Source organism: Anser anser (assembly GCF_964211835.1).
Source record: "Anser anser genome assembly, contig: HAP1_SCAFFOLD_60, whole genome shotgun sequence".
Lineage (NCBI taxonomy): Eukaryota > Metazoa > Chordata > Aves > Anseriformes > Anatidae > Anser > Anser anser.
Window position 1 is genome coordinate 148538 of NW_028153867.1, and position 144179 is coordinate 292716.

The 144179-nt window shown below is 44.9% G+C and overlaps 5 protein-coding genes and 2 long non-coding RNA genes across 8 annotated transcripts in view; 1 reads left to right on the forward strand and 6 right to left on the reverse strand.

The window, feature by feature from the left end:
* Positions 1-26816: 26816 nt before the first annotated feature.
* On the reverse strand, positions 26817-30079 carry LOC310891272 (uncharacterized protein). The gene is made up of 4 exons (XM_083853536.1): positions 29733-30079; positions 28558-28753; positions 27986-28031; positions 26817-27167 (listed from the first exon to the last, which is right to left on the reverse strand). Exons 1-4 carry the CDS (start codon positions 29942-29944, stop codon positions 27031-27033), a joined length of 591 nt encoding a protein of 196 aa, XP_083709662.1. The 5' UTR covers positions 29945-30079; the 3' UTR covers positions 26817-27030.
* An 18240-nt stretch (positions 30080-48319) lies between these two features.
* Positions 48320-50864, reverse strand: LOC310891273. Its single transcript, XR_014577502.1, has 3 exons — positions 50779-50864; positions 50571-50696; positions 48320-48389 (listed from the first exon to the last, which is right to left on the reverse strand). It is a non-coding gene; the product is annotated as an uncharacterized lncRNA (long non-coding RNA).
* An 11-nt stretch (positions 50865-50875) lies between these two features.
* On the reverse strand, positions 50876-54657 carry LOC310891274. The gene is made up of 3 exons (XR_014577503.1): positions 54495-54657; positions 52122-52370; positions 50876-50918 (listed from the first exon to the last, which is right to left on the reverse strand). It is a non-coding gene; the product is annotated as an uncharacterized lncRNA (long non-coding RNA).
* Positions 54658-62304: 7647 nt separating this feature from the next.
* LOC310891266 (tRNA selenocysteine 1-associated protein 1-like) lies at positions 62305-66768 on the reverse strand (the record flags this gene model as incomplete). The annotated part of the gene is made up of 4 exons (XM_083853532.1): positions 62305-62839; positions 63658-63703; positions 64230-64425; positions 66608-66768. The coding sequence occupies 4 exons, from the start codon at positions 66766-66768 to the stop codon at positions 62703-62705; spliced, it is 540 nt and encodes a 179-aa protein (XP_083709658.1). The 3' UTR covers positions 62305-62702.
* Positions 66769-72407: 5639 nt separating this feature from the next.
* Positions 72408-76849, reverse strand: LOC310891270 (uncharacterized protein). Its single transcript, XM_083853535.1, has 5 exons — positions 76392-76849; positions 74591-75064; positions 73257-73349; positions 72931-73018; positions 72408-72590 (listed from the first exon to the last, which is right to left on the reverse strand). Exons 2-5 carry the CDS (start codon positions 74933-74935, stop codon positions 72445-72447), a joined length of 672 nt encoding a protein of 223 aa, XP_083709661.1. The 5' UTR covers positions 74936-75064; positions 76392-76849; the 3' UTR covers positions 72408-72444.
* A 28361-nt stretch (positions 76850-105210) lies between these two features.
* On the forward strand, positions 105211-109769 carry LOC310891267 (nuclear pore complex protein Nup153-like; the record flags this gene model as incomplete). Its single annotated transcript, XM_083853533.1, has 5 exons — positions 105211-105494; positions 105632-105670; positions 105771-105824; positions 108625-108787; positions 109762-109769. Exons 1-5 carry the CDS (start codon positions 105369-105371, stop codon positions 109767-109769), a joined length of 390 nt encoding a protein of 129 aa, XP_083709659.1. The 5' UTR covers positions 105211-105368.
* Positions 109770-138232: 28463 nt separating this feature from the next.
* The window catches only part of LOC310891253 (uncharacterized protein C6orf52), a 7854-nt gene continuing 1907 nt past the window's right edge, over positions 138233-144179 (reverse strand). For both annotated transcript variants that reach the window (XM_083853524.1, XM_083853525.1), the window contains exons 3-5: positions 140017-140212; positions 139442-139487; positions 138233-138623 (exon numbers count right to left, since the gene is read on the reverse strand). In XM_083853524.1, coding sequence (XP_083709650.1) covers positions 138487-138623; positions 139442-139487; positions 140017-140076 — 243 coding nt within the window. In that variant the 5' untranslated portion in view covers positions 140077-140212 and the 3' untranslated portion in view covers positions 138233-138486. The remainder of the gene's footprint in view (positions 138624-139441; positions 139488-140016; positions 140213-144179) is intronic.

Consider the following 144179-nt stretch of genomic DNA (forward strand, 5'->3'; position numbering starts at 1 on the left):
TCTCTGGACTCACTGCACTGCATCCCCAGTGGTGCCAGTGCACTCTCTGGACTCACTGCACTGCATCCCCAGTTGTGCCAGTGCACTCTATGTAGTCATTGCGCTGCATCCCCAGTGGTGCCAGTGCACTCTCTGGACTCACTGCATTGCATCCCCAGCGGTGCCATTGCACTCTCTGGACTCACTGCAGTGCATCCCCAGTGGTGCCAGTGCACTCTCTGGACTCACAGCACTGCATCCCCCGTGGTGCCAGTGCACTCTCTGGACTCACTGCACTGCATCCCCAGTGCTGACAGTGCACTCTCTGGACTCACTGCACTGCATCCCCAGTGGTGCCAGTGCACTCTCTGGACTCACTGCACTGCATCCCCAGTGGTGCCAGTGCACTCTCTGGACTCACTGCTCTGCATCCCCAGTGGTGCCAGTGCACTCTCTGGACTCACTGCAGTGCATCCCCAGTGGTGCCAGTGCACTCTCTGGACTCACAGCACTGCATCCCCAGTGGTGCCATTGCACTCTCTGGACTCACTGCAGTACATCCCCAATGGTGCCAGTGTACTCTCTGCACTCACTACAGTGCATCCCCAGTGGTGCCAGTGCACTCTCTGGACTCACAGCACTGCATCCCCAGTGGTGCCAGTGCACTGTCTGTAGTCATTGCGCTGCATCCCCAGTGGTGCCAGTGCAATCTCTGGACTCACTGCACTGCATCCCCAGTGGGGCCAGTGCACTCTCTGGACTCACTACAGTGCATCCCCAGTGGTGCCAGTGCACTCTATGGACTCACTGCAGTGCATCCCCAGTGGTGCCAGTGCACTCTCTGGACTCACTGCAGTGCATCCCCAGTGGTGCCAGTGCACTCTCTGGACTCACTGCACTACATCCCCAGTGGTGCCAGTGCACTATCTGGACTCACTGCACTGCATCCCCAGTGGTGCCAGTGCACTCTCTGGACTCACTGAACTGCATCCCCAGTGGTGCCAGTGCACTCTCTGGAGTCTCTGCAGTGCATCACCAGTGGTGCCAGTGCACTCTGTGGACTCACTGTACTGCATCCCCAGTGGTGCCAGTGCACTCTCTGGACTCACTGCAGTACATCCCCAATGGTGCCAGTGTACTCTCTGCACTCACTGCAGTGCATCCCCAGTGGTGCCAGTGCACTCTCTGGACTCACTGCACTGCATCCCCAGTGGTGCCAGTGCACTCTCTGGACTAACTGAACTGCATCCCCAATTGATCCAGTGCACTCTCTGGACTCACTGCACTGCATCCCCAGTGGTGCCAGTGCACTCTCTGGAGTTATGCAGTGCATCCCCAGTGGTGCCAGTGCACTCTGTGGAAGCACTGTACTGCATCCACAGTGGTGCCAGTGCACTCTCTGGACTCACCGCACTGCATCCAGAGTGGGGCCAGTGCACTCTCTGGACTCACTGCACTGCATCCCCAGTGGTGCCAGTGCACTCTCTGGACTCACTGCAGTGCATCCCCAGTGGTGCCAGTGCACTCTCTGGACTCACTGCTCTGCATCCCCAGTGGTGCCAGTGCACTCTCTGGACTCACTGCAGTGCAGATCCAGTGGTGCCAGTGCACTCTCTGGACTCACTGCACTGCATCTCCAGTGGTGCCAGTGCACTCTCTGCACTCACTGCACTGCATCCCTAGTGGTGCCAGTGCACTCTCTGGACTCACTGCACTGCATCCCCAGTGGTGCCAGTGCACTCTCTGGACTCACTGCACTGCATCCCCAATTGATCCAGTGCACTCTCTGGACTCACTGCACTGCATCCCCAGTGGTGCCAGTGCACTCTCTGGACTCACTGCAGTGCATCCCCAGTGGTGCCAGTGCACTCTCTGGACTCACTGTACTGCATCCCCAGTGGTGCCAGTGCACTCTCTGGACTCACTGCACTGCATCCCCAGTGGTGCCAGTGCACTCTCTGGACTCACTGCAGTGCATCCCCAGTGGTGCCTGTGCACTCTCTGGACTCACTGCAGTGCATCCCCAGTGGTGCCAGTTCACTCTCTGGAGTCACTGTACTGCATCCCCAGTGGTGCCAGTGCACTCTCTGGACTCACTGCAGTGCATCCCCAGTGGTGCCAGTGCACTCTCTGGACTCACTGCACTGCATCCCCAGTGGTGCCAGTGCACTCTCTAGAGTCACTGCAGTGAATCCCCAGTGGTGCCAGTGCACTCTCTGGACTCACTGCACTGCATCCCCAGTGGTGCCAGTGCACTCTCTGGACTCCCTGCAGTGCATACCCAGTGGTGCCAGTGCACTCTCTGGACTCACGGCACTGCATCCCCAGTGGTGCCAGTGCACTCTCTGGACTCACAGCACTGCATCCCCAGTGGTGCCAGTGCACTCTCTGTAGTCATTGCGCTGCATCCCCAGTGGTACCAGTGCACTCTCTGGACTCACTGCACTGCATCCCCAGTGGGGCCAGTGCACTCTCAGGAGTCATTTCAGTGCATGCCCAGTGGTGCCAGTGCACTCTATGGACTCACTGCAGTGCATCCCCAGTGGTGCCAGTGCACTCTCTGGACTCACTGCAGTGCATACCCAGTGGTGCCAATGCACTCTCTGGACTCACTGCACTGCATTCCCAAGGTGCCAGTGCACTCTCTGGACTCACTACACTGCATCCCCAGTGGTGCCAGTGCACTCTCTGGACTCACTGAAGTGCATCCCCAGTGGTGCCAGTGCACTCTCTGGACTCACAGCACTGCATCCCCAGTGGTGCCAGTGCACTCTCTGTAGTCATTGCGCTGCATCCCCAGTGGTACCAGTGCACTCTCTGGACTCACTGCACTGCATCCCCAGTGGGGCCAGTGCACTCTATGTAGTCATTGCGCTGCATCCCCAGTGGTGCCAGTGCACTCTATGGACTCACTGCAGTGCATCCCCAGTGGTGCCAGTGCACTCTCTGGACTCACTGCAGTGCATCCCCAGTGGTGCCAATGCACTCTCTGCACTCACTGCACTGCATTCCCAAGGTGCCAGTGCACTCTCTGCACTCACTACACTGCATCCCCAGTGGTGCCAGTGCACTCTCTGGACTCACTGCAGTGCATCCCCAGTGGTGCCAGTGCACTCTCTGGACTCACAGCAGTGCATTCGCAGTGGTGCCAGTGCACTCTCTGGACTCACTGCACTGCATCCCCAGTGGTGCCAGTGCACTCTCTGGACTCACTGCACTGCATCCCCAGTTGTGCCAGTGCACTCTCTGGAGTCTCTGCAGTGCATCCCCAGTGGTGCCAGTGCACTCTGTGGACTCACTGTACTGCATCCCCAGTGGTGCCATTGCACTCTCTGGACTCACTGCAGTACATCCCCAATGGTGCCAGTGTACTCTCTGCACTCACTGCAGTGCATCCCCAGTGGTGCCAGTGCACTCTCTGGACTCACTGCAGTGCATCCCCAGTGGTGCCAGTTCACTCTCTGGAGTCACTGTACTGCATCCCCAGTGGTGCCAGTGCACTCTCTGGACTCACTGCAGTGCATCCCCCGTGGTGCCAGTGCACTCTCTGGACTCACTGCACTGCATCCCCAGTGGTGCCAGTGCACTCTGTGAACTCACTGTACTGCATCCCCAGTGGTGCCAGTGCACTCTGTGGACTCACTGTACTGCATCCACAGTGGTACCAGTGCACTCTCTGGACTCACCGCACTGCATCCAGAGTGGTGCCAGTGCACTCTCTGGACTCACTGCAGTGCATCCCCAGTGGTGCCAGTGCACTCTCTGGACTCACTCCACTGCATCCCCAGTGGTGCCAGTGCACTCTCTGGACTAACTGAACTGCATCCCCAATTGATCCAGTGCACTCTCTGGACTCACTGCACTGCATCCCCAGTGGTGCCAGTGCACTCTCTGGACTCACTGCACTGCATCCCCAGTTGTGCCAGTGCACTCTATGTAGTCATTGCGCTGCATCCCCAGTGGTGCCAGTGCACTCTCTGGACTCACTGCATTGCATCCCCAGCGGTGCCATTGCACTCTCTGGACTCACTGCAGTGCATCCCCAGTGGTGCCAGTGCACTCTCTGGACTCACAGCACTGCATCCCCAGTGGTGCCAGTGCACTCTCTGGACTCACTGCAGTGCATCCCCAGTGGTGCCAGTGCACTCTCTGGACTCACTGCACTGCATCCCCAGTGGTGCCAGTGCACTCTCTGGACTCACTGCAGTACATCCCCAATGGAGCCAGTGTACTCTCTGGAATCACTGCAGTGCATCCCCAGTGGTGCCAGTGCACTCTCTGGACTCACTGCAGTGCATCCCCAGTGGTGCCAGTTCACTCTCTGGAGTCACTGTACTGCATCCCCAGTGGTGCCAGTGCACTCTCTGGACTCACTGCACTGCATCCCCAGTGGTGCCAGTGCACTCTCTGGACTCACTGCAGTGCATCCCCAGTGGTGCCAGTTCACTCTCTGGAGTCACTGTACTGCATCCCCAGTGGTGCCAGTGCACTCTCTGGACTCATTGCACTGCATCACCAGTGGTGCCAGAGCACTCTCTGGAGTCACTGCAGTGCATCCCCAGTGGTGCCAGTGCGCTCTGTGGACTCACTGCACTGCATCACCAGTGGTGCCAGTGCACTCTCTGGACTCACCGCACTGCATCCAGAGTGGTGCCAGTGCACTCTCTGGACTCACTGCAGTCCATCCCCAGTGGTGCCAGTGCACTCTCTGGACTCACTGCAGTGCATCCCCCGTGGTGCCAGTGCACTCTGTGGACTCACAGCAGTGCATCCCCAGTGGTGCCATTGCACTCTCTGGACTCACTGCAGTGCATCCCCAGTGGTGCCAGTGCACTCTCTGGACTCACTGCACTGCATCCCCAGTTGTGCCAGTGCACTCTCTGGAGTCTCTGCAGTGCATCCCCAGTGGTGCCAGTGCACTCTGTGGACTCACTGTACTGCATCCCCAGTGGTGCCAGTGCACTCTCTGGACTCACAGCACTGCATCCCCAGTGGTGCCATTGCACTCTCTGGACTCACTGCAGTACATCCCCAATTGTGCCAGTGTACTCTCTGCACTCACTGCAGTGCATCCCCAGTGGTGCCAGTGCACTCTCTGGACTCACTGCAGTGCATCCCCAGTGGTGCCAGTTCACTCTCTGGAGTCACTGTACTGCATCCCCAGTGGTGCCAGTGCACTCTCTGGACTCACTGCACTGCATTCCCAGTGGTGCCAGTGCACTCTCTGGACTCACTGCACTGCATCCCCAGTGGTCCCAGTGCACTCTGTGGACTCACTGTACTGCATCCACAGTGGTGCCAGTGCACTCTCTGGACTCACCGCACTGCATACAGAGTGGTGCCAGTGCACTCTCTGGACTCACTGCACTGCATTCCCAGTGGTGCCAGGGCACTCTGTGGACTCACTGCACTGCATCCCCAGTGGTGCCAGTGCACTCTCTGGACTCACTGCAGTGCTCCCCAGTGGTGCCAGGGCACTCTCTGGACTCACTGCAGTGCATCCCCAGTGGTGCCAGTTCACTCTCTGGAGTCACTGCAGTGCATCCCCAGTGGTGCCAGTGCACTCTCTGGACTCACTGCAGTGCATCCCCAGTGGTGCCAGTGCACTCTCTTGAGTCACTGCACTGCATCCCCAGTGGTGCCAGTGCACTCTCTGGACTCACTGCACTGCATCCCCAGTGGTGCCAGTGCACTCTCTGGAGGCACTGCAGTGCATCCCCAGTGGTGCCAGTGCACTCTGTGGACTCACTGTACTGCATCCCCAGGGTGCCAGTGCACTCTCTGGACTCACCGCACTGCATCCAGAGTGGTGCCAGTGCACTCTCTGGACTCACCGCACTGCATCCAGAGTGGTGCCAGTGCACTCTCCGGACTCACTGCAGTGCATCCCCAGTGGTGCCAGTGCACTCTCTGGACTAACTGAACTGAATCCCCAATTGATCCAGTGCACTCTCTGGACTCACTGCAGTGCATCCCCAGTGGTGCCAGTGCACTCTCTGGACTCACTGTACTGCATCCCCAGTGGTGCCAGTGCACTCTCTGGACTCACAGCACTGCATCCCCAGTGGTGCCATTGCACTCTCTGGACTCACTGCAGTACATCCCCAATTGTGCCAGTGTACTCTCTGCACTCACTGCAGTGCATCCCCAGTGGTGCCAGTGCACTCTCTGGACTCACTGCAGTGCATCCCCAGTGGTGCCAGTTCACTCTCTGGAGTCACTGTACTGCATCCCCAGTGGTGCCAGTGCACTCTCTGGACTCACTGCACTGCATTCCCAGTGGTGCCAGTGCACTCTCTGGACTCACTGCACTGCATCCCCAGTGGTCCCAGTGCACTCTGTGGACTCACTGTACTGCATCCACAGTGGTGCCAGTGCACTCTCTGGACTCACCGCACTGCATACAGAGTGGTGCCAGTGCACTCTCTGGACTCACTGCAGTGCATCCCCAGTGGTGCCAGTGCACTCTCTGGACTCACTGCAGTGCATCCCCAGTGGTGCCAGTGCACTCTCTGTAGTCATTGCGCTGCATCCCCAGTGGTGCCAGGGCACTCTGTGGACTCACTGCACTGCATCCCCAGTGGTGCCAGTGCACTCTCTGGAGTCACTGCACTGCATCCCCATTGGTGCCGGTGCACTCTCTAGAGTCACTGCAGTGCATCCCCAGTGGTGCCAGTGCACTCTCTGGAGTCTCTGCAGTGCATCTCCAGTGGTGCCAGTGCACTCTCTGGACTCACTGCAGTGCATCCCCAGTGGTGCCAGTGCACTCTGTGGACTCACTGTACTGCATCCCCAGTGGTGCCACTGCACTCTCCGGACTCACTGCAGTGCATCCCCAGTGGTGCCAGTGCACTCTCTGGACTCACTGCAGTTCATCCCCAATGGTGCCACTGCACTCTCTGGACTCACTGCAGTGCATCCCCAGTGGTGCCAGTGCACTCTCTGGACTCACTGCAGTGCATCCCCAGTGGTGCCAGTTCACTCTCTGGAGTCACTGCAGTGCATCCCCAGTGGTGCCAGTGCACTCTCTGGACTCACTGCAGTGCATCCCCAGTGGTGCCAGTGCACTCTCTCGAGTCACTGCACTGCATCCCCAGTGGTGCCAGTGCACTCTCTGGACTCACTGCACTGCATCCCCAGTGGTGCCAGTGCACTCTCTGGAGGCACTGCAGTGCATCCCCAGTGGTGCCAGTGCACTCTCTGGACTCACTGTACTGCATCCCCAGGGTGCCAGTGCACTCTCTGGACTCACCGCACTGCATCCAGAGTGGTGCCAGTGCACTCTCTGGACTCACCGCACTGCATCCAGAGTGGTGCCAGTGCACTCTCCGGACTCACTGCAGTGCATCCCCAGTGGTGCCAGTGCACTCTCTGGACTAACTGAACTGAATCCCCAATTGATCCAGTGCACTCTCTGGACTCACTGCAGTGCATCCCCAGTGGTGCCAGTGCACTCTCTGGACTCACTGCACTGCATCCCCAGTGGTGCCAGTGCACTTTCTGGACTCACAGCACTGCATCCCCAGTGGTGCCAGTGCACTCTCTGTAGTCATTGCGCTGCATCCCCAGTGGTACCAGTGCACTCTCTGGACTCACTGCACTGCATCCCCAGTGGGGCCAGTGCACTCTCAGGAGTCATTTCAGTGCATCCCCAGTGGTGCTAGTGCACTCTATGGACTCACTGCACTGCATCCCCAGTGGTGCCAGTGCACTCTCTGGACTCACTGCAGTGCATCCCCAGTGGTGCCAATGCACTCTCTGGACTCACTGCACTGCATCCCCAAGGTGCCAGTGCACTCTCTGCACTCACTACACTGCATCCCCAGTGGTGCCAGTGCACTCTCTGGACTCACTGCACTGCATCCCCAGTGGTGCCAGTGCACTCTCTGGACTCACTGCACTGCATCCCCAGTGGTGCCAGTGCACTCTCTGGACTCACTGCACTGCATCCCCAGTGGTGCCAATGCACTCTCTAGAGTCACTGCAGTGCATCCCCAGTGGTGCCAGTGCACTCTCTGAACTCACTGCACTGCATCACCAGTGGTGCCAGTGCACTCTCTGGACTCACTGCACTGCATCCCCAGTGGTGCCAGTGCACTCTCTGGACTCACTGCAGTGCATCCCCAGTGGTGCCAGTGCACTCTCTGGACTTACAGCACTGCATCCCCATTTGGTGCCAGTGCACTCTCTGGACTCACTGCGCTGCATCCCCAGTGGTGCCAGTGCACTCTCTGGACTCACTGCACTGCATCCCCAGTGGTGCCAGTGCACTCTCTGTAGTCATTGCGCTGCATCCCCAGTGGTGCCAGGGCACTCTGTGGACTCACTGCACTGCATCCCCAGTGGTGCCAGTGCACTCTCTGGACTCACTGCAGTGCTTCCCCAGTGGTGCCAGTGCACTCTCTGGACTCACTGCACTGCATCCCCATTGGTGCCGGTGCACTCTCTAGAGTCACTGCAGTGCATCCCCAGTGGTTCCAGTGCACTCTCTGGAGTCTCTGCAGTGCATCTCCAGTGGTGCCAGTGCACTCTCTGGACTCACTGCACTGCATCCCCAGTGGTGCCAGTGCACTCTGTGGACTCACTGTACTGCATCCCCAGTGGTGCCAGTGCACTCTCCGGACTCACTGCACTGCATCCCCAGTGGTGCCAGTGCACTCTCTGGACTCACTGCAGTACATCCCCAATGGTGCCAGTGCACTCTCTGGACTCACTGCAGTGCATCCCCAGTGGTGCCAGTTCACTCTCTGGAGTCACTGCAGTGCATCCCCAGTGGTGCCAGTGCACTCTCTGCACTCACTGCAGTGCATCCCCAGTGGTGCCCGTGCACTCCCTGGACTAACTGAACTGAATCCCCAGTAGTGCCAGTGCACTCTCTATACTCACTGCACTGCATCACCAGTGGTGCCAGTGCACTCTCTGGAGGCACTGCAGTGCATCTCCAGTGGTGCCAGTGCACTCTGTGGACTCACTGCACTGCATCCCCAGGGTGCCAGTGCACTCTCTGGACTCACCGCACTGCATCCAGAGTGGTGCCAGTGCACTCTCTGGACTCACCGCACTGCATCCCCAGTGGTGCCAGTGCACTCTCTGGACTCACTGCAGTGCATCCCCAGTGGTGCCAGTGCACTCTCTGGACTCACTGCACTGCATCCCAAGTGGTGCCAGTGCACTCTCTGGACTCACAGCACTGCATCCCCATTGGTGCCAGTGCACTCTCTGTAGTCATTGCGCTGCATCCCCCGTGGTGCCAGTGCAATCTCTGGACTCACTGCACTGCATCACCAGTGGTGCCAGTGCACTCTCTGCACTCACTGCAGTGCATCCCCAGTGGTGCCAGTGCACTCTCTGGACTCACTGCACTACATCCCCAGTGGTGCCAGTGCACTATCTGGACTCACTGCACTGCATCCCCAGTGCTGACAGTGCACTCTCTGGACTCACTGCACTGCATCCCCAGTGGTGCCAGTGCACTCTCTGGACTCACTGCACTGCATCCCCAGAGGTGCCAGTGCACTCTGTGGACTCACTGCACTACATCCCAGTGGTGCCAGTGCACTCTCTGGATTCTCTACAGTGCATCCCCAGTGGTGCCAGTGCACTCTGTGGACTCACTGTACTGCATCCCCAGTGGTGCCAGTGCACTCTCTGGACTCACTGCAGTACATCCCCAATGGTGCCAGTGTACTCTCTGCACTCACTGCAGTGCATCCCCAGTGGTGCCAGTGCACTCTCTGGACTCACTGCAGTGCATCCCCAGTAGTGCCAGTGCACTCTCTGGACTAACTGAACTGCATCCCCAATTGATCCGGTGCACTCTCTGGAGTCACTGCACTGCATCCCCAGTGGTGCCAGTGCACTCTCTGGAGTCACTGCAGTGCATCCCCAGTGGTGCCAGTGCACTCTGTGGACTCACTGTACTGCATCCACAGTGGTGCCAGTGCACTCTCTGGACTCACCGCACTGCATCCCGAGTGGTGCCAGTGCACTCTCTGGACTCACTGCACTGCATTCCCAGTGGTGCCAGTGCACTCTCTGGAGTCTCTGCAGTGTATCCCCAGTGGTGCCAGTGCACTCTGTGGACTCACTGTACTGCATCCCCAGTGGTGCCAGTGCACTCTCTGGACTCACTGCAGTACATCCCCAATGGTGCCAGTGCACTCTCTGCACTCACTGCAGTGCATCCCCAGTGGTGCCAGTGCACTCTCTGGACTCACTGCAGTGCATCCCCAGTGGTGCCAGTTCACTCTCTGGAGTCACTGTACTGCATCCCCAGTGGTGCCAGTGCACTCTCTGGACTCACTGCACTGCATCCCCAGTGGTGCCAGTGCACTCTCTGGACTCACTGCATTGCATCCCCAGTGGTGCCAGTGCACTCTGTGGACTCACTGTACTGCATCCACAGTGGTGCCAGTGCACTCTCTGGACTCACCGCACTGCATCCAGAGTGGTGCCAGTGCACTCTCTAGAGTCACTGCAGTGCATCCCCAGTGGTGCCAGTGCACTCTCTGGACTCACTGCACTGCATCACCAGTGGTGCCAGTGCACTCTCTGGAGTCACTGCAGTGCATCCCCAGTGGTGCCAGTGCACTCTGTGGACTCACTGCACTGCATCCCCAGTGGTGCCAGTGTACTCTCTGGACTCACCGCACTGCATCCAGAGTGGTGCCAGTGCACTCTCTGGACTCACTGCAGTGCATCCGCCGTGGTGCCAGTGCACTCTCTGAGTCACTGCACTGCATCCCCAGTGGTGCCAGTGCACTCTCTGGACTCACTGCACTGCATCCCCAGTGGGGCCAGTGCACTCTATGTAGTCATTGCGCTGCATACCCAGTGGTGCCAGTGCACTCTCTGGACTCACTGCACTGCATCCCCAGTGGTGCCAGTGCACTCTCTGGACTCACTGCAGTGCATCACCAGTGGTGCCAGTGCACTCTCTGCACTCACTGCACTGCATCCCCAGTGGTGCCAGTGCACTCTCTGGACTCACTGCAGTGCATCCCCAGTGGTGCCAGTGCACTCTCTGGACTCACTGCACTGCATCCCCAGTGGTGCCAGTGCACTCTCTGGACTCACAGCAGTGCATCCCCAGTGGTGCCAGTGCACTATCTGGACTCACTGCACTGCATCCCCAGTGGTGCCAGTGCACTCTCTGGACTCACTGCAGTGCATCCCCAGTGGTGCCAGTGCACTCTCTGGACTCATTGCACTGCATCCCCAGTGGTGCCAGTGCACTCTCTGGAGTCTCTGCAGTGCATCCCCAGTGGTGCCAGTGCACTCTGTGGACTCACTGTACTGCATCCCCAGTGGTGCCAGTGCACTCTCTGGACTCACTGCAGTACATCCCCAATGGTGCCAGTGTACTCTCTGCACTCACTGCAGTGCATCCCCAGTGGTGCCAGTGCACTCTCTGGACTCACTGCAGTGCATCCCCAGTGGTGCCAGTTCACTCTCTGGAGTCACTGTACTGCATCCCCAGTGGTGCCAGTGCACTCTCTGGACTCACTGCACTGCATCCCCAGTGGTGCCAGTGCACTCTCTGGACTCACTGCACTGCATCCCCAGTGGTGCCAGTGCACTCTGTGGACTCACTGTACTGCATCCCCAGTGGTGCCAGTGCACTCTCTGGACTCACCACACTGCATCCAGAGTGGTGCCAGTGCACTCTCTGGACTCACTGCACTGCATCCCCATTGGTGCCAGTGCACTCTCTGGACTCACTGCAGTGCATCCCCAGTGGTGCCAGTGCACTCTCTGGAGTCACTGCACTGCATCCCCAGTGGTGCCAGTGCACTCTCTGGACTCACTGCACTGCATCCCCAGTGGGGCCAGTGCACTCTATGTAGTCATTGCGCTGCATACCCAGTGGTGCCAGTGCACTCTCTGGACTCACTGCACTGCATCCCCACTGGTGCCAGTGCACTCTCTGGACTCACTGCAGTGCATCCCCAGTGGTGCCAGTGCACTCTCTGGACTCACTGTACTGCATCCCCAGTGGTGCCAGTGCACTCTCTGGACTCACTGCACTGCATCCCCAGTGGTGCCAGTGCACTCTCTGGACTCACAGCAGTGCATTCCCAGTGGTGCCAGTGCACTCTCTGGACTCACTGCAGTGCATCCCCAGTGGTGCCAGTGCACTCTCTGGACTCACTGCACTGCATCCCCAGTGGTGCCAGTGCACTCTCTGGAGTCTCTGCAGTGCATCCCCAGTGGTGCCAGTGCACTCTGTGGACTCACTGTACTGCATCCCCAGTGGTGCCAGTGCACTCTCTGGACTCACAGCACTGCATCCCCAGTGGTGCCATTGCACTCTCTGGACTCACTGCAGTACATCCCCAATTGTGCCAGTGTACTCTATGCACTCACTGCAGTGCATCCCCAGTGGTGCCAGTGCACTCTCTGGACTCACTGCAGTGCATCCCCAGTGGTGCCAGTGCACTCTCTGGAGTCTCTGCAGTGCATCTCCAGTGGTGCCAGTGCACTCTCTGGAGTCACTGCACTGCATCCCCAGTGGTGCCAGTGCACTCTCTGGACTAACTGAACTGCATCCCCAATTGATCCAGTGCACTCTCTGGACTCACTGCACTGCATCCCCAGTGGTGCCAGTGCACTCTCTGGAGTCTCTGCAGTGCATCCCCAGTGGTCCCAGTGCACTCTGTGGACTCACTGTACTGCATCCACAGTGGTGCCAGTGCACTCTCTGGACTCACCGCACTGCATCCAGAGTGGTGCCAGTGCACTCTCTGGACTCACTGCACTGCATTCCCAGTGGTGCCAGTGCGCTCTCTGGACTCACTGCAGTGCATCCCCAGTGGTGCCAGTGCACTCTCTGGACTCACTGCACTGCATCCCCAGTGGTGCCAGTACTCTCTCTGGACTCACAGCACTGCATCCCCAGTGGTGCCAGTGCACTCTCTGGACTCACTGCAGTGCATCCCCAGTGGTGCCAGTGCACTCTCTGGACTCACTGCACTGCATCCCCAGTGGTGCCAGTGCACTCTCTGGACTCACTGCACTGCATCACCAGTGGTGCCAGTGCACTCTCTGGAGTCACTGCACTGCATCCCCAGTGGTGCCAGTGCACTCTCTGGACTCACTGCACTGCATCCCCAGTGGTGCCAGTGCACTCTCTGGACTTACAGCACTGCATCCCCATTGGTGCCAGTGCACTCTCTGGACTCACTGCGCTGCATCCCCAGTGGTGCCAGTGCACTCTCTGGACTCACTGCAGTGCATCCCCAGTGGTGCTAGTGCACTCTCTGTAGTCATTGCGCTGCATCCCCAGTGGTGCCAGGGCACTCTCTGGACTCACTGCACTGCATCACCAGTGGTGCCAGTGCGCTCTCTGGAGTCACTACAGTGCTTCCCCAGTGGTGCCAGTGCACTCTCTGGACTCACTGCACTGCATCCCCAGTGGTGCCAGTGCACTCTGTGGACTCACTGTACTGCATCCCCAGTGGTGCCAGTGCACTCTCTGGACTCACTGCACTGCATCCCCAGTGGTGCCAGTGCACTCTGTGGACTCACTGTACTGCATCCCCAGTAGTGCCAGTGCACTCTCTGGACTCACCGCACTGCATCCAGAGTGGTGCCAGTGCACTCTCTAGAGTCACTGCAGTGCATCCCCAGTGGTGCCAGTGCACTCTCTGGACTCACTGCACTGCATCACCAGTGGTGCCAGTGCACTCTCTGGAGTCACTGCAGTGCATCCCCAGTGGTGCCAGTGCACTCTGTGGACTCACTGCACTGCATCCCAGTGGTGCCAGTGCACTCTCTGGACTCACCGCACTGCATCCAGAGTGGTGGCAGTGCACTCTCTGGACTCACTGCAGTGCATCCCCCGTGGTGCCAGTGCACTCTCTGGAGTCACTGCACTGCATCCCCAGTGGTGCCAGTGCACTCTCTGGACTCACTGCACTGCATCCCCAGTGGGGCCAGTGCACTCTATGTAGTCATTGCGCTGCATACCCAGTGGTGCCAGTGCACTCTCTGGACTCACTGCACTGCATCTCCAGTGGTGCCAGTGCACTCTCTGGAGTCTCTGCAGTGCATCCCCAGTGGTGCCAGTGCACTCTGTGGACTCACTGTACTGCATCCCCAGTGGTGCCAGTGCACTCTCTGGACTCACAGCACTGCATCCCCAGTGGTGCCAGTGCACTCTCTGGACTAACTGAACTCCATCCCCAATTGATCCAGTGCACTCTCTGGACTCACTGCACTGCATCCCCAGTGGTGCCAGTGCACTCTCTGGACTAACTGAACTCCATCCCCAATTGATCCAGTGCACTCTCTGGACTCACTGCACTGCATCCCCAGTGGTGCCAGTGCACTCTCTGGAGTCACTGCAGTGCATCCCCAGTGGTCCCAGTGCACTCTGTGGACTCACTGTACTGCATCCACAGTGGTGCCAGTGCACTCTCTGGACTCACCGCACTACATCCAGAGTGGTGCCAGTGCACTCTGTGGACTCACTGCACTGCATTCCCAGTGGTGCCAGTGCACTCTCTGGAGGCACTGCAGTGCATCCCCAGTGGTGCCAGTGCACTCTCTGGACTCACTGCAGTGCATCCCCAGTGGTGCCAGTACTCTCTCTGGACTCACAGCACTGCATCCCCAGTGGTGCCAGTGCACTCTCTGGACTCACTGCACTGCATCACCAGTGGTGCCAGTGCACTCTCTGGACTCACTGCAGTGCATCCCCAGTGGTGCCAGTGCACTCTCTGGACTCACTGCACTGCATCACCAGTGGTGCCAGTGCACTCTCTGGAGTCACTGCACTGCATCCCCAGTGGTGCCAGTGCACTCTCTGGACTCACTGCACTGCATCCCCAGTGGTGCCAGTGCACTCTCTGGACTTACAGCACTGCATCCCCATTGGTGCCAGTGCACTCTCTGGACTCACTGCGCTGCATCCCCAGTGGTGCCAGTGCACTCTCTGGACTCACTGCACTGCATCCCCAGTGGTGCCAGTGCACTCTCTGTAGTCATTGGGCTGCATCCCCAGTGGTGCCAGGGCACTCTCTGGACTCACTGCACTGCATCCCCAGTGGTGCCAGTGCGCTCTCTGGAGTCACTGCAGTGCTTCCCCAGTGGTGCCAGTGCACTCTCTGGACTCACTGCACTGCATCCCCAGTGGTGCCGGTGCACTCTCTAGAGTCACTGCAGTGCATCCCCAGTGGTGCCAGTGCACTCTCTGGAGTCTCTGCAGTGCATCTCCAGTGGTGCCAGGGCACTCTCTGGACTCACTGCACTGCATCCCCAGTGGTGCCAGTGCACTCTGTGGACTCACTGTACTGCATCCCCCGTGGTGCCAGTGCACTCTCTGGACTCACTGCACTGCATCCCCAGTGGTGCCAGTGCACTCTCTGGACTCACTGCAGTACATCCCCAATGGTGCCAGTGTACTCTCTGGACTCACTGCAGTGCATCCGCAGTGGTGCCAGTGCACTCTCTGGAGTCACTGCAGTGCATCCCCAGTGGTGCCAGTGCACTCTCTGGACTCACAGCACTGCATCCCCAGTGGTGCCAGTGCACTCTCAGGAGTCATTTCAGTGCATCCCCAGTGGTGCTAGTGCACTCTAAGGACTCACTGCACTGCATCCCCAGTGGTGCCAGTGCACTCTCTGGAGTCACTGCAGTACATCCCCAATGGTGCCAGTGTACTCTCTGGACTCACTGCAGTGCATCCGCAGTGGTGCCAGTGCACTCTCTGGAGTCACTGCAGTGCATCCGCAGTGGTGCCAGTGCACTCTCTGGAGTCATTGCGCTGCATCCCCAGTGGTACCAGTGCACTCTCTGGACTCACTGCACTGCATCCCCAGTGGGGCCAGTGCACTCTCAGGAGTCATTTCAGTGCATCCCCAGTGGTGCTAGTGCACTCTATGGACTCACTGCACTGCATCAGCAGTGGTGCCAGTGCACTCTCTGGACTCACTGCAGTGCATCCCCAGTGGTGCCAATGTACTCTCTGGACTCACTGCACTGCATCCCCGAGGTGCCAGTGCACTCTCTGCACTCACTACACTGCATCCCCAGTGGGGCCAGTGCACTCTCTGGACTCACTGCACTGCATCCCCAGTGGTGCCAGGACACTCTCTGGACTCACAGCAGTGCATTCCCAGTGGTGCCAGTGCACTCTCTGGACTCACTGCACTGCATCCCCAGTGGTGCCAGTGCACTATCTGGACTCAATGCACTGCATCCCCAGTGGTGCCAGTGCACTATCTGGACTCACTGCACTGCATCCCCACTGGTGCCAGTGCACTCTCTGGACTCACTGCAGTGCATCCCCAGTGGTGCCAGTGCACTCTCTGGACTCATTGCACTGCATCCCCAGTGGTGCCAGTGCACTCTCTGGAGTCTCTGCAGTGCATCCCCAGTGGTGCCAGTGCACTCTGTGGACTCACTGTACTGCATCCCCAGTGGTGCCAGTGCACTCTCTGGACTCACTGCAGTACATCCCCAATGGTGCCAGTGTACTCTCTGCACTCACTGCAGTGCATCCCCAGTGGTGCCAGTGCACTCTCTGGACTCACTGCAGTGCATCCCCAGTGGTGCCAGTTCACTCTCTGGAGTCACTGTACTGCATCCCCAGTGGTGCCAGTGCACTCTCTGGACTCACTGCACTGCATCCCCAGTGGTGCCAGTGCACTCTCTGGACTCACTGCACTGCATCCCCAGTGGTGCCAGTGCACTCTGTGGACTCACTGTACTGCATCCCCAGTGGTGCCAGTGCACTCTCTGGACTCACCACACTGCATCCAGAGTGGTGCCAGTGCACTCTCTGGACTCACTGCAGTGCATCCCCAGTGGTGCCAGTGCACTCTCTGGACTCACTGCAGTGCATCCCCAGTGGTGCCAGTGCACTCTCTGGAGTCACTGCACTGCATCCCCAGTGGTGCCAGTGCACTCTCTGGACTCACTGCACTGCATCCCCAGTGGGGCCAGTGTACTCTATGTAGTCATTGCGCTGCATACCCAGTGGTGCCAGTGCACTCTCTGGACTCACTGCACTGCATCCCCACTGGTGCCAGTGCACTCTCTGGACTCACTGCAGTGCATCCCCAGTGGTGCCAGTGCACTCTGTGGACTCACTGTACTGCATCCCCAGTGGTGCCAGTGCACTCTCTGGACTCACTGCACTGCATCCCCACTGGGGCCAGTGCACTCTCTGGACTCACTGCACTGCATCCCCAGTGGTGCCAGTGCACTCTCTGGACTCACAGCAGTGCATCCCCAGTGGTGCCAGTGCACTCTCTGGACTCACTGCAGTGCATCCCCAGTGGTGCCAGTGCACTCTCTGGACTCACTGCACTGCATCCCCAGTGGTGCCAGTGCACTCTCTGGAGTCTCTGCAGTGCATCCCCAGTGGTGCCAGTGCACTCTGTGGACTCACTGTACTGCATCCCCAGTGGTGCCAGTGCACTCTCTGGACTCACAGCACTGCATCCCCAGTGGTGCCATTGCACTCTCTGGACTCACTGCAGTACATCCCCAATTGTGCCAGTGTACTCTATGCACTCACTGCAGTGCATCCCCAGTGGTGCCAGTGCACTCTCTGGACTCACTGCAGTGCATCACCAGTGGTGCCAGTGCACTCTCTGGAGTCTCTGCAGTGCATCTCCAGTGGTGCCAGTGCACTCTCTGGAGTCACTGCACTGCATCCCCAGTGGTGCCAGTGCACTCTCTGGACTAACTGAACTGCATCCCCAATTGATCCAGTGCACTCTGTGGACTCACTGCACTGCATCCCCAGTGGTGCCAGTGCACTCTCTGGAGTCACTGCAGTGCATCCCCAGTGGTCCCAGTGCACTCTGTGGACTCACTGTACTGCATCCACAGTGGTGCCAGTGCACTCTCCGGACTCACCGCACTGCATCCAGAGTGGTGCCAGTGCACTCTCTGGACTCACTGCACTGCATTCCCAGTGGTGCCAGTGCGCTCTCTGGACTCACTGCAGTGCATCCCCAGTGGTGCCAGTGCACTCTCTGGACTCACTGCACTGCATCCCCAGTGGTGCCAGTACTCTCTCTGGACTCACAGCACTGCATCCCCAGTGGTGCCAGTGCACTCTCTGGACTCACTGCACTGCATCCCCAGTAGTGCCAGTGCACTCTCTGGACTCACTGCACTGCATCCCCAGTGGTGCCAGTGCACTCTCTGGACTCACTGCACTGCATCACCAGTGGTGCCAGTGCACTCTCTGGAGTCACTGCACTGCATCCCCAGTGGTGCCAGTGCACTCTCTGGACTCACTGCACTGCATCCCCAGTGGTGCCAGTGCACTCTCTGGACTTACAGCACTGCATCCCCATTGGTGCCAGTGCACTCTCTGGACTCACTGCGCTGCATCCCCAGTGGTGCCAGTGCACTCTCTGGACTCACTGCAGTGCATCCCCAGTGGTGCTAGTGCACTCTCTGTAGTCATTGCGCTGCATCCCCACTGGTGCCAGGGCACTCTCTGGACTCACTGCACTGCATCACCAGTGGTGCCAGTGCGCTCTCTATAGTCACTACAGTGCTTCCCCAGTGGTGCCAGTGCACTCTCTGGACTCACTGCACTGCATCCCCAGTGGTGCCAGTGCACTCTGTGGACTCACTGTACTGCATCCCCAGTGGTGCCAGTGCACTCTGTGGACTCACTGTGCTGCATCCCCAGTGGTGCCAGTGCACTCTCTGGACTCACTGCAGTGCATCCCCAGTGGTGCCAGTGCACTCTCTGGACTCACTGCAGTGCATCCCCAGTGGTGCCAGTTCACTCTCTGGAGTCACTGCAGTGCATCCCCAGTGGTGCCAGTGCACTCTCTGGACTCACTGCAGTGCATCCCCAGTGGTGCCAGTGCACTCTCTGGAGGCACTGTACTGCATCCCCAGTGGTGCCAGTGCACTCTGTGGACTCACTGTACTGCATCCCCAGGGTGCCAGTGCACTCTCTGGACTCACCGCACTGCATCCAGAGTGGTACCAGTGCGCTCTCTGGAGTCACTGCAGTGCTTCCCCAGTGGTGCCAGTGCACTCTCTGGACTCACTGCACTGCATCCCCAGTGGTGCCGGTACACTCTCTAGAGTCACTGCAGTGCATCCCCAATGGTGCCAGTGCACTCTCTGGAGTCTCTGCAGTGCATCCCCAGTGGTGCCAGGGCACTCTCTGGACTCACTGCACTGCATCCCCAGTGGTGCCAGTGCACTCTCTGGACTCACTGCACTGCATCCCCAGTGGTGCCAGTGCACTCTCTGGACTCACTGCACTGCATCCCCAGTGGTGCCAGTGCACTCTCTGGACTCATTGCACTGCATCCCCAGTGGTGCCAGTGCACTCTCTGGACTCACTGCACTGCATCCCCAGTGGTGCCAGTGCACTCTCTGGAGTCACTGCACTGCATCCCCAGTGGTGCCAGTGCACTCTCTGGAGGCACTGCAGTGCATCCCCAGTGGTGCCAGTGCACTCTGTGGACTCACTGTACTGCATCCCCAGGGTGCCAGTGCACTCTCTGGACTCACCGCACTGCATCCAGAGTGGTACCAGTGCGCTCTCTGGAGTCACTGCAGTGCTTCCCCAGTGGTGCCAGTGCACTCTCTGGACTCACTGCACTGCATCCCCAGTGGTGCCGGTGCACTCTCTAGAGTCACTGCAGTGCATCCCCAATGGTGCCAGTGCACTCTCTGGAGTCTCTGCAGTGCATCCCCAGTGGTGCCAGGGCACTCTCTGGACTCACTGCACTGCATCCCCAGTGGTGCCAGTGCACTCTCTGGACTCACTGCACTGCATCCCCAGTGGTGCCAGTGCACTCTCTGGACTCACTGCACTGCATCCCCAGTGGTGCCAGTGCACTCTCTGGACTCACAGCAGTGCATCCCCAGTGGTGCCAGTGCACTCTCTGGACTCACTGCAGTGCATCCCCAGTGGTGCCAGTGCACTCTCTGGACTCACTGCACTGCATCCCCAGTGGTGCCAGTGCACTCTCTGGAGTCTCTGCAGTGCATCCCCAGTGGTGCCAGTGCACTCTGTGGACTCACTGTACTGCATCCCCAGTGGTGCCAGTGCACTCTCTGGACTCACAGCACTGCATCCCCAGTGGTGCCATTGCACTCTCTGGACTCACTGCAGTACATCCCCAATTGTGCCAGTGTACTCTATGCACTCACTGCAGTGCATCCCCAGTGGTGCCAGTGCACTCTCTGGACTCACTGCAGTGCATCCCCAGTGGTGCCAGTGCACTCTCTGGAGTCACTGCACTGCATCCCCAGTGGTGCCAGTGCACTCTCTGGACTAACTGAACTGCATCCCCAATTGATCCAGTGCACTCTCTGGACTCACTGCACTGCATCCCCAGTGGTGCCAGTGCACTCTCTGGAGTCACTGCAGTGCATCCCCAGTGGTCCCAGTGCACTCTGTGGACTCACTGCACTGCATCACCAGTGGTGCCAGTGCACTCTCTGGACTCACCGCACTGCATCCAGAGTGGTGCCAGTGCACTCTCTGGACTCACTGCAGTGCATTCCCAGTGGTGCCAGTGCGCTCTCTGGACTCACTGCAGTGCATCCCCAGTGGTGCCAGTGCACTCTCTGGACTCACTGCACTGCATCCCCAGTGGTGCCAGTACTCTCTCTGGACTCACAGCACTGCATCCCCAGTGGTGCCAGTGCACTCTCTGGACTCACTGCACTGCATCCCCATTGGTGCCAGTGCACTCTCTGGACTTACAGCACTGCATCCCCATTGGTGCCAGTGCACTCTCTGGACTCACTGCGCTGCATCCCCAGTGGTGCCAGTGCACTCTCTGGACTCACTGCAGTGCATCCCCAGTGGTGCTAGTGCACTCTCTGTAGTCATTGCGCTGCATCCCCAGTGGTGCCAGGGCACTCTCTGGACTCACTGCACTGCATCACCAGTGGTGCCAGTGCGCTCTCTGGAGTCACTACAGTCCTTCCCCAGTGGTGCCAGTGCACTCTCTGGACTCACTGCACTGCATCCCCAGTGGTGCCAGTGCACTCTGTGGACTCACTGTACTGCATCCCCAGTGGTGCCAGTGCACTCTCTGGACTCACTGCACTGCATCCCCAGTGGTGCCAGTGCACTCTGTGGACTCACTGTACTGCATCCCCAGTGGTGCCAGTGCACTCTCTGGACTCACTGCACTGCATCCCCAGTGGTGCCAGTGCACTCTCTGGACTCACTGCAGTACATCCCCAATGGTGCCAGTGCACTCTCTGGACTCACTGCAGTGCATCCCCAGTGGTGCCAGTGCACTCTCTGGACTCACTGCAGTGCATCCCCAGTGGTGCCAGTTCACTCTCTGGAGTCACTGCAGTGCATCCCCAGTGGTGCCAGTGCACTCTCTGGACTCACTGCAGTGCATCCCCAGTGGTGCCAGTGCACTCTCTGGAGGCACTGCAGTGCATCCCCAGTGGTGCCAGTGCACTCTGTGGACTCACTGTACTGCATCCTCAGGGTGCCAGTGCACTCTCTGGACTCACCGCACTGCATCCAGAGTGGTACCAGTGCGCTCTCTGGAGTCACTGCAGTGCTTCCCCAGTGGTGCCAGTGCACTCTCTGGACTCACTGCACTGCATCCCCAGTGGTGCCGGTACACTCTCTAGAGTCACTGCAGTGCATCCCCAATGGTGCCAGTGCACTCTCTGGAGTCTCTGCAGTGCATCCCCAGTGGTGCCAGGGCACTCTCTGGACTCACTGCACTGCATCCCCACTGGTGCCAGTGCACTCTCTGGACTCACTGCACTGCATCCCCAGGGTGCCAGTGCACTCTCTGGACTCACCGCACTGCATCCAGAGTGGTACCAGTGCGCTCTCTGGAGTCACTGCAGTGCTTCCCCAGTGGTGCCAGTGCACTCTCTGGACTCACTGCACTGCATCCCCAGTGGTGCCGGTACACTCTCTAGAGTCACTGCAGTGCATCCCCAATGGTGCCAGTGCACTCTCTGGAGTCTCTGCAGTGCATCCCCAGTGGTGCCAGGGCACTCTCTGGACTCACTACACTGCATCCCCAGTGGTGCCAGTGCACTCTCTGGACTCACTGCACTGCATCCCCAGTGGTGCCACTGCACTCTCTGGACTCACTGCAGTGCATCCCCAGTGGTGCCAGTGCACTCTCTGGACTCATTGCACTGCATCCCCAGTGGTGCCAGTGCACTCTCTGGACTCACTGCAGTGCATCCCCAGTGGTGCCAGTGCACTCTCTGGAGTCACTGCACTGCATCCCCAGTGGTGTCAGTGCACTCTCTGGACTCACTGCACTGCATCCCCAGTGGTGCCAGTGCACTCTCTGGAGGCACTGCAGTGCATCCCCAGTGGTGCCAGTGCACTCTGTGGACTCACTGTACTGCATCCCCAGGGTGCCAGTGCAATCTCTGGACTCACTGCACTGCATCCCCAGTGGTGCCAGTGCACTCTCTGGACTCACTGCACTGCATCACCAGTGGTGCCAGTGCACTCTCTGCACTCACTGCAGTGCATCCCCAGTGGTGCCAGTGCACTCTCTGGACTCACTGCACTACATCCCCAGTGGTGCCAGTGCACTCTCTGGACTCACTGCACTGCATCCCCAGTGCTGACAGTGCACTCTCTGGACTCACTGCACTGCATCCCCAGTGGTGCCAGTGCACTCTCTGTAGTCATTGCGCTGCATCCCCAGTGGTGCCAGTGCAATCTCTGGACTCACTGCACTGCATCCCCAGTGGGGCCAGTGCGCTCTCTGGACTCACTGCAGTGCATCCCCAGTGGTGCCAGTGCACTCTATGGACTCACTGCACTGCATCCCCAGTGGTGCCAGTGCACTCTCTGGACTCACTGCAGTGCATCCCCAGTGGTGCCAATTCACTCTATGGACTCACTGCACTACATCCCCAGTGGTGCCAGTGCACTATCTGGACTCACTGCACTGCATCCCCAGTGCTGACAGTGCATTCTCTAGACTCACTGCACTGCATCCCCAGTGGTGCCAGTGCACTCTCTGGAGTCTCTGCAGTGCATCCCCAGTGGTGCCAGTGCACTCTGTGGACTCACTGTACTGCATCCCCAGTGGTGCCAGTGCACTCTCTGGACTCTCTGCAGTACATCCCCAATGGTGCCAGTGCACTCTCTGGACTAACTGAACTGCATCCCCAATTGATCCAGTGCACTCTCTGGACTCACAGCACTGCATCACCAGTGGTGCCAGTGCACTCTCTGGAGTCACTGCAGTGCATCACCAGTGGTGCCAGTGCACTCTGTGGACTCACCGCACTGCATCCAGAGTGGTGCCAGTGCACTCTCTGGACTCACTGCACTGCATTCCCAGTGGTGCCAGTGCACTCTCTGGACTCACTGCACTGCATCCCCACTGGTGCCTTTGCACTCTCTGGTCTCACTGCACTGCATCCCCATAAGTTCAAACGCTGCTTTATTTATTTATTTAAATGCCATTTTTCTTATTTAGAAGGATTTCCATAGGGTGACAGGCCTTTAATGACACTCACGACTCAGAAACATTTGCCGATGCAGTCAAACGGTGTCTATTAACGCGAGGCACTGAAGTTAATTGGTATTAAAAATGAGCCAAAACGAAAGGCAAGTATCTGCGTGTCCAGCAGAATGACAGCGATCATCACCATTTGATCAACCTTCCCTGTGAGGTCTATCTGCAAGTTACTTTGAGGTAGTGCTAGAAAGAAGCGGTTAGTCCAGAGCATCCCTGCAAAAAGAAACATCCACGGCTTAAGTACCATTTACTCTTTTGGTATCCTTTTAAGTACTTTTTACCCGTTTCGGACTCCTGCCTTTTCCCGGCTCACTGATGACAGCATTAGTAGCCCCTCAAGCTACTGTCCTACAGCCTTTCCCATCAGTGAAGAGATAGGAAAAACCCCACTACTTCTTGGAAGAGAAAACCAGCAGGTTTTTGAATAAAAGCACTCTCTGTTGCAGCTAGGTACAACGAAAAGAGTTTATGAAATCATTACGGGACATTCTTGTAGAAAACTTCCTCAAGCTTGGAAGAAAAAAAAACATTTCAGCTAAGTAAAACAGAAAATAACTGGAAGAAGTGAAGTCTGGTGGTGTTGGAAAAGTTGCTTCAAAGACTTGTTTAATTAAAAAGAAGGAAAAAAGCAAGTTCCTACTGCAATCCCATCTTTGTCAAACTGATGGCGGGCACCAGTACGATGTGTTCAGCTAACACAGGCTGGAAGTTGTAACTGCAGCTGTGAAGTTTACCCAGTAAAAAGACTCCGCAAAGCATTCTAGCAGTTCCGATGCAATCACTGCTTCCTGAATTTGTGACTCACGGTTAACACGGCAGTACAGGAAGAAGTCTGGCATTCACTGTGCTCTTACGGTAAAGAATCTGCACTGCGCACACCATCCCAAGCCAGGTATGCGCTCCTAACAGGAAAGGACGATAGGCTGATAAGTCTCAGCAGAGGGAAAAAGACATCAGAGAACTACTTTATAACAGCAGCACGCGGGCTGCAACCAACGTTCTCTTCCTCTCATCATTTTCATTTCTGTGGACTCCAAGAGAATACACTCCCAACATTTTTCAGCTCTGGAGAACAAACAGCCCAACCAATCTCATTCACTGAACTACAAAACTGGTATTTTCGCTATCTAGTCCGGAAAAGGAGGCGCACGTCTCTAACGTACAGTGTAGAGACCTTGTTAATAGGCAAAGTCTGCATAAAATAGGTGGCCACAGCCTGATTTTCTGACGTTCAGGGCCTTGGGTCACACACCACCACAGCATCAGACTTAATGAAGTCACCAATCTATGTGGGCCTCTCGTTACACAGGTCACATGTTATGGACCAACCTCTCAAAGGCCAAAAACCAGCACTGATACTGCCGGGCCAACACATATCTGTAGCATCCCATTTCTGGGTGACAACACAATGAATGTTTCCACAAAGTACTCGATGCAACCTAACTACTGTGTTTGGTGATGCAAAGCAAGCCGTGTCAAAGCAGGGTAGCACCCAGGCACATTCCTGGAAGATGTTTTGCTGCTCACGTTGAAGAAAATAGATAAAAAAATCCTGTGCAGTTTGCACTTCTGAGCTCAAGTACCACAGCTATGCACTACAATTGAAGTGGCATCAAAGCTTGTAAGGTTTTGAAGCTTCAGCACTGCCATCCAAAGTCAAGGAGGCTGCATCTATTATCTTGAATTTGCCCCAGCTCAGTCCCCTGAAACAATTCCATAGACACGTACAAGCAACCCTTTTCCCACCCAGATTCTTTGCTTCATCTATTGCACCTCTACCTTGTGTCATATTCTTATTAATCTGCTCCTCAAAAGACTCCCTGGCTCACACAAAGAAGCAACCCAACAAATCCCTGTTCCCAGCCATGTTGCTTTCATGCTTTGGGAAGAGTTAACTGCAACAGCTCTAACTGTGATGCCACCTCACCCCCTCCACCTATGTGAGGTTCTTTGCCTTCTGTCTCCTCCTACGTCTACACCTGCACTAGAACCAGGAAGAATGTGCTTCCTACAATACTCCAAGAGCCTCTTCTGTTTCAGGATGTCATCATTTCAATTCAGGACTGAAAGTATTCCTAGCAAAAACCCAACAGCTAATAGCTAACAGAAGCAGTTGCTGGTGATCAGCTACAAGTAACCTGGAAGTACTGAGGAGTCACAAAAGAGAATTTGCATTACATTTAAGAACAGCATGCAGCTTAGGACCACTGCTTTCACTGACTACACTAAGCCATAAAAAAGAATTGGATTCTTACCTGCCATCACAGCAATTATGGTTTATGTTGCCCCCAAAACACACATGGCAGTACCAGAACTGTGTCAACTAGCTTTAACAGCTTCCCCAGCTATTAAGTACAGTAATTTCTGCTTCCTTTTTTTTCTTGGAGGAATATTCTTTTGTTTCCAGCCTCACTTACTTATTATACACACTGTTAATTAGCAACTATTTCTCCATACTCATAGGGTTATGGAGTCCCTATGACTGGAAAAGACTCTGTACCCTTCAAGATAAAGAACAGCATAAAGGCAGCAACTCGCAAGACTGCTCTAGCTTAAAGCAAAGCTTTCCTCATTGCTCTCATCTCCTTTGACTTGAGTACTGTCATCCTTCTACCAGAGCTTTAAAAACTTCATTACCACGAATGAAGGAAGACCAGAGCAATCAGAGAGGGTAGCAGAGGGTATAACTTAAGGAGCTGTTACTAGGATTTTTTTGTTGTTCCTGGTGGACTATTTTTCTCCTTGCCAGCAAGGAGGGAAAACCAGCAAGTTGTTTTCTCCAAGATTTTTTTTTTTTTAGGTTTAAGAACACGGATTATGTTGTAGCAATTTCTTCGCTGTAAAACGTCAGCTGAGAAGTCTAACAGTAAGAAGGGCAAGGGAAAACTGAATGCTGATGCAGAGAGTGCCAGCAGACATCATCCTCATTCCATGGGATGTTTGTAGCTATGGCAGTTGAAGTCTACACTTCCATATGCTTAACATACCCTATTTATAAGCCAATTTTAGCTGACCTAGCATGTATCAGTAGTACAGTTAGAGCCAGCAGCCTGCAGGAAAAAGTGGGCACAGGTGTTTCCATAGCAAGGCCTGTGAGTGTCTCCCATACATACTTCCAGTCTAAGCAAGCACATGAAAGGCTTGGCTTGTCGCTTACCTAAGGAACCAGGAAAACAAGGGGAAGCTAGATTTTGCTTGTGTCCTAATGCCCATATAAAAATAAAGACAGATGAAATACCCTTACTACCTTGTTAAATTCCATAAGCCGGAAGAGAACGTGCTGCACACAGGTACAAGTAAAATCTCTTGCTGGCAGGTTTGCAGAAACAAATTTTTTATTTACACAGGCAAGTCTATCTTTAGACCCCATTTACCTCTTTACATTTCTCGAATATTTACATGACTTCATGATGCTCCAAGAAGGGAGTGATGAACAAAAAGATTACAGAAACTGTCAAAAGCATAGCAAAAAAAACCCAACCTATCATTGTGCTTTAAAACTTATGAGCTAGAATAATGTAGAAGAAATGTAGTTTTAGCACTTTGGTCCTAACGGTCATGCTCTAGAAGACACTTAAATAGCAGAGGGGATTTCAGAAGTGACCGTATCCAGAGGTTGCCAGTGACAATTCATGAGTGAATCGTAGAGTTCTTCGCTTGTCTCCGTGAATTGTCTGTTCATTTCATCAACATCCAAGTAGAGCTGTGGATCTGAAAATAAAAGCCTGGTAAGTCCAAGTATCAAATCTGAGGCATGCACGCAAAAAAACTTCATGTGAAATGGCTAATAAAATGTATTTTAAGCTAAGTGTAATAAGCTATTAGATCTACTAATTTTAGTGAGGTATTTAGTCCTCTAAAATTTTGAGCCTCACAACTCCAACTTTTGGGAATTTGTATATTAGAAGGCTGGGACTAGAACTGTCTTTCAAGATAAAGACAAAGACAATGTTTAAGATAGTAAAGATAACGTTTAAGGATAATCAGCCATGAAACCCTCCCAAGAGTCATTTAATTCACTTCTACGGCAATACACGTTACATAGGATAGTTTCTAAACACTAACACAAAATGCCTCCACGTGAGGTACTTTGCAAACCTTCCAGGACACAAATATGTTTTGTACCGTATTTGTAAGTGCAAGCTGAATCCTCCTTTTGGAATCTGCAACATAAGCTTTTACCTCAGGGTGGAGAACAAAGCTTTTGCATATTACTGAGTTTCTAATATAAAATCTGTTTAGCGGAACCAATACAAAGAACAAAATTCTGTCTTAGACCATTTTCAAATGGGAATGAAGGCACAGGTACAAGAAACCTGCTGCGAAGCATTGACAGTGTCCCGTTTTACTTGATGCGGTCAGTGTACGCTGTATCAGCTTTAAAACCCCAGCTGATTGCAGATCAACCCCACAGAGGTTTGACCTCAGCTGAACTTTCAAGATGTTCTTCATCCAGTAGAGGTTGGCTTGTATTGTTAAAAGGCACAAGGATGGCTAAACTCAAGTGACAATGATAGAACCCTTATTACCGTCAGTAATTAGGTCATCACCGATTGCAGTCATAACTGAAGATTCCTGAAAGACAGAAAAGGCTAAGTTTAATCATAACTCATTTCAGAAAGCATCACAGATTCAAAGTGCTGCAGTCTCAACCCATTCCTTCTTCCTACAACTACAAGGATAGATGGCATTTTATCTACTTATTTTTAGAAGAAAGCCAATATTACAGTACAGGTTGGAAGGGACCTCCGGAGGTCACAACTAATACATTGACCACGATAAGACCACTTACAACAACTGTTTAATTTGCTTTAAGCAAAGCAAATCAGAAGAACAGGAACAGAAGAAGCGTACGCAATTATGCTGTCAAAACCATTCTTTGGTATGCGTGAACAAATAATGGTGTATAAATCACTAATTCTATGGATTTACTATTTAAGCACTTAAATACAAACACCTCTGAATGGAATCTGCTCTTTTAACTTCACACTAAGCAGAAAGCATGTTTTCAACTTCGGATTCTTTTTGCTGATTCACACAAATCTGTACAACATATTATCTGTGAAATATTTTCTTTACAGCAAGCGTGCAGTATCTTTACCTCAAAAACAGCTGGAGCCATTAAAGAATCTCCTAAAGAGCAGTCTCCAACAGCTTGCATGCTGTCATAGGGAGCATAGGAGCTGTAGTTGTAGTCAGCGTAAGCATCGTAACTCCGCTGCGAGTAGTAGTTCTGGTAATCTTGGCAATAAGCATTATAGTTGTATGACTGGTACCGCTGCAATTCTGCTTTCAGTCTGAAACATGAGAAGTTGCATACAGTCAGAGAACAAGAGACTGTAAACCCAGTTCTGAACTTAAACAATTTGTCAGCTTACATACTTCAAAACTTAAAAGGAAGCTTTCCTAAACAGTCACCTAAGTGACAGCTTAAGTCACAGCTCAAAACCTCATTTCTATAGAAGCAAGCATCCTCACCTTTGCCAATACCAGAAGGAATTGTTCTCATGGATTAACTCCAGAGCCTTGACATGGTTACCTGTACACATCAAGTATTTTTAGCGTTGGCATAAGCAAGCTGCTGCTAAGTTTCTGTGCTTTGCTAAAGACTGATTTAAGACCAGAGACATTTATCAAGCACAGCTGCTTTAAAGATGCAGTCTTAACCCTTCTATCTTTTGTTTGGTTAATTACTAGATCTTATTTCCAGAAAGAAGTGAATGGAGTCAGATTATCCATTTCCATTGGTTCTTAAGAAGAAAGGGCCTGCTGATTAGATTTCACTACTTTCCCTTTCAAGATTTTCTCAGGGGCAGCTTCAGACTAATGACAAGAACCAAGACAAGTGCTATCTGTACTAAAACTGAGGTACACTGCATAAAGAACATTCAGATAACCCAGCTGCATATTCAAAAAAATCCGCTGTTTAGACTTGTCTTCACTGATTCTGTACAGGCAGACCTCCTGTGTTTGCAGTGTCCAGTTTCTCTGACTTGAATTGGGGATGCAGAGAAGTGAGTTCTATGCTTTTGGGGAAGAATACAAGCTGAAGGCATTCTGAAATAGCTTCCAAACTAAGCAAACATGAGGGACAAACTAATCCAATGGCTGGGTATTTCAATGCTAAGAGAGCACGGTACTCAGCCATTCAGAAATGTATTACTGATGTGTATTTTAATACCTACATTTGTTTCAATACTGCAAAGCTACACAAGTTCTAATAAAGAGGTAATCCATTGTCTTGTTACTGTAGTAAACAAACAGAAGATACATCACCTTAGGTCTTCTGCTTCCAACTGCACTCTTCCTACATACAGTTGTGTAGGGAAGGAAAATCTGAAAATACTGTTGACGTTCTTCTGGATAGCCGAAGCAAGAAAACATGTTTGTGGCTTATTCTTGTTTTCAAAATAAAACAATATTAATTTAATCAAAAAATTTTGGCAAAGAAGTTTGGACAGTGCTCTCTTGGAGAAGAGCATTTCCATTCTAAAGCAGAAGGAGGCAACATTTGCAGAATTATGCTAGGTAAACAGAAACAGAAGTGTCATTTTTTACTATTTAACAGAACGCACAAGCTAACCTCATGAACATACTGAAATTGTTTATATGAAGTCCTGTTTTGTCAGTATCCTGGATCAAAGTTCATCAAATTTGGTATCAATTCTTTAACCGTTCAGAGACCTGAATTGCCTTAAATAAGTGATAGAACTGAGCCGGTAGAGTAAGAAACCCTCTCAGGAAGTGCTAAGCTTTAAACTCCCCATTGCCCTAAGCTCATGAAAAGCAAAGAATAGCATTCTAAACCTGTTCTAGTAATAACGCCTTTGGCTTTCTCCCTGCGTTCCCATTTTTCCCCCCCACTTCTTTCCTGTCAACCCACTGTAAAACTAGTTATGTGCTTCTCTCAAACTAGAGGGAAAGCTCTAAGAACAAGAACTCCCTAGCATATAAAACCACTTCTTGTCCCTTCTACCTTATGCAGGCCCAAACCTGAAAATATTTTCCAATGCATTCAGCTTTGCTACTGTTGAGAAACAAGGCTGGTTACAATGGCAGCTAAGCCCAAGTTGCGCTGTCTGGCTAGACTTAACAGTTGGATTCCCCCAGCCATCCTGAAGCAGGTTGATGAATCCAGGGAGTCAAAACATAGGACTTCTGCATTTCTGGTTTTGTAGACTGCATCCTGTGTACAGCCACTACAGCAAGGGCCACAGACTTTCCAAAGGCAGAGCTACAAGAATCCGATTATTTAGAATAACTGTATCAATGCACAACTCCTTGGTTACCTTTTAGAAATTCCTATGCTCAGCCGGATTCCTTTTCCCCCCAGACCTGGTGCGTTCTGGCAGTCTTGCAGTGCCCTCATCTGATCACCTTGCTCACCAAATCTGACATAGGCATACCCTCTACTATTTTCAAAAGGGAGAAAACCAATTCTGGTATGCATAACAGTTACAAAGCTAACGAATTCAGTTTCTGTCTTCTACAAAAAACAGAAGATAGCAGCTACTATAGCTTCTATTACTTAAGCAACCTCTCTGGCATGTGCACGTGCACAGAAAAGGCTTTCACCAAATTAAAAAACTTGGGCCAGGAGCAAAAAGCTTATTCCTTGGTAGCATTAAGATGCAACTCACTGAGAGCCAGCAAAACAATACATTTTAAGTGTTCTCTGCGTAAGTAATCAGATTCCATATTTCTGCATATACAGCAGTTAATCAGTTAGCACTAACCCACTCCTTTTGGAGCCACAAACTTTATTGGTCACAAACACCAAGAGCTGGCTGTAATTATCTGAACCAGTATTAACCGGTACCTCCGAACTCTTCAAACAAAAATATCTTTCAGGTGCTCTTAGAAGAACAACATCAATTGCCTGCAACAATTTGATGGCTTTGCTAAACGGAGCACTGAAAAGCACAGTGGTACAGTTTCTTTTGTAGCCTGTTCAGAAATTATAGCCCCGTGCCTACAGCTTCAAATCAGGCCAAGCTTACCAGCCCAACTCTTACAGCTTAAGTTCACTGCACTCGAATGCCTTCAAGACGTGCTTTTAGGAGCCATGGAGAAGAACCCTCTGGTAAGACCACCATTATAAAGTACTGAGTGTTGTTTTACACTTAAAATAGAACTTTCTGTTACAGTCATTCATCAGCTTTCCCTAGGCTGCTGCTCTCTCACTACTGAATGTGATCCTGCTCTCAGTTTCCCACTAACTTTTTCCCCCAGCGTTTATGGCCTCTTTTCATCTATGACACTTTTAAGGGACTACACCGTGTTGAAAAATGCTGGTTAACATTTCCTTTTACACAAGGTGCCTCATCGAATTTTCCTGACTAAACCAAACCCCAGAACCTTAACTAGAAGAGGAAGCACACAAACACACACGCCTCCCTGGCCACCATATCTCCCCAAAACATATCTGTTCAGTAACAGACCAACTGTAAGAATACTGCGATTAAAATCAGTATAGCTCTATACACTGCTTTTGTTCGGGATTACTAGCTAATGTCCTTTCCCTTACCCCTTCTGGAATTAATACTGAATTCTGTACTCCAAAACGTGGTTCTTAAGTCATACAAATGACATTTAACAATCAGAATTTTTCCACACAGTGATCCTCAATAAAAACTTCAATCCTCTACTGCAGTCTTTCAACAAATTAAAGGAATACAAAACTGGCTAATAACTGTTCAGTGATTTTTGGACCTTTGTAGCACTAGAGTAACAGCAGTACACTCTGCAGCATAGTTGCAAGTACGTGGGAATAAGATACTCTCTCTCATCTCTTTTTTTCTCTGAAAAGTGTGAGGCCTCTATTTCACCCTACTAAAGATTTTACCACCAACTGTACTGCTAGCATTGAGACACTGCAACTTCTGTGCTTGTATGAGATGCAGGACAGGTTCCTTAAGGTGTCGCAATTTTTTGTCTAAACCTAGTGTTGAGATCAAAAAAGGGATTGCTACTAATTGCGTACGTATCAATAACCAGGACAGAAGACATGCTGCATATAGGAATTAAACTTTTTCTAAAGCTCTAGTACATGAACATATCAAATCCCGCAGATTTTTTCTAGTATGGTTTCAGAGGTCTTACTTGATGGACATAAGCGCACAAGTGAAGACAAAAGATATTCTGTTTACCTGAAGTACATGAAGGTTTGAACTACATTCTAGTCCTGATCTTTCCAGTCAAAACTGTTTAAAAAACAACCCACCAAACAGTAAAACAAACAAGAAAACCCCATGCTTCCTCTCTACATAAAACTTTTCACAATTGTGTTTTCTGCCCACCACCTGGCTTTAAAAAGTATACGAACTTCTTTGAAAGATCATGTTTTTAGTCTGAACTCCAAATGAACAACGTGTAGGGCATGTAAAGAACAAGCACGTCATTAATGAAAGCTTTTCTCTAAAAAGGATAAACTTATTCTTGGGGAAAAGTGTGGAAACAGATGTTATCTAGGCAATATTCCTACAGGAAAAACGAATAATTTTGCCACACCTCAAAGGAAAAAATAATTGTGCTTAACAGGTAAGAAAATAAAAAAAATCAGAGCAAACCAAAAAATAAATCACAGAATATGCATCCTCGTTTTAATCATTAAGGATTACCTTTGAGCTCTGCTTTGGTGCTTGGCTTTGCACTTTCACAGGCTACACACTTCGTGGCCTCTGCTTTGTTTTGAACCAAGCAGGTCTCCCAATCCCAGCTTCCTTCAGGCTTCTTGAATTTGTCTAAATCCAGAAATTCTCCAGAAGGAGCAGAAAATGCAGATGCACTGCTACTGGTCACAGGTGTTGGACCCTCTGTGAGACAAACAAGACAGTTAACCATCCTGTTTGAACATGAACTATAAAATGAACATTAACTTTTAAATTTGATTTGTCAAATCCCACAGAAATGTTCAAAACTACTCCGCAACTCCCCCCCCCCCCGCCCCTGAAAAAAATAAAAGCCACCAAAAACCCACAAAGAAACAAAGAAACAAACAAAAAAACCAGAGTGGAACTCAAAGCTTCCAAACAACACACAACTCTGTTCAGCACACAAGCTTCTGCTGCTGTTGACCACAGTGTAACCTCCATAAAGAGGCCTGACAGGTGCCTTTTAAAAAAAAGGTGCCTTTTAAGAGAGAAGCAGAAGATAACGCTTCAAATTCAAAACCGGAAAGACAAGAATGGCTCTTCCCTTCCACAGCACACGCAGAAAACTTTTATCCTAGTATTACTTGCATCGCTCTTCCTCCTGACAAGTGCAACGTAACCGTGCAATTCACTGCACCATGGTCACAGTAAACCCCTCATTTCCAAAATTCCTCCTTGCAATGGCAAGAGCCTCAGACAAAGATGCCGACTGACCGCTCAGAGGTTGGAAGTCCAAGAGAATCAACTCTGTCTGAAATCCATTATCTTACCTCATGAAATTTCAGTCTTACCGCACAGGATGATTACAAAAGCCCGGTCTAGTCCATCTTAATTTGTTTCTTCCACGATATATTTGCACAGGTGTTTTTCGATGTAATGGCATGTTAAATGACATTTAGAGTCAAAGTTAGAATTAGAATCGTATTTTAAAAACAATACAACCACGCTCAAAATCAATTACGGTCACACACAATGGGAAACAACCCAGTACTGCCCTGAAGAAGTTACCCAGCGGGTCACTCGCTTTCTTGAAGCCTACCACTGACCTTCATAGGCATCTCTCTGCTTTAGCTTAAGACTAGTTAAGACTACACTGTCTTGAAATCTGGCTTCACATCTCCCCTCAATTACATACAAACGGTGAGTAGAGGCATTTTGGACACATTCTGTAATTTTTTTTACTTATTTTTTGAAAGAGAAAAACGCAGTCATTTTTAACTCTTTCTATGGAGTTCTCATTTTCGCCAGTGAAAAATCACTATGTTGTTTTTAAATTAAGTCACTCACTTCAGCCACCTTCCCTCACCAGCTGCAAAGCCGGGGGTATCTGCATTGATCCAGCTCCGTACTAATACATTTCACAATCAGTTCAATTTATGCGACAGGCTGGAACCTGGGCTGAGACCTCTGAAGTGCCTGTAAACCAATCCTGCAGACAGCCGCTAACCCATCAACCGTACCTGGGAATCGTGTTGCTTAAAATATTCCATATATGCAACGTACTTTTATTCTGTACAAGATTCACAGAGGCTAGGATGGAAACAACAGGAAAAAAAGGACCATACCTGGTTTCTCAGACTGACAGGCTACACATTTGTTATCTTCCGTCTTATTTGGTACAAGGCATATTCCACAGTCCCAAGAGCCTTTCGCCTTCTTAAATTTGTCTCCAAAGCCCAGAGTGGCTGTTGTGTCAGTGCTGCTCGAGGAGGATGTCACTGTCACCGAGCTGTCTGTGACCACTGGTCATGTCAGAGCAGGCATTACTCCCGTTCCAGGTTTTGGTGTCTCACATGCTATACATTTTGTAGCTTCCGGTTTGTTTTGGACAAGACATGTATCACAATCCCACGTTCCAGGTACTGTTTTGAATTTGTCTCCAAAGCCCAGCATCCCTGCTGGGGGCGCTGCTGGCTTTGAGGTGTCGCATTGACTTGAACTTACTGTCTGTTTCATACTCTCAACTGTTGAGGCTTTAGTAGCTTGACAAGTTACACATTTGTCCTTTATGTCTTTGTTTTGCAGAAAAGGGTCACATGTATCAGATTGCCAGTACGATGCTTGTTTAGAAGTCTCTTTACCTGCAGAAAAAGTTGTTATTGCAGGCCTAGTATAAACCACTGTGCTTGTTGTAGGTTGTGCAGACGTAGAAGAGCGTGTTTTCAACAATCCAAAGTCTAGGAAGCAAGAAAAAAAAGTCTTCCTGTTAGCGCAGCACCTCACTACATGTAACTAAGTGACTTTACTAGAGGGCAAAAATTTCAACTCAGGTGCCAATGGTTACAACTAGACATTCAGACCGAGCGCAACAGGAAGTCCCCAGAAATCTTATCTAAACGGATGAAATTTCATCTGCTGCACTGGGTCACAACAGAACATTTCGTTAAAGCTTCATTTAACTCTTTGTTTCCAAGCAAGCTTTAAATCAACATTTTCACTGGTCGATACAAGTACAAACAGACAGTAGCTGACTGAAATCTGACAGTCCAACGTGGAATGGAAATAATACAATTTGATTAAGACGCGATGCCCAATCGAATCAGATTTCTAAAGCTCCTCGTTCCGTAGCAGATGACTCAAATCTACTCCAGTAACTGTACAGAAGTTTGTACTCGGAGCAGCAATCCATACGGTATTTTCCCACAGATGCTGAATATTAATTAAATAATAAAAACTCAAGACAATTGAACAACTGTCTAATTTTCTATAATTAGGACAACTCCTTATTTAAAAGGTGGCAATTTTAACAGAAAAGACAAGCTACTAATACAGAAAGACTAAAGGAAATGCATCTTAAACAGCAGCTCAAGTTGCTTGTAAATCTACCTTGAACATAGTTGTTTTGTGGTTTGTTTGTTGGTTTTTTTTAATCAAAAATGAAGTCTTCGAACAATGTGGATTTAGATTCTGCTTCTTTTAAACCGATAAAGAAAGTGAATGTCACTTCACTCAGAGGTCTTTCCTTAAACAAAATGCACAATGTATTTTCTCTCACTTAGCTCTTTCCAACAGAGAAATGTGCTGCCTTCTTAACAAGTATGTAAGTTAGAAGAAGACTTTTGGGAAAAGATCAAATTCAATAAAGCCCTTTTTCTTAAAAGATATCTTTTCCACAGACACACTTTATGAAACTGTTGAAAACAATTGCAATTGCTTAAAAACAAAATTCAGAAAAGGGTTTTTAACGTAAAACACTCCACTTCTGTTTGCAGTTTAAATTTTAATCCACAGGAGCCATTGTAAGCTAAGGCCCAAAGATTCGCAGCTTTCGCCATGTATTTGGAACTGAAGCTCTTTCCTATTCTTTCTTCACCTGGGCTGAAGGTGGGACAGGAGTGTTGAGTTTTACAAACATTTCCTTTTCAATTCCACAAATTGTATTTACTTAAAATGAAACACCGATTATCTGGCTAATTCTCTTAGTACCTCATTTACAATTACATCCTAACACGTAAAGGAGATGCAACCCATCTGCTTTTCATCTTGCAGTTTTACTTCCAGCAACAAACACCACTTAGAATAGAAGGGGGCAGATGCACCCTAACAAACGCAGCGCTTAATGTAATGCTCTCCTACATTCATATTTATAGCAGATACTCTATTAACCATAAGTCGTGTGTTGTTTTTTTTTTAATAAAAAATGCTAGCGTATTTTTTGCAGCATCTTTTTAAAAGGAGTTCATTATCTCACCAGGATTTTTTAGAACGTCTAAGACGCTTCCTTCCTTTAATACGTGGGCAGTGGTGAAGGGACCACCAGCAAAATCTTTGACCTCCTCTTTCTGTGTGTTGATGTTGGTTGAGGTGGTGGTGTCTTTTGAAACAAAAGAAAACAAAAACAGCTTTCACAATGTGACCTAGTTAGAGCAGATTATACTCACTTTTGTTAGAAACAAGAATTTCCAGCTTTCATGCTTCTCACATAAGAATCTTCACAAATTCTACTTACTTTGCAATGCTTTATGATTACAAGCAAAACAAAAAGCAACAAAACAAAACAAAAATTATAAAAGCAGATCTGTCACTGGAAAAATACTGCAGAAGTCCAACACTGCCTGGAATTGCTAGCATGCGCAGACAGGACAGATTGAAGATTTAATAAAGAAAAAAAGGAAAATCAGCACTTCAGATCTGAAGTGCTAAAGTTTCAGTTACCTAGGGTAAGAAAGGGCGTCACTGGAGTACCACTGGGTCCAGAAAGTTCTGCCGATTTTACAACGGGAACACTAAATGTAAACCCAATCTGCTATGAACAAGAGAGGTTTTTCAGATTCTCAAGCCACAGGAACTCCAATCGAATGCACACACAAAACCAAATCTGAAAGCTGCTCTTCACATTTGTAGCACGCATGCTGAATGACAAATTATAAGCCAGAAGCCTACATACTTTTCTCCATCAAGGCAGATTCTGCTTTAGTGTTCTGCAACAGCCTACTAAATGCCTAAGAAAAAAAGTCAAGCTCCTTTATTATTTTACTTACAGAAGACGTAGGTAGCACTTCTGCCTCAGTAGATTTCACAACTGGAGATGAAAACGCAAACTCAGGACTGCTAACAGTACTTGTTGGTTGTATCTGTATTTTCAAAAGAATTAAAGGTTTATATTTAAGAGCAACAACTACCTGAATTCACTACCCAACAGAAGTCCCGCAGTGACGTCGAAAAACCTGATGTTTGAGTTATTTTGCAGATAAAAGTAATAATAAAACACAGGGAAGTTTCCAAGTGGGTATAGGACAATATCTTCAAAACCAAATTCCAGAAACTGAGAGGAAAAGCTGGAGATGCTACTTAGGTCTAAATGCACGGAAAAGCAAGCCAGGAAGCTGAAGAACGGCAAACTCAGCCCAATGATACTCCAAGAACTTCAGCAAACACCTCAACATGTTAAAGCAGCTGTCTACTTCAAACCGTACAAAAAATATTTCAAGTACTCTGGAACAGATTAATGTTTATTTTATTGCAATAATATGCCAATTATTGCACCCTAGGCTCATTCTATGTGAGGCTCATATGACCACGTTACCTCTAATTTAATAACTTAAATAAAGTTGTGGTTTAACCATTGCAGGCAACTAAGCACCACACAGCCACTCGCTCACTCCCTCCAAGTGGAACAGGGAAAAGAACTGGAAATAAAGAAGTAAAGTTGTTAAATTTGAGGTAGCATTAATGACTCATCGCATGTAATGGCTACCTGGAAAGACAAATGCCATAACCCTGTACATACTCCCCACTCCTTCCCCTTCTTTCCCCCAGCATTTATTGCTGAGCACGATGCTAAATGGTGTGGAATATCCCTTCAGTCCTCTGGGCTCCGCTGTCCCGGCTGAGTGCCCTCCCAGCCTCTTGTGCATCCCCGACCTCCTCGCTGGCAGGGCAGCGTGAGAAACAGAAAAGGACTTGTCACTGTGTGAGCACTGCTCAGCAACAGCTAAAACACCAGTGCCTTACCAACACTGTTTTGCTCACAAATCTGCAACACAGCATCATCTACTACGAAGAAAATTAACTCTACCCCTGCCCAAACCACTATAAATAACTTGGCATAAAGTCCACACCCCCCTTCCCCCGCAGACTTCCACAGCATTTGAAGCAGTTATACAATCACGTTAAATGGGAGTTGGCAGGCTCTAAGACTGAGAGAAGCAGAATCAAAACATTTATGCCTTTTTCCCCAAACTGGCATACAACCCCAATTCATTCAGCTGCGTAGAAACTAATATTTGTTAGTTTCATGAGCACCACAGAAAAAGTCAACTCGCAATAAAGCAGTATACTCATTGTAAACATTATTTATAGCATAAAGATTTACCTTGCCCGCCGCCGTCGCTGCTGCATCTGCCATGCCTGCCGCCTCCGTTGAATTTGCCACGCTTGTCGTTGCCGCTGTTGACTTTGCCTTGTCCTTTGTCATCAGCAGATATGGCATGCCCGCCGCCATTATTGGATATGTCAAGCCTGAGGGCACTGTTGAACACGTTATGCCCGACGTCGCCGTTGTATAAATCATGTCCTCCACCTCCTCCTCTGATAGATCTGTCAAGTCCTCCACCTCCGATGGATCTGTCATGCCCTCCACCTCTGATGGATCTGTCATGCCCTCCACCTCTGATGGATTTGCCATGCCCGTCGCAGCTGCTGGAGTTGCCGTGCTCATTGCTGCTGTTGAAACAGCGCTCGGTGACGCTGAGACAGCGCTACTACCAACGAAACTAGAATTGAACTGAGGCAGCGATGCAGCACTGATGGGTAGGGGTATGTTCGGTAGCACTGGTTCCTCCACTTCCTAAAGTTGCAAATTTTAATTTTTCTTATACAAGACATACTACTTTCTCACCCCATCCCACCCAATTTATTAACAAAATTAAATAGAACAAAAATCCATACAAATTAAGAGAAAGCAAGTTTCCAGAAGAAATCCCGATCTCCCCACCTCTGTCTACCACGTCATTTTAATTTATGGCAGGCCTGCTTCCACATTATACTCTATTCAACAACTGTACAGCAAGAACACTGAAAGTTAACTCAAAACCTGTGCGGAACAGAGATGCACAGATCACATTTTTTTTCTTTCTTCTCTGTACTTTAGTCATCAAAGCTCTAGAGAAGCATCATCCTTTCTAACTACCCTCGCATGGCTTCAATTAAGAGTACACTCTCAAGACAAGTGAGAAAGTGTTCCTCTTGCAAAATTAGGCAGGATAGCTGCCAAAGTTTCTAAAGTCATTACAGCAGTGAACGTGGAAAAAGGTAATGTTTAAAGAAGCAGGTAGGTTCAACAACCAAACTAAACACAAAAAGCACCAAAGAAAGTCAGACTAGCAGCACTGAAGATTGTGTTCTGGTAAATACAGTCTATACCATGTATCAGGATGCAAATATAAAAATCAGAAAACAGCCTCTTAACAACTTCAATTTTCATCCCTGCCACTTACTTTATTTGATTACTAAGATTGGATGAGTTATGTTTTAAATGGCATAGAAAATCTGACCAAAATTTGTACAGTACTATCATGATCTACTTAGAAATGACTAGGCAGGGATGTAAGTTGGTACTACTGATATTCAGTGCATCCTGTAGCTTACATCTGTTTCACAGTTTTGATTTGAAAAGTTTATGGAACTTTTGATATTTGGACCATTATTTTATTTGCGTTACAGGAATAAACAACAGTGTTTACGATTTCTTTATATTGCATCATCCAGAAGTCCCATTTAATGATTTGAAACTTAAATTAACTTAAATACTTAATATTAACTTAATATTAATTAAATACTTAATGTTAACGTAAATACTTAAATTAACTTACAGGCAGCTTATATAACATCCAATAAAAGAAAAAATAATCTGAATATTCATGGTCATAGTTTTATGGAATAGATTTTTCCTATTAAAATGAGAAAAAAACTCTCTCACAATGAGTTTGGTGAGTATCAAAAACTGAGTCATCGTTAGCAGACATGCAGAATGCTCTCTTCTACTACTCTTTTTCACACTCTTGGCCTGTATCTTTCTGTATGACTTAAATATGAAACCAAAAATTAAGCTTTTTTTTTTCTTTTTATACTTGGCACTCGTTTCAAGTATCATTCCTGTAGAAAAACTATACAAACCTTCACCAAAACATTACTTCTCCTCTTAGGACTCATTCATTCAATTGCTAACGAGAAATGTTATAGTTTGAAGAATCTCCAAGGTAAGAGAATTAAAAATTTCAAAATTACATAAGCAAAGTTCAGGTATTCAAAGACAGGAAATCAATTGGAGCCTGCTCTGAAACCCACAAGAAAACAAAAACAATGCAAAAATAAAGCGGTATTGTTATAATTTACTATGATGCAATAAAACTGACACACTTAGCTAGTTACTTCAGTAAGCTCAGTGACAGCAATTAATTTAAGAGTCACTTACCTGTTCTTGTACAGCTCTTCATAAATAGTGTATTCCTCTTTCCCTTCTCATTTTGCCGCCTCCGCTACTCACTCCTGAAGACAGACCACTGGACGCAGCAGTACTGAATTTGTAGCTGGTCACATTGCTAGCACACGACAGTACAGAAGTTGGGGGAAACAAGAGAAAAAAAAATTACCAGCCAAATTTTTTTTTCAAGATATTAGAGCTGTTATTAGTCCTAGAATTGAAACCTGCTGATCAGAAAAAAACTAAAGCTGTCTCACAAGTTGCTAAACGCTGGTAAATACTTGATGTTCTAAATAGGAAAAACTTTATTAACAGCAGCAATGAAAAGGACATACATAAGTGCACCGTTCACATGGGAACAATGACTAAGCCAGAAGACCTGAAATAGAAGAGCTGATTTAGATTGTTATTTTCCAGTGCTTCCTTTAAATAGGACTGGTTCTCTGATTCTGCGATGCACGTGTATCTTTTGCAGGGATATAAAAGAACAGCTCACAAAAATACAGAAAGAGTGCACATATGCACACATACACATGGGAAACACTGCCAACAGCTCTGATAGAATAGGGACGCCTTAGACTTGTGTGGCAAGGTAATATGGCCTAAGCTTCAGAAGCAGCTCTGGCTTTCATGTGGCCATCAGCAGGAACAGCAGAGGTGTTTGGGTATGCCAACATTCCAGAAGTCTTTTCAGACATGAATACAGATCCCTTTTGTAAGGCATACAAAGGCGTTTTTCTGGTACTTAAAAAAGCCTAGCTCAAAACCAGAAAGATATCCTAATCCAAGAGCAAATGGGGAAAAAATAACCCAAACCAGAAGTGGAATAGGGAATAACTCTAACAAAAGTACTATGGCAAGAAAATGAAGTATGCCTGGAAAAACCGTGACATCAAAGCTTATCTTGCAGCCAATCAGTCAGTCAGTACAGAAGTGCATTAGATCGCACTGGAAGACACCAGGTCAAACTCCCACAATACTGAGGAGGAGAACTGGTCTAAACTTGTCAAATACTTGACAACAGCCTGCTTAGCACTGTAACTGCATAGAGGAAGACAGATCCCTAAGGCAGATGCTCAGACTTTTCTCTAATCCAAACTGTCAATCCATTAGAATTCTGAAAAAAAGTCTTACATCAAAATAGATCTTCATTCAGACAACTATCGCTTGCCCATAATAGCCCATATTCCTCTTTCTGTTAACACCTGTGAGCTTCAAGGGGGCAAAGACAGTTGTCAGCCTTCAAGCAAGTCTAATCTACAATTGGACTCAGGATATAAAATATATATATATATACACACACACACGCATAGATATATAGCATTGGTGGGCCAGAGATTTACTGAGTATTCCAACTCAACTGTCCAAAGGGACTCTTGCCAGCAGATCAGTGTGGTGCTCCTGCTCCAGAACATGGCACCCAACAGAGACCAGCATCACAAAAAACACTACCACCACTACCTACTCTACAAACAAAAGGTAGGGCACTGCAATAAACTTTGTGAACGAAATCAAAAGCAGTATGAGTTTGCTGTATCTCCTTCCTAAATGGAGAAGTAGAAAGGAGTTCTAGCAAAGACAATTTAGAACAGTTTGAAAAAAACATAATTACAACCCAGCACCTGATTGCACCTGTACCAGAACCTTAAAGCCAGTCGCTTCCACCCCTAAAAAGGTGGTTGTTGTGAAGTCCAACTTTTAGATGCCAAAACAAAGTGTTGAGTTCTTTCTGCAAGCCAAAGAATGCCCATGGTCACCTAAGAATTGCTTGGCAGATGAGCATAGAGTCAACAAAATTCCCTGCTACTGTTCTTTGAAAAGAGCGGCCCCCCTAAAAACCGAGTGCAAAGTCCCTTAACTCAAGCATTATTACCCAAAACACCATTTGCCCAGAAGGAAAAGCCATCAATATTATCTGGAGGATAACTCATTTGACCTAAACCAAGAAAGCAGTATAACACAAAGCAGTCTCCTCAAGAAGAAATTCAATTAATTCTGCTGGATTTTTTTTATTTTAGAGATGAGTTAGCATTTGGCCTCAAATGATCCTAAAGAACACATGGTCTTCATGTGAACTCAAAGCAGACAATTAACTTCATCATGAAAGGAGTATTAAAAAAAAGAATAATAAATCATAAATCTTCCTCCATGTTTTTGCTTAAAAAATAAAGAAAAAAACACATCAATAAACATCCTCCTGAACTGTAACTCACTTCCCCTACTTCACCTTCTAAAGAATGCTTCAGAAAGAATCATCCCATTAGGACAGAGCTTTCAAACTGCAAGCAATTAAATAGCTAAAACTAATAGCTTTTCCCCTAGGGAACATTAGGAGGGACAAATTATTTTGTTATAAGTAAACTGAGTTATAAACCATGAAATATCTGTCAAAGCAAAATTTGTAACGCTACAGATTTAGTTAAACTACAAAATGAGCCATATTTCCTGTAGAAGGAAAAAATTAGGCCTCCAATAGCAAAGATCCTTTCTGTGGATACAGAAAACGTGCCTCGTTTCCCATCTTCGTATCCTACTCAGAAGATAAACTTGGGATAAAAAGTGGTGTATCAGTACTTTTATTCTTGCTCATCTTCCTTCCTTTCATAAAAACAACAATTTTCTCAAAGTTATATTGATCTTCAAACACAATCCAGACTTTGCAGCTGCCTCAAAATACAAAATTTTCATTGGATTTCCCATTCCTTTTACTGAGAACTGTCACCACCTTTCAGGTGCAGACCATACTGAAAAAGGAGATGTCTTTCTTCCTTCAAGTAAGTTTTAAATTAATAGATGTCATACCTTTCAGATGGTTCTGCTCGCTGTTCTGCAGGCAAAGTCTTCTCTCTCATCCCCTGCAAGTTAAGTTTAGTTCAAGACTTAGCTGAATATGTACAGAATACACAAAGTACCAACAACCACTTCATGTGGTTTTTTGTGGTTTTTATTTTATTTATTTATTTTTAATTTTATAGCACTGAATACACCTCACCTACTTAACGTTGTTCCCTAATTCAGCATTGTGGGTACAGTTCAGTTAAATTTTGGGGCTAAAGTAAGCACACTGGTTCACTCAGCATTGAGGACAAACTGATAGAACACTAAATCAAATTTGTCAAATCCTCTAACAAAGAAAGTAATTATTTTAAACAAAATGACAAAAATTGTGTGTGGGGGGGAGAGTTTTCATCAAAACTTGTGTTTACCAACCCCGTAAAAGGGACATACTTTTCTGTTTTCTGTCATTTATGAACAAACAAGGAAAAAAAAAAACTCTACCCCCCTAAAAACTAAGCAGTTGCTGCTACATTCATTTTAGAACTTTACCAAATGGAGATTGTGCTGGCTAAACAATACAGAGATTGAAAGAGTTAAAAGCAATAAGCAACCAGTATTACTGTCCACTTTGATTTCCAGCCTAAGAAGCCCATACACTTAACACGTGGTCATTTGTACACTCAGACTGATACTGGAAACACAGATGTTTTCGCAGAAAGAGATGCCCATTTAATTTTATGGAAAATTTATCAGACTCCATCTACTCCAAAGCAATCAAAACCGATAACTCAGCACATTGTCAGAACTCTCACTTGGAGCACATAGCTCACCTGGAATAGTTTACACAGAACACGAGCATGTTTCATCAGTGACAGCTTTGTGTACATGAGAATATAAAAGGAAAACATTTCTGTCTTTTAATATTCTTTCACTGAGAACAGGATGACTCAATAGCACATCATGACATCGTGAAAACAACCACAAGACACTGAGTGTTCCAAAAACAGAATTAAATCCATAAAAGCTCAATCTATTTCACAATGGTTCCCACTGCCTTAAAGCTCGCCTCAAACATACTATCAGTACTTTTTGCAAAGATAGGATAACAATTGGTTTGAGAAACATTCCAAGACTGGAAAAAAAAAACAGGCACATAAGGACTCAAAAATGTACTCACTTGGTACTTTGTGTCTACTCTCTGGCAAATTTTGCTGGACTGAGTAGTTGAAGTCGGTGATGGTTCAGAATACCGCGTATAACGCATCGGTTGACAGTTTACCGTTGGTGTCACAAGTCTCTTAACAGGTGGAGGCTGGAATGCATTCTGGGATTCCAGCTTTGAAAGGGAAACAGCAATCAATTTATCCTTACGTCCACCCAAATTAATTCCAATATTTATTGATGAAAACAAATTACAGAACTATAAACCTCCCCCCATCGGTCTTGGCACTCAGTGAATACAATTTGAAAATTCTGAAGACCGTTCAACTTGTAGAGGGAAATCACCAGAAAACCAGTAACGAAATCCATAAAGCTATATATAAGTAGCCAAAGTCTGACTGAATTCCATTTCAAAATTTGGCAGTTAGCTTCATAGACAAAATAATTCATGCTACCATAATTAAAATAACCCATGTTCCTAGAATATGCTCCTATCTTTTCCTCTGCCCACACTGTGATTTTTTTTTTTTAGTAGCTTAATTCATTAATTTAACATTTGAAGTGTTAAGCAACTAATTATACAGGCTTCTGGGCTTCACATTCCCTACATTTTCCCTCTTCAAAGTTACACAAACAATAGAACACACTCAAAAAAACCAACTTGTCAGTCTTACAATAATCTCATTCATTAAAATATGATCCAATGCTTTACATGTACATTAGATGCACTTCAAGTAGTGGGTTTGACTTCCCTTTTCAAAGCATTTTCACAGACCAGAGTTAATTTTTAACACAGACCACTGCGTGTTCTGCAAAACTGACTTAACTGAACTGTCAGACAGAAAACAAACCCTAAAGGCTACAAGATTTACCGATGGCTCCGCCTGCGGTCTTAAGGATCAGAAAATACAGTCTTAGGAAGCATGCTATTGTTCAAATCAATACCAACAGGAAATTTTTGTTTACGCTGCAGCTTTAATTTCACAGTATCTCCCAGCTCTTAGTAATAGAATTCACACTCTCTCTAAAGTATATAAAAATACATCTTTCTAAAAAATATTACATTCAGTTTGAAACCTTGAATAAGACATGTTTTATGTAAGTTCACAAATCTACTTCGAGTGAACGATGGTTCATTGCTGGTTTTAAAGGTAAAAAAGAAAAATATTAATTCCCCCAGTTAGGCATTCAATACACCAAGAGCTATTCTGCCTGGTACAGTTCCTTGAAATAAGAAAAATACCACATCACTGCTACCCACTGCAGAAGTTTAGCCCGAGTGCACAAGTGTTCCGTCAACCGCATGTTCACTTTAGCAGGAAAACACACGATCGTCTCCTCAGCAAATAATTGCTTCTCATCACGGGCTACCCTTCTCCCGCCACCATTATGAATTCTAGTATTATGAATAGACAATCTATCTCCTTTCACCCACTGACAGCTGCGTGCAACATTCATTTAGTGGCTGACAATTTCAGGCTCTCTGTTGCAAATCTGGCAGATCTTTCTTAATGCCTTATCACAGGTGTATTGCTATAATATAACTGAGAATTCACACCAGATTTGGTTTTAGTTATTTGGATAATATTTATGATATACTTCACTTCTCCATGCCCTTGTAATTTGGCAGATGGTGAAAAGATGGTCCAGGAAATCTGAGATGTTTGTAAACTCTGAAGTGATTGTAAACTTAATTATACATCCATCCAATCAAGGAATTAGCACAGAAACTTCTTGAGACACTGTCCCTTTTCTCATTAGAACAGAAGATGAAAAGTTTGCACATCTTGTTATTTCCTTCAGTCACCTGATCTTCAAGTGGTCATTTAAGGGTTTTGTAATTTAATAAGCCCAAGGATACCCCTAACTAAAGTCATCAAAAAAAGATGACTAGTTTTCATTTTTTAAAGAAAATGAAAGGAAATCATGCTTTACCACACCATTATCACCAGTTCTGTGCTACCTCCAAATAGGAATTTAGGAGCGTAAGATTTATAGCGTCGGAAAAGAAAAAGAAAAAAAAAAACCTCTACCCCCCTAAAAACTAAGCAGTTGCTGCTACATTCATTTTAGAACTTTACCAAATGGAGATTGTGCTGGCTAAACAATACAGAGATTGAAAGAGTTAAAAGCAATAAGCAACCAGTATTACTGTCCACTTTGATTTCCAGCCTAAGAAGCCCATACACTTAACAAGTGGTCATTTGTACACTCAGACTGATACTGGAAACACAGATGTTTTCGCAGAAAGAGATGCCCATTTAATTTTATGGAAAATTTATCAGACTCCAACGATGGTTCATCGCTGGTTTTAAAGGTAAAAATGAAAAATATTAATTCCCCCAGTTAGGCATTTAATACACCAAGAGCTATTCTGCCTGGTACAGTTTTGCAATTTAATGATACCCCTAACTAAAGTCATCAAAAAAAGATGACTAGTTTTCATTTTTTAAACAAAATGAAAGGAAATCATGCTTTACCACAGCATTCTCACCAGTTCTGTGCTACCTCCAAATAGGAATTTAGGAGCGTAAGATTTATAGCGTCGGAAATTAACAATTTTCCTCCTCTTTACTTTGAATGGTGATAAAAAGCACAAAAACTAGTTTTCTGTGCCCGAATGAACACGGAAGTCTGTACAAAGTCTATATGACCACTCAGTCAGTATTTTTCTATTTGTGATCATTTCTTCAAGAGCAAACTTGCCTCAACAGGAATTTTAATATGCAGCTTCACCCCAAGTTGGGGGACAAGATAAAACGACTTGGTGTGTTCTAGAGTTGGTGCTCTCAACTTACAAAGATAACATAATTCTTAACCTGAGTAATCTTCACAGCCCATCATCTACTGTGGATACATGCCAATATTAACTTGATTTGATGTCTATGTTGTCACTGAGGTTTGAGAAAATTTTTCTAATAGTGATAAAGCATTGAAAAAGTTATCTACCTCAGCTTAAGACATTATTGGTTCTTACCTTTCTTCGTTTGGACTGGAAGTCAGTAATATCCGGTTTATCTATGTCCGGAGGCTGAGGAAAAAACAAAGCATAACTATTAGAGGGCAATTTTTTTCTCCTGAGAGAGAGGGTTCCCTGCAACAAAAATGTGGGGGTTCATGGTCAACTTACACAACACAGCAGCAAAACAGATGCCATTCTTTTAGCATCCTGTTGAAAAAACAGCGCAATAAATTAAACCGGCCACAACGTAAGGAAGAATAGTTTTATCTTTATCCTTTGATGGCACATTTACTAAGTTTTATAAACACATGAAGCAAAAACAGATTAAAAGAAGTGCTATTTACCAACAAAGGGCTTGACAGCTTCTCCATTGCCTCCAAGATGCGCCGTGCTGAGGTACTTAACGTAGCGCGGGACCACACAGTTTCTTGTCTAGCTTTCGCTCTCCTTTGTGCCTGAAAAATTAGCATTTTAAGTGTTACAATGGTCAATTCTGAGCTAAAGAGGCATGTATTTTACGTCCCAAGGCTACACTGATGATACAATCAATATATTCTGATGACAGAGAAAAATGCAGTCACTGGGAGTTCAAGCCATAAAGAAGAGAATACATTCGGAGTTTAATGAAGTTTACCTTGGGCCTCAGTGCATCTTGCACGTGCTTGTTGCACGAGCAATAAAAGAACTCCGTACTTGTAAAAGGTCAAGACGGATGATGCTAGGACTGCTAAGGCCTCCGAAGCAGTAATCAGGGAAACAGAACTCAAGAAAAGGCTTGTGGTACAGAAAGCATTTTCAGTAACAACACAGACCTCAGAGTTTCACGATGGTCTAAGTGTACCATCTTAAAATCAGTGTATACAATCATAACCAGGAACTAGTTTTACTTCTCTCTTGCTTCCTCCCTTCCCCCAAGATTAAAGTTGGCTGCAAATCTTTGTCTTAAAAGATAAAGATCTGATTTAAACTGTAACAGATCTAAACATTACACTGAAAAAGTAAACTGTTTATTTGCACCACCCAACTTCAAATATCAGTCGAAAACTTCCTTTGGTGTGACTTTTTTTCTTCCCAGGTTAAACCCCTCATATAACCACACTGTGCTTATCACACGATGTGAAGACAGGAAGCAGACCACGCAGCATGTAAAAACACAAGTGAGACTCACAGAACCACAGAATGGTTAAGGTTGGAAGTGACCTCTAGAGATCGCCTGGTCTACCCCCCCGCTCGAGCAGGGCCACCCCGAGCAGGTTGCCCAGGACCATGTCAAGTCAGCTCTTGAAGACCTCCAAAGAGGGAGACTCCACAGCCTCTCTGGGCAACCCGTGCCAGGGCTCCATCAGCCGCACAGTGCAAAAGCATTTCCTGATGCTCAGACAGAGCCTCACGTTTCAGTTTGTGCCTGTTGCCTCTTGACCTGGCACTGGGCACCGCTGAAAACACAATGGCTCTCTATGCTCTTTGCACCATCCATTCAGGTATTTATATACACCAATAAGATCCCCCCAAACCTCCTCTCCTCCATGCTAAACAGGCCCAGCAGTCCCTGCCTCTCCTCAGAGGAGAGGTGCTCCCAGTCCCTTGATCTTCTTGGTGGCCCTTCGCTGGACTCTCTAGTACCTTGCTGTCATTCACAGCAAGCAGCAAGAAGCAAGCTACTCTCTCCTTTAAAAGCCTAGTATTTTGGTTCCTCTTTTTACCATAATGCAGTAATATTGTAAAAAACAAAAATAGCCGACCAAAGAGGGTTCCCAGCTTTGCACCACAAGGTTTCAAGGTTTCCCGTAAGTGAGGTACTTGTACTGCCCTTTTTCCGTTGCACAAATGGACTGTCAGAACAGAGCCAGCAAACCCGCGTTTTCATTTTCTTCAAATTCCTTTTGATTTATCGATAAAAGTCACTTTCATTTAAATACATTCCTACCAAACCTGATTTGACTTTCCTTTTCGATTCAGCTCTAGCTAATCAGAGTTGTCAGCAGTTTTTATTTGCTATTTCCAAGAACTCTTGGGGGCAAATAACTCTCTCCAAGAACTATATGAATCGTTCAAAACAGAAAGCATGTTACTGCTTATCTTGGGACTGCATTTAGTCCTGCATGCCTCTGTGTACCAGAAGAACAAAGGATCAGCAAAGTTGATTTTAGATATTTTCAAAGACTGCAGGTTTATACAACATATCCATAGCATGAATGTAGGCATGCTTGGAAAAGAAGATCCACAGATAAATATTAGCCATGTTTATCTACTGTAGCTTTTGCTACCATAAACACAAGTTTTCAAAGTTATGCTGTCATTGGCTTTTTTGCATCAAGTTATTTTAACGTAATGTAGTCAGAGGCAGACAATGGCACTTAAATGGAATTTTTTGAAAGACCTAACAACAGAGGAAACCCCAACTACCAACAACTAGCCCAAACTGTCATTCTTGTTCTTTCTGACAAGTATTACCTGTGGTAAAAACTGTCATTAAAGAATTTAAACAGAAATCAATCTCAGACGTCTATTTTTGTAGACCAAGAGGGCAGAAGAGCAACTGTTACCACATATTCAGCTCCCTGCTCAAAGCTCCTTTGGCAGTGCTGCTTTTTTTATTTCCATCACTATTTCCCACTACACTACTTTTCTCATACCTGATAAGGTTCCGTCTTTGGCTGCCTTGATCTTACAGCTGCACCACCGGCATAGGCCGTCTTTCCGGGGTAAAATGGAGAAAACCCAAGCTGGTTTTGCTTAAAAACAGACGTGCTTCCACGTACCTACGGAAACACAGTATGAGAAGTGGATAGAAAAACAGGTACACATTCAAACTGATTAAAAGAAATACTGTGCAGTACTTACAGGACACAGTCCTCCAAAAACAAATAAACTGAATGCAGGTTTCTTAGAGCTAGCTGCAGAATGCTGCGAGAGGGAATGAGTTCTTTCATCTTGTGTGGGCCAGAGCAGTGACGATGAAGTATTTTTTAAAACTGCAACATCTGCCAAAATGACGTATGCTAGATGTAAATGCCTCTCGTACGTACAGAACTTTAACAATAAAGATCACACTAATTCAAGTTCTTCAATACAGAAAAATAAGCATGACTTCAGCTTCTTTAAATAGATCAACTTCACGTACAGACTGAAAACCAAGTATCACCTACAAACTTGAAAACTGTTCACAGAGCTGCAAGTAGTTTTCACCAATCTTACCAAGTTAATACTGTGCTTCCAATGCAGATTTTTTTTTCCTTCAGGCTAAGATAAAAGAGGACCGCATAAACATCAGTGCATTTGTACGGACAAAGCTTTTTTCTGTGTTGGTAAAAGGCTGGAGGCCAGCACAGATCATAATCGCACAGGTTTTAAACCTGGAAGATTCCCCAAAGGCTGCTCTAAGAGTTAACGATCTTCTGCCCATGTATGTTTTACGAAGACACACCAGAAAGTTCTAGTGCACTCAGGTTATATTGCTAAAGCCCAGCAACTCTACTCTCAGCTGTACAAAAGTTCTCTGGAAAACCTGCTGAGCACACGTCAGTCCCTGTCTATATGGGGGACTAGAAAAAGCTGCAAACCTGCTGTTCGCCCTTTCAGCGAGAAGACCTACGTACCAACCTACATCGACACGATGCTTATTTTTTATTTTAAAATGGTGTGCTTTCCTCAATGAATTTGGCAAAAGACATGAAAGTATTGACAGCTGAAGCCTTCTACCAAGAAAGGTCAAAAAACAGCCTATAGCTTATGTCAGAGTAGTTTCTTTATCTTCTCTTGCTGAAACACAGGAAAACATCTCGTGTTCCTATTTGTCACCTGCACTTATTCACATTTAACCAGCTGTCTGTTAGATATTCTGAGTCACTCTTCCTTCTAGACAATCAGCCTAGTTGTCAAGCTACGGCAAGTCAGCCTGATTTCCTACCGTCCCAGTTCAAAATTTACATATAACCTAGCTGAACGTGTATATTTCAGCATTGACTCTTTCTAATATCAGGGTATCATAAACGTATTCCAAAGCACGCTTCTATTAAAAAGGTGATAGGATTATATACTTCTAAAACACTAAAAATTCAATTTAATTCTCGCATCCAAAGTTGACATTCACCTATTTTATTTACTAAGGTGATGTGGAATATTAAAGAATGCAAGGTACTTCACATTAAAAAAAAAGTCAATTAAACAGAGAACACAAAAATCACCTTCATCAGATGCTCTAGAGGAGGAATCACTGGTTGTTGAGATGTTATCATCGTCTTGTTGAGAGGTAGAATCTTCTATTTCTTTTATGAAGGACAGCCTAGGACTGCCAATGCCAAATATAGAAGATGTCGAGGGCTGACAAGGTGGGACAGGAGAATCCAGCATGGTATAATTCAGACGGCTCCGATGAAGAGAGGGCCTTGTTAACACAACTGGGAAGTTCAGTGCTGATCTACTTGTGGATGGTTCTAGACAAGAACAGGGAGATAATTAGCTTTGCTATAGACAAGCTCACAGAAGCCAAAACCTGTTTCCTATCGACAGCCATGCTATTGCCAAGTTCTAAGCGCAAAAAGAGAGAAGCCAAATTTAACTTCTTCCTCACCCAGATACGGTTGCATTTAACTGTCTGGCTACAACAACAACACTGCTTGCGATACACAGTATTAATGTTGCATCCAGAAGTAGTTAACTATGAGGATTTACAACACCACATTCTGACCCCGTGCTCAAATGCTCTAACGCTGACTTGGCCGTTCACTAAATCAAACATATATACTCCTTCTCCCATGTACAGCTTGCAATAAGCTTTACAAAATTTGAGATTACACGGTAAATTACAGATAACACTGCAGCTTCCATAATATTGGAACAAAGGTTATATTAATCTGAATACACAACATGAAAATGAACGTTTGCAGTACTTTTTTCCCAAGTTCTTCCATATCAGCTCACGTTAGAGGCAAAACATCATCTCCTACCCATTAACTATTGGGATTTTGACCCAAGGGACAAGGATGTTGACCCAAGTAACCAGATGAGCATTTTTCCCTCTTGAAGCAAAGGGTCTGCAAACAATGCCAGTGGCCTGGAATAGGTGGCCTTGAAGTCTATCTTGCTAAATGAATGGAACTATTCATGGGTATTTTGCCTGATGAAAGCCTACTGTCTCTCCCAGGAATCTGGGCAATTCAAATGACTTTGAGCCACTATCCTCTTGATACTTGAACTGAAGCTTAAACTAGTTAGTTCAATCTTCATAACCACTGCAGTACCACTAATTAGCTCTCCAAACCATGAGCAGATTTTTAGGACAGCACCGTTTGAGATACAGAAAGGTATTCAGGCGGAAGGCCACCCAATATAGGCTCCAGCACACTGATACCTCAGAACTGAAGAAACACATTGGTTTCAAAATGTAGTAATAATTAAAAAAAAAAATCTTATTCTTAAGCATAGTAAGCAACACCCACGGACAGCAACATAAGCTGCAAAAGGTTCCAGGGTGTCCACCTGCTCCTGATCTCCTGGAGTTAGCAAGCTTGCAGTGCAGCTGTTCTTACTGAAAGCTCCTTTCACGCAGTTACATAGGAAAGCCAACATGTGTTCCTCAGTCACGAAGACCTTCTCTATTCTTTTCTCCAAACTCATTCCCAAGCTACAGCTACACAGAAAGCCATCAATCTCCTTGTTTACAATTAGATGAGATTGGAGGCAAAGATATTTCCTCCTTATTTTTTGATTCTGCCAACAACAGAAGCAACTGACTTTCCACATTATCTATGGTTACCTACGCACGCTCAGACAAAACTTCTTCACTTATTAAAAGCTGACTTCCCCAAAACAGCTAATTTAAGAGAAACTCAAATAAGAATAGATGCAAATTTATACAACAGGACTACAGGAACAGTGAGAGGCACTGGATATAAGACAAATTAATCTTTCATGAGGTAAAGGAGTTGCAAACCTCGTTGCCAACGGTCCAAATACCTTCTCAAAGACACCCCCTCCCCCCGCGTAGACCTTAAAGTTATTGAATATTTTAAGGATAATAATCTCATAAACCACATCCGTGCACAAGTTCCCCAGTTCACCATCAAGTTAACGAGGAACTTTACTAAATTGATCAAAGCCCAAAACAAAAAAAAAACAAAACAAAACAAACAAAGTCGGGACACGAGACGGAATTTTCCTCTGCCATTCTAGCATCTAGTCTTTTGTTTCGAAGACTGCAAAACAAATTAATTTTTTTAATTGCCTTAGGCAATTAGACAGATTTTCATTCCATATCTTTTAAAAGATGGAAAATGCAACCCAGCACACTTGCAAATGACTTATTTTCAGCATTTAGCACCTGGCTAATAGAGTACCTAAAGTTAACTGATGCCTTCCAAGAGCATAAGATGTATGCTTCGTAACTGTGTATACAGTTTAAAGCTAAGACGGTTTCACAAACAGTTGTTTTGACTTTTTTTGTTTTTTTTTCATTCTGTCAAAACCCTCATTCCAATTTCCTTTTGAAATTCAGATTCAAAACTAGAAATCTGTGAATAAATACAGATGGCCAGAATTCCAAATGATTTTTCACATACCTCGTCTACTAATTCCTGCTGGTTCAGGCGTGAATCTCTCATCGATTATGGTATCTTCATCTGAATAATCGTGGTGATAGTTTACCGGAGTCTCCTCCTGGTTTGCAGATTCATTTCTGTCTACACACTCCTCCTCACGCTTATTGAAATACTTCTGCAGCCAGGCCGGTACAATATTTTTCACCGTTTCTGTCATTCTGCTAATTATTCCCTGCTTGAAAGAAAAAACACTTGTTTAATTACAGAAACGCAGTCAACAGCATATGCTGCGATACCACCTTCCACGGACCTTGAAGACAGATATTATACAGCAAATATTCAGAAGACGACGACGAGGTTGATCCCTGGCATAGGATCGCTACACTTCTGGTAAACCTAAAATTCACCTAAGATTGATTTACAACTACCTATCACTTTCTGCACTTCCAAGTGACCTTGGCAAGGTTCAAAGTTTTGAAACCTCTGCCAAAATTCACCAGCAGGTCGTCAATCTGCAAGGCTATCAGGAAACTCTACGCCTGAACAGCTCCTGACCTACAGACTTGTTCCAGGACTCTTCCTCTTCGCACCCTCCCGTGAAAACCAACTAAACCAGAAGTTCAGCAATTATCTACTGCGACAGTCAGGACCATACTACCCATTAAAATCAGTGAATCTAAATATTTTCAATTTTAGTAATGCTGAATTGCAGTGACTATACGCACAAAAAACAGTTCTGCTCTCAACAGTCAGGCTAACCCAGAAGATGTCCTGCAAGAAACACAGCTATAGCTATAGCACCAGCACCTCCTCTTGCAAGAGCCTTCTAAAGCTGTTGCTGTATTTTGTAGAAGACTGACTCTGCGGCATACATCGGGTACGATCGGAGAATTCCCACCTGACCGAAAGCCCCAGGAACTACGGTTAAATAAAAGATAAATTAATATAAATGAATATAATTAATAATAAAAATTAATAATAAAAATTAATATCCAGAAAGCTGACAATCATGAGCTAGGCATCCTGCTAATCATCCCTCCTGCAGGCAGGGGGAAAAAAAAAAGGTAAATTAGATCCAGGACTAGTTCCCAGGAACTTTGAAGCTGCTAACTATACTGTCTACAGTGCCCAGGCACCTTCAGAGCTTAATGGTAAGAGACAGAGGGTTTGGTGGGCTGTAATTAGGATCACAAGCACACAAAACACATCTATTTAAGTATTTCTAAGAATCGACTTATCGACTAAAGTTGTAGGGGGAAGGATGAGAAAAACAGCGGGGTAGGGATCAGAACCAGAGGTATAACCTCACAAAATCGCATCGGTCGCTTTCGTGCCTCCCCAACTGCATCACTGAGAGACAATTAACATTAAGCCACAGAACCTTCTGCAGAGTGGACATGATATTGAAGATAAACTGAAATTAATTGACAAATGCTCTAAGCAAGCTATCTGCTCAAAGCTCGTCCTTTTACGTTATGAACATTTGCACGATTCGTCTGGTTACAAAGCTAACTGCTATAATAAATGCACACATGTAACACCTATCAGTTTGTCTATTTATCAAATCATTAAAATTCTTCCCCGATAAGTTACTGTTAATTTGATCTGCGCTGGATGTGCAGCAGCCATTCTCTGTGCAGAATCCCCCAGATATCCCCACGCACGTGTTTGCTCTGGCACACTCTTTAAATAAACCTACTGGAAAACACGCAGAGATAACAGACAATGGAAAAGTTAGAAAACCATCTCCACTGATTATTTTCAATCCACGTGTAAGGTTTATCAGTTAGCTACACAGTGTCGGCACACGCAAGCTATGGCACTTTCAACATTAATGCACTGTTCAAGCCAGAGGTTTCAACGGTTGCTCTGTAAGCGTGGGGAATGTTTGCATTGCCCTTCCAGGCCAGCTTTAGATGGACAAGATTGATTGTCAATATGTGGTATAAGGGACTTGGCATTTCTGCAAGTGATAAAAACCTAATTGAGCAGCTATCCATGCGTAGCGCTCCCTTGGTTTTGCATATGATAATCAATCCCCTCAGCTACGTTGCTCATTTAATAGCGGAGAGGTTTTGGCTGAACAAACGTGCAGAGGGCATCTCCAGAGCATCTCTCTGGGCGTCCTGACATTTCTTAGCAAAGAGCTGCTGGGAGGGATCTCGGCGCGTCCCCCCTCCAGCACGGGGATTTTCACACCCCGAATTGACGGACCGCTTTCACCGTCAACCTGCTGTACCCTACAGCACAAACGAGAAGCAAAGCCTGGCAGGTAACGTTCAGAGAATTGATGATGGGCTGAGGAGGGGTGCAGGGAGCGGGGAAAGCCCTGGGGGTGGCACTGGGGGTCCTGAGGGCAGCGGGCTGGGGGTGAAGGGGAGGGGGAGGAGGGGGGTAATGGGCTGGGTAGAGGGGTAAGGGGGTAAGTAAGGGGCTGAGGGGGTAACTGAGGGGGTTAGGAAGGGGCTGAGGGGGTAACTGAGGGGGTTAGGAAGGGGCTGAGGGGGTAACTAAGGGGGTAACTAAGCCGTTGAGGGGGTAACTAAGGGGGTAACTAAGCGGTCGAGGGGGTAACTAAGGGGGTAAGGAGGTGGGTAGGGGGTAACTAAGGGGATAAAGGGGCGGGTAAGGTAAGGGGGTAAGTAAGGGGGTAACTGGTGGGCTGAGGGGGAAGGGCCCGCTGTGGGGGGGCCGCTCCTCACCCGCTTGCTCCTGGCACAGGGGGGCTTCGCGGCGCCCAAACGGTGGCGCCGCCTCTTCACCTTGCCGCCGGCCGCTCCTCCTCCTCCTCCTCCTCCTCCTCCTCCTCCTCCTCCTCCTCCTGCTCCTCCTCCTCCTGATCGGGCTCCTGGGCTGCCGCCCGGCGCCCCGCCGCCACCGGCCCTGCCACCGCCGGCCATGCCGCTGCCGGTCGCGCCGCTACCGGTCGCGCCGCCCGAGGCCATACCGCCCCCCCCCCGCGTTCGGTGCCGTCACGGGGCCCCCCCGCCCCCCGCCGCCACGCGCCGCGGGGCCTGCCCTGCCCCTCGTGGGAATAAAAATGTTGTTTTTGCAGAGTTACGTTGTTTAAAGGTAAGGAATGGGGTATCGAGGTGTGCTTGCAGCGATAAGAACGCTTAGCAGGCGACCTTGTAAAATGCAGACAACCAGACTCCGTAGAACAATTCGGGGAAAATCACGGTGTTGAGTCAAGTCAGGTAAGTGAAGAAACATTACCGCTTCAACCAGTAAAAAAGTCAAATTTGAAATTTAACAGGCCGGCAACTGAAGGCCATGCATTGTCTGGGAAGCATCAGACAGATTGTGAGCCTGGATCACCCCCTCAGTGGGGAAACAGGGGAGGGTCCCGTCATCAAAAAGTATATAAACTGGGTTTTGGAACCAGCAGGGGCGCTCCTGCTCGTGGGACGCCCGCCACTGCGATCGCGAATAAATTCCTGCTTCGCTGAGCTCCTCGCCTGAGCCCAAGTTATTGGCTACGGAGTGTTTCTCACAATTTGGGGGCTCGTCCGGGAGCCAGTCGCCTACTGGGGAGCCCCACCGCCGCAGCAGCAGGAAGGCATGCCCCGCTGATTTCAGCGGTCCTGTGCATCGACGGCGGCGGTTCTGCGGAGAGCTGACAGAGGGCCCGAGACTGATGAAAGAGGCAGGATCCGTGAAGGAGTGGGGAAGGGAAGAAGGCAGGCACTCCGGCTTTGAGAATTGATCCGGTAACTCTGTGCACAGACCAAGGTAAGAAATAGGAAGTATTGCCTTGGGGGTCGGGTGAGACTCTGTGTGCCGTGTGATTGAGACGTACTTTTGTACGGAGCGAGTGTGGAGTCCTGATCCGCGGTTCCGCAGCTCCGCGAGGGGCGCGGCCGGAGACGGACGAAGCGTGAGATAAGGGAGAGAAAGGAAGAGTCTCGGGAAATGTGGTGTATGGTAAGCCCTTGCACGGGGAAGTGCTTGGCAATACACCAGGGAAATTTGGTGTGCGGTAGTCCTCGCACGGACGGGACGCCCGCCACTGCGATCGCGAATAAATTCCTGCTTCGCCGAGCTCCTCGCCTGAGCCCAAGTTATTGGCTACGGAGTGTTTCTCACACCCTCCCCCTCCCTCCCTCGCGCGCCCCCTCCCCTCACGGGAACGCGCGCCCCCCCCTCCCGCTGCCGCTCCCGTTCCTCGCCCCGCCCCGGTCCCGTCCCGGTCCCGCCGCCCTCCCGCTCCCGCCCTCAGGACCCGGCCGCCATAATGAACCCCGGCCCGGCCACCGTAAGCACGGGGCTAGGAGTCACCTCCAGAGCCTCCCCGCGCCGTGGCGCCGACCGCTGGTGTGCCGCAGCACCGCGCCGGGCGTGGGACGGCGCCCCGAGCCCACAGTGCTCGTCAGAAAAGCCCCGCACCGACAACCGATACCCCCGCACCGACAACCAACAGCCCCCACGCCGACAACCAACGCACAAGCAGTGTTTTAGGCCGGATTCGTGGCCCCGTTGGTCCGGGAAGCAGTCGTCACGCTAAATTCTACCCCACGGCAGGGGAACGATGGGCATCGTGACAGATCGCCGCCCCAGAAAATAAACACATAAATAAAGAATAAAAACGATAACGGGACATGAATCGTGCCCTTAATAACAGACATTGGGCAGTGAAATCACCGACTTCTGCAACAATACGTGCTCAGGGAACTGACTAAAACCCCTCCTGCATCGGCCATGTAATAGCTAGGCAAACATCACATAATACTTCCCTCCCTCATGTACACCAAACCTATTAAGGCAACCATAGTAGTGTGATAACGTGATTTTTCTCCTCCAGATCAGCGTCAAAGGCAGCTACGCTAGGTTTGCTCATAAGTTCAAACGCTGCTTTATTTATTTATTTAAATGCCATTTTTCTTATTTAGAAGGATTTCCATAGGGTGACAGGCCTTTAATGACACTCACGACTCAGAAACATTTGCCGATGCAGTCAAACGGTGTCTATTAACGCGAGGCACTGAAGTTAATTGGTATTAAAAATGAGCCAAAACGAAAGGCAAGTATCTGCGTGTCCAGCAGAATGACAGCGATCATCACCATTTGATCAATCTTCCCCCCACTCTCTGTTGCAGCTAGGTACAACGAAAAGAGTTTATGAAATCATTACGGGACATTCTTGTAGAAAACTTCCTCAAGCTTGGAAGAAAAAAAAACATTTCAGCTAAGTAAAACAGAAAATAACTGGAAGAAGTGAAGTATGGCGGTGTTGGAAAAGTTGCTTCAAAGACTTGTTTAATTAAAAAGAAGGAAAAAAGCAAGTTCCTACTGCAATCCCATCTTTGTCAAACTGATGGCGGGCACCAGTACGATGTGTTCAGCTAACACAGGCTGGAAGTTGTAACTGCAGCTGTGAAGTTTACCCAGTAAAAAGACTCCGCAAAGCATTCTAGCAGTTCCGATGCAATCACTGCTTCCTGAATTTGTGACTCACGGTTAACACGGCAGTACAGGAAGAAGTCTGGCATTCACTGTGCTCTTACGGTAAAGAATCTGCCCTGCGCACACCATCCCAAGCCAGGTATGCGCTCCTAACAGGAAAGGACGATAGGCTGATAAGTCTCAGCAGAGGGAAAAAGACATCAGAGAACTACTTTATAACAGCAGCACGCGGGCTGCAACCAACGTTCTCTTCCTCTCATCATTTTCATTTCTGTGGACTCCAAGAGAATACACTCCCAACATTTTTCAGCTCTGGAGAACAAACAGCCCAACCAATCTCATTCACTGAACTACAAAACTGGTATTTTCGCTATCTAGTCCGGAAAAGGAGGCGCACGTCTCTAACGTACAGTGTAGAGACCTTGTTAATAGGCAAAGTCTGCATAAAATAGGTGGCCACAGCCTGATTTTCTGACGTTCAGGGCCTTGGGTCACACACCACCACAGCATCAGACTTAATGAAGTCACCAATCTATGTGGGCCTCTCGTTACACAGGTCACATGTTATGGACCAACCTCTCAAAGGCCAAAAACCAGCACTGATACTGCCGGGCCAACACATATCTGTAGCATCCCATTTCTGGGTGACAACACAATGAATGTTTCCACAAAGTACTCGATGCAACCTAACTACTGTGTTTGGTGATGCAAAGCAAGCCGTGTCAAAGCAGCGTAGCACCCAGGCACATTCCTGGAAGATGTTTTGCTGCTCACGTTGAAGAAAATAGATAAAAAAATCCTGTGCAGTTTGCACTTCTGAGCTCAAGTACCACAGCTATGCACTACAATTGAAGTGGCATCAAAGCTTGTAAGGTTTTGAAGCTTCAGCACTGCCATCCAAAGTCAAGGAGGCTGCATCTATTATCTTGAATTTGCCCCAGCTCAGTCCCCTGAAACAATTCCATAGACACGTACAAGCAACCCTTTTCCCACCCAGATTCTTTGCTTCATCTATTGCACCTCTACCTTGTGTCATATTCTTATTAATCTGCCCCTCAAAAGACTCCCTGGCTCACACAAAGAAGCAACCCAACAAATCCCTGTTCCCAGCCATGTTGCTTTCATGCTTTGGGAAGAGTTAACTGCAACAGCTCTAACTGTGATGCCACCTCACCCCCTCCACCTATGTGAGGTTCTTTGCCTTCTGTCTCCTCCTACGTCTACACCTGCACTAGAACCAGGAAGAATGTGCTTCCTATAATACTCCAAGAGCCTCTTCTGTTTCAGGATGTCATCATTTCAATTCAGGACTGAAAGTATTCCTAGCAAAAACCCAACAGCTAATAGCTAACAGAAGCAGTTGCTGGTGATCAGCTACAAGTAACCTGGAAGTACTGAGGAGTCACAAAAGAGAATTTGCATTACATTTAAGAACAGCATGCAGCTTAGGACCACTGCTTTCACTGACTACACTAAGCCATAAAAAAGAATTGGATTCTTACCTGCCATCACAGCAATTATGGTTTATGTTGCCCCCAAAACACACACGGCAGTACCAGAACTGTGTCAACTAGCTTTAACAGCTTCCCCAGCTATTAAGTACAGTAATTTCTGCTTCCTTTTTTTTCTTGGAGGAATATTCTTTTGTTTCCAGCCTCACTTACTTACTATACACACTGTTAATTAGCAACTATTTCTCCATACTCATAGGGTTATGGAGTCCCTATGACTGGAAAAGACTCTGTACCCTTCAAGATAAGAACAGCATAAAGGCAGCAACTCGCAAGACTGCTCTAGCTTAAAGCAAAGCTTTCCTCATGGCTCTCATCTCCTTTGACTTGAGTACTGTCATCCTTCTACCAGAGCTTTAAAAACTTCATTACCACGAATGAAGGAAGACCAGAGCAATCAGAGAGGGTAGCAGAGGGTATAACTTAAGGAGCTGTTACTAGGATTTTTTTGTTGTTCCTGGTGGACTATTTTTCTCCTTGCCAGCAAGGAGGGAAAACCAGCAAGTTGTTTTCTCCAAGATTTTTTTTTTTTAGGTTTAAGAACACGGATTATGTTGTAGCAATTTCTTCGCTGTAAAGCGTCAGCTGAGAAGTCTAACAGTAAGAAGGGCAAGGGAAAACTGAATGCTGATGCAGAGAGTGCCAGCAGACATCATCCTCATTCCACGGGATGTTTGTAGCTATGGCAGTTGAAGTCTACACTTCCATATGCTTAACATACCCTATTTATAAGCCAATTTTAGCTGACCTAGCATGTATCAGTAGTACAGTTAGAGCCAGCAGCCTGCAGGAAAAAGTGGGCACAGGTGTTTCCATAGCAAGGCCTGTGAGTGTCTCCCATACATACTTCCAGTCTAAGCAAGCACATGAAAGGCTTGGCTTGTCGCTTACCTAAGGAACCAGGAAAACAAGGGAAAGCTAGATTTCGCTTGTGTCCTAATGCCCATATAAAAATAAAGACAGATGAAATACCCTTACTACCTTGTTAAATTCCATAAGCCGGAAGAGAACGTGCTGCACACAGGTACAAGTAAAATCCCTTGCTGGCAGGTTTGCAGATACAAATTTTTTATTTACACAGGCAAGTCTTATCTTTAAGATAAGACCCCATTTACCTCTTTACATTTCTCGAATATTTACATGACTTCATGATGCTCCAAGAAGGGAGTGATGAACAAAAAGATTACAGAAACTGTCAAAAGCATAGCAAAAAAACCCCAACCTATCATTGTGCTTTAAAACTTATGAGCTAGAATAATGTAGAAGAAATGTAGTTTTAGCACTTTGGTCCTAACGGTCATGCTCTAGAAGACGCTTAAATAGCAGAGGGGATTTCAGAAGTGACCGTATCCAGAGGTTGCCAGTGACAATTCATGAGTGAATCGTAGAGTTCTTCGCTTGTCTCCGTGAATTGTCTGTTCATTTCATCAACATCCAAGTAGAGCTGTGGATCTGAAAATAAAAGCCTGGTAAGTCCAAGTATCAAATCTGAGGCATGCGCACAAAAAAACTTCATGTGAAATGGCTAACAAAATGTATTTTAAGCTAAGTGTAATAAGCTATTAGATCTACTAATTTTAGTGAGGTATTTAGTCCTCTAAAATTTTGAGCCTCACAACTCCAACTTTTGGGAATTTTTATATTAGAAGGCTGGGACTAGAATTGTCTTTCAAGATAAAGACAAAGACAAGGTTTAAGATAGTAAAGATAACGGTTAAGGATAATCAGCCATGAAACCCTCCCAAGAGTCATTTAATTCACTTCTACGGCAATACACGTTACATAGGATAGTTTCTAAACACTAACACAAAATGCCTCCACGTGAGGAACTTTGCAAACCTTCCAGGACACAAATATGTTTTGTACCGTATTTGTAAGTGCAAGCTGAATCCTCCTTTTGGAATCTGCAACATAAGCTTTTACCTCAGGGTGGAGAACAAAGCTTTTGCATATTACTGAGTTTCTAATATAAAATCTGTTTAGCGGAACCAATACAAAGAACAAAATTCTGTATTAGACCATTTTCAAATGGGAATGAAGGCACAGGTACAAGAAACCTGCTGCGAAGCATTGACAGTGTCCCGTTTTACTTGATGCGGTCAGTGTATGCTGTATCAGCTTTAAAACCCCAGCTGATTGCAGATCAACCCCACAGAGGTTTGACCTCAGCTGAATTTTCAAGATGTTCTTCATCCAGTAGAGGTTGGCTTGTATTGTTAAAAGGCACAAGGATGGCTAAACTCAAGTGACAATGATAGAACCCTTATTACCGTCAGTAATTAGGTCATCACCGATATTAGTCATAACTGAAGATTCCTGAAAGACAGAAAAGGCTAAGTTTAGTCATAACTCATTTCAGAAAGCATCACAGATTCAAAGTGCTGCAGTCTCAACCCATTCCTTCTTCCTACAACTACAAGGATAGATGGCATTTTATCTACTTATTTTTAGAAGAAAGCCAATATTACAGTACAGGTTGGAAGGGACCTCCGGAGGTCACAACTAATACATTGACCACGATAAGACCACTTACAACAACTGTTTAATTTGCTTTAAGCAAAGCAAATCAGAAGAACAGGAACAGAAGAAGCGTACGCAATTATGCTGTCAAAACCATTCTTTGGTATGCGTGAACAAATAATGGTGTATAAATCACTAATTCTATGGATTTACTATTTAAGCACTTAAATACAAACACCTCTGAATGGAATCTGCTCTTTTAACTTCACACTAAGCAGAAAGCATGTTTTCAACTTCGGATTCTTTTTGCTGATTCACACAAATCTGTACAACATATTATCTGTGAAATATTTTCTTTACAGCAAGCGTGCACTATCTTTACCTCAAAAACAGCTGGATCCATTAAAGAATCTCCTAAAGAGCAGTCTCCAACAGCTTGCATGCTGTCATAGGGAGCATAGGAGCTGTAGTTGTAGTCAGCGTAAGCATCGTAACTCCTCTGCGAGTAGTAGTTCTGGTAATCTTGGTAATAATCATTATAGTTGTATGACTGGTACCGCTGCAATTCTGCTTTCAGTCTGAAACATGAGGAGTTGCATACAGTCAGAGAACAAGAAACTGTAAACCCAGTTCTGAACTTAAACAATTTGTTAGCTTACATACTTCAAAGCTTAAAAGGAAGCTTTCCTAAACAGTCACCTAAGTGACAGCTTAAGTCACAGCTCAAAACCTCATTTCTATAGAAGCAAGCATCCTCACCTTTGCCAATACCAGAAGGAATTGTTCTCATGGATTAACTCCAGAGCCTTGACATGGTTACCTGTACACATCAAGTATTTTTAGCGTTGGCATAAGCAAGCTGCTGCTAAGTCTCTGTGCTTTGCTAAAGATTGATTTAAGACCAGAGACATTTATCAAGCACAGCTGCTTTAAAGATGCAGTCTTAACCCTTCTATCTTTTATTTGTTTAATTACTAGATCTTATTTCCAGAAAGAAGTGAATGGAGTCAGATTATCCATTTCAAAGAAGCATCTGACACTGCCTGTCAGTTTGCCATGTCTACCTCCACCTGCTCTGTTTTTTTGTTTGTTTAAAGTCCATTAAACATTCAACAGCTGCCAACTATACCGCTCAGGTGAAGTCAGTCTTGCTTAACAACACAATCGCGATTCTCCAGCATGACGCCTTATTATTAGTGGGAGAATTACAAAATACGCTGGTTCTTAAGAAGAAAGGGCCAGCTGATTAGCTTTCACTACTTTCCCTTTCAAGATTTTCTCAGGGGCAGCTTCAGACTAATGACAAGAACCAAGACAAGTGCTATCTGTACTAAAACTGAGGTACACTGCATAAAGAACATTCAGATAACCCAGCTGCATATTCAAAAAAATCCGCTGTTTAGACTTGTCTTCACTGATTCTGTACAGGCAGACCTCCTGTGTTTGCAGTGCCCAGTTTCTCTCACTTGAATTGGGGATGCAGAGAAGTGAGTTCTATGCTTTTGGGGAAGAATACAAGCTGAAGGCATTCTGAAATAGCTTCCAAACTAAGCAAACATGAGGGACAAACTAATCCAATGGCTGGGTATTTCAATGCTAAGAGAGCACGGTACTCAGCCATTCAGAAACGTATTACTGATGTGTATTTTAATACCTACATTTGTTTCAATACTGCAAAGCTACACAAGTTCTAATAAAGAGGTAATCCATTGTCTTGTTACTGTAGTAAACAAACAGAAGATACATCACCTTAGGTCTTCTGCTTCCAACTGCACTCTTCCTACATACAGTTGTGTAGGGAAGGAAAATCTGAAAATACTGTTGACGTTCTTCTGGATAGCCGAAGCAAGAAAACATGTTTGTGGCTTATTCTTGTTTTCAAAATAAAACAATATTAATTTAATCAAAAAATTTTGGCAAAGAAGTTTGGACAGTGCTCTCTTGGAGAAGAGCATTTCCATTCTAAAGCAGAAGGAGGCAACATTTGCAGAATTATGCTAGGTAAACAGAAACACGTGTCATTTTTTACTATTTAACAGAACGCACAAGCTAACCTCATGAACATACTGAAATTGTTTATATGAAGTCCTGTTTTGTCAGTATCCTGGATCAAAGTTCATCAAATTTGGTATCAATTCTTTAACCGTTCAGAGACCTGAATTGCCTTAAATAAGTGATAGAACTGAGCCGGTAGAGTAAGAAACCCTCTCAGGAAGTGCTAAGCTTTAAACTCCCCATTGCCCTAAGCTCATGAAAAGCAAAGAATAGCATTCTAAACCTGTTCTAGTAATAACGCCTTTGGCTTTCTCCCTGCGTTCCCATTTTTCCCCCCCACTTCTTTCCTGTCAACCCACTGTAAAACTAGTTATGTGCTTCTCTCAAACTAGAGGGAAAGCTCTAAGAACAAGAACTCCCTAGCATATAAAACCACTTGTTGTCCCTTCTACCTTATGCAGGCCCAAACCTGAAAATATTTACCAATGCATTCAGCTTTGCTACTGTTGAGAAACAAGGCTGGTTACAATGGCAGCTAAGCCCAAGTTGCGCTGTCTGGCTAGACTTAACAGTTGGATTCCCCCAGCCATCCTGAAGCAGGTTGATGAATCCAGGGAGTCAAAACATAGGACTTCTGCATTTCTGGTTTTGTAGACTGCATCGTGTGTACAGCCACTACAGCAAGGGCCACAGACTTTCCAAAGGCAGAGCTACAAGAATCTGATTATTTAGAATAACTGTATCAATGCACAACTCCTTGGTTACCTTTTAGAAATTCCTATGCTCAGCCGGATTCCTTTTCCCCCCAGACCTGGTGCGTTCTGGCAGTCTTGCAGTGCCCTCATCTGATCACCTTGCTCACCAAATCTGACATAGGCATACCCTCTACTATTTTCAAAAGGGAGAAAACCAATTCTGGTATGCATAACAGTTACAAAGCTAACGAATTCAGTTTCTGTCTTCTACAAAAAACAGAAGATAGCAGCTACTATAGCTTCTATTACTTAAGCAACCTCTCTGGCATGTGCACGTGCACAGAAAAGGCTTTCACCAAATTAAAAAACTTGGGCCAGAAGCAAAAAGCTTATTCCTTGGTAGCATTAAGATGCAACTCACTGAGAGCCAGCAAAACAATACATTTTAAGTGCTCTCTGCGTAAGTAATCAGATTCCATATTTCTGCATATACAGCAGTTAATCAGTTAGCACTAACCCACTCCTTTTGGAGCCACAAACTTTATTGGTCACAAACACCAAGAGCTGGCTGTAATTATCTGAACCAGTATTAACCGGTACCTCTGAACTCTTCAAACAAAAATATCTTTCAGGTGCTCTTAGAAGAACAACATCAATTGCCTGCAACAATTTGATGGCTTTGCTAAACGGAGCACTGAAAAGCACAGTGGTACAGTTTCTTTTGTAGCCTGTTCAGAAATTATAGCCCCGTGCCTACAGCTTCAAATCAGGCCAAGCTTACCAGCCCAACTCTTACAGCTTAAGTTCACTGCACTCGAATGCCTTCAAGACGTGCTTTTAGGAGCCATGGAGAAGAACCCTCTGGTAAGACCACCATTATAAAGTACTGAGTGTTGTTTTACACTTAAAATAGAACTATCTGTTACAGTCATCCATCAGCTTTCCCTAGGCTGCTGCTCTCTCACTACTGAATGTGATCCTGCTCTCAGTTTCCCACTAACTTTTTCCCCCAGCGTTTATGGCCTCTTTTCATCTATGACACTTTTAAGGGACTACACCGTGTTGAAAAATGCTGGTTAACATTTCCTTTTACACAAGGTGCCTCATCGAATTTTCCTGACAAAACCAAACCCCAGAACCTTAACTAGAAGAGGAAGCACACAAACACACACGCCTCCCTGGCCACCATATCTCCCCAAAACATATCTGTTCAGTAACAGACCAACTGTAAGAATACTGCGATTAAAATCAGTATAGCTCTATACACTGCTTTTGTTCGGGATTACTAGCTAATGTCCTTCCCCTTACCCCTTCTGGAATTAATACTGAATTCTGTACTCCAAAACGCGGTTCTTAAGTCATACAAATGACATTTAACAATCAGAATTTTTCCACACAGTGATCCTCAATAAAAACTTCAATCCTCTACTGCAGTCTTTCAACAAATTGAAGGAATACAAAACTGGCTAATAACTGTTCAGTGATTTTTGGACCTTTGTAGCACTAGAGTAACAGCAGTACACTCTGCAGCATAGTTGCAAGTACGTGGGAATAAGATACTCTCTCTCATCTCTTTTTTTCTCTGAAAAGTGTGAGGCCTCTATTTCACCCTACTAAAGATTTTACCACCAACTGTACTGCTAGCATTGAGACACTGCAACTTCTGTGCTTGTATGAGATGCAGGACAGGTTCCTTAAGGTGTCGCAATTTTTTGTCTAAACCTAGTGTTGAGATCAAAAAAGGGATTGCTACTAATTGCGTACGTATCAATAACCAGGACAGAAGACATGCTGCATATAGGAATTAAACTTTTTCTAAAGCTCTAGTACATGAACATATCAAATCCCGCAGATTTTTTCTAGTATGGTTTCAGAGGTCTTACTTGATGGACATAAGCGCACAAGTGAAGACAAAAGATATTCTGTTTACCTGAAGTACATGAAGGTTTGAACTACATTCTAGTCCTGATCTTTCCAGTCAAAACTGTTTAAAAAACAACCCACCAAACAGTAAAACAAACAAGAAAACCCCATGCTTCCTCTCTACATAAAACTTTTCACAATTGTGTTTTCTGCCCACCACCTGGCTTTAAAAAGTATACGAACTTCTTTGAAAGATCATGTTTTTAGTCTGAACTCCAAATGAACAACGTGTAGGGCATGTAAAGAACAAGCACGTCATTAATGAAAGCTTTTCTCTAAAAAGGATAAACTTATTCTTGGGGAAAAGTGTGGAAACAGATGTTATCTAGGCAATATTCCTACAGGAAAAACGAATAATTTTGCCACACCTCAAAGGAAAAAATAATTGTGCTTAACAGGTAAGAAAATAAAAAAAATCAGAGCAAACCAAAAAATAAATCACAGAATATGCATCCTCGTTTTAATCATTAAGGATTACCTTTGAGCTCTGCTTTGGTGCTTGGCTTTGCACTTTCACAGGCTACACACTTCGTGGCCTCTGCTTTGTTTTGAACCAAGCAGGTCTCCCAATCCCAGCTTCCTTCAGGCTTCTTGAATTTGTCTAAATCCAGAAATTCTCCAGAAGGAGCAGAAAATGCAGATGCACTGCTACTGGTCACAGGTGTTGGACCCTCTGTGAGACAAACAAGACAGTTAACCATCCTGTTTGAACATGAACTATAAAATGAGCATTAACTTTTAAATCTGATTTGTCAAATCCCACAGAAATGTTCAAAACTACTCCACAACTCCCCCCCCCGCCCCTGAAAAAAATAAAAGCCACCAAAATCCCACAAAGAAACAAACAAACAAAAAAAAAAACCAGAGTGGAACTCAAAGCTTCCAAACAACACACAACTCTGTTCAGCACACAAGCTTCTGCTGCTGTTGACCACAGTGTAACCTCCATAAAGAGGCCTGACAGGTGCCTTTTAAAAAAAAGGTGCCTTTTAAGAGAGAAGCAGAAGATAACGCTTCAAATTCAAAACCGGAAAGACAAGAATGGCTCTTCCCTTCCACAGCACACGCAGAAAACTTTTATCCTAGTATTACTTGCATCGCTCTTCCTCTTGACAAGTGCAACGTAACCGTGCAATTCACTGCACCATGGTCACAGTAAACCCCTCATTTCCAAAATTCCTCCTTGCAATGGCAAGAGCCTCAGACAAAGATGCCGACTGACCGCTCAGAGGTTGGAAGTCCAAGAGAATCAACTCTGTCTGAAATCCATTATCTTACCTCATGAAATTTCAGTCTTACCGCACAGGATGATTACAAAAGCCCGGTCTAGTCCATCTTAATTTGTTTCTTCCACGATATATTTGCACAGGTGTTTTTCGATGTAATGGCATGTTAAATGACATTTAGAGTCAAAGTTAGAATTAGAATCGTATTTTAAAAACAATACAACCACGCTCAAAATCAATTACGGTCACACACAATGGGAAACAACCCAGTACTGCCCTGAAGAAGTTACCCAGCGGGTCACTCGCTTTCTTGAAGCCTACCACTGACCTTCATAGGCATCTCTCTGCTTTAGCTTAAGACTAGTTAAGACTACACTGTCTTGAAATCTGGCTTCACATCTCCCCTCAATTACATACAAACGGTGAGTAGAGGCATTTTGGACACATTCTGTAATTTTTTTTACTTATTTTTTGAAAGAGAAAAACGCAGTCATTTTTAACTCTTTCTATGGAGTTCTCATTTTCGCCAGTGAAAAATCACTATGTTGTTTTTAAATTAAGTCACCCACTTCAGCCATCTTCCCTCACCAGCTGCAAAGCCGGGGGTATCTGCATTGATCCAGCTCCGTACTAATACATTTCACAATCAGTTCAATTTATGCGACAGGCTGGAACCTGGGCTGAGACCTCTGAAGTGCCTGTAAACCAATCCTGCAGACAGCCGCTAACCCATCAACCGTACCTGGGAATCGTGTTGCTTAAAATATTCCATATATGCAACGTACTTTTATTCTGTACAAGATTCACAGAGGCTAGGATGGAAACAACAGGAAAAAAAGGACCATACCTGGTTTCTCAGACTGACAGGCTACACATTTGTTATCTTCCGTCTTATTTGGTACAAGGCATATTCCACAGTCCCAAGAGCCTTTCGCCTTCTTAAATTTGTCTCCAAAGCCCAGAGTGGCTGTTGTGTCAGTGCTGCTCGAGGAGGATGTCACTGTCACCGAGCTGTCTGTGACCACTGGTCATGTCAGAGCAGGCATTACTCCCGTTCCAGGTTTTGGTGTCTCACATGCTACACATTTTGTAGCTTCCGGTTTGTTTTGGACAAGACATGTATCACAATCCCACGTTCCAGGTACTGTTTTGAATTTGTCTCCAAAGCCCAGCATCCCTGCTGGGGGCGCTGCTGGCTTTGAGGTGTCGCATTGACTTGAACTTACTGTCTGTTTCATACTCTCAACTGTTGAGGCTTTAGTAGCTTGACAAGTTACACATTTGTCCTTTATGTCTTTGTTTTGCAGAAAAGGGTCACATGTATCAGATTGCCAGTACGATGCTTGTTTAGAAGTCTCTTTACCTGCAGAAAAAGTTGTTATTGCAGGCCTAGTATAAACCACTGTGCTTGTTGTAGGTTGTGCAGACGTAGAAGAGCGTGTTTTCAACAATCCAAAGTCTAGGAAGCAAGAAAAAAAAGTCTTCCTGTTAGCCCAGCACCTCACTACATGTAACTAAGTGACTTTACTAGAGGGCAAAAATTTCAACTCAGGTGCCAATGGTTACAACTAGACATTCAGACCGAGCGCAACAGGAAGTCCCCAGAAATCTTATCTAAACGGATGAAATTTCATCTGCTGCACTGGGTCACAACAGAACATTTCGTTAAAGCTTCATTTAACTCTTTGTTTCCAAGCAAGCTTTAAATCAACATTTTCACTGGTCGATACAAGTACAAACAGACAGTAGCTGACTGAAATCTGACAGTCCAACGTGGAATGGAAATAATACAATTTGATTAAGACGCGATGCCCAATCGAATCAAATTTCTAAAGCTCCTCCTTCCGTAGCAGATGACTCAAATCTACTCCAGTAACTGTACAGAAGTTTGTACTCGGAGCAGCAATCCATGCGGTATTTTCCCACAGATGCTGAATATTAATTAAATAATAAAAACTCAAGACAATTGAACAACTGTCTAATTTTCTATAATCTTTTTCAAAATGCATCGGACACAGGACAACTCCTTATTTAAAAGGTGGCAATTTTAACAGAAAAGACAAGCTACTAATACAGAAAGACTAAAGGAAATGCATCTTAAACAGCAGCTCAAGTTGCTTGTAAATCTACATTGAACATAGTTGTTTTGTGGTTTGTTTGTTGGTTTTTTTTTAGTCAAAAATGAAGTCTTTGAACAATGTGAAAAACACACTTTATGAAACTGTTGAAAACAATTGCAATTGCTTAAAAACAAAATTCAGAAAAGGGTTTTTAACGTAAAACACTCCACTTCTGTTTGCAGTTTAAATTTTAATCCACAGGAGCCATTGTAAGCTAAGGCCCAAAGATTCGCAGCTTTCGCCATGTATTTGGAACTGAAGCTCTTTCCTATTCTTTCTTCACCTGGGCTGAAGGTGGGACAGGAGTGTTGAGCTTTACAAACATTTCCTTTTCAATTCCACAAATTGTATTTACTTAAAATGAAACACCGATTATCTGGCTAATTCTCTTAGTACCTCATTTACAATTACATCCTAACACGTAAAGGAGATGCAACCCATCTGCTTTTCATCTTGCAGTTTTACTTCCAGCAACAAACACCACTTAGAATAGAAGGGGGCAGATGCACCCTAACAAACGCAGCGCTTAATGTAATGCTCTCCTACATTCATATTTATAGCAGATACTCTATTAACCATAAGTCGTGTGTTGGTTTTTTTTTAATAAAAAATGCTAGCGTATTTTTTGCAGCATCTTTTTAAAAGGAGTTCATTATCTCTCCAGGATTTTTTAGAACGTCTAAGACGCTTCCTTCCTTTAAGACGTGGGCAGTGGTGAAGGGACCACCAGCAAAATCTTTGACCTCCTCTTTCTGTGTGTTGATGTTGGTTGAGGTGGTGGTGTCTTTTGAAACAAAAGAAAACAAAAACAGCTTTCACAATGTGACCTAGTTAGAGCAGATTATACTCACTTTTGTTAGAAACAAGAATTTCCAGCTTTCATGCTTCTCACATAAGACTCTTCACAAATTCTACTTACTTTGCAATGCTTTATGATTACAAGCAAAACAAAAAGCAACAAAACAAAAAAAAAATATAAAAGCAGATCTGTCACTGGAAAAATACTGCAGAAGTCCAACACTGCCTGGAATTGCTAGCATGCGCAGACAAGACAGATTGAAGATTTAATAAAGAAAAAAAGGAAAATCAGCACTTCAGATCTGAAGTGCTAAAGTTTCAGTTACCTAGGGTAAGAAAGGGCGTCACTGGAGTACCACTGGGTCCAGAAAGTTCTGCCGATTTTACAACGGGAACACTAAATGTAAACCCAATCTGCTATGAACAAGAGAGGTTTTTCAGATTCTCAAGCCACAGGAACTTCAATCGAATGCACACACAAAACCAAATCTGAAAGCTGCTCTTCACATTTGTAGCACGCATGCTGAATGACAAATTATAAGCCAGAAGCCTACATACTTTTCTCCATTAAGGCAGATTCTGCTTTAGTGTTCTGCAACAGCCTACTAAATGCCTAAGAAAAAAAGTCAAGCTCCTTTATTATTTTACTTACAGAAGACGTAGGTAGCACTTCTGCCTCAGTAGATTTCACAACTGGAGATGAAAACGCGAACTCAGGACTGCTAACAGTACCTGCTGGTTGTATCTGTATTTTCAAAAGAATTAAAGGTTTATATTTAAGAGCAACAACTACCTGAATTCACTACCCAACAGAAGTCCCGCAGTGACGTCGAAAAACCTGATGTTTGAGTTATTTTGCAGATAAAAGTAATAATAAAACACAGGGAAGTTTCCAAGTGGGTATAGGACAATATCTTCAAAACCAAATTCCAGAAACTGAGAGGAAAAGCTGGAGATGCTACTTAGGTCTAAATGCACGGAAAAGCAAGCCAGGAAGCTGAAGAACGGCAAACTCAGCCCAATGATACTCCAAGAACTTCAGCAAACACCTCAACATGTTAAAGCAGCTGTCTACTTCAAACCATACAAAAAATATTTCAAGTACTCTGGAACAGATTAATGTTTATTTTATTGCAATAATATGCCAATTATTGCACCCTAGGCTCATTCTATGTGAGGCTTATATGACCACGTTACCTCTAATTTAATAACTTAAATAAAGTTGTGGTTTAACCATTGCAGGCAACTAAGCACCACACAGCCACTCGCTCACTCCCTCCAAGTGTAACAGGGAAAAGAACCGGAAATAAAGAAGTAAAGTTGTTAAATTTGAGGTAGCATTAATGACTCATCGCATGTAATGGCTACCTGGAAAGACAAATGCCATAACCCTGTACATACTCCCCACTCCTTCCCCTTCTTTCCCCCAGCATTTATTGCTGAGCACGATGCTAAATGGTGTGGAATATCCCTTCGGTCCTCTGGGCTCCGCTGTCCTGGCTGAGTGCCCTCCCAGCCTCTTGTGCATCCCCGACCTCCTCGCTGGCAGGGCAGCGTGAGAAACAGAAAAGGACTTGTCACTGTGTGAGCACTGCTCAGCAACAGCTAAAACACCAGTGCCTTACCAACACTGTTTTGCTCACAAATCTGCAACACAACATCATCTACTACGAAGAAAATTAACTCTACCCCTGCCCAAACCACTATAAATAACTTGGCATAAAGTCCACACCCCCCTTCCCCCGCAGACTTCCACAGCATTTGAAGCAGTTATACAATCACGTTAAATGGGAGTTGGCAGGCTCTAAGACTGAGAGAAGCAGAATCAAAACATTTATGCCTTTTTCCCCAAACTGGCATACAACCCCAATTCATTCAGCTGCGTAGAAACTAATATTTGTTAGTTTCATGAGCACCACAGAAAAAGTCAACTCGCAATAAAGCAGTATACTCATTGTAAACATTATTTATAGCATAAAGATTTACCTTGCCCGCCGCCGTCGCTGCTGCATCTGCCATGCCTGCCGCCTCCGTTGAATTTGCCACGCTTGTCGTTGCCGCTGTTGACCTTGATATGTCCTTTGTCATCAGTAGATATGGCATGCCCGCCGCCATTATTGGATATGTCAAGCCTGAGGGCACTGTTGAACACGTTATGCCCGACGTCGCTGTTGTATATATCATGTCCTCCACCTCCTCCTCTGATAGATCTGTCAAGTCCTCCACCTCCGATGGATCTGTCATGCCCTCCACCTCTGATGGATCTGTCATGCCCTCCACCTCTGATGGATTTGCCATGCCCGTCGCAGCTGCTGGAGTTGCCGTGCTCATTGCTGCTGTTGAAACAGCGCTCGGTGACGCTGAGACAGCGCTACTACCAACGAAACTAGAATTGAACTGAGGCAGCGATGCAGCACTGATGGGTAGGGGTATGTTCGGTAGCACTGGTTCCTCCACTTCCTAAAGTTGCAAATTTTAATTTTTCTTATACAAGACATACTACTTTCTCACCCCATCCCACCCAATTTATTAACAAAATTAAATAGAACAAAAATCCATACAAATTAAGAGAAAGCAAGTTTCCAGAAGAAATCCCGATCTCCCCACCTCTGTCTACCACGTCATTTTAATTTATGGCAGGCCTGCTTCCACATTATACTCTATTCAACAACTGTACAGCAAGAACACTGAAAGTTAACTCAAAACCTGTGCAGAACAGAGACGCACAGATCACATTTTTTTTCTTTCTTTTCTATACTTTAGTCATCAAAGCTCTAGAGAAGCATCATCCTTTCTAACTACCCTCGCATGGCTTCAATTAAGAGTACACTCTCAAGACAAGTGAGAAAGTGTTCCTCTTGCAAAATTAGGCAGGATAGCTGCCAAAGTTTCTAAAGTCATTACAGCAGTGAACGTGGAAAAAGGTAATGTTTAAAGAAGCAGGTAGGTTCAACAACCAAACTAAACACAAAAAGCACCAAAGAAAGTCAGACTAGCAGCACTGAAGATTGTGTTCTGGTAAATACAGTCTATACCATGTATCAGGATGCAAATATAAAAATCAGAAAACAGCCTCTTAACAACTTCAATTTTCATCCCTGCCACTTACTTTATTCGATTACTAAGATTGGATGAGTTATGTTTTAAATGGCATAGGAAATCTGACCAAAATTTGTACAGTACTATCATGATCTACTTAGAAATGACTAGGCAGGGATGTAAGTTGGTACTACTGATATTCAGTGCATCCTGTAGCTTACATCTGTTTCACAGTTTTGATTTGAAAAGTTTATGGAACTTTTGATATTTGGACCATTATTTTATTTGCGTTACAGGAATAAACAACAGTGTTTACGATTTCTTTATATTGCATCATCCGGAAGTCCCATTTAATGATTTGAAACTTAAATTAACTTAAATACTTAATATTAACTTAATATTAATTAAATACTTAATGTTAACGTAAATACTTAAATTAACTTACAGGCAGCTTATATAACATCCAATAAAAGAAAAAATAATCTGAATATTCATGGTCATAGTTTTATGGAATAGATTTTTCCTATTAAAATGAGAAAAAAACTCTCTCACAATGAGTTTGGTGAGTATCAAAAACTGAGTCATCGTTAGCAGACATGCAGAATGCTCTCTTCTACTACTCTTTTTCACACTCTTGGCCTGTATCTTTCTGTGTGACTTAAATATGAAACCAAAAATTAAGCTTTTTTTTTCTTTTTATACTTGGCACTCGTTTCAAGTATCATTCCTGTAGAAAAACTATACAAACCTTCACCAAAACTTCTCTTCTTAGGACTCATTCATTCAATTGCTAACGAGAAATGTTATAGTTTGCTATATAGCCTGCTTAGCACTGTAACTGCATAGAGGAAGAAAGATCCCTAAGGCATATGCTCAGATTTTTCTCTAATCCAAACTGTCAATCCATTAGAATTCTGAAAAAAGTCTTACATCAAAACAGATCTTCATTCAGACAACTATCGCTTGCCCATAACAGCCCATATTCCTCTTTCTGTTAACACCTGTGAGCTTCAAGGGGGCAAAGACAGTTGTCAGCCTTCAAGCAAGTCTAATCTACAATTGGACTCAGGATATAAAATATATATATACCCACACACACACGCATAGATATATAGCATTGGTGGGCCAGAGATTTACTGAGTATTCCAACTCAACTGTCCAAAGGGACTCTTGCCAGCAGATCAGTGTGGTGCTCCTGCTCCAGAACATGGCACCCAACAGAGACCAGCATCACAAAAAACACTACCACCACTACCTACTCTACAAACAAAAGGTAGGGCACTGCAATAAACTTTGTGAACGAAATCAAAAGCAGTGTGAGTTTTCTGTATCTCCTTCCTAAATGGAGAAGTAGAAAGGAGTTCTAACAGAGACAATTTAGAACAGTTTGAAAAAAACATAATTAAAACCCAGCACCTGATTGCACCTGTACCAGAACCTTAAAGCCAGTCGCTTCCACCCCTAAAAAGGTGGTTGTTGTGAAGTCCAACTTTTAGATGCCAAAACAAAGTGTTGAGTTCTTTCTGCAAGCCAAAGAATGCCCATGGTCACCTAAGAATTGCTTGGCAGATGAGCACAGAGTCAACAAAATTCCCTGCTACTGTTCTTTGAAAAGAGCGACTCCCTAAAAACCGAGTGCAAAGTCCCTTAACTCAAGCATTATTACCCAAAACACCATTTGCCCAGAAGGAAAAGCCATCAATATTATCTGGAGGATAACTCATTTGACCTAAACCAAGAAAGCAGTATAACACAAAGCAGTCTCCTCAAGAAGAAATTCAATTAATTCTGCTGGATTTTTTTTATTTTAGAGATGAGTTAGCATTTGGCCTCAAATGATTCTAAAGAACACATGGTCTTCATGTGAACTCAAAGCAGACAATTAACTTCATCATGAAAGGAGTATTAAAAAGAAGAATAATAAATCATAAATCTTCCTCCATGTTTTTGCTTAAAAAATAAAGAAAAAAACACATCAATAAACATCCTCCTGAACTGTAACTCACTTCCCCTACTTCACCTTCTAAAGAATACTTCAGAAAGAATCATCCCATTAGGACAGAGCTTTCAAACTGCAAGCAATTAAATAGCTAAAACTAATAGCTTTTCCCCTAGGGAACATTAGGAGGGACAAATTATTTTGTTATAAGTAAACTGAGTTATAAACCATGAAATATCTGTCAAAGCAAAATTTGTAACACTACAGATTTAGTTAAACTACAAAATGAGCCATATTTCCTGTAGAAGGAAAAAATTAGGCCTCCAATAGCAAAGATCCTTTCTGTGGATACAGCATTATAACGTGCCTCGTTTCCCATCTTCGTATCCTACTCAGAAGATAAACTTGGGATAAAAAGTGGTGTATCAGTACTTTTATTCTTGCTCATCTTCCTTCCTTTCATAAAAACAACAATTTTCTCAAAGTTCTATTGATCTTCAAACACAATCCAGACTTTGCAGCTCCCTCAAAATACAAAATTTTCATTGGATTTCACATTCCTTTTACTGAGAACTGTCACCACCTTTCCAAAAAGACAGGCATGCAGACCGTACTGAAAAAGGAGATTTCTTTCTTCCTTCAAGTAAGTTTTAAATTAATAGATGTCATACCTTTCAGATGGTTCTGCTCGCTGTTCTGCAGGCAAAGTCTTCTCTCTCATCCCCTGCAAGTTAAGTTTAGTTCAAGACTTAGCTGAATATGTACAGAATACACAAAGTACCAACAACCACTTAATGTGGTTTTTTGTGGTTTTTATTTTATTTATTTATTTTTAATTTTATAGCACTGAATACACCTCACCTACTTAACGTTGTTCCCTAATTCAGCATTGTGGGTACAGTTCAGTTAAATTTTGAGGCTAAAGTAAGCATCACTGCTTCACTCAGCATTGAGGACAAACTGATAGAACACTAAATCAAATTTGTCAAATCCTCTAACAAAGAAAGTAATTACTTTAAACAAAATGACAAAAATTGTGTGTGTGGGGGGGAGAGTTTTCATCAAAACTTGTGTTTACCAACCCCGTAAAAGGGACATACTTTTCGGTTTTCTATCATTTATCAACAAACAAGAAAAAAAAAAACCTCTACCCCCACAAAAAACTAAGCAGTTGCTGCTACAAAGTTGCTGTAAAGCTTTTTGCTTCTGGCCCAAGTTTTTTAATTTGGTGAAAGCCTTCTCTGTGCACGTGCACATGCCAGAGAGGTTGCTTAAGCAATAGAAGCTATAGTAGCTGCTATCTTCTGTTTTTCGTAGAAGACAGAAATTGAATTCGTTAGCTTTGTAACTGTTATGCATACTAGAATTGGTTTTCTCCCTTTTGAAAATAGTAGAGGGTATGCCTATGTCAGATTTGGTGAGCAAGGTGATCAGATGAGGGCACTGCAAGACTGCCAGAACGCACCAGGTCTGGGGGGAAAAGGAATCCGGCTGAGCATAGGAATTTCTAAAAGGTAACCAAGGAGTTGTGCATTGATACAGTTATTCTAAATAATCAGATTCTTGTAGCTCTGCCTTTGGAAAGTCTGTGGCCCTTGCTGTAGTGGCTGCACACAGGATGCAGTCTACAAAACCAGAAATGCAGAAGTCCTATGTTTTGACTCCCTGGATTCATCAACCTGCTTCAGGATGGCTGGGGGAATCCAACTGTTAAGTCTAGCCAGACAGCGCAACTTGGGCTTAGCTGCCATTGTAACCAGCCTTGTTTCTCAGCAGTAGGAAAGCTGAATGCATTGGTAAATATTTTCAGGTTTGGGCCTGCATAAGGTAGAAGGGACAAGAAGTGGTTTTATATGCTAGGGAGTTCTTGTTCTTAGAGCTTTCCCTCTAGTTTGAGAGAAGCACATAACTAGTTTTACAGTGGGTTGACAGGAAAGAAGTGGGGGGGAAAAATGGGAACGCAGGGAGAAAGCCAAAGGCGTTATTACTAGAACAGGTTTAGAATGCTATTCTTTGCTTTTCATGAGCTTAGGGCAATGGGGAGTTTAAAGCTTAGCACTTCCTGAGAGGGTTTCTTACTCTACCGGCTCAGTTCTATCACTTATTTAAGGCAATTCAGGTCTCTGAACGGTTAAAGAACTGATACCAAATTTGATGAACTTTGATCCAGGATACTGACAAAACAGGACTTCATATAAACAATTTCAGTATGTTCATGAGGTTAGCTTGTGTGTTCTGTTAAATAGTAAAAAATGACACTTCTGTTTCTGTTTACCTAGCATAATTCTGCAAATGTTGCCTCCTTCTGCTTTAGAATGGAAATGCTCTTCTCCAAGAGAGCACTGTCCAAACTTCTTTGCCAAAATTTTTTGATTAAATTAATATTGTTTTATTTTGAAAACAAGAATAAGCCACAAACATGTTTTCTTGCTTCGGCTATCCAGAAGAACGTCAACAGTATTTTCAGATTTTCCTTCCCTACACAACTGTATGTAGGAAGAGTGCAGTTGGAAGCAGAAGACCTAAGGTGATGTATCTTCTGTTTGTTTACTACAGTAACAAGACAATGGATTACCTCTTTATTAGAACTTGTGTAGCTTTGCAGTATTGAAACAAATGTAGGTATTAAAATACACATCAGTAATACGTTTCTGAATGGCTGAGTACCGTGCTCTCTTAGCATTGAAATACCCAGCCATTGGATTAGTTTGTCCCTCATGTTTGCTTAGTTTGGAAGCTATTTCAGAATGCCTTCAGCTTGTATTCTTCCCCAAAAGCATAGAACTCACTTCTCTGCATCCCCAATTCAAGTCAGAGAAACTGGGCACTGCAGACACAGGAGGTCTGCCTGTACAGAATCAGTGAAGACAAGTCTAAACAGCGGATTTTTTTGAATATGCAGCTGGGTTATCTGAATGTTCTTTATGCAGTGTACCTCAGTTTTAGTACAGATAGCACTTGTCTTGGTTCTTGTCATTAGTCTGAAGCTGCCCCTGAGAAAATCTTGAAAGGGAAAGTAGTGAAAGCTAATCAGCTGGCCCTTTCTTCTTAAGAACCAGCGTATTTTGTAATTCTCCCACTAATAATAAGGCGTCACGCTGGAGAATCGCGATTGTGTTGTTAAGCAAGACTGACTTCACCTGAGCGGTATAGTTGGCAGCTGTTGAATGTTTAATGGACTTTAAACAAACAAAAAAACTGAGCAGGTGGAGGTAGACATGGCAAACTAACAGGCAGCGTCAGATGCTTCTTTGAAATGGATAATCTGACTCCATTCACTTCTTTCTGGAAATAAGATCTAGTAATTAACCAAACAAAAGATAGAAGGGTTAAGACTGCATCTTTAAAGCAGCTGTGCTTGATAAATGTCTCTGGTCTTAAATCAATCTTTAGCAAAGCACAGAGACATAGCAGCAGCTTGCTTATGCCAACGCTAAAAATACTTGATGTGTACAGGTAACCATGTCAAGGCTCTGGAGTTAATCCATGAGAACAATTCCTTCTGGTATTGGCAAAGGTGAGGATGCTTGCTTCTATAGAAATGAGGTTTTGAGCTGTGACTTAAGCTGTCACTTAGGTGACTGTTTAGGAAAGCTTCCTTTTAAGCTTTGAAGTATGTAAGCTGACAAATTGTTTAAGTTCAGAACTGGGTTTACAGTCTCTTGTTCTCTGACTGTATGCAACTTCTCATGTTTCAGACTGAAAGCAGAATTGCAGCGGTACCAGTCATACAACTATAATGCTTATTGCCAAGATTACCAGAACTACCACTCGCAGAAGAGTTACGATGCTTACGCTGACTACAACTACAGCTCCTATGCTCCCTATGACAGCATGCAAGCTGTTGGAGACTGCTCTTTAGGAGATTCTTTAATGGCTCCAGCTGTTTTTGAGGTAAAGATAGTGCACGCTTGCTGTAAAGAAAATATTTCACAGATAATACGTTGTACAGATTTGTGTGAATCAGCAAAAAGAATCCGAAGTTGAAAACATGCTTTCTGCTTAGTGTGAAGTTAAAAGAGCAGATTCCATTCAGAGGTGTTTGTATTTAAGTGCTTAAATAGTAAATCCATAGAATTAGTGATTTATACACCATTATTTGTTCACGCATACCAAAGAATGGTTTTGACAGCATAATTGCGTACGCTTCTTCTGTTCCTGTTCTTCTGATTTGCTTTGCTTAAAGCAAATTAAACAGTTGTTGCAAGTGGTCTTATCGTGGTCAATTTATTAGTTGTGACCTCCGGAGGTCCCTTCCAACCTGTACTGTAATATTGGCTTTCTTCTAAAAATAAATAGATAAAATGCCATCTATCCTTGTAGTTGTAGGAAGAAGGAATGGATTGAGACTGCAGCACTTTGAATCTGTGATGCTTTCTGAAATGAGTTATGATTAAACTTAGCCTTTTCTGTCTTTCAGGAATCTTCAGTTATGACTGCAATCGGTGATGACCTAATTACTGACGGTAATAAGGGTTCTATCATTGTCACTTGAGTTTAGCCATCCTTGTGCCTTTTAACAATACAAGCCAACCTCTACTGGATGAAGAACATCTTGAAAATTCAGCTGAGGTCAAACCTCTGTGGGGTTGATCTGCAATCAGCTGGGGTTTTAAAGCTGATACAGCATACACTGACCGCATCAAGTAAAACGGGACACTGTCAATGCTTCGCAGCAGGTTTCTTGTACCTGTGCCTTCATTCCCATTTGAAAATGGTCTAAGACAGAATTTTGTTCTTTGTATTGGTTCCGCTAAACAGATTTTATATTAGAAACTCAGTAATATGCAAAAGCTTTGTTCTCCACCCTGAGGTAAAAGCTTATGTTGCAGATTCCAAAAGGAGGATTCAGCTTGCACTTACAAATACGGTACAAAACATATTTGTGTCCTGGAAGGTTTGCAAAGTTCCTCACGTGGAGGCATTTTGTGTTAGTGTTTAGAAACTATCCTATGTAACGTGTATTGCCGTAGAAGTGAATTAAATGACTCTTGGGAGGGTTTCATGGCTGATTATCCGTAAACGTTATCTTTACTATCTTAAACATTGTCTTTGTCTTTATCTTGAAAGACAGTTCTAGTCCCAGCCTTCTAATATAAAAATTCCCAAAAGTTGGAGCTGTGAGGCTCAAAATTTTAGAGGACTAAATACCTCACTAAAATTAGTAGATCTAATAGCTTATTACACTTAGCTTAAAATACATTTTGTTAGCCATTTCACATGAAGTTTTTTTGTGCGCATGCCTCAGATTTGATACTTGGACTTACCAGGCTTTTATTTTCAGATCCACAGCTCTACTTGGATGTTGATGAAATGAACAGACAATTCACGGAGACAAGCGAAGAACTCTACGATTCACTCATGAATTGTCACTGGCAACCTCTGGATACGGTCACTTCTGAAATCCCCTCTGCTATTTAAGTGTCTTCTAGAGCATGACCGTTAGGACCAAAGTGCTAAAACTACATTTCTTCTACATTATTCTAGCTCATAAGTTTTAAAGCACAATGATAGGTTGGGGTTTTTTTGCTATGCTTTTGACAGTTTCTGTAATCTTTTTGTTCATCACTCTCTTCTTGGAGCATCATGAAGTCATGTAAATATTCGAGAAATGTAAAGAGGTAAATGGGGTCTTATCTTAAAGATAAGACTTGCCTGTGTAAATAAAAAATTTGTTTCTGCAAACCTGCCAGCAAGGGATTTTACTTGTACCTGTGTGCAGCACGTTCTCTTCCGGCTTATGGAATTTAACAAGGTAGTAAGGGTATTTCATCTGTCTTTATTTTTATATGGGCATTAGGACACAAGCAAAATCTAGCTTCCCCTTGTTTTCCTGGTTCCTTAGGTAAGCGACAAGCCAAGCCTTTCATGTGCTTGCTTAGACTGGAAGTATGTATGGGAGACACTCACAGGCCTTGCTATGGAAACACCTGTGCCCACTTTTTCCTGCAGGCTGCTGGCTCTAACTGTACTACTGATATATGCTAGGTCAGCTAAAATTGGCTTATAAATAGGGTATGTTAAGCATATGGAAGTGTAGACTTCAACTGCCATAGCTACAAACATCCCGTGGAATGAGGATGATGTCTGCTGGCACTCTCTGCATCAGCATTCAGTTTTCCCTTGCCCTTCTTACTGTTAGACTTCTCAGCTGACGTTTTACAGCGAAGAAATTGCTACAACATAATCCGTGTTCTTAAACCTAAAAAAAAAAAAATCTTGGAGAAAACAACTTGCTGGTTTTCCCTCCTTGCTGGCAAGGAGAAAAATAGTCCACCAGGAACAACAAAAAAATCCTAGTAACAGCTCCTTAAGTTATACCCTCTGCTACCCTCTCTGATTGCTCTGGTCTTCCTTCATTCGTGGTAATGAAGTTTTTAAAGCTCTGGTAGAAGGATGACAGTACTCAAGTCAAAGGAGATGAGAGCAATGAGGAAAGCTTTGCTTTAAGCTAGAGCAGTCTTGCGAGTTGCTGCCTTTATGCTGTTCTTTATCTTGAAGGGTACAGAGTCTTTTCCAGTCATAGGGACTCCATAACCCTATGAGTATGGAGAAATAGTTGCTAATTAACAGTGTGTATAATAAGTAAGTGAGGCTGGAAACAAAAGAATATTCCTCCAAGAAAAAAAAGGAAGCAGAAATTACTGTACTTAATAGCTGGGGAAGCTGTTAAAGCTAGTTGACACAGTTCTGGTACTGCCGTGTGTGTTTTGGGGGCAACATAAACCATAATTGCTGTGATGGCAGGTAAGAATCCAATTCTTTTTTATGGCTTAGTGTAGTCAGTGAAAGCAGTGGTCCTAAGCTGCATGCTGTTCTTAAATGTAATGCAAATTCTCTTTTGTGACTCCTCAGTACTTCCAGGTTACTTGTAGCTGATCACCAGCAACTGCTTCTGTTAGCTATTAGCTGTTGGGTTTTTGCTAGGAATACTTTCAGTCCTGAATTGAAATGATGACATCCTGAAACAGAAGAGGCTCTTGGAGTATTGTAGGAAGCACATTCTTCCTGGTTCTAGTGCAGGTGTAGACGTAGGAGGAGACAGAAGGCAAAGAACCTCACATAGGTGGAGGGGGTGAGGTGGCATCACAGTTAGAGCTGTTGCAGTTAACTCTTCCCAAAGCATGAAAGCAACGTGGCTGGGAACAGGGATTTGTTGGGTTGCTTCTTTGTGTGAGCCAGGGAGTCTTTTGAGGGGCAGATTAATAAGAATATGACACAAGGTAGAGGTGCAATAGATGAAGCAAAGAATCTGGGTGGGAAAAGGGTTGCTTGTACGTGTCTATGGAATTGTTTCAGGGGACTGAGCTGGGGCAAATTCAAGATAATAGATGCAGCCTCCTTGACTTTGGATGGCAGTGCTGAAGCTTCAAAACCTTACAAGCTTTGATGCCACTTCAATTGTAGTGCATAGCTGTGGTACTTGAGCTCAGAAGTGCAAACTGCACAGGATTTTTTTATCTATTTTCTTCAACGTGAGCAGCAAAACATCTTCCAGGAATGTGCCTGGGTGCTACGCTGCTTTGACACGGCTTGCTTTGCATCACCAAACACAGTAGTTAGGTTGCATCGAGTACTTTGTGGAAACATTCATTGTGTTGTCACCCAGAAATGGGATGCTACAGATGTGTGTTGGCCCGGCAGTATCAGTGCTGGTTTTTGGCCTTTGAGAGGTTGGTCCATAACATGTGACCTGTGTAACGAGAGGCCCACATAGATTGGTGACTTCATTAAGTCTGATGCTGTGGTGGTGTGTGACCCAAGGCCCTGAACGTCAGAAAATCAGGCTGTGGCCACCTATTTTATGCAGACTTTGCCTATTAACAAGGTCTCTACACTGTACGTTAGAGACGTGCGCCTCCTTTTCTGGACTAGATAGCGAAAATACCAGTTTTGTAGTTCAGTGAATGAGATTGGTTGGGCTGTTTGTTCTCCAGAGCTGAAAAATGTTGGGAGTGTATTCTCTTGGAGTCCACAGAAATGAAAATGATGAGAGGAAGAGAACGTTGGTTGCAGCCCGCGTGCTGCTGTTATAAAGTAGTTCTCTGATGTCTTTTTCCCTCTGCTGAGACTTATCAGCCTATCGTCCTTTCCTGTTAGGAGCGCATACCTGGCTTGGGATGGTGTGCGCAGGGCAGATTCTTTACCGTAAGAGCGCAGTGAATGCCAGACTTCTTCCTGTACTGCCGTGTTAACCGTGAGTCACAAATTCAGGAAGCAGTGATTGCATCGGAATTGCTACAATGCTTTGCGGAGTCTTTTTACTGGGTAAACTTCACAGCTGCAGTTACAACTTCCAGCCTGTGTTAGCTGAACACATCGTACTGGTGCCCGCCATCAGTTTGACAAAGATGGGATTGCAGTAGGGACTTGCTTTTTTCCTTCTTTTTAATTAAACAAGTCTTTGAAGCAACTTTTCCAACACCGCCATACTTCACTTCTTCCAGTTATTTTCTGTTTTACTTAGCTGAAATGTTTTTTTTTCTTCCAAGCTTGAGGAAGTTTTCTACAAGAATGTCCCGTAATGATTTCATAAACTCTTTTCGTTGTACCTAGCTGCAACAGAGAGTGCTTTTATTCAAAAACCTGCTGGTTTTCTTTTCCAAGAAGTAGTGGGGTTTTTCCTATCTCTTCACTGATGGGAAAGGCTGTAGGACAGTAGCTTGAGGGGCTACTAATGCTGTCATCAGTGAGCCGGGGAAAGGCAGGAGTCCGAAACGGGTAAAAAGTACTTAAAAGGATACCAAAAGAGTAAACGGTACTTAAGCCGTGGATGTTTCTTTTTGCAGGGATGCTCTGGACCAACCGCTTCTTTCTAGCACTACCTCAAAGTAACTTGCAGATAGACCTCACAGGGAAGGTTGATCAAATGGTGATGATCGCTGTCATTCTGCTGGACACGCAGATACTTGCCTTTCGTTTTGGCTCATTTTTAATACCAATTAACTTCAGTGCCTCGCGTTAATAGACACCGTTTGACTGCATCGGCAAATGTTTCTGAGTCGTGAGTGTCATTAAAGGCCTGTCACCCTATGGAAATCCTTCTAAATAAGAAAAATGGCATTTAAATAAATAAATAAAGCAGCGTTTGAACTTATGAGCAAACCTAGCGTAGCTGCCTTTGACGCTGATCTGGAGGAGAAAAATCACGTTATCACACTACTATGGTTGCCTTAATAGGTTTGGTGTACATGAGGGAGGGAAGTATTATGTGATGTTTGCCTAGCTATTACATGGCCGATGCAGGAGGGGTTTTAGTCAGTTCCCTGAGCACGTATTGTTGCAGAAGTCGGTGATTTCACTGCCCAATGTCTGTTATTAAGGGCACGATTCATGTCCCGTTATCGTTTTTATTCTTTATTTATGTGTTTATTTTCTGGGGCGGCGATCTGTCACGATGCCCATCGTTCCCCTGCCGTGGGGTAGAATTTAGCGTGACGACTGCTTCCCGGACCAACGGGGCCACGAATCCGGCCTAAAACACTGCTTGTGCGTTGGTTGTCGGCGTGGGGGCTGTTGGTTGTCGGTGCGGGGGTATCGGTTGTCGGTGCGGGGCTTTTCTGACGAGCACTGTGGGCTCGGGGCGCCGTCCCACGCCCGGCGCGGTGCTGCGGCACACCAGCGGTCGGCGCCACGGCGCGGGGAGGCTCTGGAGGTGACTCCTAGCCCCGTGCTTACGGTGGCCGGGCCGGGGTTCATTATGGCGGCCGGGTCCTGAGGGCGGGAGCGGGAGGGCGGCGGGACCGGGACGGGACCGGGGCGGGGCGAGGAACGGGAGCGGCAGCGGGAGGGGGGGGCGCGCGTTCCCGTGAGGGGAGGGGGCGCGCGAGGGAGGGAGGGGGAGGGTGTGAGAAACACTCCGTAGCCAATAACTTGGGCTCAGGCGAGGAGCTCGGCGAAGCAGGAATTTATTCGCGATCGCAGTGGCGGGCGTCCCGTCCGTGCGAGGACTACCGCACACCAAATTTCCCTGGTGTATTGCCAAGCACTTCCCCGTGCAAGGGCTTACCATACACCACATTTCCCGAGACTCTTCCTTTCTCTCCCTTATCTCACGCTTCGTCCGTCTCCGGCCGCGCCCCTCGCGGAGCTGCGGAACCGCGGATCAGGACTCCACACTCGCTCCGTACAAAAGTACGTCTCAATCACACGGCACACAGAGTCTCACCCGACCCCCAAGGCAATACTTCCTATTTCTTACCTTGGTCTGTGCACAGAGTTACCGGATCAATTCTCAAAGCCGGAGTGCCTGCCTTCTTCCCTTCCCCACTCCTTCACGGATCCTGCCTCTTTCATCAGTCTCGGGCCCTCTGTCAGCTCTCCGCAGAACCGCCGCCGTCGATGCACAGGACCGCTGAAATCAGCGGGGCATGCCTTCCTGCTGCTGCGGCGGTGGGGCTCCCCAGTAGGCGACTGGCTCCCGGACGAGCCCCCAAATTGTGAGAAACACTCCGTAGCCAATAACTTGGGCTCAGGCGAGGAGCTCAGCGAAGCAGGAATTTATTCGCGATCGCAGTGGCGGGCGTCCCACGAGCAGGAGCGCCCCTGCTGGTTCCAAAACCCAGTTTATATACTTTTTGATGACGGGACCCTCCCCTGTTTCCCCACTGAGGGGGTGATCCAGGCTCACAATCTGTCTGATGCTTCCCAGACAATGCATGGCCTTCAGTTGCCGGCCTGTTAAATTTCGAATTTCTTTCGACTTTTTTACTGGTTGAAGCGGTAATGGTTCTTCACTTACCTGACTTGACTCAACACCGTGATTTTCCCCGAATTGTTCTACGGAGTCTGGTTGTCTGCATTTTACAAGGTCGCCTGCTAAGCGTTCTTATCGCTGCAAGCACACCTCGATACCCCATTCCTTACCTTTAAACAACGTAACTCTGCAAAAACAACATTTTTATTCCCACGAGGGGCAGGGCAGGCCCCGCGGCGCGTGGCGGCGGGGGGCGGGGGGGCCCCGTGACGGCACCGAACGCGGGGGGGGGGCGGTATGGCCTCGGGCGGCGCGACCGGTAGCGGCGCGACCGGCAGCGGCATGGCCGGCGGTGGCAGGGCCGGTGGCGGCGGGGCGCCGGGCGGCAGCCCAGGAGCCCGATCAGGAGGAGGAGGAGCAGGAGGAGGAGGAGGAGGAGGAGGAGCGGCCGGCGGCAAGGTGAAGAGGCGGCGCCACCGTTTGGGCGCCGCGAAGCCCCCCTGTGCCAGGAGCAAGCGGGTGAGGAGCGGCCCCCCCACAGCGGGCCCTTCCCCCTCAGCCCACCAGTTACCCCCTTACTTACCCCCTTACCTTACCCGCCCCTTTATCCCCTTAGTTACCCCCTACCCACCTCCTTACCCCCTTAGTTACCCCCTCGACCGCTTAGTTACCCCCTTAGTTACCCCCTCAACGGCTTAGTTACCCCCTTAGTTACCCCCTCAGCCCCTTCCTAACCCCCTCAGTTACCCCCTCAGCCCCTTCCTAACCCCCTCAGTTACCCCCTCAGCCCCTTACTTACCCCCTTACCCCTCTACCCAGCCCATTACCCCCCTCCTCCCCCTCCCCTTCACCCCCAGCCCGCTGCCCTCAGGACCCCCAGTGCCACCCCCAGGGCTTTCCCCGCTCCCTGCACCCCTCCTCAGCCCATCATCAATTCTCTGAACGTTACCTGCCAGGCTTTGCTTCTCGTTTGTGCTGTAGGGTACAGCAGGTTGATGGTGAAAGCGGTCCGTCAATTCGGGGTGTGAAAATCCCCGTGCTGGAGGGGGGACGCGCCGAGATCCCTCCCAGCAGCTCTTTGCTAAGAAATGTCAGGACGCCCAGAGAGATGCTCTGGAGATGCCCTCTGCACATGTTTGTTCAGCCAAAACCTCTCCGCTATTAAATGAGCAACGTAGCTGAGGGGATTGATTATCATATGCAAAACCAAGGGAGCGCTACGCATGGATAGCTGCTCATTTAGGTTTTTATCACTTGCAGAAATGCCAAGTCCCTTATACCACATATTGACAATCAATCTTGTCCATCTAAAGCTGGCCTGGAAGGGCAATGCAAACATTCCCCACGCTTACAGAGCAACCGTTGAAACCTCTGGCTTGAACAGTGCATTAATGTTGAAAGTGCCATAGCTTGCGTGTGCCGACACTGTGTAGCTAACTGATAAACCTTACACGTGGATTGAAAATAATCAGTGGAGATGGTTTTCTAACTTTTCCATTGTCTGTTATCTCTGCGTGTTTTCCAGTAGGTTTATTTAAAGAGTGTGCCAGAGCAAACACGTGCGTGGGGATATCTGGGGGATTCTGCACAGAGAATGGCTGCTGCACATCCAGCGCAGATCAAATTAACAGTAACTTATCGGGGAAGAGTTTTAATGATTTGATAAATAGACAAACTGATAGGTGTTACATGTGTGCATTTATCATAGCAGTTAGCTTTGTAACCAGACGAATCGTGCAAATGTTCATAACGTAAAAGGACGAGCTTTGAGCAGATAGCTTGCTTAGAGCATTTGTCAATTAATTTCAGTTTATTTTCAATATCATGTCCACTCTGCAGAAGGTTCTGTGGCTTAATGTTAATTGTCTCTCAGTGATGCAGTTGGGGAGGCACGAAAGCGACCGATGCGATTTTGTGAGGTTATACCTCTGGTTCTGATCCCTACCCCGCTGTTTTTCTCATCCTTCCCCCTACAACTTTAGTCGATAAGTCGATTCTTAGAAATACTTAAATAGATGTGTTTTGTGTGCTTGTGATCATAATTACAGCCCACCAAACCCTCTGTCTCTTACCATTAAGCTCTGAAGGTGCCTGGGCACTGTAGGCAGTATAGTTAGCAGCTTCAAAGTTCCTGGGAACTAGTCCTGGATCTAATTTACCTTTTTTTTTTCCCCCTGCCTGCAGGAGGGATGATTAGCAGGATGCCTAGCTCATGATTGTCAGCTTTCTGGATATTAATTTTTATTATTAATTTTTATTATTAATTATATTCATTTATATTAATTTATCTTTTATTTAACCGTAGTTCCTGGGGCTTTCGGTCAGGTGGGAATTCTCCGATCGTACCCGATGTATGCCGCAGAGTCAGTCTTCTACAAAATACAGCAACAGCTTTAGAAGGCTCTTGCAAGAGGAGGTGCTGGTGCTATAGCTATAGCTGTGTTTCTTCCAGGACATCTTCTGGGTTAGCCTGACTGTTGAGAGCAGAACTGGTTTTTGTGCGTATAGTCACTGCAATTCAGCATTACTAAAATTGAAAATATTTAGATTCACTGATTTTAATGGGTAGTATGGTCCTGACTGTCGCAGTAGATAATTGCTGAACTTCTGGTTTAGTTGGTTTTCACGGGAGGGTGCGAAGAGGAAGAGTCCTGGAACAAGTCTGTAGGTCAGGAGCTGTTCAGGCGTAGAGTTTCCTGATAGCCTTGCAGATTGACGACCTGCTGGTGAATTTTGGCAGAGGTTTCAAAACTTTGAACCTTGCCAAGGTCACTTGGAAGTGCAGAAAGTGATAGGTAGTTGTAAATCAATCTTAGGTGAATTTAGGTTTACCAGAAGTGTAGCGATCCTATGCCAGGGATCAACCTCGTCGTCGTCTTCTGAATATTTGCTGTATAATATCTGTCTTCAAGGTCCGTGGAAGGTGGTATCCCAGCATATGCTGTTGACTGCGTTTCTGTAATTAAACAAGTGTTTTTTCTTTCAAGCAGGGATTAATTAGCAGAATGACAGAAACTGTGAAAAATATTGTACCGGCCTGGCTGCAGAAGTATTTCAATAAGCGTGAGGAGGAGTGTGTAGACAGAAATGAATCTGCAAACCAGGAGGAGACTCCGGTAAACTATCACCACGATTATTCAGATGAAGATACCATAATCGATGAGAGATTCACGCCTGAACCAGCAGGAATTAGTAGACGAGGTATGTGAAAAATCATTTGGAATTCTGGCCATCTGTATTTATTCACAGATTTCTAGTTTTGAATCTGAATTTCAAAAGGAAATTGGAATGAGGGTTTTGACAGAATGAAAAAAAACCAAAAAAAGTCAAAACAACTGTTTGTGAAACCGTCTTAGCTTTAAACTGTATACACAGTTACGAAGCATACATCTTATGCTCTTGGAAGGCATCAGTTAACTTTAGGTACTCTATTAGCCAGGTGCTAAATGCTGAAAATAAGTCATTTGCAAGTGTGCTGGGTTGCATTTTCCATCTTTTAAAAGATATGGAATGAAAATCTGTCTAATTGCCTAAGGCAATTAAAAAAATTAATTTGTTTTGCAGTCTTCGAAACAAAAGACTAGATGCTAGAATGGCAGAGGAAAATTCCGTCTCGTGTCCCGACTTTGTTTGTTTTGTTTTGTTTTTTTTTTTGTTTTGGGCTTTGATCAATTTAGTAAAGTTCCTCGTTAACTTGATGGTGAACTGGGGAACTTGTGCACGGATGTGGTTTATGAGATTATTATCCTTAAAATATTCAATAACTTTAAGGTCTACGCGGGGGGAGGGGGTGTCTTTGAAAAGGTATTTGGACCGTTGGCAACGAGGTTTGCAACTCCTTTACCTCATGAAAGATTAATTTGTCTTATATCCAGTGCCTCTCACTGTTCCTGTAGTCCTGTTGTATAAATTTGCATCTATTCTTATTTGAGTTTCTCTTAAATTAGCTGTTTTGGGGAAGTCAGCTTTTAATAAGTGAAGAAGTTTTGTCTGAGCGTGCGTAGGTAACCATAGATAATGTGGAAAGTCAGTTGCTTCTGTTGTTGGCAGAATCAAAAAATAAGGAGGAAATATCTTTGCCTCCAATCTCATCTAATTGTAAACAAGGAGATTGATGGCTTTCTGTGTAGCTGTAGCTTGGGAATGAGTTTGGAGAAAAGAATAGAGAAGGTCTTCGTGACTGAGGAACACATGTTGGCTTTCCTATGTAACTGCGTGAAAGGAGCTTTCAGTAAGAACAGCTGCACTGCAAGCTTGCTAACTCCAGGAGATCAGGAGCAGGTGGACACCCTGGAACCTTTTGCAGCTTATGTTGCTGTCCGTGGGTGTTGCTTACTATGCTTAAGAATAAGATTTTTTTTTTTAATTATTACTACATTTTGAAACCAATGTGTTTCTTCAGTTCTGAGGTATCAGTGTGCTGGAGCCTATATTGGGTGGCCTTCCGCCTGAAGAACTTTCTGTATCTCAAACGGTGCTGTCCTAAAAATCTGCTCATGGTTTGGAGAGCTAATTAGTGGTACTGCAGTGGTTATGAAGATTGAACTAACTAGTTTAAGCTTCAGTTCAAGTATCAAGAGGATAGTGGCTCAAAGTCATTTGAATTGCCCAGATTCCTGGGAGAGACAGTAGGCTTTCATCAGGCAAAATACCCATGAATAGTTCCATTCATTTAGCAAGATAGACTTCAAGGCCACCTATTCCAGGCCACTGGCATTGTTTGCAGACCCTTTGCTTCAAGAGGGAAAAATGCTCATCTGGTTACTTGGGTCAACATCCTTGTCCCTTGGGTCAAAATCCCAATAGTTAATGGGTAGGAGATGATGTTTTGCCTCTAACGTGAGCTGATATGGAAGAACTTGGGAAAAAAGTACTGCAAACGTTCATTTTCATGTTGTGTATTCAGATTAATGTAACCTTTGTTCCAATATTATGGAAGCTGCAGTGTTATCTGTAATTTACCGTGTAATCTCAAATTTTGTAAAGCTTATTGCAAGCTGTACATGGGAGAAGGAGTATATATGTTTGATTTAGTGAACGGCCAAGTCAGCGTTAGAGCATTTGAGCACGGGGTCAGAATGTGGTGTTGTAAATCCTCATAGTTAACTACTTCTGGATGCAACATTAATACTGTGTATCGCAAGCAGTGTTGTTGTTGTAGCCAGACAGTTAGATGCAACCGTATCTGGGTGAGGAAGAAGTTAAATTTGGCTTCTCTCTTTTTGCGCTTAGAACTTGGCAATAGCATGGCTGTCGATAGGAAACAGGTTTTGGCTTCTGTGAGCTTGTCTATAGCAAAGCTAATTATCTCCCTGTTCTTGTCTAGAACCATCCACAAGTAGATCAGCACTGAACTTCCCAGTTGTGTTAACAAGGCCCTCTCTTCATCGGAGCCGTCTGAATTATACCACGCTGGATTCTCCTGTCCCACCTTGTCAGCCCTCGACATCTTCTGTATTTGGCATTGGCAGTCCTAGGCTGTCCTTCATAAAAGAAATAGAAGATTCTACCTCTCAACAAGACGATGATAACATCTCAACAACCAGTGATTCCTCCTCTAGAGCATCTGATGAAGGTGATTTTTGTGTTCTCTGTTTAATTGACTTTTTTTTTAATGTGAAGTACCTTGCGTTCTTTAATATTCCACATCACCTTAGTAAATAAAATAGGTGAATGTCAACTTTGGATGCGAGAATTAAATTGAATTTTTAGTGTTTTAGAAGTATATAATCCTATCACCTTTTTAATAGAAGCGTGCTTTGGAATACGTTTATGATACCCTGATGTTAGAAAGAGTCAATGCTGAAATATACACGTTCAGCTAGGTTATATGTAAATTTTGAACTGGGACGGTAGGAAATCAGGCTGACTTGCCGTAGCTTGACAACTAGGCTGATTGTCTAGAAGGAAGAGTGACTCAGAATATCTAACAGACAGCTGGTTAAATGTGAATAAGTGCAGGTGACAAATAGGAACACGAGATGTTTTCCTGTGTTTCAGCAAGAGAAGATAAAGAAACTACTCTGACATAAGCTATAGGCTGTTTTTTGACCTTTCTTGGTAGAAGGCTTCAGCTGTCAATACTTTTCATGTCTTTTGCCAAATTCATTGAGGAAAGCACACCATTTTAAAATAAAAAATAAGCATCGTGTCGATGTAGGTTGGTACGTAGGTCTTCTCGCTGAAAGGGCGAACAGCAGGTTTGCAGCTTTTTCTAGTCCCCCATATAGACAGGGACTGACGTGTGCTCAGCAGGTTTTCCAGAGAACTTTTGTACAGCTGAGAGTAGAGTTGCTGGGCTTTAGCAATATAACCTGAGTGCACTAGAACTTTCTGGTGTGTCTTCGTAAAACATACATGGGCAGAAGATCGTTAACTCTTAGAGCAGCCTTTGGGGAATCTTCCAGGTTTAAAACCTATGCGATTATGATCTGTGCTGGTGTTGTGGTTTAACCCGGCTGGCAGCTAAACACCACACAGCCGTTCGCTCACCCTCCCCCCTCCCTCTCTGGGATGGGGGAGAGAAACGGGAAAGTGAAGCCTGTGAGTTGAGATAAAGACAGTTTATTAAGACAGGAAAATAATAATAACAATAATAATAATAATAGTGATAATGGTAATAGTATTAACAATAATAATGTGTAAGAAAACAAGTGATGCACAATGCAATTGCTCACCACCCGCTGACCGATGCCCAGCCTATTCCCGAGCAGCCGGCCCCCCCACCCCGGCCAGCCACCCCTATATATTGTTTAGCATGACGTCAGATGGTATGGAATACCCCTTTGGCCAGTTTGGGTCAGCTGTCCTGGGTCTGTCCCCTCCCAGCTCCTGCTGCACCCCCAGCCTGCTCGCTGGCAGGACAGAGCAAGAAGCCGAAAAGTCCTTGGCCTGGTGTAAACACTGCTCTGCAACAATTAAAACATCAGCATGTTATCAGCGCTCTTCTCATCCTAATCCAAAACATAGCACCCTACCAGCTACTATGAGCTACTTAACTCTGTCCTAACTGGAACCAGGACAGATATCCACCCCTTATTCCATACCATTTATGTCATGCTCAGGTTACACTCTGTCCAATACATTCTAATTAATCACCATTTTCATCTATGATATATAGCAATCATGGTAGTGATGACATACATTATTATATAATAATTAACATACTACAATTCAACTCATGGGCTATTCTCACCCAGTATCAAATCCCCTTGAGGTACACACCGGACCTCCCCATTCTTTTGCATTACCCACCAAGTGCATCCAGGTCCCTGAGCAAAAGCAATTCCACGAATGGGTTTGCCTTTTCCTGAGGCAGGAGTAGCCCAGACTGTTTTACCCAGCATGTTTCTTACGTGCACTACAGGAACTTTATCCCCTTCTACAGTGCGTAACAGGTTTGATTGGGCAGGTCCAGCTCGGTTGGCAGATCCCCTGGTATTGACTAACCAGGTGGCCTTTGCCAAATGTGTATCCCAATTTTTGAATGTCCCAGCACCCATTGCTTTCAGTGTAGTCTTCAACAGTCCATTGTATCGTTCAACTTTTCCAGAGGCTGGTGCATGATAGGGGATGTGATACACCCACTCAATACCATGTTCTTTGGCCCAAGTGTCTATAAGGTTGTTTCGGAAATGAGTCCCGTTGTCTGACTCAATTCTCTCTGGGGTGCCATGTCGCCATAAGACTTGCTTTTCAAGGCCCAAGATAGTGTTCCGGGCGGTGGCATGGGGCACAGGATATGTTTCCAGCCATCCGGTGGTTGCTTCCACCATTGTAAGTACGTGGCGCTTGCCGTTGCGGGTTTGAGGGAGTGTGATGTAATCAATCTGCCAGGCCTCTCCATATTTATATTTCAGCCATCGTCCTCCATACCAAAGAGGTTTTGACCGTTTGGCTTGCTTGATTGCAGCACATGTTTCACAGTCATGAATAACCTGTGCTATAGTGTCCATGGTCAGGTCCACCCCTCGATCACGAGCCCATCTGTATGTTGCATCTCTACCTTGATGGCCTGAGGTGTCATGGGCCCATCGGGCTATAAATAATTCACCTTTATGTTGCCAGTCCAGGTCCACCTGAGCCACTTCAATCTTAGCAGCCTGATCCACCTGCTGGTTGTTTTGGTGTTCTTCAGTAGCCCGATTCTTGGGCACATGAGCATCTACATGGCGTACCTTTACAACCAGGTTCTCTACCCGGGCAGCAATATCTTGCCACAATGCCGCAGCCCAGATGGGCTTGCCCCTGCGCTGCCAGTTGTTCTGCTTCCATTGCTGTAACCACCCCCACAGGGCGTTTGCTACCATCCATGAATCAGTATAGAGATAGAGAACTGGCCACTTTTCTCGTTCAGCAATATCTAAAGCCAGCTGAATGGCTTTTACTTCTGCAAACTGACTCGATTCACCTTCTCCCTCAGCAGCTTCTGCAACTCGTCGTGTAGGACTCCATACAGCAGCTTTCCATCTCCGATGCTTTCCCACAATACGACAGGACCCGTCAGTGAACAAGGCATATTTCTTCTCATTTTCTGGTAGCTTGTTGTACAGGGGGGCTTCTTCAGCACGAACCACCTCCTCCTCTGGTGATATCCCAAAGTATTTGCCTTCTGGCCAGTCCATAATCACCTCCAAGATTCCTGGGCGACTGGGGTTTCCTATTCGAGCCCGCTGAGTAATCAGTGCAACCCACTTGCTCCATGTAGCATCAGTTGCATGATGCGTAGAGGGGACCCTTCCTTTGAACATCCAGCCTAGTACCGGCAGTCGGGGTGCCAGGAGGAGCTGCGCTTCAGTACCGACCACTTCCGAAGCAGATCGAACTCCTTCATATGCTGCCAATATCTCCTTTTCAGTTGGAGTATAGCGGGCTTCAGATCCTCTGTATCCCCGACTCCAAAACCCCAGGGGTCGACCTCGAGTTTCCCCAGGTTCTTTCTGCCAGAGGCTCCAGGTGGGACCATTCTCTCCGGCTGCGGTGTAGAGCACATTCTTTACATCTGGTCCTGTTCGGACTGGCCCGAGGGCTACTGCATGAACTATTTCCTGCTTAATTTGTTCAAAGGCTTGTCGTTGCTCAGGGCCCCATTCAAAAGCATTCTTCTTACGGGTTACTTGGTAGAGCGGGTTTACAATCAGACTGTAATTTGGAATATGCATTCTCCAAAACCCCACGACACCTAGGAAAGTTTGTGTTTCTTTTTTGCTAGTTGGTGGAGACATAGCTGTTATTTTGTTGATCACATCCATTGGGATTTGACGGCGTCCATCTTGCCATTTTATTCCTAAAAACTGGATCTCTCGTGCAGGTCCTTTAACTTTATTCTGTTTTATGGCAAAACCAGCCTTCAGAAGGATTTGGACTATTTTCTTCCCTTTCTCGAAAACTTCTTCTGCAGTGTCACCCCACACAATGATGTCATCGATGTACTGCAGGTGTTCAGGAGCTTCCCCCTGCTCCAGCGCAGACTGGATCAGTCCATGGCAAATGGTAGGGCTGTGTTTCCACCCCTGGGGCAGCCGATTCCAAGTATATTGGACTCCCCTCCAAGTGAAAGCAAACTGTGGCCTGCACTGTGCTGCTAGAGGGATGGAGAAAAATGCATTAGCGATATCAATTGTGGCATACCACTTGGCTGCCTTTGATTCCAGTTCATACTGGAGTTCTAGCATGTCCGGCACTGCAGCACTCAGTGGTGGCGTGACTTCGTTCAGGCCACGATAGTCCACTGTTAGTCTCCACTCACCATTAGACTTTCGCACTGGCCATATGGGACTATTAAAAGGTGAATGAGTCTTGCTGATCACTCCTTGGCTCTCCAGTTGACGAATTAGCTTATGGATGGGACTCAGGGAGTCTCGGTTGGTGCGATATTGCCGCCGGTGCACAGTTGTGGTAGCGATCGGCACTTGCTGTTCTTCAACCCTCAGCAACCCCACAACAGAAGGGTCCTCTGAGAGACCAGGCAAGGTAGACAACTGTTTAATGTCCTCTGTCTCCAAAGCAGCTATGCCAAAAGCCCAGCGGAACCCTTTTGGGTCCTTGAAATATCCTCTTCTAAGATAGTCTATGCCAAGGATGCACGGAGCATCTGGGCCAGTCACAATACGGTGCTTTTGCCACTCATTACCGGTTAGACTCACTTCAGCCTCCAATACAGTTAACTGCTGGGATCCCCCCGTCACACCATAAATACAGATGGGCTCTGGCCCTTTATAGCTTGATGGCATTAGAGTACATTGTGCACCGGTGTCTACCAAAGCCTTATACTTCTGTGCGTCTGACGTGCCAGGCCATCGAATCCACACAGTCCAATAAACTCGATTGTCCCTTTCCTCCCCCTGGCTGGAGGCAGGGCCCCTCTAGTCCTGGTCAGAATCTTCATTTCTGTGTTTAAAGGACTGCCTGCTGGAAGTTGGAGCAGCAAACCTTTCAGAGAACTCCTTTTTCCCAATTGTTTTCCTTTGCAATTCACGTACCCGTGCCTCTAGGGTCGCAGTAGATTTTCCATCCCATTTTCTCATGTCCTCTCCATGGTCACGTAGGTAAAACCACAGGGTGGCGCGGTGTGTGTGCCCACCATATTGTCTTCCTTGCATAGATGAACGTTTACCCCTAATAGCTGAGACACTGGTTTGTACAGGTGGGGAGGAAAATAAACTCTCTTTAAGTTGGTGGATCTCTTCAGAAAGTTTCTCCAAGGTATTCTCTTTTAGCTGGTGGACACTGGTTCGTTCAGGTGAAGGGGAAGATAATCTTTCTTCAAGTTGGTGGATCTTTTCAGAAAGTTTCTCCAAAGCATTCTCTTTTAGCTGGTGGACACTGGTTCGTTCAGGTGAAGGGGAAGATAATCTTTCTTCAAGTTGGTGGATCTTTTCAGAAAGTTTCTCCAAAGCATTCTCTTTTAGCTGGTGGACACTGGTTCGTTCAGGTGAAGGGGAAGATAATCTTTCTTCAAGTTGGTGGATCTTTTCAGAAAGTTTCTCTAAAGCATTCTCTTTTAGCTGGTGGACACTGGTTCGTTCAGGTGGAGGGGAAGATAAATTCTCTTTAAGTTGGTGGACCTCTTCAGAGAGTTTCTCCACAGCTGAGACACAGGCCTTTAGGGAAGAGGAGAGATTTCCTTCGTACTGCCGGAGTATTTTAGTCACTTCATTCACTGTGGGATTCTCCTCCGTTTTCCAGGCTAGCATTGCCAATGAGCTGGCATATGATGATGGGGCACTCTGTACAAACTTCCGCCACATGGGTAGTGTACACCGGACTGCATCTGGATCTGCGGATGTTTGTGCGTCGTCTAGGTCCTTATAAATTACTTCCCGTACGGCCAATTCCCTCAGGTACTGAATTCCCTTCTCCATGGTGGTCCATTTGCTTGGTAAACATACAAGTTCTTCCTTGAAGAGATACCTTTCCTTCACAGCTGACAGGAGACGCCTCCAGAGGCTGCGAGATTGTGCTCCATCTCCAATTGCTTTGTCAATGCATGCGTCCCTAGCAAGGGATCCCAGCCGCCTGGCTTCCTTGCCCTCCAATTCCACATAATTGGCTCCCGTGTCCCAGCACCGGAGCAGCCAGGTGACAAGCTGCTCGCCTATACAGCGACCAAAATCTTTTCGCACATCTCGTAGCTCACGCTGGTATAGAGTCCGGGTGATTACTGTTGATTTTTCGACATCCTCATCCTCATCTTCAGTCTTCTGCACCTTTGATGGCCGGTGTAGAGTCCGGGTAGTTACTGTTGATTTTCCGACATCCTCATCCTCATCTTCAGTCTCCTGCACCTTTGATGGCTGGTATGGAGTTCGGGTAGTTACTGTTGATTTTTCGCCATCCTCATCCTCATCTTCAGTCTCCTGCACCTTTGATGGCCCAGCCTCGTCTTCACTACGCCCAGACTTAGCAGAAGACTGTCTGCGTTTTAAACGACCTGAGCCTCTATACCATTTTTTCACCTTGTCTACAGGGGCAACTTGCACTGCTACAGCTCGTTTCTCTGACCCAGCCACAGGGTCTGCCACAGGGGTTGGAATACCCTCTGCGGGGTCAACTTGCACTGCTACAGCTCGTTTCTCTGACCCAGACGCAGGGTCTGCCACAGGGGTTGGAATACCCTCTGCGGGGTCAACTTGCACTGCTACAGCTCGTTTCTCTGACCCAGCCACAGGAGTGGGAGCAGCTGCAGGAGCTGGGGCAGCTGCAGGAGCTGGAGCGGCTGCAGGGGCTGGAGCTGGAGCGGCTGCAGGGGCTGGAGCTGGAGCGGCTGCAGGAGCCGGAACGGCTGCAGGAGCTGGAGCTGGAGCGGCTGCAGGAGCTGGAGCTGGAGTGGCTGCAGGGGCTGGAGCGGCTGCAGGAGCTGGAGCGGCTGCAGGAGCTGGAGCTGGAGCGGCTGCAGGAGCTGGAGCTGGAGTGGCTGCAGGGGCTGGAGCGGCTGCAGGAGCCGGAACGGCTGCAGGAGCTGGAGCTGGAGCAGCTGCAGGAGCTGGAGCTGGAGTGGCTGCAGGGGCTGGAGCGGCTGCAGGAGCTGGAGCGGCTGCAGGAGCTGGAGCTGGAGTGGCTGCAGGGGCTGGAGCTGGAGCGGCTGCAGGAGCCGGAACGGCTGCAGGAGCTGGAGCGGCTGCAGGAGCTGGAGTAGCTGCAGGAGCTGGAACTGGAGCGGCTGCAGGAGCTGGAGCGGCTGCAGGAGCTGGAACTGGAACGGCTGCAGGAGCTGGAGCTGGAGTAGCTGCAGGAGCTGGAACTGGAGCGGCTGCAGGAGCTGGAGCTGGAGCTAGGTTGCTAATAGCATCAATTGCAGCTCGATAGGCACAAGCCAGACCCCAGCACGCTACAGTGATTTGTGTCACTTTGGAACTGCCAGAGTCATGACACCTTTTTTTCAAGCATTCTGCCAGCTTTTTAGGATTTTGCAGTTGTTCAGGGGTGAATGTCCAAAACACTGGAGGTGACCACTGCTCTAGAAACCTGCCCATATCCTCCCACACTCCCTGCCACTCGCAACTATCCCGCCTCAAGACAGATCTCCGGATGAGATTCCTAAGTAGTTGTTTAACCCTCCACAAAACCTGAAGCGCATTCAGGAGACATAACAACAAGAGCAGGCTGGTCTGAGTATCCCAAGGATATTCAACATCTCGGAGAACCACCGTAACTAACTCGGGGGATAAGAGGGTGGTGGTGAAGGAGAAAGGGAGAGTGAACAGGTAGGGAAACATGTCTTCCCCTGTCCCCTTCACAGATTGGCTCCCTAACGAAAACAGGCAATAGGTGTAATTGCTAATAGTTTCCGAGATATGGGTTCCAAAGTATAGAGTCGATGTCAGTGCTGAGTACAAATACCAGGTTAAAGTCATGACCAGATATTTCATCATTTCATAAGCCATTGCTACACCGCACAGTACCATAACAATCTTAAACCAGGGCCCGGAAAGGATAAACAGTGCAACAGGGAGCACATACAGAAAGTAACGCACCATAAAACTCAATTTGGAATACAGGTACAGCAGACTGGAGATTAAGGCAATCAACATCGTGACTAGCAACTATTAAGCAGGTCCAATACTTATACCAATTTTAGTTTAACACACTCTGGTCAGATTTGTCGATATCTCAACCCTTCGGGCCCCACGTTGGGCGCCAAAAAGACTGTTGTGGTTTAACCCGGCTGGCAGCTAAACACCACACAGCCGTTCGCTCACCCTCCCCCCTCCCTCTCTGGGATGGGGGAGAGAAACGGGAAAGTGAAGCCTGTGAGTTGAGATAAAGACAGTTTATTAAGACAGGAAAATAATAATAACAATAATAATAATAATAGTGATAATGGTAATAGTATTAACAATAATAATGTGTAAGAAAACAAGTGATGCACAATGCAATTGCTCACCACCCGCTGACCGATGCCCAGCCTATTCCCGAGCAGCCGGCCCCCCCCACCCCGGCCAGCCACCCCTATATATTGTTTAGCATGACGCCAGATGGTATGGAATACCCCTTTGGCCAGTTTGGGTCAGCTGTCCTGGGTCTGTCCCCTCCCAGCTCCTGCTGCACCCCCAGCCTGCTCGCTGGCAGGACAGAGCAAGAAGCCGAAAAGTCCTTGGCCTGGTGTAAACACTGCTCTGCAACAATTAAAACATCAGCATGTTATCAGCGCTCTTCTCATCCTAATCCAAAACATAGCACCCTACCAGCTACTATGAGCTACTTAACTCTGTCCTAACTGGAACCAGGACAGCTGGCCTCCAGCCTTTTACCAACATAGAAAAAAGCTTTGTCCGTACAAATGCACTGATGTTTATGCGGTCCTCTTTTATCTTAGCCTGAAGGAAAAAAATATCTGCATTGGAAGCACAGTATTAACTTGGTAAGATTGCTGAAAACTACCTGCAGCTCTGTGAACAGTTTTCAAGTTTGTAGGTGATACTTGGTTTTCAGTCTGTACGTGAAGTTGATCTATTTAAAGAAGCTGAAGTCATGCTTATTTTTCTGTATTGAAGAACTTGAATTAGTGTGATCTTTATTGTTAAAGTTCTGTACGTACGAGAGGCATTTACATCTAGCATACGTCATTTTGGCAGATGTTGCAGTTTTAAAAAATACTTCATCGTCACTGCTCTGGCCCACACAAGATGAAAGAACTCATTCCCTCTCGCAGCATTCTGCAGCTAGCTCTAAGAAACCTGCATTCAGTTTATTTGTTTTTGGAGGACTGTGTCCTGTAAGTACTGCACAGTATTTCTTTTAATCAGTTTGAATGTGTACCTGTTTTTCTATCCACTTCTCATACTGTGTTTCCGTAGGTACGTGGAAGCACGTCTGTTTTTAAGCAAAACCAGCTTGGGTTTTCTCCATTTTACCCCGGAAAGACGGCCTATGCCGGTGGTGCAGCTGTAAGATCAAGGCAGCCAAAGACGGAACCTTATCAGGTATGAGAAAAGTAGTGTAGTGGGAAATAGTGATGGAAATAAAAAAAGCAGCACTGCCAAAGGAGCTTTGAGCAGGGAGCTGAATATGTGGTAACAGTTGCTCTTCTGCCCTCTTGGTCTACAAAAATAGACGTCTGAGATTGATTTCTGTTTAAATTCTTTAATGACAGTTTTTACCACAGGTAATACTTGTCAGAAAGAACAAGAATGACAGTTTGGGCTAGTTGTTGGTAGTTGGGGTTTCCTCTGTTGTTAGGTCTTTCAAAAAATTCCATTTAAGTGCCATTGTCTGCCTCTGACTACATTACGTTAAAATAACTTGATGCAAAAAAACCAATGACAGCATAACTTTGAAAACTTGTGTTTATGGTAGCAAAAGCTACAGTAGTCAAACCTGGCTAATATTTATCTGTGGATCTTCTTTTCCAAGCATGCCTACATTCATGCTATGGATATGTTGTATAAACCTGCAGTCTTTGAAAATATCTAAAATCAACTTTGCTGATCCTTTGTTCTTCTGGTACACAGAGGCATGCAGGACTAAATGCAGTCCCAAGATAAGCAGTAACATGCTTTCTGTTTTGAACGATTCATATAGTTCTTGGAGAGAGTTATTTGCCCCCAAGAGTTCTTGGAAATAGCAAATAAAAACTGCTGACAACTCTGATTAGCTAGAGCTGAATCGAAAAGGAAAGTCAAGTCAGGTTTGGTAGGAATGTATTTAAATGAAAGTGACTTTTATCGATAAATCAAAAGGAATTTGAAGAAAATGAAAACGCGGGTTTGCTGGCTCTGTTCTGACAGTCCATTTGTGCAACGGAAAAAGGGCAGTACAAGTACCTCACTTACGGGAAACCTTGAAACCTTGTGGTGCAAAGCTGGGAACCCTCTTTGGTCGGCTATTTTTGTTTTTTACAATATTACTGCATTATGGTAAAAAGAGGAACCAAAATACTAGGCTTTTAAAGGAGAGAGTAGCTTGCTTCTTGCTGCTTGCTGTGAATGACAGCAAGGTACTAGAGAGTCCAGCGAAGGGCCACCAAGAAGATCAAGGGACTGGGAGCACCTCTCCTCTGAGGAGAGGCAGGGACTGCTGGGCCTGTTTAGCATGGAGGAGAGGAGGTTTGGGGGGATCTTATTGGTGTATATAAATACCTGAATGGATGGTGCAAAGAGCATAGAGAGCCATTGTGTTTTCAGCGGTGCCCAGTGCCAGGTCAAGAGGCAACAGGCACAAACTGAAACGTGAGGCTCTGTCTGAGCATCAGGAAATGCTTTTGCACTGTGCGGGTGATGGAGCCCTGGCACAGGTTGCCCGGAGAGGCTGTGGAGTCTCCCTCTTTGGAGGTCTTCAAGAGCTGACTTGACATGGTCCTGGGCAACCTGCTCGGGGTGGCCCTGCTTGAGCGGGGGGGTAGACCAGGCGATCTCTAGAGGTCACTTCCAACCTTAACCATTCTGTGGTTCTGTGAGTCTCACTTGTGTTTTTACATGCTGCGTGGTCTGCTTCCTGTCTTCACATCGTGTGATAAGCACAGTGTGGTTATTTGAGGGGTTTAACCTGGGAAGAAAAAAAGTCACACCAAAGGAAGTTTTCGACTGATATTTGAAGTTGGGTGGTGCAAATAAACAGTTTACTTTTTCAGTGTAATGTTTAGATCTGTTACAGTTTAAATCAGATCTTTATCTTTTAAGACAAAGATTTGCAGCCAACTTTAATCTTGGGGGAAGGGAGGAAGCAAGAGAGAAGTAAAACTAGTTCCTGGTTATGATTGTATACACTGATTTTAAGATGGTACACTTAGACCATCGTGAAACTCTGAGGTCTGTGTTGTTACTGAAAATGCTTTCTGTACCACAAGCCTTTTCTTGAGTTCTGTTTCCCTGATTACTGCTTCGGAGGCCTTAGCAGTCCTAGCATCATCCGTCTTGACCTTTTACAAGTACGGAGTTCTTTTATTGCTCGTGCAACAAGCACGTGCAAGATGCACTGAGGCCCAAGGTAAACTTCATTAAACTCCGAACGTATTCTCTTCTTTATGGCTTGAACTCCCAGTGACTGCATGTTTCTCTGTCATCAGAATATATTGATTGTATCATCAGTGTAGCCTTGGGACGTAAAAAACATGCCTCCTTAGCTGAGAATTGACCATTGTAACACTTAAAATGCTAATTTTTCAGGCACAAAAGAGAGCGAAAGCTAGAGAAGAAACTGTGCGGTCCCACGCTACCTTGAGTACCTCAGCGTGGTGCATCTTGGAGGCAGTGGAGAAGCTGTCAAGCCCTTTGTTGGTAAATAGCACTTCTTTTAATCTGTTTTTGCTTCATGTGTTTATAAAACTTAGTAAATGTGCCATCAAAGGATAAAGATAAAACTATTCTTCCTTACGTTGTGGCCGGTTTAATTTATTGCGCTGTTTTTTCAACAGGATGCTAAAAGAATGACATCTCTTTTGCCGCTGTGTTGTGTAAGTTGACCATGAACCCCCACATTTTTGTTGCAGGGAACCCTCTCTCTCAGGAGAAAAAAATTGCCCTCTAATATTTATGCTTTGTTTTTTCCCTCAGCCTCCGGACATAGATAAACCAGATATTACTGACTTCCAGTCCAAACGAAGAAAGGTAAGAACCAATAATGTCTTAAGCTGAGGTAGATAACTTTTTCAATGCTTTATCACTATTAGAAAAATTTTCTCAAACCTCAGTGACAACATAGACATCAAATCAAGTTAATATTGGCATGTATCCACAATAGATGATGGGCTGTGAAGATTACTCAGGTTAAGAATTATGTTATCTTTGTAAGTTGAGAGCAACAGCTCTAGAACACACCAAGTCGTTTTATCTTGTCCCCCAACTTGGGGTGAAGCTGCATATTAAAATTCCTCTTGAGGCAAGTTTTCTCTTGAAGAAATGATCACAAATAGAAAAATACTGCTTGAGTGGTCATATAGACTTTGTACAGACTTCCGTGTTCATTCGGGCACAGAAAACTAATTTTTCTGCTTTTTATCACCATTCAAAGTAAAGAGGAGGAAAATTGTTAATTTCCGACGCTATAAATCTTACGCTCCTAAATTCCTATTTGGAGGTAGCACAGAACTGGTGAGAATGCTGTGGTAAAGCATGATTTCCTTTCATTTTGTTTAAAAAATGAAAACTAGTCATCTTTTTTTGATGACTTTAGTTAGGGGTATCATTAAATTGCAAAACTGTACCAGGCAGAATAGCTCTTGGTGTATTAAATGCCTAACTGGGAGAATTAATATTTTTCATTTTTACCTTTAAAACCAGCGATGAACCATCGTTGGAGTCTGATAAATTTTCCATAAAATTAAATGGGCATCTCTTTCTGCGAAAACATCTGTGTTTCCAGTATCAGTCTGAGTGTACAAATGACCACTTGTTAAGTGTATGGGCTTCTTAGGCTGGAAATCAAAGTGGACAGTAATACTGGTTGCTTATTGCTTTTAACTCTTTCAATCTCTGTATTGTTTAGCCAGCACAATCTCCATTTGGTAAAGTTCTAAAATGAATGTAGCAGCAACTGCTTAGTTTTTAGGGGGGTAGAGGTTTTTTTTTTTCTTTTTCTTTTCCGACGCTATAAATCTTAACGCTCCTAAATTCCTATTTGGAGGTAGCACAGAACTGGTGATAATGCTGTGGTAAAGCATGATTTCCTTTCATTTTCTTTAAAAAATGAAAACTAGTCATCTTTTTTTGATGACTTTAGTTAGGGGTATTCTTGGGCTTATTAAATTGCAAAACCCTTAAATGACCACTTGAAGATCAGGTGACTGAAGGAAATAACAAGATGTGCAAACTTTTCATCTTCTGTTCTAATGAGAAAAGGGACAGTGTCTCAAGAAGTTTCTGTGCTAATTCCTTGACTGGATGGATGTATAATTAAGTTTACAATCACTTCAGAGTTTACAAACATCTCAGATTTCCTGGACCATCTTTTCACCATCTGCCAAATTACAAGGGCATGGAGAAGTGAAGTATATCATAAATATTATCCAAATAACTAAAACCAAATCTGGTGTGAATTCTCAGTTATATTATAGCAATACACCTGTGATAAGGCATTAAGAAAGATCTGCCAGATTTGCAACAGAGAGCCTGAAATTGTCAGCCACTAAATGAATGTTGCACGCAGCTGTCAGTGGGTGAAAGGAGATAGATTGTCTATTCATAATACTAGAATTCATAATGGTGGCGGGAGAAGGGTAGCCCGCGATGAGAAGCAATTATTTGCTGAGGAGACGATCGTGTGTTTTCCTGCTAAAGTGAACATGCGGTTGACGGAACACTTGTGCACTCAGGCTAAACTTCTGCAGTGGGTAGCAGTGATGTGGTATTTTTCTTATTTCAAGGAACTGTACCAGGCAGAATAGCTCTTGGTGTATTGAATGCCTAACTGGGGGAATTAATATTTTTCTTTTTTACCTTTAAAACCAGCAATGAACCGTCGTTCACTCGAAGTAGATTTGTGAACTTACATAAAACATGTCTTATTCAAGGTTTCAAACTGAATGTAATATTTTTTAGAAAGATGTATTTTTGTATACTTTAGAGAGAGTGTGAATCCTATTACTAAGAGCTGGGAGATACTGTGAAATTAAAGCTGCGGTGTAAACGATTTCCTGTTGGTATTGATTTGAACAATAGCATGCTTCCTAAGACTGTATTTTCTGATCCTTAAGACCGCAGGCGGAGCCATCGGTAAATCTTGTAGCCTTTAGGGTTTGTTTTCTGTCTGACAGTTCAGTTAAGTCAGTTTTGCAGAACACGCAGTGGTCTGTGTTAAAAATTAACTCTGGTCTGTGAAAATGCTTTGAAAAGGGAAGTCAAACCCACTACTTGAAGTGCATCTAATGCACATGTAAAGCATTGGATCATATTTTAATGAATGAGATTATTGTAAGACTGACAAGTTGGTTTTTTTGAGTGTGTTCTATTGTTTGTGTAACTTTGAAGGGGGAAAATGTAGGGGATGTGAAGCCCAGAAGCCTGTATAATTAGTTGCTTAACACTTCAAATGTTAAATTAATGAATTAAGCTACTAAAAAAAAAAAATCACAGTGTGGGCAGAGGAAAAGATAGGAGCATATTCTAGGAACATGGATTATTTTAATTATGGTAGCATGAATTATTTTGTCTATGAAGCTAACTGCCAAATTTTGAAACGGAATTCAGTCAGACTTTGGCTACTTATATATAGCTTTATGGATTTCGTTACTGGTTTTCTGGTGATTTCCCTCTACAAGTTGAACGGTCTTCAGAATTTTCAAATTGTATTCACTGAGTGCCAAGACCGATGGGGGGAGGTTTATAGTTCTGTAATTTGTTTTCATCAATAAATATTGGAATTAATTTGGGTGGACATAAGGATAAATTGATTGCTGTTTCCCTTTCAAAGCTGGAATCCCAGAATGCATTCCAGCCTCCACCTGTTAAGAGACTTGTGACACCAACAGTAAACCGTCAGCCGATGCGTTATACGCGGTATTCTGAACCATCACCGACTTCAACTACTCAGTCCAGCAAAATTTGCCAGAGAGGAGACACAAAGTTCCAAGTGAGTACATTTTTGAGTCCTTATGTGCCTGTTTTTTTTTTCCAGTCTTGGAATGTTTCTCAAACCAATTGTTATCCTATCTTTGCAAAAAGTACTGATAGTATGTTTGAGGCGAGCTTTAAGGCAGTGGGAACCATTGCGAAATAGATTGAGCTTTTATGGATTTAATTCTGTTTTTGGAACACTCAGTGTCTTGTGGTTGTTTTCACGATGTCATGATGTGCTATTGAGTCATCCTGTTGTCAGTGAAAGAATATTAAAAGACAGAAATGTTTTCCTTTTATATTCTCATGTACACAAAGCTGTCACTGATGAAACATGCTCGTGTTCTGTGTAAACTATTCCAGGTGAGCTATGTGCTCCAAGTGAGAGTTCTGACAATGTGCTGAGTTATCGGTTTTGATTGCTTTGGAGTAGATGGAGTCTGATAAATTTTCCATAAAATTAAATGGGCATCTCTTTCTGCGAAAACATCTGTGTTTCCAGTATCAGTCTGAGTGTACAAATGACCACTTGTTAAGTGTATGGGCTTCTTAGGCTGGAAATCAAAGTGGACAGTAATACTGGTTGCTTATTGCTTTTAACTCTTTCAATCTCTGTATTGTTTAGCCAGCACAATCTCCATTTGGTAAAGTTCTAAAATGAATGTAGCAGCAACTGCTTAGTTTTTAGGGGGGTAGAGGTTTTTTTTTTCTTGTTTGTTGATAAATGACAGAAAACAGAAAAGTATGTCCCTTTTACGGGGTTGGCAAACACAAGTTTTGATGAAAACTCTCCCCCACACACACAATTTTTGTCATTTTGTTTAAAGTAATTACTTTCTTTGTTAGAGGATTTGACAAATTTGATTTAGTGTTCTATCAGTTTGTCCTCAATGCTGAGTGAAGCAGTGATGCTTACTTTAGCCCCAAAATTTAACTGAACTGTACCCACAATGCTGAATTAGGGAACAACGTTAAGTAGGTGAGGTGTATTCAGGGCTATAAAATTAAAAATAAATAAATAAAATAAAAACCACAAAAAACCACATGAAGTGGTTGTTGGTACTTTGTGTATTCTGTACATATTCAGCTAAGTCTTGAACTAAACTTAACTTGCAGGGGATGAGAGAGAAGACTTTGCCTGCAGAACAGCGAGCAGAACCATCTGAAAGGTATGACATCTATTAATTTAAAACTTACTTGAAGGAAGAAAGAAATCTCCTTTTTCAGTACGGTCTGCACCTGAAAGGTGGTGACAGTTCTCAGTAAAAGGAATGGGAAATCCAATGAAAATTTTGTATTTTGAGGGAGCTGCAAAGTCTGGATTGTGTTTGAAGATCAATATAACTTTGAGAAAATTGTTGTTTTTATGAAAGGAAGGAAGATGAGCAAGAATAAAAGTACTGATACACCACTTTTTATCCCAAGTTTATCTTCTGAGTAGGATACGAAGATGGGAAACGAGGCACGTTATAATGCTGTATCCACAGAAAGGATCTTTGCTATTGGAGGCCTAATTTTTTCCTTCTACAGGAAATATGGCTCATTTTGTAGTTTAACTAAATCTGTAGCGTTACAAATTTTGCTTTGACAGATATTTCATGGTTTATAACTCAGTTTACTTATAACAAAATAATTTGTCCCTCCTAATGTTCCCTAGGGGAAAAGCTATTAGTTTTAGCTATTTAATTGCTTGCAGTTTGAAAGCTCTGTCCTAATGGGATGATTCTTTCTGAAGTATTCTTTAGAAGGTGAAGTAGGGGAAGTGAGTTACAGTTCAGGAGGATGTTTATTGATGTGTTTTTTTCTTTATTTTTTAAGCAAAAACATGGAGGAAGATTTATGATTTATTATTCTTTTTTTTAATACTCCTTTCATGATGAAGTTAATTGTCTGCTTTGAGTTCACATGAAGACCATGTGTTCTTTAGAATCATTTGAGGCCAAATGCTAACTCATCTCTAAAATAAAAAAAATCCAGCAGAATTAATTGAATTTCTTCTTGAGGAGACTGCTTTGTGTTATACTGCTTTCTTGGTTTAGGTCAAATGAGTTATCCTCCAGATAATATTGATGGCTTTTCCTTCTGGGCAAATGGTGTTTTGGGTAATAATGCTTGAGTTAAGAGACTTTGCACTCGGTTTTTAGGGGGTCGCTCTTTTCAAAGAACAGTAGCAGGGAATTTTGTTGACTCTATGCTCATCTGCCAAGCAATTCTTATGTGACCATGGGCATTCTTTGGCTTGCAGAAAGAACTCAACACTTTGTTTTGGCATCTAAAAGTTGGACTTCACAACAACCACCTTTTTAGGGGTGGAAGCGACTGGCTTTAAGGTTCTGGTACAGGTGCAATCAGGTGCTGGGTTTTAATTATGTTTTTTTCAAACTGTTCTAAATTGTCTTTGCTAGAACTCCTTTCTACTTCTCCATTTAGGAAGGAGATACAGAAAACTCACACTGCTTTTGATTTCGTTCACAAAGTTTATTGCAGTGCCCTACCTTTTGTTTGTAGAGTAGGTAGTGGTGGTAGTGTTTTTTGTGATGCTGGTCTCTGTTGGGTGCCATGTTCTGGAGCAGGAGCACCACACTGATCTGCTGGCAAGAGTCCCTTTGGACAGTTGAGTTGGAATACTCAGTAAATCTCTGGCCCACCAATGCTATATATCTATGCGTGTGTGTGTATATATATATATATTTTATATCCTGAGTCCAATTGTAGATTAGACTTGCTTGAAGGCTGACAACTGTCTTTGCCCCCTTGAAGCTCACAGGTGTTAACAGAAAGAGGAATATGGGCTGTTAGGGGCAAGCGATAGTTGTCTGAATGAAGATCTATTTTGATGTAAGACTTTTTTCAGAATTCTAATGGATTGACAGTTTGGATTAGAGAAAAGTCTGAGCATCTGCCTTAGGGATCTGTCTTCCTCTATGCAGTTACAGTGCTAAGCAGGCTGTTGTCAAGTATTTGACAAGTTTAGACCAGTTCTCCTCCTCAGTATTGTGGGAGTTTGACCTGGTGTCTTCCAGTGCGATCTAATGCACTTCTGTACTGACTGACTGATTGGCTGCAAGATAAGCTTTGATGTCACGGTTTTTCCAGGCATACTTCATTTTCTTGCCATAGTACTTTTGTTAGAGTTATTCCCTATTCCACTTCTGGTTTGGGTTATTTTTTCCCCATTTGCTCTTGGATTAGGATATCTTTCTGGTTTTGAGCTAGGCTTTTTTAAGTACCAGAAAAACGCCTTTGTATGCCTTACAAAAGGGATCTGTATTCATGTCTGAAAAGACTTCTGGAATGTTGGCATACCCAAACACCTCTGCTGTTCCTGCTGATGGCCACACGAAAGCCAGAGCTGCTTCTGAAGCTTAGGCCATATTACCTTGCCACACAAGTCTAAGGCGTCCCTATTCTATCAGAGCTGTTGGCAGTGTTTCCCATGTGTATGTGTGCATATGTGCACTCTTTCTGTATTTTTGTGAGCTGTTCTTTTATATCCCTGCAAAAGATACACGTGCATCGCAGAATCAGAGAACCAGTCCTATTTAAAGGAAGCACTGGAAAATAACAATCTAAATCAGCTCTTCTATTTCAGGTCTTCTGGCTTAGTCATTGTTCCCGTGTGAACGGTGCACTTATGTATGTCCTTTTCATTGCTGCTGTTAATAAAGTTTTTCCTATTTAGAACATCAAGTATTTACCAGCGTTTAGCAACTTGTGAGACAGCTTTAGTTTTTTTCTGATCAGCAGGTTTCAATTCTAGGACTAATAACAGCTCTAATATCTTGAAAAAAAAATTTGGCTGGTAATTTTTTTTTCTCTTGTTTCCCCCAACTTCTGTACTGTCGTGTGCTAGCAATGTGACCAGCTACAAATTCAGTACTGCTGCGTCCAATGGTCTGTCTTCAGGAGTGAGTAGCGGAGGCGGCAAAATGAGAAGGGAAAGAGGAATACACTATTTATCAAGAGCTGTACAAGAACAGGTAAGTGACTCTTAAATTAATTGCTGTCACTGAGCTTACTGAAGTAACTAGCTAAGTGTGTCAGTTTTATTGCATCATAGTAAATTATAACAATACCGCTTTATTTTTGCATTGTTTTTGTTTTCTTGTGGGTTTCAGAGCAGGCTCCAATTGATTTCCTGTGTTTGAATACCTGAACTTTGCTTATGTAATTTTGAAATTTTTAATTCTCTTACCTTGGAGATTCTTCAAACTATAACATTTCTCGTTAGCAATTGAATGAATGAGTCCTAAGAAGAGAAGTTTTGGTGAAGGTGTGTATAGTTTTTCTACAGGAATGATACTTGAAACGAGTGCCAAGTATAAAAAGAAAAAAAAAGCTTAATTTTTGGTTTCATATTTAAGTCGTACAGAAAGATACAGGCCAAGAGTGTGAAAAAGAGTAGTAGAAGAGAGCATTCTGCATGTCTGCTAACGATGACTCAGTTTTTGATACTCACCAAACTCATTGTGAGAGAGTTTTTTTCTCATTTTAATAGGAAAAATCTATTCCATAAAACTATGACCATGAATATTCAGATTATTTTTTCTTTTATTGGATGTTATATAAGCTGCCTGTAAGTTAATTTAAGTATTTACGTTAACATTAAGTATTTAATTAATATTAAGTTAATATTAAGTATTTAAGTTAATTTAAGTTTCAAATCATTAAATGGGACTTCTGGATGATGCAATATAAAGAAATCGTAAACACTGTTGTTTATTCCTGTAACGCAAATAAAATAATGGTCCAAATATCAAAAGTTCCATAAACTTTTCAAATCAAAACTGTGAAACAGATGTAAGCTACAGGATGCACTGAATATCAGTAGTACCAACTTACATCCCTTCCTAGTCATTTCTAAGTAGATCATGATAGTACTGTACAAATTTTGGTCAGATTTCCTATGCCATTTAAAACATAACTCATCCAATCTTAGTAATCGAATAAAGTAAGTGGCAGGGATGAAAATTGAAGTTGTTAAGAGGCTGTTTTCTGATTTTTATATTTGCATCCTGATACATGGTATAGACTGTATTTACCAGAACACAATCTTCAGTGCTGCTAGTCTGACTTTCTTTGGTGCTTTTTGTGTTTAGTTTGGTTGTTGAACCTACCTGCTTCTTTAAACATTACCTTTTTCCACGTTCACTGCTGTAATGACTTTAGAAACTTTGGCAGCTATCCTGCCTAATTTTGCAAGAGGAACACTTTCTCACTTGTCTTGAGAGTGTACTCTTAATTGAGGCCATGCGAGGGTAGTTAGAAAGGATGATGCTTCTCCAGAGCTTTGATGACTAAAGTATAGAAAAGAAAGAAAAAAAATGTGATCTGTGCGTCTCTGTTCTGCACAGGTTTTGAGTTAACTTTCAGTGTTCTTGCTGTACAGTTGTTGAATAGAGTATAATGTGGAAGCAGGCCTGCCATAAATTAAAATGACGTGGTAGACAGAGGTGGGGAGATCGGGATTTCTTCTGGAAACTTGCTTTCTCTTAATTTGTATGGATTTTTGTTCTATTTAATTTTGTTAATAAATTGGGTGGGATGGGGTGAGAAAGTAGTATGTCTTGTATAAGAAAAATTAAAATTTGCAACTTTAGGAAGTGGAGGAACCAGTGCTACCGAACATACCCCTACCCATCAGTGCTGCATCGCTGCCTCAGTTCAATTCTAGTTTCGTTGGTAGTAGCGCTGTCTCAGCGTCACCGAGCGCTGTTTCAACAGCAGCAATGAGCACGGCAACTCCAGCAGCTGCGACGGGCATGGCAAATCCATCAGAGGTGGAGGGCATGACAGATCCATCGGAGGTGGAGGACTTGACAGATCTATCAGAGGAGGAGGTGGAGGACATGATATATACAACGGCGACGTCGGGCATAACGTGTTCAACAGTGCCCTCAGGCTTGACATATCCAATAATGGCGGCGGGCATGCCATATCTACTGATGACAAAGGACATATCAAGGTCAACAGCGGCAACGACAAGCGTGGCAAATTCAACGGAGGCGGCAGGCATGGCAGATGCAGCAGCGACGGCGGCGGGCAAGGTAAATCTTTATGCTATAAATAATGTTTACAATGAGTATACTGCTTTATTGCGAGTTGACTTTTTCTGTGGTGCTCATGAAACTAACAAATATTAGTTTCTACGCAGCTGAATGAATTGGGGTTGTATGCCAGTTTGGGGAAAAAGGCATAAATGTTTTGATTCTGCTTCTCTCAGTCTTAGAGCCTGCCAACTCCCATTTAACGTGATTGTATAACTGCTTCAAATGCTGTGGAAGTCTGCGGGGGAAGGGGGGTGTGGACTTTATGCCAAGTTATTTATAGTGGTTTTGGCAGGGGTAGAGTTAATTTTCTTCGTAGTAGATGATGCTGTGTTGCAGATTTGTGAGCAAAACAGTGTTGGTAAGGCACTGGTGTTTTAGCTGTTGCTGAGCAGTGCTTACACAGTGAGAAGTCCTTTTCTGTTTCTCACGCTGCCCTGCCAGCGAGGAGGTCGGGGATGCACAAGAGGCTGGGAGGGCACTCAGCCAGGACAGCGGAGCCCAGAGGACCGAAGGGATATTCCACACCATTTAGCATCGTGCTCAGCAATAAATGCTGGGGGAAAGAAGGGGAAGGAGTGGGGAGTATGTACAGGGTTATGGCATTTGTCTTTCCAGGTAGCCATTACATGCGATGAGTCATTAATGCTACCTCAAATTTAACAACTTTACTTCTTTATTTCCAGTTCTTTTCCCTGTTCCATTTGGAGGGAGTGAGCGAGTGGCTGTGTGGTGCTTAGTTGCCTGCAATGGTTAAACCACAACTTTATTTAAGTTATTAAATTAGAGGTAACGTGGTCATATAAGCCTCACATAGAATGAGCCTAGGGTGCAATAATTGGCATATTATTGCAATAAAATAAACATTAATCTGTTCCAGAGTACTTGAAATATTTTTTGTACGGTTTGAAGTAGACAGCTGCTTTAACATGTTGAGGTGTTTGCTGAAGTTCTTGGAGTATCATTGGGCTGAGTTTGCCGTTCTTCAGCTTCCTGGCTTGCTTTTCCGTGCATTTAGACCTAAGTAGCATCTCCAGCTTTTCCTCTCAGTTTCTGGAATTTGGTTTTGAAGATATTGTCCTATACCCACTTGGAAACTTCCCTGTGTTTTATTATTACTTTTATCTGCAAAATAACTCAAACATCAGGTTTTTCGACGTCACTGCGGGACTTCTGTTGGGTAGTGAATTCAGGTAGTTGTTGCTCTTAAATATAAACCTTTAATTCTTTTGAAAATACAGATACAACCAACAAGTACTGTTAGCAGTCCTGAGTTCGCGTTTTCATCTCCAGTTGTGAAATCTACTGAGGCAGAAGTGCTACCTACGTCTTCTGTAAGTAAAATAATAAAGGAGCTTGACTTTTTTTCTTAGGCATTTAGTAGGCTGTTGCAGAACACTAAAGCAGAATCTGCCTTGATGGAGAAAAGTATGTAGGCTTCTGGCTTATAATTTGTCATTCAGCATGCGTGCTACAAATGTGAAGAGCAGCTTTCAGATTTGGTTTTGTGTGTGCATTCGATTGGAGTTCCTGTGGCTTGAGAATCTGAAAAACCTCTCTTGTTCATAGCAGATTGGGTTTACATTTAGTGTTCCCGTTGTAAAATCGGCAGAACTTTCTGGACCCAGTGGTACTCCAGTGACGCCCTTTCTTACCCTAGGTAACTGAAACTTTAGCACTTCAGATCTGAAGTGCTGATTTTCCTTTTTTTCTTTATTAAATCTTCAATCTGTCCTGTCTGCGCATGCTAGCAATTCCAGGCAGTGTTGGACTTCTGCAGTATTTTTCCAGTGACAGATCTGCTTTTATATTTTTTTTTTTGTTTTGTTGCTTTTTGTTTTGCTTGTAATCATAAAGCATTGCAAAGTAAGTAGAATTTGTGAAGATTCTTATGTGAGAAGCATGAAAGCTGGAAATTCTTGTTTCTAACAAAAGTGAGTATAATCTGCTCTAACTAGGTCACATTGTGAAAGCTGTTTTTGTTTTCTTTTGTTTCAAAAGACACCACCACCTCAACCAACATCAACACACAGAAAGAGGAGGTCAAAGATTTTGCTGGTGGTCCCTTCACCACTGCCCACGTCTTAAAGGAAGGAAGCGTCTTAGACGTTCTAAAAAATCCTGGAGAGATAATGAACTCCTTTTAAAAAGATGCTGCAAAAAATACGCTAGCATTTTTTATTAAAAAAAAACCAACACACGACTTATGGTTAATAGAGTATCTGCTATAAATATGAATGTAGGAGAGCATTACATTAAGCGCTGCGTTTGTTAGGGTGCATCTGCCCCCTTCTATTCTAAGTGGTGTTTGTTGCTGGAAGTAAAACTGCAAGATGAAAAGCAGATGGGTTGCATCTCCTTTACGTGTTAGGATGTAATTGTAAATGAGGTACTAAGAGAATTAGCCAGATAATCGGTGTTTCATTTTAAGTAAATACAATTTGTGGAATTGAAAAGGAAATGTTTGTAAAGCTCAACACTCCTGTCCCACCTTCAGCCCAGGTGAAGAAAGAATAGGAAAGAGCTTCAGTTCCAAATACATGGCGAAAGCTGCGAATCTTTGGGCCTTAGCTTACAATGGCTCCTGTGGATTAAAATTTAAACTGCAAACAGAAGTGGAGTGTTTTACGTTAAAAACCCTTTTCTGAATTTTGTTTTTAAGCAATTGCAATTGTTTTCAACAGTTTCATAAAGTGTGTTTTTCACATTGTTCAAAGACTTCATTTTTGACTAAAAAAAAACCAACAAACAAACCACAAAACAACTATGTTCAATGTAGATTTACAAGCAACTTGAGCTGCTGTTTAAGATGCATTTCCTTTAGTCTTTCTGTATTAGTAGCTTGTCTTTTCTGTTAAAATTGCCACCTTTTAAATAAGGAGTTGTCCTGTGTCCGATGCATTTTGAAAAAGATTATAGAAAATTAGACAGTTGTTCAATTGTCTTGAGTTTTTATTATTTAATTAATATTCAGCATCTGTGGGAAAATACCGCATGGATTGCTGCTCCGAGTACAAACTTCTGTACAGTTACTGGAGTAGATTTGAGTCATCTGCTACGGAAGGAGGAGCTTTAGAAATTTGATTCGATTGGGCATCGCGTCTTAATCAAATTGTATTATTTCCATTCCACGTTGGACTGTCAGATTTCAGTCAGCTACTGTCTGTTTGTACTTGTATCGACCAGTGAAAATGTTGATTTAAAGCTTGCTTGGAAACAAAGAGTTAAATGAAGCTTTAACGAAATGTTCTGTTGTGACCCAGTGCAGCAGATGAAATTTCATCCGTTTAGATAAGATTTCTGGGGACTTCCTGTTGCGCTCGGTCTGAATGTCTAGTTGTAACCATTGGCACCTGAGTTGAAATTTTTGCCCTCTAGTAAAGTCACTTAGTTACATGTAGTGAGGTGCTGCGCTAACAGGAAGACTTTTTTTTCTTGCTTCCTAGACTTTGGATTGTTGAAAACACGCTCTTCTACGTCTGCACAACCTACAACAAGCACAGTGGTTTATACTAGGCCTGCAATAACAACTTTTTCTGCAGGTAAAGAGACTTCTAAACAAGCATCGTACTGGCAATCTGATACATGTGACCCTTTTCTGCAAAACAAAGACATAAAGGACAAATGTGTAACTTGTCAAGCTACTAAAGCCTCAACAGTTGAGAGTATGAAACAGACAGTAAGTTCAAGTCAATGCGACACCTCAAAGCCAGCAGCGCCCCCAGCAGGGATGCTGGGCTTTGGAGACAAATTCAAAACAGTACCTGGAACGTGGGATTGTGATACATGTCTTGTCCAAAACAAACCGGAAGCTACAAAATGTGTAGCATGTGAGACACCAAAACCTGGAACGGGAGTAATGCCTGCTCTGACATGACCAGTGGTCACAGACAGCTCGGTGACAGTGACATCCTCCTCGAGCAGCACTGACACAACAGCCACTCTGGGCTTTGGAGACAAATTTAAGAAGGCGAAAGGCTCTTGGGACTGTGGAATATGCCTTGTACCAAATAAGACGGAAGATAACAAATGTGTAGCCTGTCAGTCTGAGAAACCAGGTATGGTCCTTTTTTTCCTGTTGTTTCCATCCTAGCCTCTGTGAATCTTGTACAGAATAAAAGTACGTTGCATATATGGAATATTTTAAGCAACACGATTCCCAGGTACGGTTGATGGGTTAGCGGCTGTCTGCAGGATTGGTTTACAGGCACTTCAGAGGTCTCAGCCCAGGTTCCAGCCTGTCGCATAAATTGAACTGATTGTGAAATGTATTAGTACGGAGCTGGATCAATGCAGATACCCCCGGCTTTGCAGCTGGTGAGGGAAGATGGCTGAAGTGAGTGACTTAATTTAAAAACAACATAGTGATTTTTCACTGGCGAAAATGAGAACTCCATAGAAAGAGTTAAAAATGACTGCGTTTTTCTCTTTCAAAAAATAAGTAAAAAAAATTACAGAATGTGTCCAAAATGCCTCTACTCACCGTTTGTATGTAATTGAGGGGAGATGTGAAGCCAGATTTCAAGACAGTGTAGTCTTAACTAGTCTTAAGCTAAAGCAGAGAGATGCCTATGAAGGTCAGTGGTAGGCTTCAAGAAAGCGAGTGACCCGCTGGGTAACTTCTTCAGGGCAGTACTGGGTTGTTTCCCATTGTGTGTGACCGTAATTGATTTTGAGCGTGGTTGTATTGTTTTTAAAATACGATTCTAATTCTAACTTTGACTCTAAATGTCATTTAACATGCCATTACATCGAAAAACACCTGTGCAAATATATCGTGGAAGAAACAAATTAAGATGGACTAGACCGGGCTTTTGTATTCATCCTGTGCGGTAAGACTGAAATTTCCTGAGGTAAGATAATGGATTTCAGACAGAGTTGATTCTCTTGGACTTCCAACCTCTGAGCGGTCAGTCGGCATCTTTGTCTGAGGCTCTTGCCATTGCAAGGAGGAATTTTGGAAATGAGGGGTTTACTGTGACCATGGTGCAGTGAATTGCACGGTTACGTTGCACTTGTCAGGAGGAAGAGCGATGCAAGTAATACTAGGATAAAAGTTTTCTGCGTGTGCTGTGGAAGGGAAGAGCCATTCTTGTCTTTCCGGTTTTGAATTTGAAGCGTTATCTTCTGCTTCTCTCTTAAAAGGCACCTTTTTTTTAAAAGGCACCTGTCAGGCCTCTTTATGGAGGTTACACTGTCGTCAACAGCAGCAGAAGCTTGTGTGCTGAACAGAGTTGTGTGTTGTTTGGAAGCTTTGAGTTCCACTCTGGTTTTTTTGTTTGTTTGTTTGTTTCTTTGTGGGTTTTTGGTGGCTTTTATTTTTTTCAGGGGCGGGGGGGGGAGTTGTGGAGTAGTTTTGAACATTTCTGTGGGATTTGACAAATCAGATTTAAAAGTTAATGTTCATTTTATAGTTCATGTTCAAACAGGATGGTTAACTGTCTTGTTTGTCTCACAGAGGGTCCAACACCTGTGACCAGTAGCAGTGCATCTGCATTTTCTGCTCCTTCTGGAGAATTTCTGGATTTAGACAAATTCAAGAAGCCTGAAGGAAGCTGGGATTGGGAGACCTGCTTGGTTCAAAACAAAGCAGAGGCCACGAAGTGTGTAGCCTGTGAAAGTGCAAAGCCAAGCACCAAAGCAGAGCTCAAAGGTAATCCTTAATGATTAAAACGAGGATGCATATTCTGTGATTTATTTTTTGGTTTGCTCTGATTTTTTTTATTTTCTTACCTGTTAAGCACAATTATTTTTTCCTTTGAGGTGTGGCAAAATTATTCGTTTTTCCTGTAGGAATATTGCCTAGATAACATCTGTTTCCACACTTTTCCCCAAGAATAAGTTTATCCTTTTTAGAGAAAAGCTTTCATTAATGACGTGCTTGTTCTTTACATGCCCTACACGTTGTTCATTTGGAGTTCAGACTAAAAACATGATCTTTCAAAGAAGTTCGTATACTTTTTAAAGCCAGGTGGTGGGCAGAAAACACAATTGTGAAAAGTTTTATGTAGAGAGGAAGCATGGGGTTTTCTTGTTTGTTTTACTGTTTGGTGGGTTGTTTTTTAAACAGTTTTGACTGGAAAGATCAGGACTAGAATGTAGTTCAAACCTTCATGTACTTCAGGTAAACAGAATATCTTTTGTCTTCACTTGTGCGCTTATGTCCATCAAGTAAGACCTCTGAAACCATACTAGAAAAAATCTGCGGGATTTGATATGTTCATGTACTAGAGCTTTAGAAAAAGTTTAATTCCTATATGCAGCATGTCTTCTGTCCTGGTTATTGATACGTACGCAATTAGTAGCAATCCCTTTTTTGATCTCAACACTAGGTTTAGACAAAAAATTGCGACACCTTAAGGAACCTGTCCTGCATCTCATACAAGCACAGAAGTTGCAGTGTCTCAATGCTAGCAGTACAGTTGGTGGTAAAATCTTTAGTAGGGTGAAATAGAGGCCTCACACTTTTCAGAGAAAAAAAGAGATGAGAGAGAGTATCTTATTCCCACGTACTTGCAACTATGCTGCAGAGTGTACTGCTGTTACTCTAGTGCTACAAAGGTCCAAAAATCACTGAACAGTTATTAGCCAGTTTTGTATTCCTTTAATTTGTTGAAAGACTGCAGTAGAGGATTGAAGTTTTTATTGAGGATCACTGTGTGGAAAAATTCTGATTGTTAAATGTCATTTGTATGACTTAAGAACCGCGTTTTGGAGTACAGAATTCAGTATTAATTCCAGAAGGGGTAAGGGGAAGGACATTAGCTAGTAATCCCGAACAAAAGCAGTGTATAGAGCTATACTGATTTTAATCGCAGTATTCTTACAGTTGGTCTGTTACTGAACAGATATGTTTTGGGGAGATATGGTGGCCAGGGAGGCGTGTGTGTTTGTGTGCTTCCTCTTCTAGTTAAGGTTCTGGGGTCTGGTTTAGTCAGGAAAATTCGATGAGGCACCTTGTGTAAAAGGAAATGTTAACCAGCATTTTTCAACACGGTGTAGTCCCTTAAAAGTGTCATAGATGAAAAGAGGCCATAACCGCTGGGGGAAAAAGTTAGTGGGAAACTGAGAGCAGGATCACATTCAGTAGTGAGAGAGCAGCAGCCTAGGGAAAGCTGATGAATGACTGTAACAGATAGTTCTATTTTAAGTGTAAAACAACACTCAGTACTTTATAATGGTGGTCTTACCAGAGGGTTCTTCTCCATGGCTCCTAAAAGCACGTCTTGAAGGCATTCGAGTGCAGTGAACTTAAGCTGTAAGAGTTGGGCTGGTAAGCTTGGCCTGATTTGAAGCTGTAGGCACGGGGCTATAATTTCTGAACAGGCTACAAAAGAAACTGTACCACTGTGCTTTTCAGTGCTCCGTTTAGCAAAGCCATCAAATTGTTGCAGGCAATTGATGTTGTTCTTCTAAGAGCACCTGAAAGATATTTTTGTTTGAAGAGTTCAGAGGTACCGGTTAATACTGGTTCAGATAATTACAGCCAGCTCTTGGTGTTTGTGACCAATAAAGTTTGTGGCTCCAAAAGGAGTGGGTTAGTGCTAACTGATTAACTGCTGTATATGCAGAAATATGGAATCTGATTACTTACGCAGAGAGCACTTAAAATGTATTGTTTTGCTGGCTCTCAGTGAGTTGCATCTTAATGCTACCAAGGAATAAGCTTTTTGCTCCTGGCCCAAGTTTTTTAATTTGGTGAAAGCCTTTTCTGTGCACGTGCACATGCCAGAGAGGTTGCTTAAGTAATAGAAGCTATAGTAGCTGCTATCTTCTGTTTTTTGTAGAAGACAGAAACTGAATTCGTTAGCTTTGTAACTGTTATGCATACCAGAATTGGTTTTCTCCCTTTTGAAAATAGTAGAGGGTATGCCTATGTCAGATTTGGTGAGCAAGGTGATCAGATGAGGGCACTGCAAGACTGCCAGAACGCACCAGGTCTGGGGGGAAAAGGAATCCGGCTGAGCATAGGAATTTCTAAAAGGTAACCAAGGAGTTGTGCATTGATACAGTTATTCTAAATAATCAGATTCTTGTAGCTCTGCCTTTGGAAAGTCTGTGGCCCTTGCTGTAGTGGCTGTACACAGGATGCAGTCTACAAAACCAGAAATGCAGAAGTCCTATGTTTTGACTCCCTGGATTCATCAACCTGCTTCAGGATGGCTGGGGGAATCCAACTGTTAAGTCTAGCCAGACAGCGCAACTTGGGCTTAGCTGCCATTGTAACCAGCCTTGTTTCTCAACAGTAGCAAAGCTGAATGCATTGGAAAATATTTTCAGGTTTGGGCCTGCATAAGGTAGAAGGGACAACAAGTGGTTTTATATGCTAGGGAGTTCTTGTTCTTAGAGCTTTCCCTCTAGTTTGAGAGAAGCACATAACTAGTTTTACAGTGGGTTGACAGGAAAGAAGTGGGGGGGAAAAATGGGAACGCAGGGAGAAAGCCAAAGGCGTTATTACTAGAACAGGTTTAGAATGCTATTCTTTGCTTTTCATGAGCTTAGGGCAATGGGGAGTTTAAAGCTTAGCACTTCCTGAGAGGGTTTCTTACTCTACCGGCTCAGTTCTATCACTTATTTAAGGCAATTCAGGTCTCTGAACGGTTAAAGAATTGATACCAAATTTGATGAACTTTGATTCAGGATACTGACAAAACAGGACTTCATATAAACAATTTCAGTATGTTCATGAGGTTAGCTTGTGTGTTCTGTTAAATAGTAAAAAATGACACTTCTGTTTCTGTTTACCTAGCATAATTCTGCAAATGTTGCCTCCTTCTGCTTTAGAATGGAAATGCTCTTCTCCAAGAGAGCACTGTCCAAACTTCTTTGCCAAAATTTTTTGATTAAATTAATATTGTTTTATTTTGAAAACAAGAATAAGCCACAAACATGTTTTCTTGCTTCGGCTATCCAGAAGAACGTCAACAGTATTTTCAGATTTTCCTTCCCTACACAACTGTATGTAGGAAGAGTGCAGTTGGAAGCAGAAGACCTAAGATGATGTATCTTCTGTTTGTTTACTACAGTAACAAGACAATGGATTACCTCTTTATTAGAACTTGTGTAGCTTTGCAGTATTGAAACAAATGTAGGTATTAAAATACACATCAGTAATACGTTTCTGAATGGCTGAGTACCGTGCTCTCTTAGCATTGAAATACCCAGCCATTGGATTAGTTTGTCCCTCATGTTTGCTGAGTTTGGAAGCTATTTCAGAATGTCTTCAGCTTGTATTCTTCCCCAAAAGCATAGAACTCACTTCTCTGCATCCCCAATTCAAGTGAGAGAAACTGGGCACTGCAAACACAGGAGGTCTGCCTGTACAGAATCAGTGAAGACAAGTCTAAACAGCGGATTTTTTTGAATATGCAGCTGGGTTATCTGAATGTTCTTTATGCAGTGTACCTCAGTTTTAGTACAGATAGCACTTGTCTTGGTTCTTGTCATTAGTCTGAAGCTGCCCCTGAGAAAATCTTGAAAGGGAAAGTAGTGAAAGCTAATCAGCTGGCCCTTTCTTCTTAAGAACCAGTGTATTTTGTAATTCTCCCACTAATAATAAGGCGTCATGCTGGAGAATCGCGATTGTGTTGTTAAGCAAGACTGACTTCACCTGAGCGGTATAGTTGGCAGCTGTTGAATGTTTAATGGACTTTAAACAAACAAAAAAACTGAGCAGGTGGAGGTAGACATGGCAAACTGACAGGCAGCGTCAGATGCTTCTTTGAAATGGATAATCTGACTCCATTCACTTCTTTCTGGAAATAAGATCTAGTAATTAACCAAACAAAAGATAGAAGGGTTAAGACTGCATCTTTAAAGCAGCTGTGCTTGATAAATGTCTCTGGTCTTAAATCAATCTTTAGCAAAGCACAGAGACTTAGCAGCAGCTTGCTTATGCCAACGCTAAAAATACTTGATGTGTACAGGTAACCATGTCAAGGCTCTGGAGTTAATCCATGAGAACAATTCCTTCTGGTATTGGCAAAGGTGAGGATGCTTGCTTCTATAGAAATGAGGTTTTGAGCTGTGACTTAAGCTGTCACTTAGGTGACTGTTTAGGAAAGCTTCCTTTTAAGCTTTGAAGTATGTAAGCTGACAAATTGTTTAAGTTCAGAACTGGGTTTACAGTCTCTTGTTCTCTGACTGTATGCAACTTCTCATGTTTCAGACTGAAAGCAGAATTGCAGCGGTACCAGTCATACAACTATAATGATTATTGCCAAGATTACCAGAACTACCACTCGCAGAGGAGTTACGATGCTTACGCTGACTACAACTACAGCTCCTATGCTCCCTATGACAGCATGCAAGTTGTTGGAGACTGCTCTTTAGGAGATTCTTTAATGGCTCCAGCTGTTTTTGAGGTAAAGATAGTGCACGCTTGCTGTAAAGAAAATATTTCACAGATAATATGTTGTACAGATTTGTGTGAATCAGCAAAAAGAATCCGAAGTTGAAAACATGCTTTCTGCTTAGTGTGAAGTTAAAAGAGCAGATTCCATTCAGAGGTGTTTGTATTTAAGTGCTTAAATAGTAAATCCATAGAATTAGTGATTTATACACCATTATTTGTTCACGCATACCAAAGAATGGTTTTGACAGCATAATTGCGTACGCTTCTTCTGTTCCTGTTCTTCTGATTTGCTTTGCTTAAAGCAAATTAAACAGTTGTTGCAAGTGGTCTTATCGTGGTCAATTTATTAGTTGTGACCTCCGGAGGTCCCTTCCAACCTGTACTGTAATATTGGCTTTCTTCTAAAAATAAATAGATAAAATGCCATCTATCCTTGTAGTTGTAGGAAGAAGGAATGGATTGAGACTGCAGCACTTTGAATCTGTGATGCTTTCTGAAATGAGTTATGATTAAACTTAGCCTTTTCTGTCTTTCAGGAATCTTCAGTTATGACTGCAATCGGTGATGACCTAATTACTGACGGTAATAAGGGTTCTATCATTGTCACTTGAGTTTAGCCATCCTTGTGCCTTTTAACAATACAAGCCAACCTCTACTGGATGAAGAACATCTTGAAAGTTCAGCTGAGGTCAAACCTCTGTGGGGTTGATCTGCAATCAGCTGGGGTTTTAAAGCTGATACAGCATACACTGACCGCATCAAGTAAAACGGGACACTGTCAATGCTTCGCAGCAGGTTTCTTGTACCTGTGCCTTCATTCCCATTTGAAAATGGTCTAAGACAGAATTTTGTTCTTTGTATTGGTTCCGCTAAACAGATTTTATATTAGAAACTCAGTAATATGCAAAAGCTTTGTTCTCCACCCTGAGGTAAAAGCTTATGTTGCAGATTCCAAAAGGAGGATTCAGCTTGCACTTACAAATACGGTACAAAACATATTTGTGTCCTGGAAGGTTTGCAAAGTTCCTCACGTGGAGGCATTTTGTGTTAGTGTTTAGAAACTATCCTATGTAACGTGTATTGCCGTAGAAGTGAATTAAATGACTCTTGGGAGGGTTTCATGGCTGATTATCCGTAAACGTTATCTTTACTATCTTAAACATTGTCTTTGTCTTTATCTTGAAAGACAGTTCTAGTCCCAGCCTTCTAATATAAAAATTCCCAAAAGTTGGAGCTGTGAGGCTCAAAATTTTAGAGGACTAAATACCTCACTAAAATTAGTAGATCTAATAGCTTATTACACTTAGCTTAAAATACATTTTGTTAGCCATTTCACATGAAGTTTTTTTGTGCGCATGCCTCAGATTTGATACTTGGACTTACCAGGCTTTTATTTTCAGATCCACAGCTCTACTTGGATGTTGATGAAATGAACAGACAATTCACGGAGACAAGCGAAGAACTCTACGATTCACTCATGAATTGTCACTGGCAACCTCTGGATACGGTCACTTCTGAAATCCCCTCTGCTATTTAAGTGTCTTCTAGAGCATGACCGTTAGGACCAAAGTGCTAAAACTACATTTCTTCTACATTATTCTAGCTCATAAGTTTTAAAGCACAATGATAGGTTGGGTTTTTTTTGCTATGCTTTTGACAGTTTCTGTAATCTTTTTGTTCATCACTCCCTTCTTGGAGCATCATGAAGTCATGTAAATATTCGAGAAATGTAAAGAGGTAAATGGGGTCTAAAGATAGACTTGCCTGTGTAAATAAAAAATTTGTTTCTGCAAACCTGCCAGCAAGGGATTTTACTTGTACCTGTGTGCAGCACGTTCTCTTCCGGCTTATGGAATTTAACAAGGTAGTAAGGGTATTTCATCTGTCTTTATTTTTATATGGGCATTAGGACACAAGCAAAATCTAGCTTCCCCTTGTTTTCCTGGTTCCTTAGGTAAGCGACAAGCCAAGCCTTTCATGTGCTTGCTTAGACTGGAAGTATGTATGGGAGACACTCACAGGCCTTGCTATGGAAACACCTGTGCCCACTTTTTCCTGCAGGCTGCTGGCTCTAACTGTACTACTGATACATGCTAGGTCAGCTAAAATCGGCTTATAAATAGGGTATGTTAAGCATATGGAAGTGTAGACTTCAACTGCCATAGCTACAAACATCCCGTGGAATGAGGATGATGTCTGCTGGCACTCTCTGCATCAGCATTCAGTTTTCCCTTGCCCTTCTTACTGTTAGACTTCTCAGCTGACGCTTTACAGCGAAGAAATTGCTACAACATAATCCGTGTTCTTAAACCTAAAAAAAAAAAATCTTGGAGAAAACAACTTGCTGGTTTTCCCTCCTTGCTGGCAAGGAGAAAAATAGTCCACCAGGAACAACAAAAAAATCCTAGTAACAGCTCCTTAAGTTATACCCTCTGCTACCCTCTCTGATTGCTCTGGTCTTCCTTCATTCGTGGTAATGAAGTTTTTAAAGCTCTGGTAGAAGGATGACAGTACTCAAGTCAAAGGAGATGAGAGCAATGAGGAAAGCTTTGCTTTAAGCTAGAGCAGTCTTGCGAGTTGCTGCCTTTATGCTGTTCTTATCTTGAAGGGTACAGAGTCTTTTCCAGTCATAGGGACTCCATAACCCTATGAGTATGGAGAAATAGTTGCTAATTAACAGTGTGTATAATAAGTAAGTGAGGCTGGAAACAAAAGAATATTCCTCCAAGAAAAAAAAGGAAGCAGAAATTACTGTACTTAATAGCTGGGGAAGCTGTTAAAGCTAGTTGACACAGTTCTGGTACTGCCGTGTGTGTTTTGGGGGCAACATAAACCATAATTGCTGTGATGGCAGGTAAGAATCCAATTCTTTTTTATGGCTTAGTGTAGTCAGTGAAAGCAGTGGTCCTAAGCTGCATGCTGTTCTTAAATGTAATGCAAATTCTCTTTTGTGACTCCTCAGTACTTCCAGGTTACTTGTAGCTGATCACCAGCAACTGCTTCTGTTAGCTATTAGCTGTTGGGTTTTTGCTAGGAATACTTTCAGTCCCGAAATTGAAATGATGACATCCTGAAACAGAAGAGGCTCTTGGAGTATTGTAGGAAGCACATTCTTCCTGGTTCTAGTGCAGGTGTACACGTAGGAGGAGACAGAAGGCAAAGAACCTCACATAGGTGGAGGGGGTGAGGTGGCATCACAGTTAGAGCTGTTGCAGTTAACTCTTCCCAAAGCATGAAAGCAACGTGGCTGGGAACAGGGATTTGTTGGGTTGCTTCTTTGTGTGAGCCAGGGAGTCTTTTGAGGGGCAGATTAATAAGAATATGACACAAGGTAGAGGTGGAATAGATGAAGCAAAGAATCTGGGTGGGAAAAGGGTTGCTTGTACGTGTCTATGGAATTGTTTCAGGGGACTGAGCTGGGGCAAATTCAAGATAATAGATGCAGCCTCCTTGACTTTGGATGGCAGTGCTGAAGCTTCAAAACCTTACAAGGTTTGATGCCACTTCAATTGTAGTGCATAGCTGTGGTACTTGAGCTCAGAAGTGCAAACTGCACAGGATTTTTTTATCTATTTTCTTCAACGTGAGCAGCAAAACATCTTCCAGGAATGTGCCTGGGTGCTACGCTGCTTTGACACGGCTTGCTTTGCATCACCAAACACAGTAGTTAGGTTGCATCGAGTACTTTGTGGAAACATTCATTGTGTTGTCACCCAGAAATGGGATGCTACAGATGTGTGTTGGCCCGGCAGTATCAGTGCTGTTTTTTGGCCTTTGAGAGGTTGGTCCATAACATGTGACCTGTGTAACGAGAGGCCCACATAGATTGGTGACTTCATTAAGTCTGATGCTGTGGTGGTGTGTGACCCAAGGCCCTGAACGTCAGAAAATCAGGCTGTGGCCACCTATTTTATGCAGACTTTGCCTATTAACAAGGTCTCTACACTGTACGTTAGAGACGTGCGCCTCCTTTTCCGGACTAGATAGCGAAAATACCAGTTTTGTAGTTCAGTGAATGAGATTGGTTGGGCTGTTTGTTCTCCAGAGCTGAAAAATGTTGGGAGTGTATTCTCTTGGAGTCCACAGAAATGAAAATGATGAGAGGAAGAGAACGTTGGTTGCAGCCCGCGTGCTGCTGTTATAAAGTAGTTCTCTGATGTCTTTTTCCCTCTGCTGAGACTTATCAGCCTATCGTCCTTTCCTGTTAGGAGCGCATACCTGGCTTGGGATGGTGTGCGCAGGGCAGATTCTTTACCGTAAGAGCACAGTGAATGCCAGACTTCTTCCTGTACTGCCGTGTTAACCGTGAGTCACAAATTCAGGAAGCAGTGATTGCATCGGAACTGCTAGAATGCTTTGCGGAGTCTTTTTACTGGGTAAACTTCACAGCTGCAGTTACAACTTCCAGCCTGTGTTAGCTGAACACATCGTACTGGTGCCCGCCATCAGTTTGACAAAGATGGGATTGCAGTAGGAACTTGCTTTTTTCCTTCTTTTTAATTAAACAAGTCTTTGAAGCAACTTTTCCAACACCGCCATACTTCACTTCTTCCAGTTATTTTCTGTTTTACTTAGCTGAAATGTTTTTTTTTCTTCCAAGCTTGAGGAAGTTTTCTACAAGAATGTCCCGTAATGATTTCATAAACTCTTTTCGTTGTACCTAGCTGCAATAGAGAGTGCTTTTATTCAAAAACCTGCTGGTTTTCTTTTCCAAGAAGTAGTGGGGTTTTTCCTATCTCTTCACTGATGGGAAAGGCTGTAGGACAGTAGCTTGAGGGGCTACTAATGCTGTCATCAGTGAGCCGGGAAAAGGCAGGAGTCCGAAACGGGTAAAAAGTACTTAAAAGGATACCAAAAGAGTAAACGGTACTTAAGCCGTGGATGTTTCTTTTTGCAGGGATGCTCTGGACCAACCGCTTCTTTCTAGCGCTACCTCAAAGTAACTTGCAGATAGACCTCACAGGGAAGGTTGATCAAATGGTGATGATCGCTGTCATTCTGCTGGACACGCAGATACTTGCCTTTCGTTTTGGCTCATTTTTAATACCAATTAACTTCAGTGCCTCGCGTTAATAGACACCGTTTGACTGCATCGGCAAATGTTTCTGAGTCGTGAGTGTCGTTAAAGGCCTGTCACCTGTTGTGGTTTAACCCGGCTGGCAGCTAAACACCACACAGCCGTTCGCTCACCCTCCCCCCTCCCTCTCTGGGATGGGGGAGAGAAACGGGAAAGTGAAGCCGGTGAGTTGAGATAAAGACAGTTTATTAAGACAGGAATATAATAATAACAATAATAGTAATAATAGTGATAATGGTAATAGTATTAATAATAATAATGTGTAAGAAAACAAGTGATGCACAATGCAATTGCTCACCACCCGCTGACCGATGCCCAGCCTATCCCCTAGCAGCCGGCCCCCCACCCCAGCCAGCCACCCCTATGTATTGTTTAGCATGACGCCAGATGGTATGGAATACCCCTTTGGCCAGTTTGGGTCAGCTGTCCTGGGTCTGTCCCCTCCCAGCTCCTGCTGCACCCCCAGCCTGCTCGCTGGCAGGACAGCGAGAAGCCGAAAAGTCCTTGGCCTGGTGTAAACACTGCTCTGCAACAATTAAAACATCAGCATGTTATCAGCGCTCTTCTCATCCTAATCCAAAACATAGCACCCTACCAGCTACTATGAGGGAAAATTAACTCTGTCCTAACTGGAACCAGGACAAACTGCTTCAGCACTTTTGATCTTTTACAAACTCAGCTAAATTATTTAAGTTCTACTTTGGGCACCGTGTTCCTTCATCAGCCAGGATTTTGTGGATAGAGTTGAGTCTTCTTATCACGCGAGGCCAATAAAACAACTGAGTAATTTAAACCTTTGTGGCTGCTCCCACCCCCAACACTTTCCCATTCCCATGACGACTTCTCATCCCCCAAATGACTTCTCACCCCCAGGTCTCACTCGGGGACCCACCACCCGCAGCCGCTCCCCATCAGGAGCAGACATCCCCAAACCAATTGGCAACGCGGGCAGCAGCAGAGGGCTGCGTTCAGCCCCCACCCCCCCCACCCCCCCCCGCTGACCGATGCAGGAAATAAGTGCAGGCAGAGGCTTTGCAGGGTGGAACAGTTTGTAATTTATTCCCGGGGTAATTAATTGTGGCTGCCACCCCCAGCCCGTCCCCAGGTGAGGCCCGGCCGCCTGCTCAGGCGGGGGGCCCGGCCTGCCGGCCCGTGCGGTCTCCGGCCCCCGGCTCCTCCTGCCTGACCCTATGCAGCCAGGACGTGTCCCCGACGTCGTCGTCCTGCTGGGACCTTGGCAGTCTGCGCCCCACCTGCCCCGCGTGCCAGGAGAAGCTCCTGACGAGCTCTCCTGCCATGGAGGGGCTGCGCTCCCTGCGCCGGGGCGAGACGCTGCGGGAGCGGTAGCTGGAGGGGCTCGTCTGGCGCTGCTGCTGCTGCTGCCGCTGCCCCAGCCGTGCGTTGCGCTGGAACCTCCTGCGTGGTCGTCGGGCCAGGCGCACGATGCCAATGATGTGCCCGCGGCACAGCGGGCAGGTGTCTCTTTCGGCAGCCCAGACGTGGACACACTCCAGGCAGAAGATGTGCCTGCAGGGGTCGATGCGAGCCGCGCTGGACATGCGCTCCAAACAGATGGGGCACGTCTCCTCCTCGGGGGCCTCCTCTGGCTGCCGCCGTGGCCGCCAGCTCATGATGCCTGTGGCCGCCGCAACGTGGAGCTGGTTTTCGTCTGGGGGAGGCTGCCCTGGTGCCAGGCACTTAGCAGCAGCCTGGGGTCTTCAGCACCCCCCGGGTCGCCGGCAGGACCTCGATGCCTTGCGTGTCGCTGTCTGGATCTCGACGCTTGGCGTGACACCAGCAGGACTACTGCAGATAGGAGCAGGAAGAAAACATTGCAGCAGCAAAGAGACATCAGCTTTCTAGGTTCAACCAATTGTCTAGAGTACTGTAGCGGTAACTGTTCTGTGTATGGATTGCAGACATTGCCGTTAGAATGGCAAATCTGCTTGTGGTAGGTTATACATGGCAAGACCGCGCTTAGGACAGATGAGGCAGATAGATGTCTATAGATTTGAGAACATTACCGAAGGACCTCGATGGCTCGGGTGCAACAGCAATGGCTTCGCGTGTGCCTCTCGGCACACCTCCGCCTCTCTCTTTCCTTCCAGCCTTAGGACCTCGAGCTTTCGATACCGCCAGCTGGACTGGCCGCAGGCGCGCCGCTCAGGGCATTTATAGCCAGCCACCTCTTGTGAGGCAATAGGGTGACATCACCAGGGTCTCGGGGTGCCCCTGTTGGCAGCACTGACAGAGATCACCTGACTGTTGCGAGAAAATGCTGATGTGAGATGGCTGCTCCATGCTGACAGAAGCCAAGCAAGGAGAGCGGTATTAGGCTAATTAAGAAAAGCCATCTCGGAAGAGACCGAACCCAAGAGTGGGCCAAGGAGTGGGCCCTAAGGTATCAAGAATAAAGTGTCACTTCAAATACGTTCAAATACGTGAGACTCCCATCAAGTCAGTGCTTGATGGGCACCCCGAGACCCTGGTGATGTCACCCTATTGCCTCACAAGAGGTGGCTGGCTATAAATGCCCTGAGCGGCGCGCCTGCGGCCAGTCCAGCTGGCGGTATCGAAAGCTCGAGGTCCTAAGGCTGGAAGGAAAGAGAGAGGCGGAGGTGTGCCGAGAGGCACACGCGAAGCCATTGCTGTTGCACCCGAGCCATCGAGGTCCTTCGGTAATGTTCTCAAATCTATAGACATCTATCTGCCTCATCTGTCCTAAGCGCGGTCTTGCCATGTATAACCTACCACAAGCAGATTTGCCATTCTAACGGCAATGTCTGCAATCCATACACAGAACAGTTACCGCTACAGTACTCTAGACAATTGGTTGAACCTAGAAAGCTGATGTCTCTTTGCTGCTGCAATGTTTTCTTCCTGCTCCTATCTGCAGTAGTCCTGCTGGTGTCACGCCAAGCGTCGAGATCCAGACAGCGACACGCAAGGCATCGAGGTCCTGCCGGCGACCCGGGGGGTGCTGAAGACCCCAGGCTGCTGCTAAGTGCCTGGCACCAGGGCAGCCTCCCCCAGACGAAAACCAGCTCCACGTTGCGGCGGCCACAGGCATCATGAGCTGGCGGCCACGGCGGCAGCCAGAGGAGGCCCCCGAGGAGGAGACGTGCCCCATCTGTTTGGAGCGCATGTCCAGCGCGGCTCGCATCGACCCCTGCAGGCACATCTTCTGCCTGGAGTGTGTCCACGTCTGGGCTGCCGAAAGAGACACCTGCCCGCTGTGCCGCGGGCACATCATTGGCATCGTGCGCCTGGCCCGACGACCACGCAGGAGGTTCCAGCGCAACGCACGGCTGGGGCAGCGGCAGCAGCAGCAGCAGCGCCAGACGAGCCCCTCCAGCTACCGCTCCCGCAGCGTCTCGCCCCGGCGCAGGGAGCGCAGCCCCTCCATGGCAGGAGAGCTCGTCAGGAGCTTCTCCTGGCACGCGGGGCAGGTGGGGCGCAGACTGCCAAGGTCCCAGCAGGACGACGACGTCGGGGACACGTCCTGGCTGCATAGGGTCAGGCAGGAGGAGCCGGGGGCCGGAGACCGCACGGGCCGGCAGGCCGGGCCCCCCGCCTGAGCAGGCGGCCGGGCCTCACCTGGGGACGGGCTGGGGGTGGCAGCCACAATTAATTACCCCGGGAATAAATTACAAACTGTTCCACCCTGCAAAGCCTCTGCCTGCACTTATTTCCTGCATCGGTCAGCGGGGGGGGGTGGGGGGGGTGGGGGCTGAACGCAGCCCTCTGCCGCTGCCCGCGTCGCCAATTGGTTTGGGGATGTCTGCTCCTGATGGGGAGCGGCTGCGGGTGGTGGGTCCCCGAGTGAGACCTGGGGGTGAGAAGTCATTTGGGGGATGAGAAGTCGTCATGGGAATGGGAAAGTGTTGGGGGTGGGAGCAGCCACAAAGGTTTAAATTACTCAGTTGTTTTATTGGCCTCGCGTGATAAGAAGACTCAACTCTATCCACAAAATCCTGGCTGATGAAGGAACACGGTGCCCAAAGTAGAACTTAAATAATTTAGCTGAGTTTGTAAAAGATCAAAAGTGCTGAAGCAGTTTGTCCTGGTTCCAGTTAGGACAGAGTTAATTTTCCCTCATAGTAGCTGGTAGGGTGCTATGTTTTGGATTAGGATGAGAAGAGCGCTGATAACATGCTGATGTTTTAATTGTTGCAGAGCAGTGTTTACACCAGGCCAAGGACTTTTCGGCTTCTCGCTGTCCTGCCAGCGAGCAGGCTGGGGGTGCAGCAGGAGCTGGGAGGGGACAGACCCAGGACAGCTGACCCAAACTGGCCAAAGGGGTATTCCATACCATCTGGCGTCATGCTAAACAATACATAGGGGTGGCTGGCTGGGGTGGGGGGCCGGCTGCTAGGGGATAGGCTGGGCATCGGTCAGCGGGTGGTGAGCAATTGCATTGTGCATCACTTGTTTTCTTACACATTATTATTATTAATACTATTACCATTATCACTATTATTACTATTATTGTTATTATTATATTCCTGTCTTAATAAACTGTCTTTATCTCAACTCACCGGCTTCACTTTCCCGTTTCTCTCCCCCATCCCAGAGAGGGAGGGGGGAGGGTGAGCGAACGGCTGTGTGGTGTTTAGCTGCCAGCCGGGTTAAACCACAACAGGTGACAGGCCTTTAACGACACTCACGACTCAGAAACATTTGCCGATGCAGTCAAACGGTGTCTATTAACGCGAGGCACTGAAGTTAATTGGTATTAAAAATGAGCCAAAACGAAAGGCAAGTATCTGCGTGTCCAGCAGAATGACAGCGATCATCACCATTTGATCAACCTTCCCTGTGAGTTCTATCTGCAAGTTACTTTGAGGTAGCGCTAGAAAGAAGCGGTTGGTCCAGAGCATCCCTGCAAAAAGAAACATCCACGGCTTAAGTACCGTTTACTCTTTTGGTATCCTTTTAAGTACTTTTTACCCGCTTCGGACTCCTGCCTTTTCCCGGCTCACTGATGACAGCATTAGTAGCCCCTCAAGCTACTGTCCTACAGCCTTTCCCATCAGTGAAGAGATAGGAAAAACCCCACTGCTTCTTGGAAGAGAAAACCAGCAGGTTTTTGAATAAAAGCACTCTCTATTGCAGCTAGGTACAACGAAAAGAGTTTATGAAATCATTACGGGACATTCTTGTAGAAAACTTCCTCAAGCTTGGAAGAAAAAAAAACATTTCAGCTAAGTAAAACAGAAAATAACTGGAAGAAGTGAAGTATGGCGGTGTTGGAAAAGTTGCTTCAAAGACTTGTTTAATTAAAAAGAAGGAAAAAAGCAAGTTCCTACTGCAATCCCATCTTTGTCAAACTGATGGCGGGCACCAGTACGATGTGTTCAGCTAACACAGGCTGGAAGTTGTAACTGCAGCTGTGAAGTTTACCCAGTAAAAAGACTCCGCAAAGCATTCTAGCAGTTCCGATGCAATCACTGCTTCCTGAATTTGTGACTCACGGTTAACACGGCAGTACAGGAAGAAGTCTGGCATTCACTGTGCTCTTACGGTAAAGAATCTGCCCTGCGCACACCATCCCAAGCCAGGTATGCGCTCCTAACAGGAAAGGACGATAGGCTGATAAGTCTCAGCAGAGGGAAAAAGACATCAGAGAACTACTTTATAACAGCAGCACGCGGGCTGCAACCAACGTTCTCTTCCTCTCATCATTTTCATTTCTGTGGACTCCAAGAGAATACACTCCCAACATTTTTCAGCTCTGGAGAACAAACAGCCCAACCAATCTCATTCACTGAACTACAAAACTGGTATTTTCGCTATCTAGTCCGGAAAAGGAGGCGCACGTCTCTAACGTACAGTGTAGAGACCTTGTTAATAGGCAAAGTCTGCATAAAATAGGTGGCCACAGCCTGATTTTCTGACGTTCAGGGCCTTGGGTCACACACCACCACAGCATCAGACTTAATGAAGTCACCAATCTATGTGGGCCTCTCGTTACACAGGTCACATGTTATGGACCAACCTCTCAAAGGCCAAAAACCAGCACTGATACTGCCGGGCCAACACATATCTGTAGCATCCCATTTCTGGGTGACAACACAATGAATGTTTCCACAAAGTACTCGATGCAACCTAACTACTGTGTTTGGTGATGCAAAGCAAGCCGTGTCAAAGCAGCGTAGCACCCAGGCACATTCCTGGAAGATGTTTTGCTGCTCACGTTGAAGAAAATAGATAAAAAAATCCTGTGCAGTTTGCACTTCTGAGCTCAAGTACCACAGCTATGCACTACAATTGAAGTGGCATCAAAGCTTGTAAGGTTTTGAAGCTTCAGCATTGCCATCCAAAGTCAAGGAGGCTGCATCTATTATCTTGAATTTGCCCCAGCTCAGTCCCCTGAAACAATTCCATAGACACGTACAAGCAACCCTTTTCCCACCCAGATTCTTTGCTTCATCTATTCCACCTCTACCTTGTGTCATATTCTTATTAATCTGCCCCTCAAAAGACTCCCTGGCTCACACAAAGAAGCAACCCAACAAATCCCCGTTCCCAGCCACGTTGCTTTCATGCTTTGGGAAGAGTTAACTGCAACAGCTCTAACTGTGATGCCACCTCACCCCCTCCACCTATGTGAGGTTCTTTGCCTTCTGTCTCCTCCTACGTGTACACCTGCACTAGAACCAGGAAGAATGTGCTTCCTACAATACTCCAAGAGCCTCTTCTGTTTCAGGATGTCATCATTTCAATTCAGGACTGAAAGTATTCCTAGCAAAAACCCAACAGCTAATAGCTAACAGAAGCAGTTGCTGGTGATCAGCTACAAGTAACCTGGAAGTACTGAGGAGTCACAAAAGAGAATTTGCATTACATTTAAGAACAGCATGCAGCTTAGGACCACTGCTTTCACTGACTACACTAAGCCATAAAAAAGAATTGGATTCTTACCTGCCATCACAGCAATTATGGTTTATGTTGCCCCCAAAACACACACGGCAGTACCAGAACTGTGTCAACTAGCTTTAACAGCTTCCCCAGCTATTAAGTACAGTAATTTCTGCTTCCTTTTTTTTCTTGGAGGAATATTCTTTTGTTTCCAGCCTCACTTACTTATTATACACACTGTTAATTAGCAACTATTTCTCCATACTCATAGGGTTATGGAGTCCCTATGACTGGAAAAGACTCTGTACCCTTCAAGATAAGAACAGCATAAAGGCAGCAACTCGCAAGACTGCTCTAGCTTAAAGCAAAGCTTTCCTCATTGCTCTCATCTCCTTTGACTTGAGTGCTGTCATCCTTCTACCAGAGCTTTAAAAACTTCATTACCACGAATGAAGGAAGACCAGAGCAATCAGAGAGGGTAGCAGAGGGTATAACTTAAGGAGCTGTTACTAGGATTTTTTTGTTGTTCCTGGTGGACTATTTTTCTCCTTGCCAGCAAGGAGGGAAAACCAGCAAGTTGTTTTCTCCAAGATTTTTTTTTTTTTGGTTTAAGAACACGGATTATGTTGTAGCAATTTCTTCGCTGTAAAGCGTCAGCTGAGAAGTCTAACAGTAAGAAGGGCAAGGGAAAACTGAATGCTGATGCAGAGAGTGCCAGCAGACATCATCCTCATTCCACGGGATGTTTGTAGCTATGGCAGTTGAAGTCTACACTTCCATATGCTTAACATACCCTATTTATAAGCCGATTTTAGCTGACCTAGCATGTATCAGTAGTACAGTTAGAGCCAGCAGCCTGCAGGAAAAAGTGGGCACAGGTGTTTCCATAGCAAGGCCTGTGAGTGTCTCCCATACATACTTCCAGTCTAAGCAAGCACATGAAAGGCTTGGCTTGTCGCTTACCTAAGGAACCAGGAAAACAAGGGGAAGCTAGATTTTGCTTGTGTCCTAATGCCCATATAAAAATAAAGACAGATGAAATACCCTTACTACCTTGTTAAATTCCATAAGCCGGAAGAGAACGTGCTGCACACAGGTACAAGTAAAATCCCTTGCTGGCAGGTTTGCAGAAACAAATTTTTTATTTACACAGGCAAGTCTATCTTTAGACCCCATTTACCTCTTTACATTTCTCGAATATTTACATGACTTCATGATGCTCCAAGAAGGGAGTGATGAACAAAAAGATTACAGAAACTGTCAAAAGCATAGCAAAAAAAACCCAACCTATCATTGTGCTTTAAAACTTATGAGCTAGAATAATGTAGAAGAAATGTAGTTTTAGCACTTTGGTCCTAACGGTCATGCTCTAGAAGACACTTAAATAGCAGAGGGGATTTCAGAAGTGACCGTATCCAGAGGTTGCCAGTGACAATTCATGAGTGAATCGTAGAGTTCTTCGCTTGTCTCCGTGAATTGTCTGTTCATTTCATCAACATCCAAGTAGAGCTGTGGATCTGAAAATAAAAGCCTGGTAAGTCCAAGTATCAAATCTGAGGCATGCGCACAAAAAAACTTCACGTGAAATGGCTAATAAAATGTATTTTAAGCTAAGTGTAATAAGCTATTAGATCTACTAATTTTAGTGAGGTATTTAGTCCTCTAAAATTTTGAGCCTCACAGCTCCAACTTTTGGGAATTTGTATATTAGAAGGCTGGGACTAGAACTGTCTTTCAAGATAAAGACAAAGACAATGTTTAAGATAGTAAAGATAACGTTTACGGATAATCAGCCATGAAACCCTCCCAAGAGTCATTTAATTCACTTCTACGGCAATACACGTTACATAGGATAGTTTCTAAACACTAACACAAAATGCCTCCACGTGAGGAACTTTGCAAACCTTCCAGGACACAAATATGTTTTGTACCGTATTTGTAAGTGCAAGCTGAATCCTCCTTTTGGAATCTGCAACATAAGCTTTTACCTCAGGGTGGAGAACAAAGCTTTTGCATATTACTGAGTTTCTAATATAAAATCTGTTTAGCGGAACCAATACAAAGAACAAAATTCTGTCTTAGACCATTTTCAAATGGGAATGAAGGCACAGGTACAAGAAACCTGCTGCGAAGCATTGACAGTGTCCCGTTTTACTTGATGCGGTCAGTGTATGCTGTATCAGCTTTAAAACCCCAGCTGATTGCAGATCAACCCCACAGAGGTTTGACCTCAGCTGAATTTTCAAGATGTTCTTCATCCAGTAGAGGTTGGCTTGTATTGTTAAAAGGCACAAGGATGGCTAAACTCAAGTGACAATGATAGAACCCTTATTACCGTCAGTAATTAGGTCATCACCGATTGCAGTCATAACTGAAGATTCCTGAAAGACAGAAAAGGCTAAGTTTAATCATAACTCATTTCAGAAAGCATCACAGATTCAAAGTGCTGCAGTCTCAACCCATTCCTTCTTCCTACAACTACAAGGATAGATGGCATTTTATCTATTTATTTTTAGAAGAAAGCCAATATTACAGTACAGGTTGGAAGGGACCTCCGGAGGTCACAACTAATAAATTGACCACTTACATAAGACCACTTACAACAACTGTTTAATTTGCTTTAAGCAAAGCAAATCAGAAGAACAGGAACAGAAGAAGCGTACGCAATTATGCTGTCAAAACCATTCTTTGGTATGCGTGAACAAATAATGGTGTATAAATCACTAATTCTATGGATTTACTATTTAAGCACTTAAATACAAACACCTCTGAATGGAATCTGCTCTTTTAACTTCACACTAAGCAGAAAGCATGTTTTCAACTTCGGATTCTTTTTGCTGATTCACACAAATCTGTACAACGTATTATCTGTGAAATATTTTCTTTACAGCAAGCGTGCACTATCTTTACCTCAAAAACAGCTGGAGCCATTAAAGAATCTCCTAAAGAGCAGTCTCCAACAGCTTGCATGCTGTCACAGGGAGCATAGGAGCTGTAGTTGTAGTCAGCGTAAGCATCGTAACTCCTCTGCGAGTGGTAGTTCTGGTAATCTTGGCAATAATCATTATAGTTGTATGACTGGTACCGCTGCAATTCTGCTTTCAGTCTGAAACATGAGAAGTTGCATACAGTCAGAGAACAAGAGACTGTAAACCCAGTTCTGAACTTAAACAATTTGTCAGCTTACATACTTCAAAGCTTAAAAGGAAGCTTTCCTAAACAGTCACCTAAGTGACAGCTTAAGTCACAGCTCAAAATCTCATTTCTATAGAAGCAAGCATCCTCACCTTTGCCAATACCAGAAGGAATTGTTCTCATGGATTAACTCCAGAGCCTTGACATGGTTACCTGTACACATCAAGTATTTTTAGCGTTGGCATAAGCAAGCTGCTGCTATGTCTCTGTGCTTTGCTAAAGATTGATTTAAGACCAGAGACATTTATCAAGCACAGCTGCTTTAAAGATGCAGTCTTAACCCTTCTATCTTTTGTTTGGTTAATTACTAGATCTTATTTCCAGAAAGAAGTGAATGGAGTCAGATTATCCATTTCAAAGAAGCATCTGACGCTGCCTGTCAGTTTGCCATGTCTACCTCCACGTGCTCAGTTTTTTTGTTTGTTTAAAGTCCATTAAACATTCAACAGCTGCCAACTATACCGCTCAGGTGAAGTCAGTCTTGCTTAACAACACAATCGCGATTCTTCAGCATGACGCCTTATTATTAGTGGGAGCATTACAAAATACACTGGTTCTTAAGAAGAAAGGGCCAGCTGATTAGCTTTCACTACTTTCCCTTTCAAGATTTTCTCAGGGGCAGCTTCAGACTAATGACAAGAACCAAGACAAGTGCTATCTGTACTAAAACTGAGGTACACTGCATAAAGAACATTCAGATAACCCAGCTGCATATTCAAAAAAATCCGCTGTTTAGACTTGTCTTCACTGATTCTGTACAGGCAGACCTCCTGTGTCTGCAGTGCCCAGTTTCTCTGACTTGAATTGGGGATGCAGAGAAGTGAGTTCTATGCTTTTGGGGAAGAATACAAGCTGAAGGCATTCTGAAATAGCTTCCAAACTCAGCAAACATGAGGGACAAACTAATCCAATGGCTGGGTATTTCAATGCTAAGAGAGCACGGTACTCAGCCATTCAGAAACGTATTACTGATGTGTATTTTAATACCTACATTTGTTTCAATACTGCAAAGCTACACAAGTTCTAATAAAGAGGTAATCCATTGTCTTGTTACTGTAATAAACAAACAGAAGATACATCATCTTAGGTCTTCTGCTTCCAACTGCACTCTTCCTACATACAGTTGTGTAGGGAAGGAAAATCTGAAAATACTGTTGACGTTCTTCTGGATAGCCGAAGCAAGAAAACATGTTTGTGGCTTATTCTTGTTTTCAAAATAAAACAATATTAATTTAATAAAAAAATTTTGGCAAAGAAGTTTGGACAGTGCTCTCTTGGAGAAGAGCATTTCCATTCTAAAGCAGAAGGAGGCAACATTTGCAGAATTATGCTAGGTAAACAGAAACAGAAGTGTCATTTTTTACTATTTAACAGAACACACAAGCTAACCTCATGAACATACTGAAATTGTTTATATGAAGTCCTGTTTTGTCAGTATCCTGGATCAAAGTTCATCAAATTTGGTATCAATTCTTTAACCGTTCAGAGACCTGAATTGCCTTAAATAAGTGATAGAACTGAGCCGGTAGAGTAAGAAACCCTCTCAGGAAGTGCTAAGCTTTAAACTCCCCATTGCCCTAAGCTCATGAAAAGCAAAAAATAGCATTCTAAACCTGTTCTAGTAATAACGCCTTTGGCTTTCTCCCTGCGTTCCCATTTTTCCCCCCCACTTCTTTCCTGTCAACCCACTGTAAAACTAGTTATGTGCTTCTCTCAAACTAGAGGGAAAGCTCTAAGAACAAGAACTCCCTAGCATATAAAACCACTTCTTGTCCCTTCTACCTTATGCAGGCCCAAACCTGAAAATATTTACCAATGCATTCAGCTTTGCTACTGTTGAGAAACAAGGCTGGTTGCAATGGCAGCTAAGCCCAAGTTGCGCTGTCTGGCTAGACTTAACAGTTGGATTCCCCCAGCCATCCTGAAGCAGGTTGATGAATCCAGGGAGTCAAAACATAGGACTTCTGCATTTCTGGTTTTGTAGACTGCATCCTGTGTACAGCCACTACAGCAAGGGCCACAGACTTTCCAAAGGCAGAGCTACAAGAATCTGATTATTTAGAATAACTGTATCAATGCACAACTCCTTGGTTACCTTTTAGAAATTCCTATGCTCAGCCGGATTCCTTTTCCCCCCAGACCTGGTGCGTTCTGGCAGTCTTGCAGTGCCCTCATCTGATCACCTTGCTCACCAAATCTGTCATAGGCATACCCTCTACTATTTTCAAAAGGGAGAAAACCAATTCTAGTATGCATAACAGTTACAAAGCTAACGAATTCAGTTTCTGTCTTCTACAAAAAACAGAAGATAGCAGCTACTATAGCTTCTATTACTTAAGCAACCTCTCTGGCATGTGCACGTGCACAGAAAAGGCTTTCACCAAATTAAAAAACTTGGGCCAGAAGCAAAAAGCTTATTCCTTGGTAGCATTAAGATGCAACTCACTGAGAGCCAGCAAAACAATACATTTTAAGTGCTCTCTGCATAAGTAATCAGATTCCATATTTCTGCATATACAGCAGTTAATCAGTTAGCACTAACCCACTCCTTTTGGAGCCACAAACTTTATTGGTCACAAACACCAAGAGCTGGCTGTAATTATCTGAACCAGTATTAACCGGTACCTCTGAACTCTTCAAACAAAAATATCTTTCAGGTGCTCTTAGAAGAACAACATCAATTGCCTGCAACAATTTGATGGCTTTGCTAAACGGAGCACTGAAAAGCACAGTGGTACAGTTTCTTTTGTAGCCTGTTCAGAAATTATAGCCCCGTGCCTACAGCTTCAAATCAGGCCAAGCTTACCAGCCCAACTCTTACAGCTTAAGTTCACTGCACTCGAATGCCTTCAAGACGTGCTTTTAGGAGCCATGGAGAAGAACCCTCTGGTAAGACCACCATTATAAAGTACTGAGTGTTGTTTTACACTTAAAATAGAACTATCTGTTACAGTCATTCATCAGCTTTCCCTAGGCTGCTGCTCTCTCACTACTGAATGTGATCCTGCTCTCAGTTTCCCACTAACTTTTTCCCCCAGCGGTTATGGCCTCTTTTCATCTATGACACTTTTAAGGGACTACACCGTGTTGAAAAATGCTGGTTAACATTTCCTTTTACACAAGGTGCCTCATCGAATTTTCCTGACTAAACCAGACCCCAGAACCTTAACTAGAAGAGGAAGCACACAAACACACACGCCTCCCTGCCCACCATATCTCCCCAAAACATATCTGTTCAGTAACAGACCAACTGTAAGAATACTGCGATTAAAATCAGTATAGCTCTATACACTGCTTTTGTTCGGGATTACTAGCTAATGTCCTTCCCCTTACCCCTTCTGGAATTAATACTGAATTCTGTACTCCAAAACGCGGTTCTTAAGTCATACAAATGACATTTAACAATCAGAATTTTTCCACACAGTGATCCTCAATAAAAACTTCAATCCTCTACTGCAGTCTTTCAACAAATTAAAGGAATACAAAACTGGCTAATAACTGTTCAGTGATTTTTGGACCTTTGTAGCACTAGAGTAACAGCAGTACACTCTGCAGCATAGTTGCAAGTATGTGGGAATAATCTCTTTTTTTCTCTGAAAGGTGTGAGGCCTCTATTTCACCCTACTAAAGATTTTACCACCAACTGTACTGCTAGCATTGAGACACTGCAACTTCTGTGCTTGTATGAGATGCAGGACAGGTTCCTTAAGGTGTCGCAATTTTTTGTCTAAACCTAGTGTTGAGATCAAAAAAGGGATTGCTACTAATTTCGTACGTATCAATAACCAGGACAGAAGACATGCTGCATATAGGAATTAAACTTTTTCTAAAGCTCTAGTACATGAACATATCAAATCCCGCAGATTTTTTCTAGTATG

Excerpts from the sequence above, each read along its gene's own strand:
- LOC310891272 (XM_083853536.1), bottom strand. The coding sequence starts at position 29,944 with ATGGAAATGCTCTTCTCCAAGAGAGCACTGTCCAAACTTCTTTGCCAA. Across the intron at positions 28,754-29,732 it reads TTGGAAGCAGAAGACCTAAG|ACTGAAAGCAGAATTGCAGC; the intron begins GTGATGTATCTT and ends CTCATGTTTCAG. Across the intron at positions 27,168-27,985 it reads TGATGACCTAATTACTGACG|ATCCACAGCTCTACTTGGAT; the intron begins GTAATAAGGGTT and ends TTTTATTTTCAG.
- LOC310891270 (XM_083853535.1), bottom strand. The coding sequence starts at position 74,935 with ATGAGCACGGCAACTCCAGCAGCTGCGACGGGCATGGCAAATCCATCA. Across the intron at positions 73,350-74,590 it reads CAGCGACGGCGGCGGGCAAG|ATACAACCAGCAGGTACTGT; the intron begins GTAAATCTTTAT and ends TTGAAAATACAG. Across the intron at positions 73,019-73,256 it reads AAGTGCTACCTACGTCTTCT|ATTGGGTTTACATTTAGTGT; the intron begins GTAAGTAAAATA and ends TGTTCATAGCAG.